The sequence below is a fragment of the Vigna umbellata genome, chromosome 5, assembly GCF_029865625.1.
Source record: "Vigna umbellata cultivar VRB3 chromosome 5, Vumbellata_1.0, whole genome shotgun sequence".
In the NCBI taxonomy this organism is placed as follows: Eukaryota; Viridiplantae; Streptophyta; class Magnoliopsida; order Fabales; family Fabaceae; genus Vigna; species Vigna umbellata.
Genome location: NC_142169.1, coordinates 65273806 through 65392478, shown reverse-complemented (window position 1 = coordinate 65392478; position 118673 = coordinate 65273806). Strand labels below are relative to the sequence as shown.

At 29.6% G+C, this 118673-nt stretch overlaps 11 protein-coding genes across 23 annotated transcripts; 9 read left to right on the top strand and 2 right to left on the bottom strand.

Annotated features, from left to right (window-relative positions):
* Positions 1-15141: 15141 nt before the first annotated feature.
* On the top strand, positions 15142-16037 carry LOC124832178 (nuclear transcription factor Y subunit C-6-like). 2 transcript variants are annotated; one of them, XM_088114775.1, is made up of 2 exons: positions 15142-15659; positions 15747-16037. In XM_088114775.1, the coding sequence occupies exons 1-2, from the start codon at positions 15164-15166 to the stop codon at positions 15893-15895; spliced, it is 645 nt and encodes a 214-aa protein (XP_087970901.1). In that variant the 5' UTR covers positions 15142-15163; the 3' UTR covers positions 15896-16037. The 2 variants fall into 2 exon arrangements, with proteins under 2 accessions (XP_087970901.1, XP_047162275.1); XM_047306319.2 differs by having other exon boundaries at positions 15142-16037.
* A 7520-nt stretch (positions 16038-23557) lies between these two features.
* Positions 23558-26361, top strand: LOC124832604 (protein trichome birefringence-like 11). Its single transcript, XM_047306856.2, has 4 exons — positions 23558-24413; positions 25167-25556; positions 25639-25797; positions 25873-26361. Exons 1-4 carry the CDS (start codon positions 23962-23964, stop codon positions 26222-26224), a joined length of 1353 nt encoding a protein of 450 aa, XP_047162812.1. The 5' UTR covers positions 23558-23961; the 3' UTR covers positions 26225-26361.
* A 2421-nt stretch (positions 26362-28782) lies between these two features.
* TSC10A (NAD(P)-binding Rossmann-fold superfamily protein) lies at positions 28783-32678 on the top strand. 2 transcript variants are annotated; one of them, XM_088115045.1, is made up of 5 exons: positions 28783-29409; positions 30006-30153; positions 30960-31250; positions 31453-31518; positions 32380-32678. In XM_088115045.1, the coding sequence occupies exons 1-4, from the start codon at positions 28876-28878 to the stop codon at positions 31470-31472; spliced, it is 993 nt and encodes a 330-aa protein (XP_087971171.1). In that variant the 5' UTR covers positions 28783-28875; the 3' UTR covers positions 31473-31518; positions 32380-32678. The 2 variants fall into 2 exon arrangements, with proteins under 2 accessions (XP_087971171.1, XP_087971170.1); XM_088115044.1 differs by lacking the exon at positions 31453-31518 and having other exon boundaries at positions 28786-29409.
* Positions 32679-41931: 9253 nt separating this feature from the next.
* LOC124832629 (uncharacterized) lies at positions 41932-43040 on the top strand. Its single transcript, XM_047306884.2, has 2 exons — positions 41932-42375; positions 42501-43040. The coding sequence occupies exons 1-2, from the start codon at positions 42253-42255 to the stop codon at positions 42729-42731; spliced, it is 354 nt and encodes a 117-aa protein (XP_047162840.2). The 5' UTR covers positions 41932-42252; the 3' UTR covers positions 42732-43040.
* A 3525-nt stretch (positions 43041-46565) lies between these two features.
* On the top strand, positions 46566-48793 carry LOC124832634 (peroxiredoxin-2F, mitochondrial-like). The gene is made up of 5 exons (XM_047306891.2): positions 46566-46803; positions 46909-46938; positions 47137-47295; positions 47991-48085; positions 48494-48793. Exons 1-5 carry the CDS (start codon positions 46600-46602, stop codon positions 48597-48599), a joined length of 594 nt encoding a protein of 197 aa, XP_047162847.1. The 5' UTR covers positions 46566-46599; the 3' UTR covers positions 48600-48793.
* A 143-nt stretch (positions 48794-48936) lies between these two features.
* Positions 48937-51914, top strand: LOC124832641 (peroxiredoxin-2F, mitochondrial-like). 3 transcript variants are annotated; one of them, XR_015779736.1, is made up of 6 exons: positions 48937-50735; positions 50834-50863; positions 50982-51140; positions 51261-51307; positions 51465-51559; positions 51669-51914. XR_015779736.1 is itself a non-coding variant. In XM_088091472.1 (5 exons), exons 1-5 carry the CDS (start codon positions 50535-50537, stop codon positions 51673-51675), a joined length of 492 nt encoding a protein of 163 aa, XP_087947598.1. In that variant the 5' UTR covers positions 48937-50534; the 3' UTR covers positions 51676-51914. The 3 variants fall into 3 exon arrangements, 1 of the variants encoding a protein (XP_087947598.1); XR_015779735.1 differs by having other exon boundaries at positions 51261-51559; XM_088091472.1 differs by lacking the exon at positions 51261-51307.
* Positions 51915-55028: 3114 nt separating this feature from the next.
* Positions 55029-57954, bottom strand: LOC124832652 (E3 ubiquitin-protein ligase RHF1A-like). 2 transcript variants are annotated; one of them, XM_088114840.1, is made up of 7 exons: positions 57624-57954; positions 56974-57020; positions 56770-56832; positions 56536-56626; positions 56058-56410; positions 55711-55970; positions 55029-55336 (listed from the first exon to the last, which is right to left on the bottom strand). In XM_088114840.1, exons 1-7 carry the CDS (start codon positions 57756-57758, stop codon positions 55326-55328), a joined length of 960 nt encoding a protein of 319 aa, XP_087970966.1. In that variant the 5' UTR covers positions 57759-57954; the 3' UTR covers positions 55029-55325. The 2 variants fall into 2 exon arrangements, with proteins under 2 accessions (XP_087970966.1, XP_047162870.1); XM_047306914.2 differs by having other exon boundaries at positions 55633-55970; positions 57624-57951.
* An 8354-nt stretch (positions 57955-66308) lies between these two features.
* Positions 66309-69175, top strand: LOC148198818 (glucose-6-phosphate/phosphate translocator 2, chloroplastic-like). Its single transcript, XM_088115509.1, has 5 exons — positions 66309-67011; positions 67396-67621; positions 67718-67940; positions 68093-68306; positions 68876-69175. The coding sequence occupies exons 1-5, from the start codon at positions 66511-66513 to the stop codon at positions 68885-68887; spliced, it is 1176 nt and encodes a 391-aa protein (XP_087971635.1). The 5' UTR covers positions 66309-66510; the 3' UTR covers positions 68888-69175.
* An 814-nt stretch (positions 69176-69989) lies between these two features.
* LOC124832147 (beta-glucosidase 46-like) lies at positions 69990-78332 on the top strand. Of its 2 annotated transcripts, none has more exons than XM_088115508.1 (12): positions 69990-70234; positions 70305-70371; positions 70463-70521; positions 75506-75581; positions 75931-76005; positions 76082-76169; positions 76218-76506; positions 76842-76957; positions 77032-77284; positions 77369-77471; positions 77555-77663; positions 77821-78332. In XM_088115508.1, the coding sequence occupies exons 1-12, from the start codon at positions 70073-70075 to the stop codon at positions 78029-78031; spliced, it is 1608 nt and encodes a 535-aa protein (XP_087971634.1). In that variant the 5' UTR covers positions 69990-70072; the 3' UTR covers positions 78032-78332. The 2 variants fall into 2 exon arrangements, with proteins under 2 accessions (XP_087971634.1, XP_047162236.2); XM_047306280.2 differs by having other exon boundaries at positions 69994-70234; positions 76251-76506.
* Positions 78333-88064: 9732 nt separating this feature from the next.
* LOC124832662 (beta-glucosidase 18-like) lies at positions 88065-94927 on the top strand. Its single transcript, XM_047306924.2, has 12 exons — positions 88065-88248; positions 88364-88430; positions 88518-88576; positions 92066-92141; positions 92449-92523; positions 92604-92691; positions 92769-93024; positions 93197-93312; positions 93387-93639; positions 93741-93840; positions 94074-94182; positions 94332-94927. Exons 1-12 carry the CDS (start codon positions 88102-88104, stop codon positions 94537-94539), a joined length of 1554 nt encoding a protein of 517 aa, XP_047162880.1. The 5' UTR covers positions 88065-88101; the 3' UTR covers positions 94540-94927.
* A 1112-nt stretch (positions 94928-96039) lies between these two features.
* On the bottom strand, positions 96040-101163 carry LOC124832679 (Pseudouridine synthase family protein). Of its 7 annotated transcripts, none has more exons than XR_015779869.1 (11): positions 100869-101163; positions 100640-100768; positions 100287-100541; positions 100120-100201; positions 98950-99065; positions 98813-98867; positions 98488-98599; positions 97855-98024; positions 96910-97178; positions 96667-96777; positions 96040-96349 (listed from the first exon to the last, which is right to left on the bottom strand). XR_015779869.1 is itself a non-coding variant. In XM_088091905.1 (10 exons), the coding sequence occupies exons 1-10, from the start codon at positions 101108-101110 to the stop codon at positions 96720-96722; spliced, it is 1488 nt and encodes a 495-aa protein (XP_087948031.1). In that variant the 5' UTR covers positions 101111-101163; the 3' UTR covers positions 96401-96719. The 7 variants fall into 7 exon arrangements, 3 of the variants coding, with proteins under 3 accessions (XP_087948031.1, XP_087948032.1, XP_047162900.1); XR_015779868.1 differs by having other exon boundaries at positions 96040-96282; XR_015779871.1 differs by having other exon boundaries at positions 96040-96282; positions 96855-97178; positions 100869-101162.
* Between the last annotated feature and the right edge of the window lie 17510 nt (positions 101164-118673).

Sequence of the window (118673 nt, the reverse complement as noted above, 5' to 3'; positions counted from 1 at the left end):
ATGAGATATTGGTGGGTGCATAAACCCTTGACATAAAACATTTGAAGATAGTTAGGGTTATAATATGCTGTCTTTGTTTATCAATGAGGATATATATATATATATATATATATATATATATATATATATATATATATATATATATATATCACCTTTTTTTTTTAAATTTAATTAGACATTTTATCTTTCGTTTTACTTTTATTGAAGAATATAGGCTCAGTGTGTATTTTTCCTTATTAAAGGTTATAGTTTTTATAATATAATCTCTTACGGTGTGTTTAAATATGTAATGATATTATTCAAATTTTACTTAATTAGCTGTTGTGATATTACTGTTATTTTTATTGATATAACAACCTCAACTAATTTCTTTTTTGTGTATTAAAAATGAAGAAAACATATTTTTTTTATACAAAATAGTATGAGAATGGAAAAACTTTTTTTGTTTGAGGTTTCTCACATCATTTCAACTCATTTTTAACTATATTTACTAATTAAGGATTTCCTTAACCTTATGTGTAAATTTTAGTAAACAATTTTTAACATATGAGATTGTAATATTTTTTTAAAACAGTACTTGAAGTGACATTTTTTTAAAATGTTAGCTTTTAACTTTTTATATATTTTTTCTTTTTTACTTAAACTATTTACTATTTACTAAATTTTACGTTTAATCTTTTCTAATTTAGGTATTTTTTTTAATTATTTTCATTTTCTTTTGTTTCTCTTATTTAATTCAGAATCTAGGATTTTGTGTACGTAGGAATATTTTCTTATTTACACCTTTTCATTACATATATAAGTAAGTATATTGATAATAATAGAACATCTGTTTGGTATTACTTTTCTGATATTTTATATCACACTATTTATTTTTATTTTTTCTGATATTTTATATCACACTATTTATTTTTATGAATTTACATCAAATTATTATTTAGTTTAATTATAACTATTCTTCGAGATTATCTTTACAATACAGTTTTTTTTTTCTCTTTTTGGAACTGAGTATTAACCTTTTCAAAATAATAAGACTATGTTTTTTACTCACTATCTTATAATTAGGTTGGAAAAAGAAAATCCTTATATGCATGCACACGTAAAATATGTTACGAGTAGTTAATATATATAGATATTTATATATGCAAATGAGTATTTTAATATTAACTTATAAACAAATCAAGTACAAATATTATATTATTAAGTTCACAAATATATGTTACTTACAAAACATAAAAATAAAAATTAAATTTATATTTTATTAAATTAAATTAGTAATTTATATTTTATTAGGTTAATTTTAATCAAAAATAAAATTTAATTTATATTATATTTTAATATTTTTTAATTTTGTTTTGAAAATATATATAATATGTTTCTAATATTTGTGAGTATCGATAGATTTTAAAATATCATAGAGTTTTTTTAAAACAGGTATATGCATGGGAGCAAATCGATTGCAGATTAAGTTTTCATTTGTAAATCAGATTACAAATAAATACTATTTATGTTTGACCTGACTCGTTATGATCCCTATTTATAATCAAATTTAAAGTAATTTCAAAAGTAATTCTTATCCTTTAATTATGAAATATTTTGAAAATTAAGGTTAGCATAACAAAGATTAATGTTATTTAGCATATTGTGATTTTACTATTGGACATATCAAACAAGTAAGCGAAACTCTCAAACCACTCCTAAAATTTTCTATACTTTATACAGTTTTTTTTTTTTTTCATATTTCTTACAAAAGAAAATTGCAAGAAAATTATTTCTTTCCATTTTTCCTAAAAATTTAGATCAATAATAATTAATTACCATAATATTTAAAAATTAGCAAAAATTTCTTATAAATTTTTTTATAAGATATATCCGCAGCAATTTTTCTTACAAAAAAAAAAGTACAACAATTGTGAACATGCTGCTCAGTTTTCCTGTTCTTCATTATAAACTTTACGGTCTAATGATAGAGAATCGAAAGTGAGATAATAATAGCAAAATATCGACTGAGAAGAAACCTTGATAAGAAGAGTGACGTACCTGTCTCGCGTGTTTGCGCCTTCCCCTGTATACCTTAAGCCTGTGGTTGACGGCTTTTATACCTTAAGCCTGTAGTTGACGGCAGGATTAATGTCGACCTGATACTCTTCAGCGGCGACAGATTCGCCGGATTTTTCTAAATAACTTTATGTGTTAAGTATAAAACTAATTTTTATTATATAAAATCAAAGTAGACACACATACACATAAACATGGGTATAAATTATCATTGTTTTACAACTACTATTATTTTTTTTCTAATATAAATTCATATTTGATATTACTTTGAACTATGATATATTAGATTGACACCTTTCTTTGTTCGTTTCTTTAACTTTTCTTTTTTTTCTTTGGTTTTTTTTGCAAGTATGAAATTTAATTTTAAATTTGTTCTAACCAATTTTCAAGCATATTAAAACTTTTAAATTTTATCTAAAGTTTAATTAGTATTTTTTTAATATTGGAGTTTATTTAATGTGATTCCATAATTTTTTTATAATCGAGCCTTAATTTTATTTAAAAACATTGAATATAGGTCATTCCATTAAATTAGTTGTATAGTCTAAAAGGTGATCACATATAAGCTTTTGTTTATTTTTTCTTCTTCTTTCACCTTCCATCACCATTTTTCTTTTTCTCTCTCTTCTCCATCATTCACCTCCATCATTATTTTCTCTTTTGATATCATATTCCTTAGTCATAGTTAAACATACTTAAGAAGAGTTGAAGAAAGGTGGCCTAAGCTCTTATCGCACAAACTATTAGTGAGTTCTTAATAAATTAAGTTTATTTTAGGTCTTGTATAATGAGCCAAGTAGTTTAGGGTTTCTTTAAGTCTTGCATTTGGGCCTTGGATTATAGTGTAGGGCTTTGCGCCTAGAGGATATGGGCCCAAAGGGGACACATGGGTCTAAGGTAAAAACTTAGCTTAGAGAGCAAACCTTCTAGAAGCTTGTGAGCTCTTGGCTAGAGTGATCTCCAAGTTGTCTTCTTTTGTGAGACACTGTTAAACTCATTGGCAAGTGTACCAAATTGTTCAAGTAATATAAAATGGTAAGATCAAGTATCGTTTTCCAACAGACTCGCATAATATTAGTTAATTACACTATTAACAACTCATATAGACTCTAGAACAACATATTAATTGAAAAACAAGAAGATAAAATTTCAACTATGCAAGTTTGGACTTTGGTGTTTGAAGACACTTGCACATGGACTAAACTAGAAATGGTATGAAATGACATTGTTAAGGTTAATTTTCACCTATTTACTCTTGTGCATACACAATTTCATCTCCTCTCCCTCAAATTACTAAAGTCAATCCACAAAATTACTCTAGCCTTAATCCCTTAGGTGAAAGAGCCTAGCTTTTCCCTATTAAACTCCAATTTATTGGAAAATCTAATAAGCAAAACCCGCATTAAGAACTAGGATCTAAGACAACAAGTGAATCATCTTCCATTTCTAGAATCAACGAACCACTAGGACTCTTGTTCAGTTCTAGATTACATAAGATACGTTCCCATACCCATGAATCAAAGATCAAGCCATGAACATCTCTATTACATGCAAGCTTTAAGATTGGAAACAAGAATACTAGCAATTGATAGAAAAGACATATATATATATATATATATATATATATATATATATATATATATATATATAGTGGGAGGGAGATCTATAAAATCATTCAATAAATACACAAGAGTTCAAAGGCTACATCTATCCCCAACAAGATGGGTTTGACTCTCCATTTCCATGGAGATCCTTAAAGCTTACAAAATGACCTTGGAAGAAGAAAAAGAACTCAAAGAGGAAGAAGGGAGTGTTCCCACAAACCCTAACAGCCCTTCAAGCTCTCCTCTGAGTGAAATCGCACCTCCAAACCACCAAAGACTCAAACCCCTTCGAGTTTTAGGTTCAAATAAGCTTAAACTACCACATCAGCAAAGGTGGCGCTCAATACCCCTAGAGGGGACGCCCAGGCGAAATTGCGAGGTTGTGGCGCTCAGCACGAGCACACCAGAAATAAGCTTTTGTGCAGTTTGTGCATGTGGCGCTCAACGCCCCTAACCCAGGGGCCCTCAGCCTGACTCTGCTACACTGCATTTTTTCTCTTTTTCTGAAGATCTGCTTGCTTATGTGGCTGGTTCAGTTCTTTACATTGTTGGAGATTCTTCCAAGCACATTATTAGCTACAAAATAAAGGGATTATAGATGAAATTACATCAAGGTAGCCCAAAACACATTTATTTAGAAAACAAGACAAAAGAAGATGATTAAGCAAGTTATAAGCTAAAAAAGAGTTGATTTTGCTACTAAAATGATGTTTAGGTAATGGTAAGAATTAACATTATCAGACACATGTTCTTACCATGTGGCGTGCTCCTAAGGGAGAAGATTTCTCTTTAGTAGTGACCATGTGTAATGCTCCTAATGGAGATGATTTATCCTTAGTAATAGTCATGTGTCATCCTCATAGTGGGAGGATTTTACCTTGGTCTCCAAGTTAGAATAATATATTTTTACTTCAACAATTTGGAAACCAATAGAGGTGTCTCTCTCATGTAAATTAACCTTTGAATTGAGTATTGTTATGTTGCTAAATTTGTGTCATACTACTCAACTAAGGTCACCAAGGCTATAACATCCCTTTTAGGTGTCTTCTAGCTACCATTCCTCTTGAGTTGGCTCAGCCTTTTTTGAAAGCAACTAAATGTCATCATAGTCTATCCTCTTGCTTAAGTCATATAGCTTGAAGGAGGAGTCATCATCTCATCACATCAAAACCACCATATGAGCACCATATTTCCACCACCATTAAGCTTTCGCAAACCACCACCCATTTAGAAGTCTCCACCTTGCTTAAGTCATATAGCTTAGAGGAGCTTATTTTCCTTCCTATCTTCTTCATCATCTTCCAACTTGTATCACAACCTATTCTCCCACCGAGAAAAAACTCATCAAGGTTAATGTTCACCACTTTATTGGATCTAAAGTTGCACTTCACCCTAAGATGCACTCTCATTGTCCTCACTCCAAGACGCAAGCTTCACCTTCATATCTCGCATGTTAGATTTAAGCATAATTAAATTTAAAATGTCATCATTCTAAAAATGATTCATTACAATCATCGTCACACAAACTACTTTTAACAATCACACAAGAAAAACATAAATTCTCATGCTAAAAAATAAAACTTGCATTTTAGAGTCCTAAACTTATGTGAAAATCGAGTTAGGAAACACAAGTAAAGAGTGTCAAAACTCTAAATTTGGATAAAAACATCCAATTATATATTTGTGAAGTTTGAAAAGAAAAATAAATAAACAATGTTGGAATCTGATATAGTAAAGGTTTTGTGGTAATGCTTTGAGAGACTTGGGAGAAGGAATGACCATGTTGGAAGTATTTGCGCAATATGGGAGAGACATATGAAGGAGATGGAAGGATGAATATGGTAGGATGTTTAGAGAAGATAAAAAAATAGAGGAGAAGAAAACAAAATAAAACAAAAACACACTCAAAAAAGAAAAACAAAACTCAGAAAACAAAAACTAATCATTTCGTCACATTTCAAACGATTAACATCAATTTAATTTAATGGAAGAAACTAAATTGAATATTTTTAAATCAAATAGGAAATGAATTGAAAAATAAAATTAAAAAACCACAATAAATAATGAAAATAAATATTTATTTAACTTTTATATTATAATTTATATATATATATATATATGAAAACTTTCAAATAAGGTTACGTTGGATATGAACTTTGACATCTACTATTTATTAAATTGAAAAAAATAAAATAAAAGGATACAAAGCCTTGAAGAATCACACAAAACTTAAGATAAAAATTACATTTCACAAAATATAAAGAAACTATACTAATTATGAAAAAAATCAAATGAATAGTTAAAAATAAAATATTAAATCAATTATATTGTTTTGTATAAATCAAACTTAAATTAGCTACTTTATCAATATAATGATTTCTTTTTCTTTACGAAAAACATAAATAATAGTTTTTCTTTTATTTCATTAAATATAATTTATTATACTTTTGTTATTAATAATAAATGCTAAATGTTACGTTTCTGGAAAAACTATTTTTGTATCATTAGAGTCAAATATCAAGAATTTATTACTTCCATTACCATTTTCTTTAACTTTTCTTTTCTTTCTTTCTACGATTTTTTTCTTCTAAAGTTTGAAATTCAAATCTAAATTTCTTCACAATAAAATTAAGGTATTTTAATATTTTTCTATCTAATTAATGTGGACCTTCAACATCAACAAGTAACGGTTTTCGTTATTCAAATTTCATTAAATGTAATTTATTATATTTTTATCAAATAACAATCAAATTTAGAAATTAAAATAATTATTTTATTATATTTTTTAAGTTACATATTATTCTATTAACTAAAAATTTTCCGTATATAAAATGTAAGAAATTAGAAAATAAAGTATTAAAGTTGATATGTATTTTAAAATAATGAGATCGATTATTTAAATATTAAAATAATTCAACAATATAAATATAATTTTATAAACACATCTCATCATCTAAAACACTCAGTCTCGAGATTTATTCTGAGACTCTAATGATCATTCTTTCCCATGTAGAGAAGGATGATGCATGTGGTGAGAGTAGTAAGAGGTCATAGTCTGGGACCTTACCTTAGCAAAGAGTGTCTTAACGAACTAGCCTTCTGTGGTAGCTTGGTGTGTGTCAGCTGTTCCATTACTATAAGTACACAATCCCACCATAACTCGACAATAACGCATGTATCCAGATATTTGAGTCGAGATGTCTATATATTTAGATGTTGCGCTTAGTTGAAATGGAAATATTATATGTTTTGTGAATTACAAGTTTTTTTATTCTTTTGATATTAGTTTACCATTGTTGTGTTGTTTGCTTGTTATGTCTATCGTATGTTTTGAATGATCACCTGATAGGTGTAAACAAAGGGAGATGAGATATCATTGAAGCATGCCCTAGGCAGCTGTGCATATATATATAACTTATATTTGTGTAGTTAAAGTTTCATTTTGAGTTGAAATTGTAATGACCATTTTGTAACCAAGTAAATAGTTTTGATTAAAGCTTTGTATATGTTGTTGAATTATAGTTATTTTGGATAATTGTATAAATATCTTATATACATTCTTAAATAATTGTTCTAGTTTATTGATTTTGTGATGTTTTTTAAATAGTAATTTATATTATTTAAATAGAATATTACATAAAATAATTTATATTATAAATAAAAAATTGTAATTAATTTGTGAATTAAATATTAAATTAGTCTTTAATATTAATTATCAATGTTTTAATTACTTATTATTATTTATTTTAAATTAATCTCTATTTTAAATTAAAGACTAATTTAGAATCGTAACTCAAATTTTAGGAATTATTATTATAAATTGATTTTAATTTTAATTCATGCGTCAATTATAATTTTTTATTAGTAATATAAACTATTTTAGATATCAATTATTTTATATTTATTTAATAATTTTTTTATAGCATTATTAGTAGTAAATGTTAGTTGGTAAAATAATATTGTTGTATCATTAAAATAATCTGTGAATGTTTTACTACTTTCATTACTTTTTTATCTTTTATGTTTTTTTTTTTATAAATTTATATTGAATATTATTTTTAACTATGACATTGTAGATACACTTACATTCTTTTGTTACTTTTTCCTTTAACTTTTATTTTTCGTCTTTTTTATTTTTCTTCTTCTTTCATTCTTTGATTTTTTTTTCAAGTATGAAATTTAAATTTAAGTTTGCTCAAACCAAATTTGATCATATATATATATATGTGTGTGTGTGTGTAATAAATATGAGAACTTCAACACGGAGTAGTTTTAATTAAATTTCATTAAATATAATTTATTATACTATTCATATTACTGATAAATGGTAGAACAAATATTAATATATCATTAAAACAAGCTATCAATGCTTTATTACTTTCATTAAATTTTTTTAATTTTTTTTCTTCTTCACTTTAATTCTTTTCTTCTCTCTGGAATTGAAATTAAATTTGTTTAAATTTTATTATAAATATATATATATATATATATATATATATATGATTTAATATGTTTTTAATCTTTATTAAAATTTGTTCTTATGAAAGTTTAATATATTTTAGTTTCTAAACTTTAAATATGAATAAATATAAAATTAAAAATAGAAAATTTGTTCAATAATTATTTCTCTGATAAGGAAATTGGTCATTTTAACTTTAATACAACTTATTATATCACTTAATAATCATAAGAAAAAAATGATAGTTATTAATTACAACATAACTCTTTTTATTTAAAATGGAACATAAATAATTATGATTTAACAGTTCATTTTGAGTATGTAAAAAACAATTGATAATATATATATATATATATATATAACAGTGACGATATAAACCCTTATATTATTTTAAAAAATTAAGTAAATTTAATTCAATTATATAAAATCAATTTCTAAGATGAGATGTGTAACATCCCAAAAATATAGTAATAAACCATATAATAGAATAATTACATTTAATAATAAAACAGTTCAGTCTTACACTACTCAAGCGTACGTTTTTGTCCGAACGGCCTTACATAAGTTCCAAAAGTAAATTGTACTAAAATAAAGGAAATATGATCGAATGGCTTACAAAAGCCAAAGTACCGATCGGTCAGAATAAAAAAGGAAAGGAAGTGACCGAACGGTCACTTCATGCTAAACTACTAACTACAGACCGAACGTCCTACGGTTCGGCTTTTACTTCAACGTCTACGAGGTTCGCATCTTCAAAATTTTCTTCTTCCAGCGCCTCTTCAAGTAGCGCACTTTCATCTGCTCACATCCACCCGGATGATCATTGCAATGACATGACGGACGTACAACAAGACAACACAAGGAAACACAGGGTAAGCTTATGTAATTTAATTCAAGTAATAACATACATTTTCATATGCAAACACATTCAAATACATTTCAATAAACAAAATCAATCAACCCTGATACTAGACCGACTGTCCGGACTGTATGAATTCTGTGTAGCAACGACGTTCGTGCACCCGGGTGATGTAGTAACTGGAATTCTCATCAGCTGCCACCCGAGGTTAGTCCGTTCCATCCAAAGTACCCCTAAGGACTAGGACCTCCTGCCGTTCCCACACATGACCTACTCCCCTCTACTTAAGGACGAGTACTCACGAAACATCAGGATGAATCGCCAGCTAAGCTTTGTCCACATTCATACTTTACCAATTCCAATATTCACACAAGAGTCGTTCCTTCCCGGATCGCTTGTTCAAATCCATAATTTCATACTCATCTCATAAACTCTTCATCATTTATAACTTTTCACTTAAGTGTCATTCTTATCATCATTTCCAAGAACATCAGATACCGAACGTTCAGCCCTCTTTAATACCAGGACGAACGACAGGAACGAAACACGAACTCTCTCGTTCTAGAACAGAATACTACCAAAGGGGTTTTACTGAAATTTTAGAAAGGAATTAGGTACACCTATGCAATATGTGACGAACGTCTTCTACAATCCGAATCAGTTAAATGAACTGACTCTCGTGAACTCCAATCGAACTCAAAGAATACCTAGAACTGGGAACTCTTGATCCGAGACAATAAAGTGGACATATTAGGACGTCAAAGGACCAAACTTAGAATAATTCACATACAGAAATCTCATGTCAGTAAATGACCGAACGAGGAAAGGAAGGTTCTTCTGAAATTGAACGAACGCTATTTTATCAGGGTAGATCTACTGTAAAAATACGAGCGCTTGGTGTAAGACCGAGCACCACTAAAATTTCAGAATAAAAGATTTATAAATAAGATATCATAGGAATGGTGTTTAGAAACAACTACCTATACAATCATATATATATATATATATATATATATATATATATATATATATATATATATATATATAGATACCGAATTTAGGTTTACTACTGGATACTCAGAGGCAACTACTCTTGACCGATCGTTCAAGCATAGCATTACGATAGGGAGGCGCTTGTCCTCAACTAGAATTCTTTCCAAATGAAAGAATCCCGTTTCAACTATGTTCAACAGGAGAACCGAACGGTCAATGACCGTCCAGTAACGAACGTATTTTATCATAGTATAATCTCATATACAAAATCATTTATTTCCAATCAGTTTTCTCAACCTATACCTTCATAACTTAAGAACTTTATAAACTTTCTATCAAAATCAACCTTCATATCTCATACATCACATATCATACAGGTTTCATATATTTCGTACATCATACCCTAACTCAGCCCTATTTCATTTCATCTCATCAAGTAAACTAACATTCAATTCATCCAACCATATCAACTAAACGAACGTCAAACAGTTCAACAGCATACAATTCAAATTAAATTAAATAAGCTTCCCTTACTTGGATCTGTGAGTGAACGTCCTAAACGTAGGATTTTTTGTTCGCCCGACTACAGCTTTCTACCCTCAACGATCACTTAACTCTTCCAACTAAATTGAACCACATAAAAATCAAGAATAACTTAGACTACACCCCTGCATGCAACCAGAACTTGGCTTTGCATGTAACAAAAGAACGAACGACTAAGGGGAGAAGACTTACCAGCTCAAACTTGAAACTCAATCGGTTCAAGATGAAGCTTGGGACGCCTGAAATGCTTCCACGGTGCCTGAACGGTGATCAGAGTAGAGAAGGGTAAGTTACAGTAGAGAGAACGGAGGGTTTTCTAGAGAGAAGAAGGAGGAAAATGAAAGATCGGATTTTGGAAAGAGGGTGCATGTAGAGGAGAGTGAGCAGGGTTTTCAGAAAAAAAAATATTTTTGTTTACCCCACGTCCAAACGGTCGTACACTCTCTTGTCGACACCTGCCATCCACTAACTGACTTTCGAAAATTCCATTCTTGACACCTGACGTTAGCGCATCAGAGTTTGGATGTGTTTTTAATAGTCTGAGCAGGGGTTTTGGGGTTCGTTTTCTGAGGTCTGACAAGATGAAATCTAATTATATATTATAATTTAATCATAGTTGATGTATATAAGATGAAGTTTATATCTATTTATATAGTATAATTTGGTTACATATTTAATTAATGATGGTTTTTTATATTTCTTTTTGTTATTAATAATGAATGATAATTGGCATGTTTATAAAAAATATCATTATGTCTTTAAAATAAACTATCAATATTTAACCATTTTTTTCTCTGTTTCTTTTAACTTCTTCTCTTTAATATGTTCTCAGAAACTGAAATCTAAATTAAAAAAATTTGAAGTATATTTTCTTTCTCTTGTCTTTTCTTCTTCTTCTTTTTTTTATTCTTATTGTACAGTGATAAGACTTTATTTAATTGAATATATCACAATTATATAGTCAGTCCATTGATAAAAATTTTAAAATTGAGTTATGTTGTTGCTAAAACTAGCATGATCTTGACTTTGGATTTTTATTTTTTTTTCCTTGTCTTACAAGTTTTATGTATGCTGTATTCAAGTCTACAATAACATTATATTTGATATTTTTAATTATTATCAAAGGTGTGATAAAGTTTAATTTTTTTCTTAAATTCTTAGAAAAAAATTATAATTGTTAATAATAATTAGACAAAAAATTATAATTATTAATTATAACAGAACTAATTTCACTTAAAATGTAACATATTAATAGTCCATTTTGAGTTTGTAAAAAACAGTGATGTAATATACAAAATATATATATATATATATATATATATATATATATATATATATATATATATATATAAAATAGTGATAAGATAAATATAAAATAGTGATAAGATAAACTCTTACATTATTTTAGAAAATCAATTAAGTTAATTCAATTATATAAAACTGACTTATAAGATGTCGTGAGATCTAATTATATACTATAATTTAATTATATATCTAATTTATGTATATAAGATGAAGTTTATGTCTATTTTTACTTAGATATAAGATATATCTACTTATACGTTATAATTTGGTTACATATTTAATTAATGTCGGTTTTTTATATTTTTTTTGCTATTGATAATAAACGCATTAAAAAAATATCATTGTGTTTTTAAAATAAACTATAAATATTTAACCACTTTCTTCCTCCATTTCTTTTAATTTCTTGTCTTTGATATTTTCTTTTGCCTTAAAAAATAGGGTTAAATATGTTTTTAGTCCCTAAACTATTTGGCCGTCCCTCTTTCAAAATAAGGTACAATTTGGTCCTCATTCTTTTCGAAACTTTGGTTTTAGTCCTCGAAAACTAACACCGTTAAAAATTTGGTAGTTTTCGAGGACTAAAACCAAAGTTTCGAGGACTAAAACTAAGGTTTCGAAAAGAATGAGGACCAAATTGTACCTTATTTTGAAAGAGGGACGAAAATCAGAAAAGACCAATAGTTTAGGGACTAAAAACATATTTAACCCTAAAAAATATTAGGTGTATTTTCTTTATCTTATTTTTCGTCTTCTTTTTTTTTAATTTAAGCATTTAAGATATATATATATATATATATATATATATATATATATATATATATATATATATATATATATATATATATATATATAATAGTGACAAGATAAACTCTTACATTATTTTAGAAAATCAATTAAGTTTAAGAAAAATGGTACTATGACACACTTTTATATTCATTTAACAAAGGATACAAGGATAAAATGGTCATAAAAATGTAAAATTAGTGACGGTTTGTTATATTTTTTTTTGCTATTGATAATGAATGCTAACAGGCACATTTATTAAAAAAAATTAATATCATTATGTCTTTAAAATAAACTATCAATATTTAACCACTTTCTACATCCATTTTTTTTAAATTCTTCTCTTTGATTTTTTTTCTGAGAAACTGAGATCTGCCTTCAAAAATTTCAGGTATATTTTCTTTCTCTGATCTTTTCGTCTTCCTTTTTTCTTTATTTTTCTTTTAGTTGCCTTCAAACTTGATTTAATTGAATATATCATAATTATGTTTATGTTAAATTATATAGTCAATCGATTGATAAAATTTTTAAAGATTGAGTTATGTTGTTTATATGACTAAAACTAATAGATCTTGACTTCGGATTTTTATTTTTTTCCTTATTTTTACAAGTTTTTGTGTATATGTTGTATTCAAATCTACAATAACATTATATTTGATATTTTTAATTATTACCAAAGGTGTGATAAAGCTTAATTTTTTTTCTTAGATTCTTAGTGTTCAAATTTAAAAACTACAAATCTAGATAAATTAAGATTTCCTGTAGTTTGTGATGAAAAATATCCTTCACAATTTTTTATAGACAATATCTTTTATAATTTTGTACTCGATAAAACTCTTCAAAATTTGTGAACGATAAAATCTTTTATATTATTTGACACAATCGTCTTTACCAATTAATGAAGGAAAATAAATTTAAATGTGTCAATTTATATTATGTTTTTTTATGTAATTTTTAGAAGTTGCGATGGTAATTTTTCTGTGTCTATTTGTTGTGGAGAAAACAAATATTTGCTAAAATACTTTGTGATGTCTAGATTTATAAGAATAATTATATGTGATAAATATGCCACTAATATCTTTTTGATAAAATTTAATTCATCTCGTGATTCTTTGTCATTATAATTTATTTTTTGTAATAAGTAAAAATAAAAGAAATTGCTTAATTTTATTTATCAATAAAATTATTTTTATACACAATGACTTCTAATTTTAACAAATTTTTCTTGTATGATAAAGTGTGATTGGACCCACATACATTATAATTTGTCTAATATTTAGTTATTCTAAAATTTCCAATACATTTCTTTATGTTAGAAACTTGACATCAAGAACAAATATTTATGAGTGATTCCATAGTCAGTGACATTGTAAATCTGATAATTTTTTTTGGTAACTCTTGTAACATTTTAGAATATTTTTTTAAGTTCAACATAATTACATAAAAGCAATTTATAAGATTAAATTTGTATTCAATTATACATGATCGTTTGAACATATTTCTAATTAAGATTTTCATTTCCAAGAAATAATAAATTTTTTAATTTAATTAAATATATTTTATTATATTTTTGTTATTAATCATAAATACTAGCCGACAAGTTAGTCAAAAAAAGTATTATTATATCATTAAAGTAAACCATTAATGTTTTAATTTTAGTTATCCGTTTCTTTAACTTCTATTTCTCTTCTTCTTTTCTTGTATAAGGTTCGTAATTAAACTCTAAACTTATTTAGAACAAGTTTTAGGTATATTATTTTCTATTCTTTATTTTTTTATATGTCTGATGATCAAACATAATTTAATTTAGCACATATAGTTGTCTTTATGTTAAATATAATAATTAACTTATTGGTGTTTTTCTTAATAACAAATTTAAAAGATTATATCCTCATTTAGTAATTCTATCTTTTTTCTTCTTCTTAGTGTTACAAATGTTTTGTGCATGTTTCATACAAACCTAGAGTAACATTATATATTCAATCTTTTGTTTTTTTCCTAAAATCTCAATTTTCACTTATGATTGATGGTAGAAAAAGAATTCTTTCAATATAATTTCATATTTGACACATTTAATTTTTGAATTTTAACTATAAGACTTAAGTTTAATTTTAGGGGTAATGTAATGGTTTGTATAGATCGTGTCTAAAATAGAAAATGGACAAGACATGAGATAAGAAATAGTAGTATTTTATGTTCGAACTCACGAGGTCGACTAAAACTAAGATTGATTTATAATATATAATAAGTACAAATTTCATTTTATAAACTAGTTTTGTGTGATTAAGTTAAGCTTAAAGTCTACTCTGAGCATCGTAAGAATTTTAATGCTATACAACATGTATATAATGTTTATTAAATTTCTATTCTTTTTATCACTTAAAACTTGTGAAGCCATCTTCATTTACCCATCTACGTAGATGTATCATTTAGACTAATGTGAATTTTTATCTTTAGAAGTTTTTATCTGAGATGCATAAATGTTTTTTCTTGTTGCATGTGTCACGTTCGATTTTCCCGGTGGTGGTCAGAATATTTTGAAGTCCATTGCACAAGAACATGGATGAAAACAAGCATGATCAAGCAGCAAAAGAAGGACGTGGGAAGAGCAAAGTTCAATCTGAACCCAAGGTGGAACCTCCTACCAGTCCTCCAGCTCTCACCATTGGTCCCTCTGCCTCTTCATCCAACCCACAGACAGCAAAAGAATCATTGGAGCAGCAACTCAGTAAGTTCTGGGCAAAACAGCGTCAGGAAGTTGAGGAGACCAGTGAGTCCAAGAATCACTGCTTGCCATTGGCTAGGATCAAGAGGATAATGAAGTCTGATGAGGATGTGAGAATGGTATCAGCTGAGGCTCCTGTGCTGTTGGCCAAGGCTTGTGAGATGTTCATCATGGAGCTCACAATGAGGGCATGGGGTAATGTTGAGGAGAACAAGAGGAGGACACTTAGTAAGAATGACATTGCAGCTGCAATGTCAAAGACTGACATGTATGATTTTCTTGTTGATATTGTCCCCAGAGAAGACACAAGGGGTCCTCAAGTGTTTCCAGGTATACCAGGAACACCCATTCCTCCGACTCTGTCTCAGATTCTTCCTAACTGTCCTGTGCCACCTCATAATCAACATGATGCTGCAGGTCCACAGTCTGGTGCTCCAACAATGCTCATGGGAGTGCCCCTTCTTGATCCAACTGATCCTCAGCAGCTGCAAGACCAGCCTTCTCCAACTCCAGTGTTGCCCAAACCCGAAGAAGAGAACAACCCTTCTCCTGATTCAGATGACTGAGCAGATAAAAGTTAATCACTGAAAAACTAGACAATTATGCATTCAGTGTATGGTCAATAAGCTCAGCAGACTTTTGCTTTTCATTTTCCTTTTTAATGGTTTCTTAAACTGAGTTTAAATAAACCGAATTTGAATGTTTGAACCTTTTATCCTTGACAATTTGATGGTTTCAAGGTTGCTTTTATTTAAGTACTGTTAATTTGGGATGTTGAATATGATTGATTATAAATGCGCGAGTATTGCAGGGAGCTGAAGCAGTATATGCTACCATAGTATATGCTACCATATGACCGGGCATAGCTGGTCTCTACCATAGTATATGTTTCATAGATAGTTGCTGTGTTTTCCACAGCACAAAAGCGTTATTCCGTAAATATATTGAGTAGAGTTCATTTGCGCTAGTATAATGAACTCTAATATCTTTAATATGGCATTGCATATGAATGTTCTTCATTGGGATCAGTAATATGTTGCTGAAGTGTGACAGAAGGATGAGCAACCCAAAAAAACAGAGGAAGGAAGAATATGATATTTATATTTATCAGAGATTTATCTGTGTTGCCATTGATTTTTCTTTAAGCAGAGGATCCAATCAAAGGATTATCATTTATCAGATGCTTTCACAATATTTGACTTGTAAATGTCATGAATCAGCGTCATTGTCAACCAAATCACTCTGTCTTCGATACAGTGTTTTTTTAGTATGCCTTTCAGAGTTAGTATATATTAGGACTATTATGTCATGAATATGCCCAGAATTTTTGTGAGAATTATCACAAGCATACGCACTAAAATGCAGTGACTATGCCCATGATAATTAATCAAACCATTAAGTGTCGGAACTTCAGCATGTTAGTATTTGTACAGCCCAAAAAGGATAATCGACAATTCATGACATGTTGCCTTTTCATGAACTTTGAACAAACAAGACTCACCATTCTCAATCCAAGCCAGAAGATTATGTAAACCTCCAAAACCTTTAACCTGTAATATCTCAAAAACTCAAAACCCAAACTCTTTTCGATTGATCCAACTGAAATCACAGAATTCCTATACCAATTTTTTTTATAAATACAGATAAATAAATAAAAATTCAAAGTGTTTCAGAAAACAAATAAGCCAGTAAAGGGGAATAAATATTTAGTTACTTAATCTCTTAAAGTCATGAATGTTATTATTTAGTAGCTAAGTGATCACATTTCACTGGTAACAATCGCGTATAGAAAAAAGATTTAATATATATGTTGTTCCTTATTTCCATAATTTTTGTTTAAAATAGTTATTGACTTTTTGTTGGCGTTGAAAATAATCTCGTTAACGGTAGAGTGTCTACATGAACTTCAATGAATGATGTGATCAATTTTTTCTAACGTAGTTGTCCATGGTCTTTTTTCACCTCATCGTATTCAACCTATCACCACCAGATCACGATGATTTCCTTTTACCTTCATCGACGATTCGCTATCCTTGTACCTTCCATTATAGTCAACTACCACATAGCAGCACAGAGTCATCACAAACCACCATTGTTCAAAATCATGACATGCAACAGAAAATCTCAAATCGTAAAAGACACCAAAACAACAATATGGCAAACATCCAAAATTGCGAATCACATCCCGTACTTGCAATCCCAAATTACGAATCACATCCCGAACTAGCAATCCCAAATCAAAATGTCAATTTACACCACCACAGATCAACCTTTCCAAACCACGACAAAACCTAATTGCATTCACCATACATTGTTTATCATCTTCTCCAAAACCAAAAAAATCTCAAATCACTAGTTCAACACTTCATAGCGTCACCAGAAAAGATCACCACAAAATCGCATCTCTTCCACGTACCTGCAATGCATAACCACCACGAACCACTGCGATGCGAAACAATAGCCTGCAAATCGAAAACTCAAACCAAAAAACCCTAATTGTTTCATAGACATGAAAAACCAGAAAATCCTAATTACTTCACTATAATGAGAAATCAAAAAACCCTAATTGATTCACTGGGAAACCAAAACAACCTTAATTGCTTCACTGTTATTCGAAACTAAAAAATCTTAATTACTTCACTACCACGAGAAATCAAAAAATTCTAATTATTTCATTGCCATGGACAACCATGTGAGACAAAAACCTATAATTAAATGACCAAAAAGATAATATTAAAACTAGGAGGCGATATTATAAATTTATTTTTTGTTGATAAAATATGAAATTGATTCAATTAAATAAAAATACTAAGAGTAATTTAGCTAAAAAAAATAGCTTTGTTAATATATTTATTGTTCTAATTAAATTGAAAGGAATGAACAGAAACATGAATGTCATATCCGATAAAAATATTATCTTATTCATATCTTTATACCTTTATACTGGACAGAAAAACCCAGAGGCTTCAAAGTTCAAATCCACTGTCTCAGATTCAGCTCCTTTATAGTTTAGCTGAGAATTCAATAACAGTGAGAAAGTTGTTCTCTTTTACATTTTGTTGGTTCCTAGGTTTGGCGTTAGGATAGTTCTATTTGGAAGTTCCCAATTTGGAAGATTTTAAAAAAAACGACATGTCATTGGCACCGTTTTCGCCATAGGTATTTATTTCCTTTTATCGAAGGAGTGTTGTGTTGTGTCTTGACTAAACCCGGAGAAACATGGGTCCAAAATCAGTGTCAGACATGAAGATGAACGCTATTAGGTCAGGGATAGTGGTGTTGGGAACGCTTGCATTCGGCTACTTGAGCATACAAATTGGTTTCAAGCCTTATCTCGAGAAAGCTCAGAAACAGAACGCACTCTACCAATCTGATTCTTCTCAGGAAGAATCGTCTTCAGCTTTCCCAGAACGCCCATCGTAACCACACTCTGTTTGGATTAGGAGAAAAGGAGGCAAATTATGTTGTCCCAGTTGTGTGATGGTAACTAATTACCTAGTTAGTTTTGTTTTGTTAAACTTTATGTCTCTATTTTATTTCTTTATATAATATCATCTATCTGGCTTGAGCCCTGTTTAGTGATGTGATATTATCATCTTGGATTGTTATATGTGTCTGGAATTGGCAATAATATGTGTTCTCAATACCCCAATTACCCCGATAACAGTGTTTTTTCTCCTCTTTTTCTTGTTATTTATCTTAGATAATGATACAAATTGAATTTAGCCTTTAGAAGATGTTACTTGATGGGGAGTTAGGGACTATGCATGCAGTAGCTATTTGCCTGTGTGTTCTATTTCAGACTCCTAGGAAATCTTTGTCCATACATTCTTCATGAGCACAAAGTATAGATCAAACGTTATTGAGGATAATCAAACCCCAAAAACACAAACTGAGTATGCCACAGGCTACAGTTAAATTCAGGCTGCATTGTTTGCACCAGTATTTTATATTTTTTTTCTCAGCAAATTCAGCACACATTGATCTAAGAAAGTGCTGCACAACTTATGATGTCAAAGGAAGAATGACACAATACATGATAATGCTGTAAGACTAATGTGGTTTGTTTGATCTATGATAGTATTGTGCATTGGCAATCCTCTGTGTGGATTGTGGATGACATACTTCTAGCGCACAGAAGCCAAATCAAGAGCTAATGGAAGAAACGAATAAATGATTCCAACCATCTATAACCGCATCTCCATCAGTATAAGATCAGTATCTCCTTCTGTACCTAAATGAATATGCATTTCCTTCCTGTCATTCTTTGGTTAATGTTGATGACACTGGATAGTTTGAGCTTAGAAAGAATGAGAGAGAGAGAAAGAGAGAATTAGACTTTTTTTAATTTTATTTATTCTCAAACATAAGCATAATAGGACTTTACCTTCTGAGCATGATAGTAATTTAAAACATTGCATATTCTTATGATGATTTTGTGTCAATTTTGTCTGAGAAACCTTGAAAATTTATTGCATAGCGACCCAATTTGTGGATACCATTGTTATAGATTAACTAGTAAACTCTAATGACGTTAATTTTGAATAAATTAGTAATTAACATAAGTGTGAATTATGATGCACAATTACAAGCGTGGAAATGGTTAAAGAAAATGAAGTTTGGTTTCTGCTTTTCAATATCAGTTTGGATATTGAATCCAAATGTGTGTCTAGGAATCTAGCTTAATTGAGTAAATGATGATGGAGGGGATATCAGAGAAGCCTACAAGTAAGGAGTGCTTGTTATTGTCAACATTGTTGGCTTGCAGTATTTTTATTGTTAAGAACAGGAGAATTAGTAATGTATGATTGTTTTCAATGTTATAGCTTTCAGGCTTTTTGCTTGGAATGTTTAGTAATTTGGATGGTTTTGTTGGGTTCAATTCACAATCCCCTTTCACAATGATGACCCTACAACAAATTTATGGCTTTGTACTGGTTGGATGATTTATTTCAACTTCTTGTGCTTTAATCAATTTCATGATTAATTACAATTTCTTTGCCTTTCAAAAATCAATAGTGTGAACTTTTCCTCCATGATTTCTCGAAATTGATTTGGAATATTTTCAATGCAAATCAATTTCTAATAATAGTTGGAAATTATTAAGGCACTATTTAGGCCTTTCTTCAAATTGCATATTTGTTGTCCTTTAGTCATCCATTTTGAGACTATTGACATATAATTAGAGTTAGTAAACAATTTTGTACTCAAAATGGCATATTGTTTATCTTTGATCCTTGAATATATATTTTAGCTCCTTAATTAACGGTTCCATTAGTGAAGCGAAGTTACTGGCAGGACAAATTAGACTGCACATCTACTGTTTAAATCACTTAAAGAATTCCTAAACGGATTGATTCACAAAATTGTACCATTTTATCAAATCTTCCTCCCTGATTTCACGACCCTAAGTTATCCTTTTCTGACACATAACAGAAGATTCCTCCCAACTATTTTCAATCAAACCCATGGAACTAATGATACGATGAAGCGGAAGCATTTATGGGAATGATAGTGGTGTTATGCACTTGTTGACTATGGAAAAAGGTTCTGGATTATGGAGTGTTAGAAGTGACTGTGAACTAGAGCGTTTTGTGGACAAACTTGCATAAAACAAATGGAGACTACAAAATTTAATATATTCGATATGGACATATCAACTTTGGAATATGAAGTTTCACATGATGGATGCATTAACCTAACTGAATTTGAAGATAACATTTATGTTAAGACAGAGGGAAAAAACCCTTCCTTGTTAAGGATAATGAGAGGGATGAGATCATGAAACACTCTGTCTGCAATGCAACTATGTACAGTTGAGGATGTACTATAAAAAGAACTATAAGAGAAAATAGTTGGAAGAATCTGTATAAGTTGGCCTTCTTGTATATGAAGAAGACGACATGACAAATCGTCTTGGTCTTGTATCTGACTTACTTGCCATCAATTTAATCCATGTGAATTTAGACCTATCATCCACTATTGTTAAAAAATATTTGAAACCATCAACAGAAGAGGTACAATAGGGCTCCCAAATATCAACATGAATTAAATCAAAAGGAACTTTTGAAACAGTAGTACTTAATTGAAAAGACAATTTTATTTTCTTAGAATAGTGACAAGTATCACAATGAGTGTATTTTGTATCAGGTAAAGTGGCATACATGGTACGTAGTTTGATATAACAAGAAGAAGGATGTCCTAGTCTAGAGTGCCAAATATCTATAGAGTTAGGTCTTATTATAGAACAAGCAATAGAATTCTCAGGAGTAATAGCAGTTGGTGAACCAAGGGGTGCAAATGCAGGAACTATCATGACATACAAGCCATCTCTTTCTTCAGCTTTCCCAATCATCTGCAGGGTTGACTTGTCCTGTATTTCACATGAAAATTCAGAAATGGTAATTTTACAACAGAGAGATTTAGTTAACTATGTGACCGAAATAAGATTGACTGAAAAATTAGGAACAAACAAGACATTATGTAAAGTAAGGTGTGGGCCAAGAGAAACTGTGCCAGAAAAATGAGCAAATGAAGAGTTCTTATTGGGTAGAGATACTGTAATTAGTGAGATTCTATGATAAGAAATAAAATGAGACAAAGAACTGGATATATGATCAGTAGCACTTGTGTCTAAAATCCATTGGGAATAGATATTACCTTGATCCTGAGAAGAAGTGGAAACATTATGAGAACTCACTAGACCAATAGAATGCGTGACTGTGGGATTAGATTGAAGAAGAAGTGCCAATAGACCATGAATTTGCTCTTGAGAAAGTCCCAGAGTTGAGGAATGTGACTGCGCCTGAGAATTATTAGAAGAAAGAACAACGGTAGAAGCCATTGATTTTTACAACCTCTAATTAGACAAAAATGGCATAACCCGAATCTCCAAAAACTCCTTCAGATTCCTCAAAAATCAATCCAGGGTTAGGAGTGATGAAAGCACCCATTTGTAGCTTGCAAAACATCAATAATTATTTATTGAATAACATTTTCTTTTTCCTAATTTGTCCTAATTGATTCATGGTTAACAATCAAAGAATTAAGATTACTGTGAGTATTTAGTTAAAACAATATTAAAATATAATTATAATTATTGTACTTAAAAAAGAGAAAATAAAAAGCTTAAACTACACAAAATGCATAAGAGGAAGTATTAAGAAAGTCAACTTATAAAGACCTAGAAAATAATATTGTAAAAATGATAATGGTTTAAAAATAGTAAGACTTAATTATTTTAATATTAAAAGGTTTTAATATAAATAGTTATGTTATCAACGAGTTTTATAATTTTAAAACACATAATTTCTCTAAAAATAACTTTTCTAGACTTTTTTTACTTCTCTCTAGGAGTTCTCTTGTCTATTTGAAGATTGGAGACCTCCTAAGTGATATTTGTCTGTTTGTGTTTTTTTGTTTGTAATGATCACCTAAATTGTGGAAGTAAATAAAAGTGTTCGAAGTAGTTTAGTGTATGCGGTGTAAAACTTAAAAGTAGATAATTTCATTTTATGTTTTATTAATATTAGAATGTATTTTGTTTATACATAAAATAATAGAATCCTTAAAAGTATAAAATCTTTATATATATATATATATATATATATATATATATATATTTTGATTTTATAGTTATGTATAAGATAATTATAATAGCTTTATGTATATATTATTTTTTAAAATATTTTTTTATTTTCATTTTTTTTATATAACTTTTTTTATATAACTTTTTTTTAGTGGTTGTATATTATTAAAATAGAATATTACATCACTTAATCACTAAAGTATAAATTATTCATTGCATATATTTCAGTGATTAAAATTCATTAATGAACCATGTTTTTTATATTTATATCACATAGTTATTAAAACTCAATAAACGACTATTTATAATCGTTACAAAATAAAATTATTAATATATTGTATTAACGGCAATGACTTGCATCCTTAAAAAACCGGCGTGGCGGTGTCCGTATCATATATAAAATGAAGCCATTGACCCACGCTCCACACTTCGGCGCATGAAAGCACGTTCCAATCCAAAGTCCAATTCCCCCACTCTCTTCAAACAACGCGGTGCACGTCTCTCTAACCGTTACTCACTTCCTCCATCTTCTTCTAAATATTAGACTCATCTTTTTTTCAGTTTTAAATCAAATTCCTGATTTTTCCATTTGAAAACAAATCATCTTCACACGAAATAGCCAAAGAAAATAATTGAAACACACAATCCATAGTATATCAGTCAGCAGAATTTTATTATTACTGTAACAAATAATGAATGATATATTCAAAACTGACCCATAAACAAATATAGTTAACAAAGGTGATAAACTTTTTAGTCAAACTGTGATTGAAGACTACTTCTTGATCAACCATAAATATTGATTTTTTTCTCTTTTGGCTCTGCATTCACGCGCCATATATTCTGAAACTCACCCATCAAGTAAGGCTTAGCGAAGGGGCCAATGAAAATTCCTTGCATGCCACCCTTCAGAGTTTACAAAGTTGTCATCTTTCTCTGTCTTTTCTCATCAGTCTTCACAAGTTCAACCGTTATTACAGGAACACCACTCACCCAAATTCTAGAATTTCAGAATTTGAATTTCCTCTGTCTATACTCAATTTGATGTCTTCTAAGAGGACCCCACAGCAATACGTGGAAGCCATGCCGGAGTTGGAAACTTTAAGGAGGGTGAAACGTTTAAGGTTGTTTGAACCGTCGGTTAGTGTTGCTGGGTTTTCTCTGGTATCTGCCTTTGTTGTATGGAGCTTCTTCTACTTGGATTATAAGGAACTCGCTGGAAGGTTCGGGTTCTCGGGTCAATCTGAGAGGGTTACTTGGTCGCACCAGAAAAGTGGTTCAGTAGAGGGACGTGCGCATAGAGTTGAGTTTCTTGGAGAAAAGGGTGGTGGGTGTGATTTGTTTGAGGGTAACTGGGTTTGGGATGAAAGTTACCCTTTGTATGAGTCAAAAGATTGTAGCTTCCTTGATCGGGGATTTCGGTGTTCGGAGAATGGAAGACCTGATTTGTTTTATACAAAGTGGAGGTGGCAACCCAAAACTTGCAACTTGCCCAGGTACACTTATATGCTACTCTTCTTGTCCTTATATTTCTCATTTTTGCCTTGAAAAACCATTAAAAAAAAAACACCAATCACGAACTACAACAAACCCTCCGTCATTCATTGTTTTGAGCACCGTTTTGCTGCTGAGAAATGTTATTTCAATTTCCATTCAATGCAGTCAATGTCCAGTTTTCAGTATTAGAAACTCTGAAGAATTTTTCCTTTTTTTTCTAAAAAAAAATGAAAAGATAATGTGTGACTTTTCCAATTTTGATCATGTTAGTGTTAGCTAGTGGTGCAAGACTAATCTCGAGTCACTGTATTCTGATTTAGTAGTATTACGCTATTCTTATCCGCGTCTTTTAAGAGTGACGCAACTATTGTGTAGCAACGAATTTTTTCTTGTATTGTGTTATAAGGAGAGATATTTCCATAAACGGATTTAGTGGTAAAAAAAATAGAGCAAATTGAAATTTTTGTTCACAAAAATTAATGTATTAACGACTAATAGTTGTTTAAAAAAATATAAATATATTATCTTGACTTGGGTAATTTTTATAAAAATATTATAAAAGTCAATAATCACATTTTATATAACAATATAACAGGTTAGATGAACACCCTGGCTCTTCTTTCGGTTGGATTAAACAGCAACCCTTCGATCCTTCCTATATTAGTTGCATCAGTGGCATTTTAATTTATTTTAGGTTGTAATATATTCTTGCTCTGAACTAAGAACATTGAACTTCTCGTTAATAAACACAGATTGAATGCAACAACCATGTTAGAAAAACTGCGAAACAAGCGCCTGGTATTTGCTGGGGACTCAATTGGGAGAAACCAATGGGAGTCACTATTATGCATGCTCTCTGCTGGTGTTCCTAACAAGGATTCAATCTACGAAGTGAATGGTAGCCCAATTACAAAGCACAAGGGGTTCTTGGTGTTTAGATTCAAGGATTATAACTGTACAGTGGAATACTACAGAGCTCCATTTCTTGTATTGCAAAGCCGGCCTCCTCCTAAAACTAATGAAAAGATTAGAACAACCCTGAAGTTGGATCAGATGGATTGGTACTCTTCGAAATGGAGAGATGCAGATGTTTTGGTTCTTAACACAGGGCACTGGTGGAATTATGAGAAAACCATAAAAGGGTAACTCATTCCGACATGATTTTTATCATTTCAATATGACCACCTATGACATGATTGATTCGTTTTTTCTGTAATTCTCCAGGGGCTGTTATTTCCAAGAAGGGTTGGAAGTGAAGTTGGAAATGAAGGTAGAAGAAGCGTATAAGAAGTCCATTGAAACAGTGTTGAACTGGATACAAAATTCAGTAAATGCTAGGAAGACTCAAGTTTTCTTTCGCACTTATGCCCCTGTGCATTTCAGGTATGTAAATTGGTTTCAAATATCTGAATATGTTTAGTTCTTGGAAACTAAATTTCTGTAATACGTATGATGCAGAGGTGGTGATTGGAGAAAAGGTGGAAGCTGTCATTTGGAAACACTACCAGAGCATGGCTCCTCGTTGGTGCCTAAGGATAACTGGTCGCAATTCAAAATAGCCAATTCTGTGCTATTAGCACATACATATACCAGTGAAGTTTTGAAGTTCAAGATATTGAATGTAACTCAGATGACGGCTCAGAGAAAAGATGGTCATTCATCCATATATTATCTGGACCCAAATGCAGACCCAACACCTCTCCATCGCCAAGATTGCAGCCACTGGTGTCTCCCTGGTGTACCAGATGCTTGGAATGAGCTACTCTACGCATTGTTCATGAAACATGAAACTTCTCATACACAAAACTAGCAATACACATGTCAAGCATATACATATAGCATTTTATTTGTACTGTATAGATTCGTGGAATATATTTTTTGCATTACAAAGGCAAATGAATATACCAATTGCAAGAACTAGTCATCGGATTTTATCCTTTTGTTTCAGCAGTGACCGATGCTAGCTACTTATCTCAACAACTACATTAGGTCAACTTCAAAAAAGAGTGCTGCGGGTAGATGCTTTCATGATTGACAAACAATGTCTTAATTTCTCAAACAATTTGTCATATTTAATTTATAATATATATATATATATATATATATATATATAATCAAATTTAAATTTTTATGTTTGATTTAATTAATTTAATTTTATATTGTAAAAATTAACAGCCTAATCAATAGTCTTTTGGAAGTTTGTCTCATGTTACAACATCACATGTATTGTCACTTGGTCTTTTCGAACTCGTCGACAAGAGACTTGTATTTTTTATTCAAGTCTTTCATGTCCTTCTAAGCCTTTTAGTGAGGAAGGAGAAGATAATCAACATTCTATTGCAATCGTTAAATAAGCTCATCATTTTGACACATCAACAAAGGTCTCGCTTAACACCAAAGCTCTGCCGCTCAACGTTGGCCTTTAAGGCTACCCTAGATGCTTCATGAAATTGTGGCGCTTAGTAATGGTGAAGGGTGCTCAGCATTGAGGCCTTTGGTTGCTCGCTGTCAAGTGTTCGCTCAACGCCACCTAGGCTTTGAAAACTCCCATTTTTTACTCATCTTTTTGTTTCTCTATGTTACCAAGGTTCTTTGAAAGGGCAGAAGATCTTCCTAACACCAAAATAGAATAAAAAAGAAGGGATTATAGTTACAATTAAATAAGTGTAGCCCAAAATACGAGTATTTACAAAGAAAGATAAAAATGAGGATTTAAGCAAGTAATAAGTAATAGAGGAGCTAGTTTTGTCAAAGAAACGAGGCTCAAATAATGGTAAGAATTAACATTATCATTAGGTTAAGTGTCTTACATACTACTCTAAAGGCTTGAATGGCCACCTAGGCATTTGGACATAGGCTTGAAAGCTTGAATGGCCACCCAAACATTTTTTTGTTTCAATGCCCGTGATATCTTAATTTGGAAGTCGTCAAACGAAATTCATACAAACAAGTTGGTAAAATAGCAAGCATATACAAAAAAGAAGTCGAGCTTCGAATCTCCCCGACCATGACATACTCGTTCGTTCTCTTTGCAAACCTGAAGATTTATGACATAGTCATCAATTTTATCTCCAAGTATATATATACTTGCTCGGCCAAGGCCACAAAGTCGTTGTTGCATCGGTATCACGTGCAATGTTTGCAAACATCATGAGAGACCCAATCATAACCCAAAACTTTTGGCAGGGTCAGTTCATCCCCTTCTGTTGACGCATCTACTTCAACCCTACTGATGGTGCTTCGGATAGGCCCTTTTTGTGCATGTTCCTTATTTTCAACTTCTTTATTGACATTAGTAGTGATGGTGTTGATTAATGAAGTTTTGCTCGGTTGACCATGTTTTCTAGAGACGACCTAAGTGGCGATGATGACGAAACATCATCGACATATCCCTGATCGTCTTGACTAGGGGACCCCTCTGAAGAAGAAGAAATGGTGAATGTAGACATTATTACTTTAAAGATATAAGTCAATCTGTATGTGCAGAGCTCCATGAGAATGAAGGTGAAAATGACAAGCCTATTTATAGGAAGGGAATGTCAATAATCACGTCCTTTGCCTATCCGATCAAGACATATCCAATGGCTTTTGCATTTAATATCAGAATTAGCAGCTTTCGGTTCGAGGCGTCACAACTCCACAAGCTTCAAAAGTCATATTTTCAAATTTGCCTGGTCAACAACCATGAGCACTAAGCAAAACTACCAAATCAATTCCAAACGACATTAATCCCATCATAATTAGTCTTCTACTACTTGGGTTTGGGGGCCTATGTATAATAAGTACCTGACTAGGTAGTCTCTATCGATCGATTCAACTCCAATTTTGACTGATTGACCCAATTTGGTTGACACTTTGGATAATGAAAAAAGACCTTGGTGTCTCTCTTTCAAATCCTTAACATGGTCGATCGGTTAGCATAATAACTGGTTGAATACACAAATAACATGGTTAAGAATACTTATATAAATTAACGTAAATCAACCTAATAATTATAAGGAAGGGATGATTGGAACATAATTAGATCAATAAACAAAAAGTCATTACAATTTATATAAATAAAGAGTATAAATAATGTAGTTAACTGAGTAACTATACTTTTTAAACTTGATATTGAAATACCTTTTATAAATATCATATAAATATTTATTGAATAAAAATGATACTAAAGAGAGTAAAAACATACAAATAAGAAAAAAGGAAATAAAAAATCAAACCACCTAAAAGTTAATGGTACTCAACTAGGAGAAAAAGTTAATATATCAACAAATATAAGATTTGATTACTTCCTAATTTTCCTTCCATATATATGATTTTGATAGAATAAAATAAATTCCCTAATTGATGGAAGCACATACTCTTACTTACTCTCGGTACTAAAATAAAATAAAAATGGTATCCATTTTCATAGTCGCATAGACTTTTGCTCCCAGTGGGTATAGTTTCGAAGGCTCATGATCAATGGCGGACGCATACTTCTTTCTTTTCTTTCTTTTCTTTCTCCTTCCTCTGCTTCTTCTGGTCGTGCTCTATTTCCTGGTTAAACCGCGACCGGTGAAGATCCCTCTCAAGAATCGGCACGTGTTTATCACGGGCGGATCCAGCGGCATCGGGCTGGCTCTGGCACACCGCGCGGCGGCGGAGGGCGCGCGTGTGTCGATATTGGCGCGGTCGTTGGGGAAGCTGGAGGAGGCGCGAAATGCGATCCGGCTGGCGACTGGGATCGAGGTGGCGGTATTCGCGGCAGACGTGCGGGACTTCGAGGCGGTGAAGCGCGCGGTGGACGAGGCAGGGCCAATCGACGTGCTGCTGCTGAACCACGGCGTGTTCGCAGCGCTGGAGCTGGAGAAGATGGAATTGAGTGAGATAAAGTTCACCATGGACGTCAATCTCATGGGAACGTTGAACCTCATCAAGGCCGCGCTTCCCGCGATGAAAAACCGGAAGGACCCGCTGCCCGCTTCCATTGCCCTTGTTTCCTCACAGGCCGGTCAGGTAAACCTGCACCTCTTTTCGCCCTCTGTTATTTATGATCTGATAATCTATTATGTGAATTACTATTGCTGGGTTTATACATGTGAATTACTTATTTGGTTGTATTGTATATATCTGCATTTTATAGGTTTTAGTTTGTATAACTATGAAGTAATAATTATAGTCCTAGTGTATACACCTTTTAATTCGATTTAGGCTTTGCTGACACTAAAAATTGTCCAGATTAAACTAATAAAAAAATTATCTGTTGGAACTAAAACGAGTTAAGCAGTGTATGAACAAATACTGAAATGAGTATTTTCTAGGTGCAAGGACTAAGTGCATGGACTAAGTGCATGTTTTGATTAATGTTTGCAAGAGCAATTGTGGTCTTACTTCTTAAGACTAAGTTTGCAGACAAAATTTTAATGTGCAAATGTGCTTATCAGAACAACAATACATGTCACAGAACTTTTACTTTCTAAACTCAGTTTGAAACATTCCCAACTGAAAACCAAACATAGCCTAAGACATAAACTTTTAACAGGTATAACGACTAAATAAGTAATTAAACTTTATTTTATTTATTTTGATGTGGAATTTGTGTTTATGTTTAGGCGGGCATTTATGGCTACGTAGCTTACTCAGCGAGTAAATTCGGTCTCCGTGGTTTAGCAGAAGCATTGCAACAAGAGGTTATAGCTGATAATATTCATGTTTCTCTGATTTTTCCTCCGGATACAGATACTCCAGGATTAGCAGAAGGTAGGTATTGAATTGGATGCTTGAATTTATTTCTTCACACCTATTACCTTTGCTAGTTTCTACTTCATTTTTCGTTGTAAATAACATGTCAGTTTGTGTAAAGCTCACCATGGAAGTCGTGCACTTGCTGTAACTCCTTGAAATTGCATAGGGTGTTATTGATTTCCATTTCCGAAAGTTTTCAAAATGTAACTAGGCGAGTTGCTCAAATACCTGGTGGCGGGTGTTGCAAGGCACGGAGCATACCTTGAAATTGAGCAAGATGTTGAACAAAATGCAAAGAAAAGATGGGAAATCTTGCATTTCTTTCTGTATTTAGTTTCTAAAACACCTTTTTTTTAAACAATTTCGTAACATAACAGACTTTGGATGAGAAGATGATTGTTGAGTAGTGTGAAATTTTTTAAGAAAATAGTTTTTAAAACTGAAAAATGAAAAGAAAATCAATTAGGTCTTAAGTTTGTTACACAGAATTCTGCATCAATTGCGGATTTAATAACTCCAGCTCCTCCCTTATTATCTGAATATCTCTCATTTTTGTATCTGATCTAAATTCATACATTTGACTGATGCCATGGGGGAGGCTATTGTATCAATCCTATTACAAACTTAGAGATTAGAGAATGAAATTATTGCTTAAGATAATAAGTTTGAATCCATGATTACTAAATATCCACTTAGAGTTCATGAGTATAAAAATAAAATTGTTGCTTTCAGCTTATTAAATGTCTGTTTGTAGCATCTCTTGTGAAGTCTATGTATGCTGTAATCAAAGTGAAGTACAATCTGAAAGGTTACTTTTACAGAAAACAGGAGAAAACCGGAACTCACCAAAATCATTGCAGCCTCATCTGGTTGTATGACAGCTGAAAAAGTTGCTCAGAAAGCTTTGGATGGTATAAAAAGTGGCAGCTTTATTGTTTCTTGCAATTTGGAGGGAATTGCGCTATCCCTAGCAACTGCAGGTTTATCCCCTCAGAGGTCTTTTTTGATGGCCTTTGTTGAGGTGGTTGCTGCTGGAATTCTACGGATTGTTGCACTAGGCATGCAGTGGACTTGGTATGGAAGTATAGAGAAATATCACAGCCAAAGGAAGGGTAAGTGCTGCACAAAGGGATATTGAAAAATTATTTCTTAGTTTTTGTTAATTTAATTCCTGTCTGTCCAATCATCAAAAGAATAGTAATGCTTTACTTATTCTATCTATTGCCTTCTATACTTTACCCGCTCTTCAACTTCGTTTCTAGAGTTAGAAAGTTATTGGACCCTTAGATCTGATTGGCTCCCAATTTTGACCAGTTATCCGGCATCTCCGTTAATTTGTGTCGGCATGGCATCAGTTAGTTGGTGCTGTAATAGCATATGGTGAGTTGATGTGAAGATGATTTTGCTTGCATGTATCGTAAGGTGACCAAATCAACCCATTTAGAAACTTTAAGCAACAAGATGGAGAATGGGGGAAATGTACAAATTTGACTAAACTTGTCCTGGTTTTCAAAGTAAAAGTTAGTACTCATCTGTGTCTTCGTAATATAAATTAAATAATTTTTTTTATGAAAGATAAAAATCACAATAAAGAAAACATGGCATTATGAAGAATTGAATGTTAAAATAGTGCACATTTTCTATTAAAATCTGGATAAATTCAGACAATTCTCATGAACATGTAGTTATTTGTCATCTCTAAAAGGATCTAATTCAAAATTGGGTTAGACTCTTGAATATGGTTACTTAGAGTTTGCCTGGGAAATTAGTCATTCATTAAAGTTTTGCAATTTGCATGAAACATCTCCTGTTACGCTCCTGGGCTTTAGAAGTCATACTGTTATATTTGGGCAGTCTTTCCAAAGTTAATTTACAAGAGTGCTTTTATGATTTTTTTTTTCTTTGGTTAAAATTTGAGAATGGTTCTATAACAGATTGAAATAAAATTATTAGTATTATTATTATTATTATTATTATTTATATACTTATCTATTTATTTAATCTGTCGTTTGATTCCATATAGTGACTGTGGTTCATACACTATTATTAAACACGTAGTGAACAGCAAATGATATAATGTTTGAATTCAAAAGCAATTAGGACATTGTAAAAGTTTAGGATGTTACTTTTATCTGGTGGAGCCTCCTAAGGTATTGCTTGTACCCTGTTAAAAGGTTAATGTTAATTCAAATGAATTCCCCAGCTAAAACTTATGAGATTGATGATTTATCATTCTGACAGGTTCAACCAGGAGTAGCTGAAAGAGAGTCCTATGCCCCATTTTAGGAGTTATATGCAAGATACTGGGATGCTGCCTTCTTCCACTCTGAAATTCAAATGAAAGTTAACGAATTAGATCTCGATAAACATCAAGTTGATTAAGTTTTTTTTTTTAACTTTTCTTCCGTTTTCTAATGTTTTCTAACATATGTTAAGTAAAGACAGGTTAAGTTACATGTTCAGGTTCAGTAATACGCTATGGATTGGATAGGATTGATGTATATTTTCTTTAAAAAAAATTTGGTCCTCATTTCTTTTTACGTTTTTATTTTGTTCGGCAATAATATTTTGTCCTCCATAAAATTTTAGTTTTGTTTTCATTTTTGTTGATTTTTTATTTTATTTTAAGTGATAACTTATATGTTAAGTGATCACGTTAGTGTATTAGTAATATTAAATGATCATATTAGTAGGTAAGCAACATGTATATTTAAAATTACTTTGTTTAACTCTGAAATAGTTCATTAATATGAAGAAGGTAATGTTTAGTTCTTTCAATTAGGGTTTGCGGTTTTTTTCAGCATTTTTTTTATATAAAAAGGGAATTCAAAGAAATAATGCATGAAGAAACCTTGTTTAAAGAAAATAACATTACTACATTAATTAATTCTTTAAACAAAATTATTTTTGAAAAAGTACAAAGGTTATCTTACTGAAAATAAATTATTTTTCTTAAGGATCATTAAAAATTTATTCGAGTGTAAAAGTAAATGTGCCAGATTTTCTTCTAACATGTTACTTAAGAGATATATCATCACTTTGATACCTCATTTATTCCACCAACCTCTCAAGGGTCCTAGGACTCTTCAAATAACCTGAAAATGAAAAAGATTAAAAAAATTGTTTTTATAAAGTGGAAAGGACAAGCATACATCATTGTGATGAACTTTCTTGTTAGTATCTTGTTTCTTCAAATCTTCGAAGAGCTACATGATCATTTTAATTTTATTAATTAAAATTCATGAAAACTACATAATCTATAAGGTGTATATTTTCATATAGAACAAGCAACAATACTTCCAATAACTTCTAAGAACATTATATTAGAAATTGATCAAGCTACTTAAGCTTGTCTCCACTGTTAGCTATAGACACCATTTTACTGATCGTGCTATTAAAGCAGTTAACAATGTTCATGATTAATTGGTTTGTAAATAGTTAGGAACACATGAGGAACCGGTTCTTGGAAGCACCAGCAGGCATGAGACACAAGTTATACACAAACACAGCAATGTCTGAATTTGAAATGTCATGTCTGAGTAAGTGTATGTCTCTATGAGACCCTAATTGCCATGAGACAACACGTACAAGAAGGACTAAGAAGTACTAACTCAAGTGTTTAAAATGCTGATGTTCATTTACCTTTCAACATTTGTCTAAGAACCACCAACTGGCATTAGACATAGCATATACAAAGAGCCACACGTACGTCAAAATCTAGTGTCCCACTACGATTTGATAAGTGTAAGTGTATATGACCTTCCTTTATGTATATCTTTTTCAGCATTCAAGAGGCATCTCTCTTGGGAAACCTTATCTTACAACAGTGTTAGAAAAGAAAATATTCTGTCAGTTATGCAGTTGAAAATTGAACCCCAGAGCATCCTCATCCTTTTTTTCCACCACATTCAAAAGTTTAAGCCCTGTTTTCAAAAGTCGGTGGGTCACTGATATACCAGATACAGCTGGAACAAAATTTGGTAAATTCAAATATACTTCACTGCTAAAATTTCAAGGTTCCACTAGCCTTTTACTTTATCAGTGTTTGAGATTGATTAGACGAGTTTAACCGTTTCTAAACCTAGTCATAGATGGCCAGTCAATACAAATAGGTGCCGTTGTTTTGCTTAGTCACCCACAAGCACAGAACCGTGATTTTTGGCTATTCTTTTGTCTCATTCTTTTGTCCCATTCTTTTGTCCCCTTCAAATCAAAATACCTTCATCTTGATTGATATCTTGTTTATTCAATTTGTACTAGAAAAGTATGTACATAAATACGTCTACCACATAACAGAATGATCCTTGAAACTTCTCTTACATACTGCTGCTTGAGAAATTCATTTATAAAGTTAGGATTTTCGTAGTGACACAAGCTGAACATATGCATTTGATATTTACAGAGAATGAAAAATAGTCCTACAGAAACAGTTAAACTTGTACATGGACTTGTGAGTCAGCTGTGTAATCTGAAACACGTGTATCATGTACATGTCATTGATTTTCACAAAGTCGTTTCCAAAGCCACTGAATCAACTAACATGGTATTATTTAAACTTAATCTGCATCCAATGGAAGTATAGGTCATCCATAAAAATATATTCAGAACATTTTTTCTTATAAATCTTACCTTGAATAAATCAACTTACGATTGGAACTCTCGTATCTATTGGATAAGTTAATTTTAAAAACAAATATATATATATATATATATATATATATATATTTATATTTATTTATTTATTTATGATTGCAAAACAAAACGATTTAATGCGATTGAGTTAGATTTAATTTTATTAATTAGTACATCTATTTTTTGAACCCTCTCGTTCATTACCCAGTACCAGAACGCTATGTACTGATATCAGTATTACTATCTGCTTTATTTGGATTGACTGATAGGAAAATATTAAATAAAGCAGAATTTCAATCAATTTAGTTGTTTTTTGTTTTCCTTAAATTTTAATTAGGACTGAAAATGCGATTTAAAATTATTTCATTCATTTTAAAAATAACTAAAATTATTGAAACAGGGTACTATTAATTTAAAATACCAACATATATTTTAGATAGTTGTACAGTGGTATTTTTATTAGTGTGTTAAAGTATCGTTTTTGAAGGATGAGATTTAAGTCCAAAAGTTCAGACACTATTTATCTTTTTTCTGACTCGGAAAGTAAGGAACGGTAATAGGTATTAAATTTTATTTTCATTATATTCATCATACTAATTATATATCTTCACTGTCCTAATGTGTCACCTTTCCACGATTATTCAACACCAATTAATGTAATGTAACTTTAAGACCATGTCAACGCGTAATCATAATAGCCTGTAGACAGGATTTGTTACAAATTTTTTAAAATACAATATATAATATATGAACGAATGATTATTTAACTCTAATAAACATGCTATATTTTTATTATATAAAAACAAATAGTATAGTTTAAATAGATTTAAAAGAGTATTACAACTTTCATTTAATTAATATCATATTATCATCTATTAAATTATATATATATATATATATATATATATATATATATATATATATATATATATATATATATATATATATTCACACAACTTAAAAAAAAAAAATCTCAAACTCTTATTCACATTTATCATCCGTCTCAACTCTTTCTCTTTCATCTCTCTCACTCCAACATTTTCTCTGTCATTCCTATTGTAGTCTCAACTTAAAAAATCAGAAACACTCGCCTAATCTTAATTCACATTCCTCACTTATCCAATTTGTTTTTCTCTTCTCCATACTCTTTCTCACTCACATATAGTAACCCCGCGATACCGCAATTTGTTGCTCTTGCTCTGTTCATTAATTTGTTTTTCACTTTAATAACAAAATAATTGATGATGTTGATGTTTATTTTTTATTCCAGGGTTATGTTATATCTTTTCCCTTCTGATTCTTATTAAATTTTGTTTTTAAATTTTAGAATTAGTAATTTAACTTTAGAGATATTTCATATTTTGACTATTAAGTTACGGGAAATATTTTCCAGAGAAAAAACTTTATGTGGAAGGGGATTCTGGAAGGGGTAAATCATTGTCCAGAAAATGGATTTCTGAAGTCACCACTTAAAAATAATTCTAAAAACATATTTTTCGCTGAAAACAATATTTTGAATTATACTTTTCATCTTCATCTTCCTGCATATAATCAACGTCAAAACACAACAAAAAAAACGAAACTCCTACACGTTGTACTAAATGATTTAACAGGAAAAAATTATTGAAAAGAGTTCTGAACAAAGAAAATTGTTGTTGTTGACTCTCTCCCCTTATTCAGAACAGAGACCACTGCTCGTTCCTTTTGAAATGTTTCATATGGATAAACATATTTTTATTTCATTTTTGTAAAAAGAATAAAAATATTATAACAAATTACACATCTTTTATATTTGAGCATATTGCAGAATATTTAGTAGTTTTCAAGAAAAACTGCATTAATATACCAACTAATTAAAAATCAACCAGAAATTAGTAAACTAGTCATAATGAACTTGTTAGCTCTTAGTTGGACCAGAAAATTACTTTTTAAAGTAAATCACATCATGTAAGTTTATTTTAAACAATTCACATCTCCAACTTGTTTGGTCAATATAAACATGATGTTATGATTTATCATCTGTCGCAAAAGTGAAATTAAGAAAAACAAAATGCACTAAATTTCAAATTAGAATTTAAACTTAATAAATTTGTTACCATCATACTCATAGCTTAACTTCTACTCTTTTCATTCTATGATTTTATCAAAATTGGTATTGTGCAACTATTATGGGTTGATGTTAACGTCTTTTCACGGGGTTTCTTGTTTTTTAGTTTTGAAATTATTATGGACATTAATATCATCAATTATTTTGTTAATAAAGTGAAAAACAAATGAATGAACAGAGCAAGAGCAACAAATTGCGATGTCGTGGATTACAATATGTGGGTGTGAGAGAGGATGGAGATGAGAGAGAAACAAATTGGATAAGTTAGGAAGGTAGATTAAGGCTAGGCGAGTGTGTCTGATTTTTTTCAGTTGGGACTACTGTAGGGATAACAGAGAGAATGTTCGAGTGAAAGAGATGAAAGAGAAAGGTTGAGAGGAATGCGGAATGACAGAGACGTGTGATTTTTTGTTTTTTTTAGTTTTGAGAATAAAAATTATTCAAATACCCTTAATTTTAAAACTTAGAATCCATAACGGATGAAGGTATTTTTTTTCTACTAAAAACTGATACACATTACTAAAATATACCAACTGAAAAAAAGCATATACAAATTACCAAACTCCATAATATATATATATATATATATATATATATATATATATATATATATATATATATATATATATATATTTATATATATTTAGAACTTCATCTCTGCTGGTAGGAAAACAATTAAGTTAATATGTTTTGTTTCGGAAATGGGTTTTTCACGTGATCATATCACATGAAAATTGTTTCTTTCGTAATAAACAATCTTCACATAATATAATTATGGAAATAAATTAATATAAAAGAATAATTTCCCGATTTGCCACTGTTTGTCTTCCAAATACTTCCATGTTCTGTGCTATTTGTAGACAATAATATCATGTTTATTTTTGCTTAATTAATAAGTCACCAAATATATGCTTGCTGGGTGATTTTTACGTGTACGGTTGTGCCATTATTATATATTGTAACTATTATGAAAATTCAATCATTATTATAAGTATTATACCCGTGACACAATAATTGCAGTTTCAGTAACATGAAAAGAAAATTAAATCGATTGATTTTTTACTTTCAAACAAAGTATATTTTTGTTAACTTTTTCTGAGAATTTAATATATTTTTAAAAAATGAAGTTATTTTGATAAAATATAAACTTAAATAAAGTTTGGAAAAAAATGGTATCTTATTATTAATTTGTGTTAAAAGAACATCGAACTTAAAGTACAAACAGAGGAAATTATTGTTTTTTACGACAACGTTACAACTATACCTGCACACGGCATTTACAAGCATATGGCAATAATAATTAACATAGCTTTGACAAAAAATTGAGATAATACTTGAGTTAAAAATGAAATGAAATGTTTGTTTCTAATATTTGAACACATCTCATTGTTATGGTACTCTTCAAGGAAGGTTCCTCCCCCTTTCACTTGGCCATAGAGATTGACATAATATTAGATGTTTTGTCTTCTTGAACTATTCAGTATCTTCATCCAAATATATGGATATGAATATTTTTTCAAAGTTTATTATCAATTATAGAAAAAATAATTTTTTTTAATAAAAGTATTTTTAAATTAAAATAATAATAAAACCAAAACATTCCAAAACAATAGAATAAAATTTATGATTCAAATATAAATGAATTAAATATATTTTTACTCTTTAAACTTAAATACAAAATTAAAATTCATACATTCTAAATTTTGATGTACTTTGATTCTAAAACTTTAAAAATATACAAATATGATTTTTTTTTCTCTTTACATCGTTTCGTTTGACATTTTTTAACTCAAATATCAATCTAAAGTATAATTTAACACGTAAAAAAAATTGATACTATTAAATTAAAAAGATAATATCCATTATTTTTTAAGTTTAGGATCAATATATATTAAAATTTAAAATATTGATGAATTTTAATTTCGCATCCAAATTTATGAATTAAAAAAATATTTAGTCCAATATAAATTAGAATAAAACTAATAAATATAACATAAAAAATTAATCTATATAATTGTTTTCATGTTATAAGATAATACAGTTGTAATATATTTATGTTGAATTCCTTTTATGCTGAGGTTTCATGTTAATCATTTCTAGCTTTTCCGAAAATGTTGAAAAATTAGAAGTAGAGAATTAAGTTTCTTATGAATAACAAGGTAGTGGATCTTTATGAATTTAAAAAGTTCATGAAAAACTTGATTTGCAAGAATTTAAAGAGTAAATTAAATTTAATAAAGAAGGTTGAGACGAATAAACAAAAAGCACAAATTTTAAAGAATGTAGTTAGGTTATTATAAATTTCTTAGATAGTGGAAGTCAGGACTTGATCTTTGCTTCTAATGAGCTATGAGAATGGTAAGAAATGAGGGATTTTCAAACGTAGACAAAAAAAGTATACAATAATGTTGGGGCGTAATAAAAAGCATTAAGTTTGTGTGAGTTGGCGTTAATGGAAAATGTCAATCTAAGAACTTGCTTTAAGTAACGAAAATTATGAAAAATAGCTTGGAAATGAGTTGTGGCTAGAGATAAATTTTGCTAACATATACATGGACACCATATTTATTTTCGATAATTTTAAATCCAAAAAATAAAATAAAATACTTCATGGAAAAGTCTAATAATATCTTGAATTTTGATTCTCCCCTAGATTTATGATGATTTCAAATAAACTGATTTTAATATTTTAAAATTTAATATAGCCAAATTGTTGGAAGTCTAAATAATATCAAATTATAATATATAAGTGGAACAAATCAATGTATTTTAAAAAATATAATATAAAAAACTCAGTAAAAAAACTTTGATACCATAAAGGAAATATAAAAAAAAAAATATTACTAATTACTTACTTTATTAGTTGAACGATGTGATTTATATGCATGCGACTTTGCTACTCTTCCGAAATATTAGAGGAAGTTAATTTGGTATCCATAAAACATTTGTTCTATAAAAGCTCTGCATAATAGACTCTCTCGATTAATGAAGAGTTACAGGCTAGAAAGTTGAGTTTATGTTTCATATTTTCTCTTTGTAAGATAAAGAAATATTCATTCAATATGTTTTCTTTAAATGTTAAAATTTATATATTTGATTGTTTTTATTAATTTCTCAGGAAGCACCTGTTGAAATTTAGTTAGTTAATGTCACTTATATTATTTGAATAATTTGAAGATGATAAATTATGACAAATTTTATATATATGCTACACTGCACACCATTAGAAGATGTATAAGGTTAAAAAGTTATTCTTTATAAAATATATAAAAATTATATGTATGATTTTATGATTCTAAAATCTTATGATATAATCACTATACTGGAAAAAAAATATTCTTTATATCAAATTTTTTAGTAGTTTCTGAATGTTGATTAGATTAAGATGAATACTAATTGTGTAATTTAGATAATCTATGGTCTTATAGCTTATGCTAACTTCTTTAAAAGTAATATGAGTGAATATATTAATAGTTTCTATTATTTTATATATGTTTGGAAAGAAAGTGATTTTGTAATCACTTTTTCTAATTTTGAAATTGATCCTAGTCTCTTCAAAACTATGGAGAAAATGCTTATAAATATGTAAAAAAAAAATTGCTTTTATGTTTTTAATGTCACCGGATTTCTACATTTAAAGTTGTTTAGTTTTTTTGAAAAATATTTGTTATGTATTTTTTTATATAAGTTTGGTTTGATGCTCAACGTCTTTTTGTTATTATTTTTATTTTTTAATAATATTTTTTATTTGATTACGCACAATTGATTGGTGTGATCTTATGTGTCAATTACTATTAAGAAATAAAAGAAAATGATTAAGGTCATCGACAAAAAAATAATTGTGAAAAGTATCAATAGAAAATGTAATTCACACTAATTAAAAAGTTCAACATTAAAAAGCGTTAGTAAATATCAATCAGAAAACAACAATTTTAAAATAAGTATAAGTCAAACATTTCTATCCGTTCTAGAAAGAAATCGAGAAAAAGAATATAAAAAAACGCACATAAAATTAAAAATATAAATAATTAAACTTTTAATTTTCAAATCTTAAATAATTATCTTTTAAGAATTTCTTATTTCTATATATTGAATAGTCACGAGGCATCTTCTTATCCGAAAATCATCTGACGTGCAAATACATGGACTGTATGAACAAGAGGTAAACAAAGAAAAAGAAAACATCAACATTAATCAAATCACAGGAATGTGGACTCGGGTCTACAAATCTGAAGTTTCCAAGCTCATGCGGTTCATCTCACGTGACGACCGACAAACACCAAGTCCAACCAAGTTGAAAATTGGAACTTTCATTAGCCACTCAAACCAAAAAAATCCTCAACTGTAATCAAAACATTCTCAATAACTAACATTTTTAATCTAACTTTTTTTCTACATACACTTTTGAATTTAATTGCAAGGTTTTCACATAATCAAATTAAATACTTTATTCTTCAATGTGTGCATGAGTAAATTTAACTCTTACATTTTGGAAAAAATATGATATTTGATATCAAGTTTAATTTTTTAATAAAATTATACTTTTCATTCTTTTACAAACTAAATTAATAGTTATTTAGTTAACAAATATCTCGAATCAAAATACTCAAATTGGGCCTTTTTTTATCAGACATGAAATAGATTGATATGTATGTAAAAGATAGTATTTTTTTAATGTATATTTGTACATCGAAAAATCAAACTTTTTGGCTAAGTATCTAGGATTTCAGTGTGGGTGTTGAAAGAAGAAACATTGGTGTTAGTAATATAAGGTGTAAAATGAATGGTGTAGATTCTGGGGGACCCAGATTGCAAGTGGTTAAACAAGTAGATCCACCGACCTATGGAAGTAATATTTGTCTGCTTGGTTTAACCTTAACCACGCGCACCAACAAGAACATGAGATGGATATAGTGATAAGAATCTTTGGGACAAATATTCATTTGTCGCCTATGCATATATGAAAGGCTTTGAATAATATGAGCCATAAATTACTGTTTGATGAGATGAGATGAGATGAGATGAGATTAGAGAGAGAGAGATAACCATGCCCATCCTCAACCATGTGTATTCAAGATTGAATATCTTTTTCCTTGAAACTTTCTGATGAAATAAGATAACATCACTACAAATTTCCATGATGCTTGTGCAAGGGTTCTGTAGGGCTTTGCCAGATTGGCCAACTGTGATCATGGCCCCACCAACCACATGACCACCCCCTTCTATCTCAACTCACCCTTTCTTTCCTTTTTCCTATATAAACTTCTATTTCCTTAACTCATCCAAAAAATAAACAAAGAGATATTACAAACTCTCGTACTTGGTTTCATACCCGATTAGGAACCTCTTTTTCTTATCACTCAGATCAAACGGACATGGAGGTTGCAGTTGAACTTGAAGATGACCTATTTTTTGCAGATTTGAGCAAGGAAATTGCTCTCCTAATCATGGATGAAGATGAAGACCGTCTTGATTCTTCTCCTCCTCAATCTCTTCAGGTTCTTTTACCACTTTCATCTCTTCAAACTTCAAACTCATGCACCACCATATTTTTCCCCCTTTTCTTCTTCTTCCTCCTCCTTCTCTGTGACAACAATCTTAACACGGTTAAACTAATTTTCAGGCTTTTTCTGAGGCAATTTATCCTCCTCCGCAGTTTGCTTTTCTCTATGAGCATGCTTTGAGGAGAGAAAGCAAAGGGACGGGTGTGTTTATCCCCCAGGCAACACAGCCAAGAAGGAAGCAGAGGAAAGGAAGGGCTGGTTCACATGCAAAGCATCAAAAGCAGTCTCAGGATACCAGAACGGTTTCTCAAGTTCCTAACAAGAATTCTTTCAAATCCAGAAATGGCTAAGGATCTGTGCAAACCTGCATAATCTTACAAATTCTACTGATTAATTTCTTTGCCAAGTTTTAATAATTTGTGGATCTAATTCTTTAGCCAGCCAATTATGATATGGCTACTTAATTTGTATTGTTTATATATATTTATATATAGGTTAGTGTAAATGGGAAAACCATATATACCAAAATATTAGACATGGTGTAGGAAGGTTCACCCAAGGTTTTGCTTCCTTCCTCTGCAGACAAGCATTTCATTGTTATCCTTTCTCGTTTCTTGTGATAAGTTTGTCATGTTTGCAAAGATCTTATTCTTCTTTTATTGCCAGTTTTCCTTTCTATATATTTCTATTCACTTAATATCTCTTCTTCACATGCTTTACTGTGTTAACTAGTGATTGGAAATGAAAAAAAGTATGAAACGAAGCGGAAAAAACAGAGGGGAAGTAAAATTATGATTTTTTTTAAGCAAGCTCTTTTGATGAAAGAGAAATTTAAATTGGTTTTATTACTACTTTCTTTAATATTTTTGCTAACAAATTATGCATAAGTAAAGATTAAATATGATTATTTGTTTTTAAAAAAAGTTATAGAGAAATAACGAAATTTAATATTTCTATTGGAGTAAGCGATACAAACTTGTTTTAAAATTATATTTATTTAATAAAATGACATTAATCAAAACTTAACCGAAGTTATCCTTTTCACTTCTGGTCAAATTATTCTTTATAAAAAATGATTTTTGAAATCAAACACACCATTTTTATCACACAGAAATTGCGTTTATGTAATATCTGTGTATAGAGAGCTATTTTTTTCTCTAATCTAAAGCATCTCTCCGCCACTAGTTAACCGACGAACTATTCAAAAGCGTGTTCTCTGTGGAAAAATACAACCAATTTTGAATATAGCTCATATTAGAAACAAAGTTAAATTAATCTGACTTTATAAAATTCGTTTCTTTCGTATACTTTTAATCATATTTGGTGATACATATTTTAATTTAGCGTTGAGATTAACTTGGATATAAAATTTAATTCACAGCTTCATAATAAAGAGATCCATGGAAAAGTTAAGCTTATAATAATTGTTTATGCAAGAGAGAATTTCAATTTAATATACTTTTATTCCTTGACAAACATTCATTAAAAGAATTGACAGAAGTTATTTGGATATGGATTTGTAGATCCTAACATGGAGCAAACAGAGCATGTTCCACTCAAGACTTTGGATAGTGAATAGTGACGAAAAAGTTTGGAACCGTTCTTTTCCTGCAAGACAACCGAAAAGAAAAGTCTCAAAAACTAAAATAATAATAATTTTAATTTTAAGATATAAAAATTTACTTTTTTATTATTATGATATGTGTGAAATGTTAATATATATTACCGTACCATATAGTTTTCTCTTTACCGTTTACTAGATTTGAAAAAAAAAAGTTGTTTTTGATTGCAAGCATAAGCGTTGGGGTTTGCTTATTATAATAAAGTTGTGAATCTTCCAGGCAAGATCTGCTGTCTAAGAATGCTTCTCCTTTCTTACAAGTTACAACAATTTTCCTTTTTTATTTTTTAAAATTTTATTGACAAAGCTAAATATATTTAATTTTTCCCAGAATTTTCCTTACAGCCGACAGTCTGAAGAAAAAAGAAGTTCTTTAGCCACGCCTTTTCTCTTTTTATTACATATTTTGGTTTGATCGGGTTCGTTAAAGAGTGCATGTTGCAACCAAGAAGACGTTAACCGAAAACCTTCATTTTCTTGGCTATAAATAATTGAGGGACACACTGAAAGGTTCATTCATAAGACTCAAGAGACAAGCCAGCCATGATTTTTTAAATATTTTCCAAAACTTACCAAAACATTTTCATCTTTCTTCTAAATCCATGCTATGCTCAATCACACATTTTCAATATTAATTCTTTTATATAACAATCAAAGTGCTTTTTCTACAATTCTTATTTATTCTGCACGTTTTTCTTTTCTTTCTACATATTTTCCAATATGTAAGTAAGAATCTTTAAAGGTTACGGATCGTATCTCACTTACTTCCTTTCACTATTTCCTCACGTCTCGTTTCGATTTTACATCTTTTTGTTGTGATTTGGTTTAATAGAAAGACACTGCATTTAAGTACAAATTTTACTATTAATGGGGATTGATTTGATTGAATCAATGATGGTTAGTGGGTTGTTTTCAGTATAATGCAAAAACTATCATTATGTGTATTTTTTTTAAATATAAATATTTTGTGTTGAAAACAAAAGTTGAGAAATAGATTATTTCTTTTAAATATTTTTGTAAATACTATTTATTAAATTTTAATAGTAGTTATAAAAAATTTAAAAATATTATCAAAAAATTCTTGCAAATCCATCATTTTCTCCTTTTCTCAGATTTCATTTTCTCTTTCAAAACTTTCCTTCCGTATTGTTACAAATTATCTCAAATTACTTAAAACCAAATAATACACACAGTATTCCTCACCAATCATCTTAAATTAACCCTCTTAAACCTTCACAGATAATAAATCATATCTACCGAATAAAGTATTAGTGTAAAAATATTTTGATCATCTAATATTGATTTAACAATTTATAAGTATCTTTAACAAATCATTCCAACTTAAGTTAAGATTGACATGATTTTTAATACTCAATAACCTTTTTTTGAATGTCAATTGTCTATCACTATTTTTACAAGAAGTTTTTTTTTTTTGTCTATTATTCATAATATATATTCGTCACTATACAAGAATTTGATTATTATTAGAACTTTTAAGTGAAGAATATAGATCCTTAAATTAACAAATATCTTATTATTAGAAGATATTTTGTTTCTTCAAAATTTAATCGTATTAATTATCATAAAAAAATATAACATTGTGGACAATTCAATGTTTAGATTGTCAAATCATAACAGATATTCCGATTTGATAGAATAAATTCATGACCCCTTCACCTTCATTTCCATTTATGATCCTCACTTTCTTTCATCATTGGGTGTAATTATTCTAGCTAATCCCCCATTTCCTTTCTACTATTCTTCATTCTCCTTTTAACTCTCTCTTATCCTAAACTCATTTTCCATAATGAAACATTTATTTTTACACTTTATAATTTATTATACTTTTTACACAACTTACGTTCATCTCTTCATAAATCTTTCCAAAACCATACATTAACACCTCCACATAACTCTTACATTGAATTACTACCACAACCCCTTTTTCATATTTGGTAAATATAGCTTTGACGAGTCATTTCAGAAAACTTACATGTATAAAACATTGATATTATCTCAATATCTCAAACGTTCAAGTCAATAAATCTATATCTTCCTTATATTATTCAACTTTATCATTTTCTTGGACTCAAACCTGAACTCTTTAACACTTTATAAACACTTTTTTATTAAAATTGCCTCATAAATAAGATATCTCAACCCTTTAGCTGCAATTAAAAACCCGCATGCACTAATTTAACCTGAATCATTTTACAACCACAAGATTGTTCTTTATCCTGAAATTTTTTCTCTTCCTCATTCAGTTTTTCAAAAATGGTGTCCATCATCTCCAAAAACTTACTTGTTTTAATATTCTAAGTACCAGTCCTAATCAAGCATGGCGACATGGGGATGGAAAGTATTGGAAATATGCTCAAATAAAACAACACATGTAACAAAATATAAAAGGAAAAAATAAATCGAATCGATGAAATGGCTCAACCCAGAATGCGGACCAGAATCTGTTGGGCTAAAAAGATGGAGTACGAACTTGGCCCACTTTAAGAAAGGCCCAATAAGGGCCCAAAACAATTGGAATGTGATTTTTGCCTGGGTACTCGATTTCAATCCAGTTACCTGCCTGTGAGAATTTTGTGATGGCTTCCGCTATGGTGAATCGAGGTGGTTGTCGGATCATGAAATCAGTGTCTGCAGTTCTTGGTACGAGGTTTTACGCCAAGATTGCAACTGGGACTGACATAGTCTCTGCCGCACCCAATGTTTCTCTCCAGAAAGCTCGTACCTGGGACGAGGGACTTGCTTCGAAATTCTCCACCACTCCTCTCAAAGACATCTTCAAGGTCCCTACTCTTTCTTTTGTTTTTCTTATGCCATTCCATTTTTCCAACCCCCTTTTTCACTATATTGCTAATGTCTTCTTTTTTTTTCTTCCTTTTAATATCCAGGACAAGAAAGTTGTCATCTTTGGGCTCCCAGTAAGTTAACATGCAATTTTTCTGACTAATTCATGTGTCTCTGGATGCCACTTTGGTGTTTGGTTGTTTTGTTTTTGCAAGATTTGGTACTGTTTTTGTGATGAATGACTGCTTCCTTTGTTTCTTGGAAATGGAACTGTTTGAATGAAATGTGACTATTTTTAAGAGTGATAATTTTTATGCTTTGGTTATCTTCAGGGTGCATACACAGGTGTTTGTTCAAACAAACATGTTCCTCCTTACAAAGAGAATATTGACAAGTTTAAGGCCAAAGGGATAGATTCTGTTATTTGTGTGGCTATTAATGATCCGTATACGATGAATGCGTGGGCTGAGAAGCTTCAAGCCAAAGAGGCTGTAAGTTATCCCTGTCTAATTGCTTAGCCTCACTATTAAAGAAAAAGTTTTGTATGGTCTGAGGTTATAATTTTCTCATTTGCATTTCCCTGGTAAAACACTTGGTATCTCTGCCTAACTTTTGTTGCTAAATCTTGTGTGACAATTGAAGGATCCGTAGATATGTTTGTAATTAAGCGAGAACTAGTGACGAGTCGAAGATAATGCATCAGCTGTGCAGTGATTTGGTTAAATGAAATATGTGAAAGTTGTAGTAATTGTAGTTGTGGGAAAAGAATAAAGGGTTTTATGAGAAGAGAGCTCCTATATCTAAATTGGTACATCCATGTTAAGATTGAGCTCTTCAGTAAACATAATCTGTTCAGTAAATATGGAAATTTCTACGTTGACTATCATGCATCCATTGACCTAGATGAATTATAATTTTCTTCTATTTGGTGTGTTTTGGTTTTCCAATTTTCTTTATTTTGGGAAGAGAGTGTTGAGAACACACTCACTCTTATGGGTTAAAATTTATTACACATCAGGAGAGAGAGGTGTCAATTAAATTGTGAGACTCATCAAATTGTGATTTTTAATAAATTTCAACTAATTATAGAGAATGTGTTTAAAAGAGGGTGTGTTCCTGACATTTCCCTTTTGGAAATGGGTTATGTGCATTGTTTTTTCTTATGTTATGTAAAATTTATCACCAGATTGAGTTTTACGGGGACTTTGACGGGAGCTTTCACAAGAGTTTGGAGTTGGTTACTGATCTCTCAGGTGCATTACTTGGAACACGATCTGAAAGGTGTGTTATATACCATCCTTGAACGTGCACTTGTTCACTTGAACAACTGTGGACACAAAGTACTGATGAAACTACCAAGTAATGACAAACATAACAATTTAAATATATTAACTATGTCAAACCCTTTTCATAATCCTACATGTACCATTTTAAAGAGGAAACATTATAAATGCACTTTATCTGTTGGAATTTTCAAAATAATAGTAAAAGAAATTCTGACTCACGTGGATGTGCTATCACTTACTGTTTATTGGCCAAATATGGGGTTTGGGGGTAACCATACCCGAAGCCAGACCAATTGGTTGGATAGGTAGTCCTTAGATCAATGCTTTCTACGCAAGACATGTCTGTTCCTTTTTGAGTTTAAGATTAGATTTCAATTCTAAATGAGTAGTTGTTTCCTTGTAGATGGTCAGCATATGTGGTAGATGGAAAGGTCAAGGCTCTTAATGTTGAAGAAGCTCCATCTGATGTTAAGGTTTCTGGTGCAGACACCATTTTGGGACAGATTTAAAGTTCCTGTTGGTTTGTTTACATGTAGTAAGTCTTCAATAAAATGTACCTAATACTTCCTGCTGATACAAGGTTGTCAGTTTGGACCCTTCTTCCCTGCATGCATGGTTATTAAGTTGAGTAAGTTTTTAGCATGCATCACATATTAGCTGTAACTTTGGTATTTTATCAATCTATATTTATTTATAGTCTCAATTGTTTTTCTGTTGAAGTCTCCCTTGTGTTTAGTAACATCTTCATTGCAACTTGAGTTCCTAAGTTATTTTAGTGAGTCCTATTTTATTTCTCAATTCACAAAATCTTTATTTTGATTTGGAAAACTGAAACTGTATTTGTAATAGTTAAGTAACTCTGATTGTAGTTTGTCATATAAGAACTCTATAAAATCTTATTTTCTTCAATGGTATTTTGGAGTTGCTTGACTTTAAAAATCAACATGATACATTGAAGTGGCGACTAGTGAAAGGCTTCCATTAGTTTTTTACACTGTAACACCTTCTAGCCATATTAGCTTAACGTGATACATTCAGGAATTATGACACCGAATGCTTTCTTATATATCAATTCTAGTTGGCATAATTTGATTTTTAGTCATGGGCGTGAGGGGTGATTTTGGGATAGGTAAACCCTGCATTTTAAAGTTCATGTCTGTTAACCTTCCACCAGAGCTATCGATCAAGTACAAGTTTAAGTCTTGAAAATCCTTCAATTTTTTGGATGTATTCTTTTTTGTAACCACATTTATCTTTATATATATATATTCTTAAGTTTTTCTTGCTATAGTTATAGTTAGTTTAGATAAATAAGAAAATAATATATGAATTTGAAGATAAAAATAATCAAGTTATGACCCATCTTTTGAAATCATAAGGCTCTTATCACTTTTTAAACACACTAGCCAATATTTATTGCAATTATGGAATACTTTTTCATCTTGATTGCCTATTCAACCAATTATATCCTTAATTAACTTTCAGTGATGCTTAAAATATTCCGAACCACAATAAGCTAGTAGATATGGGTGTGAGATATTTGCGTATAAATAAATGTCAGTACTTATTCATTGAAGGGGCTAAATAAAATATACATTGTACTCAATTACAATTTTCAAATATTGAAATTTCAAACATCAAAATGGTTAAGAGATTCCACATCATGTTTATAACAAATTTGAATGTTTGAAAATTAAAATTTTCAAACGTTTGTATGGTAGAAATTATATGTCTGACTAATTCAAAAACAAGTATTTTGTTTTAAAATGAAATCTTGACAAAATATTGATATATTAAATTATAGTATAAACTAGTAGTAGACACTAGGTGATAATATTATAATAATTAGTAGATTCATTACTTTTGGTTAAAATTGTAGTTTTAGTCTATCTATCTCTCCTTAGGTTACCTCCAATGATGAATTTGAATTGTGCTCTAAAGTTTAAACTTGTTGATGTTTTTTTTTCATTAGAGAATGATGAATTGGGTGTTAAAGTGGAGAACTAGTTCTTAATCACACAGAATGAATTTTACTGCTACTTTTGTTGTTTTAGAAAGTGAGAATTCCAAATGAATTTTTAAAATGCTGGCAAATTCATATTTCCTTGACATTGTTATGTTAGGCCGAGAAACGTTAATCTTGTCAAGTCGAGCAATTCTCTGGCAAGTAATCTAGATTACTATGCATGACATTAAAAAAATTAGACAGTGACTGAAAAGTGAAACCAAAATTCTTTTGTTTCGTAATTGATATTAAGTGGCCGAATTACTTTTAGAGCGAAGAAGCAACAGAATAATGCAGAAGAAAGACAAACCCAACAAGGTGAATTGAAGGGCAAGACGAGAATGATAATGTTGTTATGTAAAGGCAGAAAACAAGTGCATGTGTTGTTTTGTTCCATTGGCATTTCCAACGAAACGAAAGGAATCCAAACAAGGAAGCCATGACAGGGACTTTTGTAAAGCGAGTCATGAAATCGTTGTGTGCAGCTCATGGTATGAGGTCTTCTTCCTCCTTGGCAAAGGTTAAAGTTGGAACTGATATACTCTCTATTGCACCCAATGTTTCTCTTCAAAGAGCTCGCACATGGGACCAAGGTGTCGCTTCTAGTTTCTTAACCTCTCATCTCGTGGACATCTTCAAGGTCCCCACCACCTTCTTTTCCATTCTCACTCTCAAACCCATCCTTTTTATCTTTTCTCTCAGTTACTGATACTAATGTCTCTTCCCACCTTGCTTCAGGACAAGAAAGTCGTCATATTTGGAATCCCGGTGGGTTATACATTAGAATTTTCTATACGTCATTTTCAAGTGTTAGAAGTAAATCAATGGACCTTGTTTTCATTGTATTTTCTTAAATATTTGTTGTGATGTTTTGACTATTTATCAGGGTGCATTCACAGGAGTCTGTTCGGAAGAACACGTTCCAACTTACATGGAAAATGCTGACATGTTTAAGGCTAAGGGGATCGATTTTGTTATCTGTGTTGCAATTAACGATCCATATACTATGAATGAGTGGGCAGAGAAGCTTCAAGGCAAAGATACTGTATGTTATCTCTGTCTTCTTGCCTTAGTTTCTTCTTTCATTCTCTTTTCTTTATTGATAAACTTGGTATATAAAAAGTCAGACATATAACTAGTATTTTCTTTTATATTAAAATGATAGGTGAAAACTAACTTTTTTCTTTCAAATTGTTACTTAAAATGAAACAGGTTAGTAGTTTCCCTCGCATTTGAATTTGTAAAGTGTTACTTTTTTGGCGTAATGTTGTATTTACAATTTTACATTTACCAAGCTTGCATTCTTTTACTTCTGGGTACTTGCTACGAATGTTGCTCTTTCATTTTCTTTTTGAAATTGGACTTCCAGATTGAGTTTTATGGGGACTTCGATGGGAGCTTTCACAGAAGTTTGAAATTAGTCACAGATCTCTCTAATCTTTTGCTTGGAACTCGTTCTGAAAGGTAATAATTTCTGGTCCTGGAGATATCATAGAAGTTGTAATCCTTATAAAAGTGCTTTTTATTTAAGTTGCATCTATTACTATTCTTTTCTATCTTTGACTTCATTCAGATATTAAAAGAGTAGATGGTCAGCATATGTAGTAGATGGAGTGATTAAGGCTCTAAATGTTGAAGAAGATCCATCTGTTGTTAAAGTTTCTGCTGCACAGACCATTTTGGAACAGATTTGAGGTTTCTGCTGGTTTGTATGTACGCATAAAGTTGATCTTACAGTGAGGTTGGTTTATAATCAGTAAAATTGAAATTAAATCTTTGAACATGATTGAGGTTTATGATATTGGTTTATTTATTTTTAGTTTAAACTTCAAAAGAAATAGATGAATTATCTTCTTGCAGTGATAAATCTTCTGCTCTTTGTTTTCTTCTAAAAGATCATCAAATTAAACTAAAATTGGATTTGCAATTATTAACCTAGAAATGTAGGTATCACGACAATTAAAAAGAAGGAAAATTGGACTACAAGTTATGCTGATATTTGTTGGTGTGACTTGACTTTCAACTTGTTTGAAACATCGTTATTACACTGCATCAATTGTAAAACTCAAGTCAATAGTTTTATTTAATTGATGACATAAGCAGCTACTTTATTAGAAACGGGGGGAAAGAATGATAACTCGTGTTAAACAAACTTTGTAATCTTCTAATATAGACCTGATATGATGTTTCTTTTTCAGGTTTAACGTAATATTCATACAACTCTATTTTAACTTATTTCTCTCCTTTAAATGAATATTTCGAACTAATGTTTCAACTATGTTAATTGATTATCAACAAGTCCTGGAGTTGAATTAATTCAATTCTATTATTTATTAGATAATATCATAATTATTAAAAAATAGGTTTAATACATCATTTGATCCCTACCCGGGTTTGGTTCAAAGTAATTTTACCTTTAAAAAAAGTTCAATAAGACCCCATATTTCGCTAAAAAATGTTCAATCCGGTTCTTTTCGCTCACGCCATTAAAAACATAACGGTACAAATGTCACTGTGTTATCTCATAAGCACGTGAAACACGTTATATTTTTTAATTTAAAAAAAGTTTAAAAAAGTTTCTGCCACGTCATCATCACCATCTCCAGACAAACCCTAATTTTTCTCCAAGAAATCCTAGCTGTCGTATCATCCAGCGTCGTCACCGCTATCCTCGCTGGCAGCCGTCCTCTCCAACATATCACGTGCCACCACCAAAGCGTCTTCTCCCTTCTGTTGCACCTCCATCACCTTCGCATCTCACCTTCGTTCTCGAGCCATCACCCAACACGATCCCGATCCCTTGCTATGTCGCGACCATCACCAAAGCGTCTTCTCCCTTTTGTTGCACCTCCATCACCTTCGCATCTCACCTTCGTTCTCGAGCCATCACCCAACACAATCCCGATCCCTTGCTATGTCACGACCACCAATCTTCACCATTTTTACCCTTGCACCAGCCAAATTGTCGTCGCGCCAGCAGTACTACCGTCCAATCTCCACCACAGAATCGTCCACCACTAACCACCAGCCAAATCGCCAACTGCTGCAGATCGCGAATCGCCACTCTTCTCCACCACTAACCGCGTCGCTGCTTGCCTCCACCTGCAACCACAATCAGACCTGCAAGCAAACCGTGGAGACCAAGGGTTTCTCGCGTTCTCGTCGCAACGCTTTGGTGGTGGCGTGTGATGCGCCGGAAAGGATGACGGTCGGCCTGGATGGTGCGGCGGCTAGGGTTTCTTGGAGAGAAATTAGGGTTTGTCTGGAGATGGTGATGATGACGTAGCAGAGACTTTTTAAACTTTTTTTAAATTAAAAAATCATTTAAGTCCACCTATTAACGTGTGCCACGTGCAGAAAGGAAGGACCGGATTGAACATTTTTTAACGAAATATGGAATCTTCCTGAACTTTTTTAAAAGGTAAAATTATTTTAAACCAAACTCCTAAAAGTAGGACCAAATGATGTTTTAAACCTACAAAATAAGACTATCTTAAATAGACCGATAAACTTACGAGTTAATTATTTTATTAAATAAGGATAAAAATTACAAATTATTTGAATTATACAGATGTTAAAACTATTTCTAATCGGGAACATAGTTGTCAATTAGTATAATGACACTATAAAATAATATTTTATTAAAATTTCATTTATAAATAAACCGACTTTTTAAACTTAATAAATTTTCTAAAAGTATGTTTGGCAGTGGACCTTTAACAAAGACTTTAAACATAAAATTTACTATTTATAAGATTTTGTATAAGAGGGAGAGATAAGATATTCACCATGACGAATAAGTCTATCTACAAGAATTATCAAGATCTTTAAAATAAAAATACACATATTTTAAATTCTTTTTTACAATAAAAAAAAAATTAGTATTGGACCTACAAAAAATTACATAATATCTTAAAGTTAGATCTAACATTAAAACCAAAATATCTAGTTAATTAAAAGGACCTTTCAAAAATCCCTAATTAGTTCTTTTAGTTGATTTAGACTCAATATAATGTGAGCAATGCAGACGATGCCAGTCTTTACCTAAAAACGTAAACAAATATACGTAGTCGAGAAATGAAAACGAAAGAAATTAATAAAATTTAGCAATTTTAAATGTTGACATCAATATACATTTTAATTAAAGTAAATAAGCTAAGGTATTTCCTGTTTAATATATGTTTTTTCATGTTTAATGTTAAAATAAATGTCAAACTAAAGTTATTTCGTGTTATATTGTATATATAAAGGTAACCATAAACCTTCTTGGATTATCCAATCAGTACAGTCTATATTCATCAACCTTTTTCGTATAATCAAATTAATATCATCCACATTGACAATGATGACAAAATTGTATTATATTCAATTATGCATTGAATGACCTTAATTACAACATTTAATTGAGCAATTAATGCCATTGGCCACCACATTTTTAACGTTTCCTCTCTTTGTACAAAAGTTTTTAAATTCTTAATTGAGTACTTAATGTCATTGGCCACCACATTTAAGAAAAACACTTAGTTAATTCTTATTAAATTAAAATATTCTAAAAGATGTAATTGATAAAGCATATATGTTATGTTTATAAACTATTATAATTTTGTTAAAAAATCAAGCATTTTGTTCAATGTTTGAAATAAAAAAGGTAGTGTTAAATGAATAGTTTGAATACTTGATTAGCTAACTAAATGCAAAATAGGAAAACAATGCAACAACACATAAGCTCAAATACAATTTCAAACACCAAGTTAAATCGGACTCATACCAGACTCGGTTTCTTTTGAAAATATATTATAAGCTATAACATACATGTTCCTTAAATTGCTAATATCATAATGATTTATAATTATATGTTAATCTTGTTTTAGTTTTAACTGCATGTGCAACATCTGTAATTTTTACTTAGCAAGTAGCCTGAATCATAACCAAATTTGCAAATTTAGAGGCTCTAAATTTGATTAATGCTAATAAAGTATTGGCAATGTAAATGGGGTAGACATAGATAAGACTCCATGAAACATCTATTGAGATAGATGCAGCATTAAATAAAAGCAGTGAAACACTAAATTGATGGCACATATTTCTAATTCCTACTAGTAATTAACATTGATAACGATGCAGGACGCATACCAACGGGAACATTGGTTATCAGAGGCGTCTCTTGCACTTCTTAGACAATTGACTCAGCATAGTGACTAAACTTGGTCATCTAAGTCTTCATAGCTTATCATTTCCATCCTGAATAGTGAAACACATTGAACGCGTTAGTCAATATTCAATTTTCAACCATTACCAAAATCCAATTTGGCACACTTTCTTTTAGGACAACAATAATTATACCGACAGGGGTGCAAATGCAATTTTTGTTTCATCAAGATAGACTAATTTATGAGTGCTACATAAATTCAATTTTAAACCTGTGCTGTAGTTTATAAGATACCAAGGTTTCATCGAACTTTGATAACCAGATAACTTTTGAAACAAACAATTTTTTTTAAGGTAGAAACTAAGATGTTTGATAGATTAGAAGTAACCTGGACCAAAAGATTACACGCCAGTGACAATGGGGACATCTGAACTAACATCATGAACTGCACCTTCACTCTCTTTACCTGGAGAACCCCCAATGCCATTCTCTCCAACATACTTCTTCCCTTCATTTGGGTAGTCTGAAGTTCCCTCACTATGGATTGGAATGATAGGAGAATTGGACCGTTTTGAAAGATCAAGGCGTTCAATCATCCGTGCAACTCCAGCAATGCCTGCATTCATCTCACGCTGAACACCTTTACTCAGCTCTTTTACTGAGACATTATGGGCAAGTAACTTCTCTTTGAGGCCCCGTGTACCTTTTGAAATTGATTCCTTATATCTGTTGCAATATTTCAGATAAACTATCAGCACTAGTGGATAATAGTTGGATGGGAACATAACCCTTCAAATTTCTAAACATGTTTACCTGGTTGAAGCAGCAGAAAATTTGGATTTGAAGGATTCTGAGAAGGAAAACATCTCATAAGTGTTTGGTCGGCTAGCTCTTTCGGGTGTAGTGTGTGATACCGGAGGTTGACTATTAAGTGTAGATGTTACTCCCGAGGCAGGCAAACTACCCGGAGATGGTGAAGTTGTTAGTGTTGTTTGCAACTCAGATACATGTATGGAAGAGTTAATATCAAGAACATCTGATGGACCAGCACCAGGTGATCTATTCCTTTCCTGTCTCTGAACAAGACGGGCTCTATTTGCAGCAGCAACTAGGCGCCTCATAATCTGGTCATCAGAATCAGAGTCGTCTGAGAACAAGTCATCCTCCTGCAACAGAATAACTTGCTACTGATCATTGAATGAAAGTATGCTACATGTATCAAGGAAACAAATGTCAATAGATATTAACACAACAAAACTGATCCCTAAAGATCAACACTTGAATATCTTACATAGGCATACTGTTCAAGGCGGGTACGAAAAGCAGTGGTCTTTCTTGATCTCAAGCGTTTTTCATCTTCAACTGCAGCTAGAAGCTCTTGGCTGCAGAAGCAAAAGCAGTTAAGAAAAACCAACAAGCATAGCCAAAAAAAAGGCTTGGAACAAGTACTTGAAAAGGAGTAAAAAAAGTGACAGACTATTTTTTGGTGGGAAGGGGTTTAGCAAGTGAGCATATATATATATACCTGGCAGGATCTTTCAAAGCAAGGGATTGCCAACAAATTGGGCATTCTTGGCTTCTTTGTGACCTAAAAAAGAAAAGAGTTGTGTAAGATGCAGGCCTCAAAATTCAACCTATTGTTCCATATTTGAAAAAGAAGAAAAAAAGTACCATTCCTTCTCACATAAGACAAAACGCAATCTATTCACCAAGCAATTAGACAACTTACCACTCAAGAATGCAATGCAGATGATATTCATGTTTGCAACTAGTAACCTGGAATTCAAAACGAGACATTTATAACTCTGTTAGAAATTTAATATCAGCAAATTGTAGATTACAAAATTACAAATTTACATAATTAAACACATCAAAATAACTTGATATCACATTATTGAAAATATGTCGTAACACTTAACAGGATTCAACAAACTTGAACCTCAAACACACTTTGAGATTTAGAACCTAAAGTTAGCCCTCGTCCACACATTAAAACTTATCAACTGGTGCAATAATAAGAACAAACAACAGCACAGCCTTCTCGGATATTCACATGATTGCAAGGCAAACTTTTCCGTCAGTGCTGACAGCATCAGATCCATACATGCATCTCAGATTAAAGCAAAATAAAACACTGTAAAGTTCTAAACAAATTCAATCACAACTGCAAACCCAAAGACAGATTAAAAAACAGAATAAGTTGAAAACATATCAAATTTCCAAAAAGCAGAGAAATTTCTCAAATTTTGACTAAAACATTATCAAAACTCAACGTGAATGAACCAACAAGTTCATGGAGTGCGATCAGTGGTTCAAGTTAGTAACTTTTTCACAACCCCAAATGCAGAAAACAGAGAACAGTGATGGCCCACAACATACAGTAGATGGTTCGTGAATGGTGAAGGACTCTAGGCATATACTGCAGGAGTCTTCGAAAGAGTCGTCGAAAGGTGCAGAAGAAGATGGAGCTGAAATAGGTGACAGAGAAGAAGAAGAAGAGGTGAAGTTTTCCATGATTAGCTGCACAGTGCTGTGGGATGGAGAAGGGTTTTCAGTGAAGAAGAAGAAACCCTAGAAACGAAGATGAGGGAGTTTGAAGGGAAGAAATACAATTACATAACAAAAGCGAAGGAGCGAAGGAGCGAAGGAAGGAGAAAATCCTGGGATAATCCTATTCAGCCGCTTTGAAGAAATCAACTGTGGCTTATCACATACAATTTTTTCTTTAACTTTTAATTATTAATTAATGGGTTTTTATCATTAACTTTCAATAGTTAATAATGATGACATTTTTATTAATTAGTTTGCTTTTGATTTTTTTTTTCCTGTGTGTTTTGATGTTTTCTGTTTAACACTACGTGTACGGTCCTCCTCCATGTATCTATTAAAGTTGAGACAAAAAAATATTTTGTGATTTTTAATCTATTTTTGTAAATTTCAATACATGAAATAAAGAAAGAAAATTTCTTATTTTAAAGAATAGAAATTCTTGAATTCACAGACTAAAATTTGTAAGCATTGTATTAATATTTAATTCATAAAGTTGTAGAATAAAAAAAATTGGGTTTTCTATCAAATACATATTAATCATTAATAAAACTAAAAAAAATACTTCGACTGCAGCTAAATAATCATTAAAATATTCCCATATAAATCTAAATTACAAATAAATTTGTCCAATTATAACTGTAGCTTCTAATTAATAAGAAATCAGAATGTTATATATATGATTTAAAACAATAGTAAAAGGCATTTAATATATACACATTTTCGTAGACTGATTTAACATCATTAATTCCTATTTTCCGATACTATCTTTCAAATTCTCAAATAAATTCTTTCAATATAGCAATACATATATACTCATTTTGTTATTTTGATATTAATAATTTTTAATGTAGTAAAAATATATAAGTATACATATTACTTAGGTATCGTCGATTGTGAAGCAAGAGATACTGCTGCTAAGTTTTGTAATAGTTTTTTATCGAAAAAGAAAAAAGTGTTTGTCCTTTCCTTTTCCTTCTTCTGGGATTATTCTTTTCCCAACACAAGGAAATTTCTTTTGAACATCGCTGAAAACGTCAACCTTCGTACACCTAACGCTATTCCATCGAATAGAATACAAATAGATGGAGTGAACTTTTTGACTTTTGAAACTGTCTGTCTTTTCTTTCGGTTTGTGAAATGTCTATAAATTCATTAATATCATTCACATTCAAAAATTACATAAACCAGATTTCTTAAACGGATGAAATAGAAGTTATTACAGGTATTAGGTTGTGGGTAAAATTTGAATGTATTTATAAATAAAAAGTGCTATAATCATCAAACAGTCTGTGAATTGAGTTTCAGAGTTGTTCGATTGCATCGTGTCAAAGATAAGTGTGATGATGAAGCAGAATTAGATTGTGGTACAATGGGACCATCAAGGTTTGTGGTTGGCAAAAGCTTCACCCGTGAGTGGAAGAAACGGCATTCTTTTATGTTAATTTTCATGTCTATGTATCCGTACACAGCACATTGAAGCAGGGCTATATGAATAAAACGATTTTGTTACGCGTTAAAATAGTCATAAAAAAAATAATAAAGAGTACTGTTAAAAGTAATAAAAAGTATTAAATGAATGTATAAATTTTATGTGTGTTTATTATTTTGATATTTATGATATGGGAAGTCAGAGCGTAGTTACGTTTCTTGACTCCTCTTGTGTCCCAAAGGTTTAGTGAAGTGTATGATTAAATGCCTATGAGAATACCTGTTTCACACAATTTTTCTGCAAAACTTATAAATTTTATATATTTTTTTTAGAAGCTGTAAATTTTTTTATATATTTTTCTGAGGACAACTGCAAATTTTTTTATACAATTTTTTAATGAAATTTACACAAATTTTCTACTAAAAAGTACAAATTTTTCCATACCATATAACTATTCTTCTTCCTGTGCACTTAAAAAACTAATTAAGTTGTGAAAATAACATTTACATTAACTCTTTATTTTCTTAATATTCTTTTTTTTTATATTATTACATGTGGAGTTTGATGAATAATAAAAAATGACCAAAATTATTGTGGTCATCAATAACTACTCTAAAATAGAAGGAGCAATCATGTCTCTGCAGTTTGATAGCTGTTACGAGGTTCTTCCTTCCCTATTCTGGCAATTTCTCAATGATGCAATCCCTGCAGATATGTGATAAAAAAATTAAGAGTAACAGAAAGAAAATGGTTAGGAAATCAGTAATATTTGTAGGCTGTATTTGATTTTACTATTTTCTTCTATCTTAGTTTTTGTTATTATGTTGATATAAAATATTTATTGCTGTAAATAATGACTAATATTTACAGAGGTTGCAAGCATAAAATGATCATTTTGAGTGAATAAGCATATACTAAAATGTATTTTCTCTGCATACATTTGAACAAAGAAATTTTCAGAATGTAAAACCTGTACTTTTGAGAATTGGCAGTTTGCTACTGACATAAAATTTTCACATCAAAATATCCACATTACTACGTTTTATTCTTTCAGTAAAGAGAGGTAAAAAGGATACAGAGTGTCCATTGTTTCATAATCTAAGAAGGAAGTGATGAAAGAAATAATATAAGATTTCTTTTATTGCTGGATGAATCAGATAGTTATGATACCATTGTTAATATTTTGCATTGTCAAATCTTCTGTAAATGGGATTGGTACACCAAACCTTTAAGCGAGAGTCAATTATGGATATGATTCCAACTACACCATCCGATATATGACACTGAAACCAATTCGTGAAAGGCATAAAACTTTGTCATATACTTGCCAAATGACGAAGCAGAAGTAGCATAAAATCTGATTCATGAAACCGAATTTACCATTCCTCAAACATGTGTAGTGCATAGTAAGCCCACGAAGACTTTGCAGTGGGGTTGGTGGGAATGTCATGTTGGGAAGTCAGAGTACATGTAACGCGTTAAGTATTTATCATCTTATCAGCCATTGTTATGCATCTAATAAGTGCATAACGCTGTCATACACTGCAAAAACTGCGTCAAACCAAAATTTCCACACAATTTTGACCCATGAAAGCGTCGTTTTTTTCTAATAATAGAACAAAAGAGGATGATAAAGTATAAATTGATTTACTTCGTTGTGTATTTCATGTCAATGGCATATTACAATATAAACATTTGATTTTTCATCTTCAAGCCATAAGATTTCTAATTATTTTAAAAATACTGTACTATAATGATTATTAATACCCAAATCATAACTAATTAAGCCTGTGAACTTTTACTCTTCTAAAATATTAAAATGTTGCTCCTTGTAAAAAATCTTAATAGCTCTTAAATTTAAGTTTATTTTAATAAAAAATTTCTATAAATTTAAATTTTTTCATCTTTACTCTAACTAATTTCTTGTAATTATTTAACAACATAGTAAATAAAGATTTATTGAACGTTTGCATTAAGTTTTCCACGTGTTTTAATTCTACACTTTCTTCTTTCATTTGTTGTCGGATGAAGTAAAATCAAATATATTTTTCTCATGATAAGTCGGGTTCTTGGCTAATTCAATGGCCGACATGTTATCAACTTAGATTAGAGTCTCCTTCTTTTACTTCACCTTCTGCATGCTTAGAAGATTCTTGAGCCAAACAACATGACATACACTTCAAGATGATACAACATATTTGGCTTCACAAGTTGACAACTTTATAATAGGTTGTTTTTTCGAACACTAGGTAAATGTCATCTTTCCATGAAAAATAATGTATCCCACCATGTACTTCCAACCATCAACATCTCCACACTAGTTATTATTCGAGTAGCCAATAAGTCAATAATCATCTAACTTAGTATTTAACAAATTGAGTGACATTATTCCCTTCACATACATACCTTAGCATTTGTTTCGGAGCATTCTGGTGAGAGTGCATAGACTCTTCCATGTACTAACTTGTTATCCCAACACTTAACATCAAATTCGTTCTTGTATTTGTCAGATACCTTAGACTTTTCATTAGACTTCGATATTTGCCCACATCAACTCGGTCTCCATCTCCATACTTAGACAACTTTATACTAGGTTTCAATGGGGTGGAAATAAGGTTGCATCTTTTTCATTTTGAATTTCTTCAAAATATCATCGACATACCTTTCTAAGGACATAAAGATGTCTTCCTTTCCTTGAACGACCTTTAAACCGAGAAAGTACTTCGTAAGACCTAGATCAGTCATCTCGAACTCCTTATTCATCACCTCTTTGAATTCTTCAACCTACTCGACTTTACTTCCCTTGAAGATTAGATCACCAAAATACAGGGAAACAATCATTATATCCCCTCTATTCTTTTTTATATAAAGAGCATGTTCATGCCCACTTCTCTTAAAATAAGTATCAATTTTTCCATTTTGTGCTAGGGGGCTTGTCGTAAAGTGCCTCCATTAATCTTAGCGCTTTCTTTTCTTCTTCTCTTTACATGTAGCCGAGTGGTTGTTCAATATATACTTCTTCATCGAGGACTCCATTGAGAAATGTTGACTTCCTATCATCTACAGTATCGTCCGTTTGTGTTGGGCTGCTAAGGAGATCAACAACTAAATTGTTTACATCCTCATTTTTGCTTGTATCCATTCACTACGAGTTGAGCTTTATATCACTCAAAATACAAATTGCCAAAGCGAAAATGTCACATCATGGTCTCATTCTTTATGTCGAGCTTTAAGCACCTCTTTTGGAACATCTTCAACTCGAGCTTGTACATCTTATTCTTCTTCATTTCTACTCGGGCAATCAAGCGGCAAACTTATCTTTCAAATCTAGTACTCAGTCTTTAATGAGAACCGAGTTGACTTTTTCCATCAGTTGTCTCATGCTCAACATATTTCTCTTGAGATTGGGTACTCAATACACGCCTCTGATTTCTCCAACTCGATCATTCTTTTGCAAGTTCCAGATTGGGCCTTAGCCTTTTACCGTTACCTTGGATTCATCTCCAAATGATATGTGTCCAACCTCAACTTTGGAGAGCCATTTGAACAAGTTATCATCTCTGCACATATGATTACTCGCTCCTGTATCAAGATACCAAATCGAATTGTGAGAACAATTTTGACTTAAATCGACACCCGAGCTCCTCGACATCATCAATATTTCCTTTTCTTCACTAGCTTCCTTAGAAAGGATGTTTGTCTCATTCTTTCTCTTAGGCTGACAATACTTTACCAAATGATCGACCTTCCCATGATTATAGCATTTGACTCCTGAATTATAATCCTTGAAAAAATGATTGTACTTTCCATATATTGTATTGTTTTTACATTGAATTGATACATGAAATCCAACCCTGATGAAATCAATACTTTTCATTATTTAAAAAAGTTATTAGCCTTAATCAGTGAATAATTACAACTTCTCTTACAAAAATGATATTTAGACATTTCACTTTATTACTTGTGTGATTTGACATATTTGTCAAAATCCTTAGTAATTAATATGTGAGGCTAGTAGCTTTGATGTCGGATAAGGTCTTGAAGACTAATCAGTATTTGTCTAATTAAAAGTGTTTCTAGATTTTTGAGATGAACGTATATTTAGGCAAAACTCCATCTTTTAACAAACTTTATACTGTATTTAGTTTGTAATAATCTTGAATAACACACTTGAATCATATATGTATTTTAGATCACATATGTATTTTAGAAGTTAAAATTTTAAAGATGTTACATCTCATAATTTGTTTCAACAATATTTTTTACATATGTACAAATGTAAGGGTGTTAAAGTATTGCATTGGGTAGCATTTGGATAAAATTATCATTCAATCCATAAAAACAATATTGGAGTGGTCGAGTTTATCTATTGGTTTATATTAAATTCAATTCACACAGGAAGTGATAGACATTATATTGGGAGGTGTGGTGGAAGGAGGAAGGGATTGATTATGAGAAAGAAAACGAGATCATCTTGGAATGGAGAGGAAAAAGAAAACGAAAAAGATATCTACACATTCATTCATGTAACATAACTAATATCCAATTTGACACGTTAGTAAAATTTTAATACTGTTTAATTAGGAAAGCTACATCTTTTATCAATAAAGTTTAGAAATAAAATTAATTTAAAATTTAAGAGAAAAATAAAATTCAGCACAGTAGTGGAAGACTAAAAATATATTTAAGAAGACATTTTATGACAATCTTTTTTCTTCGTCACTTTTTTTTTCATTTGGTCTTCATTTCGTTGGTAGGCCTCTGGTTGTTCTGAACGGTCAGAATTGAATTTGCAAACACAAACTCAACTTGCCCTTCCAGCTTGATTCCAAAATGCAAGAACTGTGATTACAATACAGACACCAAACCTTGTTCCTTTCATTAATTGGACCACACCAAACTCGTTTAAGATTCATACCAGCCGTCAATAATGAATTCAAAAATCAAACTACAGATTATTTGCAGCGAGCAAAACATTGGTAATCAGCGTCATCATGTGCTAAACTTCACAAGTTTCGCCAATCTCATGTCGCCAAACAAACACAGCCAGGGAGGAGTGTCTGTCTTTCTCCTTCAGATTTTTAAGATTTTTCTTCTCAGACCTCAGTCGTTGAACTCGTGAGGGTTGTCGTTTATGCAGAGACTTCCAGGAATTAGCGGTTCACAGTCACCAGAAGCTAAAGGTTAAGCAGAATTATTGTTGTACTTGCTTTAATCATGCTGGAACAGACCACACTTGCAGGCTCCACCATATGCATCATGCAAGTTTTTTAAAAATATATCATCAACCATCATCGTATCTTTTACATTAACAAATTTCACATCTCTTTATATTTTTATAATTATAAAAAAATTACATTCTAACTAATTACAAAAAAAAAATTATGTTGATCCTATTCCTAAAGGTTAGTTAGTGTGAACTAGTTGTTGAGTTCTTTCTTTGCAACCCTCAGATTTAATTTGTACTGCAGTGGCTGTCATGTTGGAAGATCTACCGTTTCAAAAAAAGTGTTGACTGAGAAAAAAACGTGATTAGTGGACCACAATTTTAATTATTTAATTGAAATTTATTAAAAATTATTAGTTTTAGTTAATGCAATTTAAAATATACATATAATGTTAAATCCACTAAAATTATTAATTTTCAGAAAAAAAAATCGAAGTTATCGAAATAAGTTTTTACAAAAATTCTGTAACAAAATCTCAACACGTTATTTTGGTGTACTTTTTCCTTTCGTTTTCGTTTTATTTATTTATTTAATTTATCTCGTGATCAAAGAGATTTATGTTATGATTCCATAACCGGCAATCTCTCCTAAAATCCAAAATTTCATCTATTTATTTATTTGTTTGTTATTTTAGTTCATTTAACTTAGCTTTAAACCGAGAAGAAAAGAATATGATATATCTTTTTATTATACGTCAAATATATCTCTTACTTATCTATTGATAATAAAAGACTATGTCTCTATTATTGTGTTAACATGAATTTTTGTTTTAAGTCTAACGTAAATAATGAAAAATGGTTGACTATATATTTTATAAACAATATAAAATTATCTCATATATCATGAGAAAAATTTTGACTGTCTAAATGATTCAAAATATCAGAAAATAATATAAGAAAACTCAACTACCTAGTTGCATTAAATCTAAATAATTTATCTTTTAATTTCTCCAGTTTGGACTAGACCCAATTATTGGTCTCCGAGTTGTTTTTTATCAGTCAAAAGTCTTGGTTTTAAAATTAAATAAATTTTCTTTTTTCATCGATATTATTCTACCTACAACTTCTAAATACTGATCTTCTACTCAAAATCTTCACAAATCAGTTAACTAAATTATCTATCACTCATAATTTATCAATCAAATTTTTTATCATATATATATATATATATATATATATATATATATATATATATATATATATATATATTATATCAATAAAGATATCCTAACTTATATTAAATTATATCAAATTGATAAAAATATATTTATTATTATGAATTCTAAATTTTAAAATTAAAGATATTTGAATAATTTTTTATTTTTTTTATTTTAAATTAAAAGTATAAATTATTAAAATACATGTGTTTAAAATATATTTTTTTTATAAATAAAGATTTTTTTCTAATTAAAATTTAATACACTCTAAGAGATTACATAAGTTAATAAATTTTATATATATATATATATATATATATATATATATATATAAATACTCCAAAATTCTTGTCATCAAAATCTTATCTTACATCTTATGCGTGAACTAAATTATATTATATCTAAAGATTTTAAATTATTTCATATCTCAAATCTAAGTAAAAATAACAAGGCAAAAACTAAATTTATTTAATTTTAAAATAAAGATAGAAGAAAAAGTAAAAACCAACCACTCAGTATCAGCAAAAACCAATTAGTTATGATAGAGAACACGATATTGAAAAATCTTGGAACTAGAAAGAAAATTCTCTGTAAGATATTATATTATTTTTTTTCAGTAAAAATCTACGCCGTTAGTTGTTAACTTGATACAAAATATGGCATCTTTATTCTCTATAAATGTCCAATTCTAACGCCTCTTCCTCACAGAAAACCCTGTTTCCAACTCTGCCATCTTCTCACCAACCCCTCTCCCTTCCTTGCAACACTCGTAATCACTTCACCATTGTTAACTCTGATATCCCAAGATTCAACCCAGCTCATCAACCACCTTAGTGCACATCATTTTATAGTACCAACCTCTCTCTATTTTCCCACGTTCAGAAAACTCAAGCAGCAGCCATCATGATCTCCTTAACGAAATGCTCAGCGTCATCGCTCACCTGTTCTTCTTTCTCAACCAGAAAACTTCCCCCAGCAAAGCCTCAAGTTCTCACATTACCAGCCATTAACAACGTTGAACAAAGCACGAGTCCCTCTCGGTTGTGCTCCCAGAAACCGCTCTACCTTTCATCCACAGAAAGCTTGGCATTGGTGAAGAGAAAGAGGGTGACGGAGTGCCAGGCCTATGAGGCTGACAGGTCACGCCCCATAGAGATTAACATTGAGCTGCCGGGTGAAGATGCTGCTCAGAGGGCGAAGATTGGGATGTATTTTGCCACCTGGTGGGCTTTGAATGTGGTGTTCAACATCTACAATAAGAAGGTTTTGAATGCTTTTCCTTACCCCTGGCTCACCTCCACTCTCTCCCTTGCTGCCGGCTCCCTCATGATGTTAATCTCCTGGGCCACCAGAGTTGCTGAAGTCCCCAAAGTTAACTTTGATTTCTGGAAGGCCTTGTTTCCTGTAAGAATAATCCTTTTTTATTTCTTTATATTTTTTGCATTTTTGTCGTTTTCACAGAAATACTCATGATGTGATTGGCTAATATATTTCTGAAAAAGTTTCATGGTAAATTGAAAAACTTTATATATACCATATGAAAATTGGAGAATATCATAGACACATAATGTATCTGGACCATATAATAATTTGTCGACAGTTTTTGAAAACCTTAATCGTCATGACACCTAAATTTGGGAAGGTAAAATGTTGACTCAGAGATGGGAAAATTACTTGAGAGAATTCAATAAAGTAATTCATTCTCTGTGGTCAAATGGTGTGGCCATGCGAATGAGTTTGAAAGGTTGATATAGTAGTACTCAGTTTCATTTTTTTTTTTTGGTGCAGGTTGCGGTGGCACACACAATTGGGCATGTGGCTGCAACTGTGAGCATGTCCAAGGTTGCTGTCTCTTTCACTCACATCATCAAGAGTGGAGAGCCTGCTTTCAGTGTCCTGGTGTCAAGGTTCTTGCTTGGGGAAGCATTCCCAATGCCGGTCTATCTGTCACTGTTGCCAATCATTGGTGGTTGTGCGCTAGCTGCTGTGACCGAACTCAATTTCAATATGATTGGTATGATTACTTACTGATGAACAAGTTTTTGACTTTCTCATATATAGAATCTTTGTTAGTGATCAACACTCTAACTAACAAATTTGATTGTTTCAGGCTTCATGGGGGCTATGATATCCAATTTGGCATTTGTCTTCAGGAATATATTCTCAAAGAAAGGAATGAAGGGGATGTCTGTTAGTGGAATGAACTACTATGCCTGTCTTTCCATAATGTCTCTGTTGATCCTCACACCTTTTGCCATTGCTGTGGAAGGCCCCAAGGTTTGGGCTGCAGGCTGGCAATCAGCTGTGTCTCAGATTGGTCCAAATTTTGTATGGTAAGTACATCTACAGTCTTCGATAGAAGGTGTTGTATTTGAAGTTTTTAACTGTTATGTTCTTTTGATCAGTTCAACAAGTTGTCTTTCTTATTGTTCTGCCTTTAACTCTTGAGAAAATGTTTTAAAGTGGTGAATTTTTATGTTTGCAGGTGGGTAGCTGCTCAGAGTGTCTTCTACCACTTGTACAATCAAGTCTCTTACATGTCTCTCGATCAGATTTCTCCCTTGACATTCAGCATTGGAAACACAATGAAGAGAATTTCGGTCATTGTCTCTTCTATTCTTATCTTTCACACCCCTGTTCAGCCCATCAATGCTCTTGGTGCTGCCATTGCAATTCTTGGCACCTTCCTCTATTCACAGGTGCATTAATCCTCTCCATTTAAACTGAGTTTGTCTTTTTTTCACTCTCAGAATCTGATGGCCAACTTGCTCCATCTGCTCATATATATTATTGTTGTTCGTTTGATTGTTTGTTTTTGCTGTCTATATCTATATTTATGTAAGGAAATTAAAAGGAAGACAGGCCACAGAAACTCCACACTCTCTACAGAGGGAAACCAGCACTATTCTTTAAAAAGTTTAAGATTTTAAACCATTTGATTTGTGAAAACAAAGTCAAACAAGTCATATTTTTTCATACGTAGAATTTTAATACATATCAAGTTGTTTACTATAGTGCATGCACTCTATCAACTAACTGATATAAATACATTCAGTTGTAGAATTAATTGTCTAATTTGTTGAATGTACGTCTCTACATGAATTGGGTGGCTGTCCTGAACTTTCCGTAGAAAATTTAAATTGTATATAGGAAAGCAGAAACTGACAGTCTACTCAATTAGTGATACATCCATCAGACACTGTCATATATATATATATATATATATATATGAAAGAAACTGACAGGTTTCTGTTAATTCCGTGAACAGGCCAAACAGTGATGCTGAAATTTTGAAGCTATCATGTAACACAAGGGAACAATGACTCATTACTGGAGCTCAAAGTGTCACTGTTGAAGATAATGGCATTATTAGCTATCATGCTTTCTTGTCAGTAGGAATTAAGTTGCTTTCTTTTTGGGGTCATAACTGTAGCATTTGTAATACTGTTTTATGTAAATGAGATTTAGAAGGATGGAGTGCTTACATATTGAGGCCAAAAATTATATGAAAAACTTCTTCAAAAGATCATTGTAAATCACGTAGATTTATATTTGTTTCGTCTTCCCACTCTCGCTGTTGAAGCTAAGTATTTATTTATAATTAAGTTCTCTAATATTACCAAAAATTAATATTTAAACCAAACTATTTACTTATTTTAACTTTTAATTAAATTTGTCTATATAAATTAATTGTCCATTCATCTTCTAATATACAATAAAAAAATTAACTTTTACTTCAATATACAACAATACAATTTTTTTTATTTTAATCTTTAATAATATCGTAGATTAATGTCACGCATTCAATAATACCAACATGAATGTTTCATCTGCACCTTCAAAACTTCATCCTACACCTTCGTAATACCAAGTTCGGAAACCAGTTAAGAAATTTACCAGTTAAAAAATTTATTTAACCGGCTTTCGAATGCCGTTTAAGGTTTTTTTTTTCTTTTTGTTTTATTTATTAATAATAAAAAAAACATATTAAAAATTTAATATTTTAAATTGAAAAACTAAATTTAAAAAATATTTATTTAAATTTCATAATTAAATTTTTTTTAATAAAATAAATATTTAATTAATTTTAAAAAAAACTTATAAAAAAATATATGTTAACAATATTTATTTTTCATAATTAAAACCGTAATTGGAAAAATGTTAACCGTATTTTCAAATTATTTATATTAATAATTAAATTTCATTATTTTTAAATTATCATCGTTCCTAATACAGAGTTTTTACAAATGGACGGAGCAAAAGTCAATTAATTTCCGGTCTAATTTGAAATTTTTGTTATAAAATCAAATCAACTGATTAGAGGAGAGCCGAAAATATAGTCCTTGAGAAAATATCAATTCCCCTTGATGACATCCAGCCACTATGGTCGGTATGGGTTGTTTTTGTTTGTTTGCAATTAAGTATTTGTTACTCCACATTCCCTCAAACACACTCAACATACAACATGGAACTTCCACTCCTATCACTCTTTGCACTAAGCTTCTCTCTCACCATTCTCTTCGGATGGGTTGCTGCTGATTTTCTATCCCTCAACCACAACCACCATTCACCTTCGTCTCCATTTCCACCAAACTTTCTTTTCGGAACTGCCTCTTCGTCCTATCAGGTTCTTTCTCTTCCTTTTCCTCTTCTTTTCTCTACTCAATCATTTTCCCAAATAACGAATGATTTTGCAGATTGAGGGAGCTTACTTGACTGATGGAAAGGGGCTAAATAACTGGGATGTTTTCACTCACAAGCCAGGTTCACATTCTTATTACTCCATATTTTCTAAAACACTTATTGTTTATTGGGAAAAAAAATCCAACGGTATATATATGGTTGTACATTTCAGGAACTATAACTGATGGAAGTAACGGCGATGTTGCCGATGATCATTACCATCGTTATAAGGTACCATTTTATTACTTCTTCCCCTTCCTTCTCTAACAAACTTATCAACACAAATAATTATTACTTTTAATAATCCTGGGTTTTATTTGGGAAGATGCGTTTGCAAGATTCTAACAAAGCAATTTTCCTAAAAATATATTTTCTTTTTTGTTTAAATAAATGTATCCAAGTCTACCTCAATCTATCTCACCCTTTTTCATACAACTGAAAAAACAAACTTCCACGTCTCTTCATTATATATAAAATATCAGTGTAAACCTTTCACTATGAAATATGTAAAAAAATAATAATAGGGATCTTTCATGATTTTAATTTTAATTTTGATACTTGTATTTTTCAAAATTAAAATTTAACTAAAAATTATGACACTAAATACGAAAAAAAAAACAAATTTTAAAAGTATATGGATAAAAAATATAATCAAAATAAATATTTATTTAATTATTCCTTTTCAAGAAGTCAAAATTATTTATTTCCTTCATTCGTTCATATATATATATAGTATGTTTTTGTTTATGTAACATTTATTCTATATCGCTTTTCATGTTACTTTCTTTAGTATAAAATAAATTGGACATATTAGTTTCAATCATAAAGTTTTTCTGAAATAATAGTAGATGAAGGGGTGATAAGGAAATAGAAGTTAAAAGTTAAATTTGGAATTAACTATCCACATGTAGAAGTAAAGGCGTTAGAAATTTTTTGTTGAAAGAGAGAAATACAAAAGAAAAATAATTAAAACTAATAGAGTAAACTCTATCGATCATAAAATATTTATAACGTATTATTTTAAGTAAATGTAAATTAAAATAAAGAAAAAATATAAAAAATTAATCACACTAATTATGTTTATAATATCAATGAATCAACTCTTTTTTTCATCATATTAATTTTTATTTGATTACGATGAATCGAATTTTCTATGTGTTATTTTCATTAGTAGGTTATCTGTAAAAATAGATGTGCATGTGTGTTTTTTAATAAAAAATAATAAATTTTAATTTAATTATAAAAGTATATATATATTACAATTTTATTGTAAATAATTTTTATTTATTTTATTAAAATAATTTTGTATTATAAATAATTATTTTAATTTTAAAGGTAGTTAATTTTAAAAGTGCTAAATTGAAAATATTAAATTTAAAGAAACAATAAATAAAATTAATAAAATAATTATTTTAATTTTGAAAAATATATCAATAATGTTTACATAAGTTAAATACACTCACTCCAAGTGCCAACTGCACTTGGAGTGTTGTGGGAGCCTTAAAATAGAGCTAAGTCTTTTCAATCATTTTCATGTCACTCCTAAATTAAACAAATTTGGTAATTGTTCAATTCAACAACTCTCTTTTTTTTGTACTTTATCTATTTATGAAATTAATTAAATAACTATTAACAAATAACAAACCACTGAAAGGGAGAAAGCAATATTTTTTTTGCAATTTTTACTGAATTTGATTGTATTTATATTTTATTCTTGATCCAGTAAAATTAGGTTGGATGGTAAAAAACACTGTTCAAATTTAGTCTGATTTATTTAGTACATTGAATCAAATGAATTGGGGTAGGTTCATAATTTATATGTAATAATAAAGTTAGTTTATAAGAAATAAATTTTAAAATAAGATTTTGAATTTTCATTGGTTTTATCTAAATTATCTTTATTTATTTATTTATTTAAAATTGACCCAAGGATTTTATATTAAATTAGTTTGAGCATGAAATAAATTCTAATCAGTAGAAAATGAAGGTTGAGCTAGACCTATATAACACTTTATGGATAAGTTCACTTTAATATTAGAAAAGAAAAAATACAGAGGAATGATTGAGATTCATATTAAAGATAAGATGTCATTTTCTTTCATATATAATATTTCATATTTCAAGACTATGAATATGTTCTGGTGTCATAATCTTTCCTTATTAACATCTCAAATCAATTTAATTACGATTGTTTAATGTACAATGCTTTTCATGAATTCACTATTCATATTAAGTTATTGAACAAACTCTAAATTAATATTAAATTTAAAGTATATTATATATATATATATATATATATATATATATATATATATATATATATGTATATATATATATATATTTCATTTTTGTTTATATTTAAAATGATTATAATATATTTAAGTTATTTTATACTTTATTCTAACTTTTATATGATTATAATTTTTTATTTGACATTAAAAATAGAAAAATATATGTCTTTTGATACTTAATTGTTAATATTATTACATTTCTTATTTTAAACTTTTATAAGAAAATTATTTAATGAATATTTGAATAAATATGAGTGTGAATTCGAGTATATTTATTATTTAACTGGATTAGCTAGGCAGTGTTTAGGAATCTGTAAAATTTTATAAAATGAATTAAAATGTATTTATATTTGAATCATATCCTAATTAGTTATTATTTATTAATGATTTTAGTATATAAACTCATGTGTTCATTAATATTTTAACTTTTATTTGGTGAGAAATATATTTAAATTTTCTTACCAAAATATTTTAAAAAATAATTTTATTTGTTTTAGTAACTAAAAATTATTATGTCTAATTCTTTATCAATTTACGGGCCTTTGAATTATTTCATACAAATTTAGAAATTTATTTATTTGATTGTGATATTAAATTTATCAACAAATCACGTAGCTGTATAAATTATCATAATATTCAAACAAATTTTGAAGTATTAATATACCTCATCCGTAAAAAATAAGAGAAAGTGAAACAAGATGCATTTGGTCAAGAACAAGATGCACTAAATCAACTTAACTATCCAAAAACACTTAAAACGATTTTGACACATTATAAACAATAATTTAACAAACTAAGAGTCTAAGCAAGACATAATTGACATAATAATAGATCTCAAACCTTCATTTTTGTCTCAAACGTGCTCCTTTAGATTTATACCTATTAAAACCCCTAAAAATGAACCAAAAATAACCTAAACACAACCTATTAACTATTTACCAACTCAACATTAGGTTTATGGTTATTTAAAGTTCTAGACATGTTTGAAATAATCTAAAAACAACTCAAAAACATCAATTATAGCTCCAAAATTACTCTTATAGAAATTCATCTACCAAAATTCTAATTTAGAATGAAAACTAGCTCATCAACACTCTTTATTTACTACTATCAACTCTATAACTTATGTGTACTGGTTAAGACTCCAAAACAACATCATTTAAAGTTCAAGACAATACCAATTCACAATCATTCACAAGAACATTCATCAATAGTCCAACTTCACGCATCAAACATAATTATTACCAACCAAATCAAATAATAACATTCAATCAAACATCATTCTCACAACCTAGCAAACATAATTTCATATTTTTTAACATTAAATAAACAGATATTAGCTTTCCTTTTGACTTAGTGAAGACTAAACCGCTCTAGAAAATCTAAAACAGTTCCAACTTACAAAAATTCTTATATGTTCTTACGATCCACATAAACACAATCAAGATACATCGTTATAACTACTAATAAACAACGATAACTAGCATCCATAGAAAACAAAATTGATTAAAGAAAAGAACAGAAAATTAACTTACTCTATCTGAAAAACTGATCGATTAGATTTGAACATCTCACTATGAGGATCATTCAAGCTGTCTCCGATCTTCAAACAGAAGAACATGAGATGAGAAATCCTAAAGAAAAGTTAAAAAACTTTAGAGAAGTGATTTATAAAGGGATTGTTTGTTTTAAAATAATGAAACTTATTAAAAAGTTATTTATATTAAAAAAAATTAATATTAAAATATTTTTTTAAAATTACTATTACTTTTAAAATATAATTTTTTAGATAGTATTAATATATAAACATCAAATGTTTTAATAAAGTTGGAGTATTAATGAATTTAATTTGTTTAAAAAATAGAAATTATTGTAATTTTTTGACCAATAAAGAAGCATGTTGGTAGATATTAAATTCTAAACTAGGAAGATGAGATCTTATATGACATTAGTGGCAGCAAATATCCCTTTTTAGTCAATGCATCTTTAATTAAGTCTAAAGTAAGACGGTGACAGCGGCCAACCAGCTTCGGCCTATTTTTTTTAATTAACATTAATTTAAAAATAAAACATTTTTAATATTATTTAGAAGATTATACATATGATCATTTTTAACTTAAATGACGACTATTTACTTATTAAATTCTAATTAAAAATTATAACATAGTAACTTAATATATAAAAATATTAATTTTCTCAATTTAATAAAAAAATATAAAATTGGAAAATATCGAATGTATAACCTTTAATATAACTTATAATTTGAGTTTTTTGTGGTTATATATATAGTTTGAGCCTTGTTTGCTTGAGTCCATTGGACAAGTCCTGAAGTAAAATATAAATTTAGAGGCATTCAACATTTAACTTAGTGACTGAAAAGGTTGTTCTGGTCGTAAGTTCTACAGTCACACATATTTGACTAAGGGTGTTTTTATAAGTAAATAATGTACTATTAATAAAAGAAATTAAGATTAACTGTTCAAAGATGGGCATACTATTTTTGTCTACCTTAATTTTAGTGATACAATCCTACTAAGACACTTTCTTCCACCTCCATATGTTTTCTCCTATACTTTATATAGAAAAATTATATTTTATTTATTTTTGGATTGTTTGATTTAAAAAAAAATGGCTTTCAGAATATAATTTTCGAAAGTTATTTATTTTTTATAATATATAATAAAAAATTGTCTGTTACTTTCAGATCGTACATTCCAGGAATTTTTTTAAAAAATAAAATGACTTTCTAATTACACAATGAATCATTTTTTACCTATAAATGAAATAAGTCAGAAGTCATTTTTAATTTTTAAATTGTATAATTAAAAAAAACAACTTAGAGTTTTTTTCATATGAGGTGCAGAAAGAAAGTATATGGATGGTCTCCAACTAATTGTTTGATGGATATGTGACTTGAAAAACAGGAAGATGTGGATCTTATGGAGGACATTGGAGTCAACAGTTATCGCTTCTCAATATCATGGGCCAGAATTCTGCCCAGTAAGTTTTCTTTTTAATTAAAATATTAATTACACTTTTCATGTAAACTATTCAATGTTTAATTTTTATTTTAAATTTTAATTCTACAATTTCATCCTCACATATCATAATTGTGAACTTAAGTAAATACATCGGTTTTATTATCAGTTGAAAATACAAGTATTGAACTGATGTAACTTCTTTGAAAATAAAATATAAATACAATAATTAAGGTTACATCAAAAGCTGAAAACATTAGTTAATTTAATTATTTTGAAAAGTTAAGGCTGTAATAATTTTGAATTCTTAAATATAACAAAATGCATTTACTTTTTCTATCTCTGACTATTGCATTATAAATTTGATCCAGAGGGGAGATTCGGCAAAGTGAATTGGGCTGGCATTGATTACTATAACAGTCTAATTGACACACTTCTCTCAAGAGGTTTCATTTTTTCTATATCATTAATTCTATAGTTTTTTCTATCTCTAACACACTTCCTTTTCTGGTTTTGATTTAGGAATAGAACCTTTTGTCACAATATCACATTATGATATTCCTCAAGAACTTCAGCAAAGATATGAAGGTTGGCTAAGTCCTGAGATTGAGTAAGTACTTCTGATATATATGAACACATAATAAAAGTATAATAAAAGAATATTGTCACAAATACAGGTTGATTTCTGTAGGAAGGATTTCAAGTATTATGCAGACATATGCTTCAAGAACTTCGGTGACAGAGTGAAATACTGGATCACATTTAATGAACCAAATGTTGCATTTATTTGTGGCTATAGAAAAGGGTTATGGCCTCCTGGTCGTTGTTCTGGTTCATTTGGGAATTGCACCTGCGGTGGGGACTCAGAAAGGGAACCTTTAATTGCAGGTTCTAACCTTCTCTTATCCCATGCCACTGCTGTTCATCTCTACAGAACCAAATATCAGGTAAGACAAGAGTTGCCAAAATCATCTTTCATATACTTTGGTTAGTGTAACATCATTAATATCTCGACTTTGCTATCAAACTCAGTAATTTCCAACGACCAATTATTAGTATTTTCCCATGCCTTACGAGCGTGTGATCTTTATGAAAAATAGTTGGTTAATGAGCTGTTTGCCAGTTACAGAGAATGACATCTATAAAGAACGGAAAAAGTATAATAATATATACTTGTAGAATTACATATTATAATTATGTTTTTAAGGTTACTTAGTGAGTGTGAACTAAGAGTTTAGGTGTCCAGATATGAGCAATCTTACGAGAAAGGTTTGAATGGCAGAAAACTCAAGGAGGGAGAATTGGTGTTACCATGAATACTAAATGGTTTGAACCCATCAGCAACTCCTCAGAAGACAAGAAAGCTGCGGAGCGAGCTCAATCATTTTACATGAATTGGTAAATGCCTTTATTAAATTTTGAGATTTGATGCATGCATGACCTCTTCAAAATTACGCTCGTGACACATGCAGGTTTTTGGACCCACTTATCCTAGGGGAGTATCCAAGGGAGATGCGTGAAATATTGGGAGAATATCTCCCACCACTCCCATATAAGCTGGGAAAACTGAAGCCTGCAATAGATTTCATTGGAGTAAACCACTATACTAGTTACTTTGTAAAGGACTGCATCCACTCAGTGTGTGAACCGGGAGACGGGTCCACAAGGACAGAAGGTTTTGCTCTAACATCGCCTAAAATGAATGGCATTAGCATTGGAGAACCGGTGTGTATATAGCTTTTCTAGATCGAAGATCATGCACCTTCAATTTCGAAAATAATGTTAATCATATGGAGTTCATGGATGCAGACTACACTTGAGTGGTTGTATGTTTACCCACAAGGCATGGAGAAGATTGTCACTTACATTAAGGAGAGGTTCAACAATATACCAATGTTCATTACTGAAAATGGTGAGTACAGATACATGGAGAATAACTGAGTAAAACTAGTTTTGGAAATAGTGATTTTGAATTGTATACATTGTCTTGCATAGGAATTGGGATGAAAGAGAACCCCAACCTCACCACTAAAGAAATGATCAATGACGTGGAAAGAGTGGAGTACTTGCGTGCTTACTTGGATTCCTTGGCAACAGCAATAAGGTGTTGATATGCCCATCTTACTTTGAAAAGTATATATACACACCAAACTTGCAAAAAAAAAATTCTTTGTCTTGATACAAAATTATAAAATAAGTAATATTAGAAAGCAAAGCATGACAACCCCTGTTGGTTAAGAAATTGTTTGTTGCATGAACAGGAAAGGAGCAGATGTTAGAGGGTACTTTTTGTGGTCTTTTCTTGACAACTTTGAGTGGACACATGGATCGTCAATAAGGTTTGGACTTCATCGTGTGGACTATGATACTCTCGACAGAACTCCAAGAATGTCTGCTTCTTGGTACAAAAACTTCATTGCTCTTCATGCCTCTGGCCGCCTTGCCACCAAACCTCCACATACTCAAGAATGACAAAGAATCAATGGAATGGTATATAATTCCTTCTGTTTATATTGTGATATGTCTTGCTGTACCTCGTTAATTTTTTGGGTCACCTCTCACTTATTTCGGAATGAACTTTCTGAAATATATACTGGTGCGTCAAGACATTAATGGCCTGAAGAAGTTCGAGTGTGTATATTGTAGTTGTTTTCTTTAGACTTTTGCCCTCCAATCTACTGCAATCTTGTCCACTGTATATATATCAATTACTCGAAATTTGGGAAATGAAAAATTTTATCCCCAAAATAAGTATATGATGAGAACTTGTCTACTTGGTTGCATCCTTTTCTATCTTGTATACTATTTACACATTGTTCCTAACAAACCACTTCATGCACTTGGGTCTTTGTATTTTGTGTGGAAGAAATTTGCCTTTCTATTTCTATGGCTTATACTCTATTAATTATTACGAGGCATAATAATAATTGACTAACTTCTAACCTTTTTACTTTAAAAATGATAACACAAACTTCTTTGCAGGATTGTATTATCATAGGTGTGCATTTTCTTTTTCTTTTTTTCCTATTGCTCTTTCGTTTTCTTACAGAACATATTTTCTGTTCAAAATAATAAAATAGCTTCAAGTAAAGAAACATGGAGAAATACAAAATAATAATGTATTTTCGAAAATAATAAGTGAATTGGAATTTAACATCTTGTTGTGCACTCAGAAAGGAAAAATATGGATTCACAACTTTTTCCTTTTGTACACAACTAATTAAAAACCCTTTATGATAATATAATAATATTAATACTTAATTAAATAGAACTATCAATTTAACTCATTCCGGATGATCAACATGTTCACAAAAATCCTATAAAACATGTCTTTTTTATTAAAGATGAAAAACATTAATTTTTTTAAAATAAATTATTGGATGTATAAAATTAGTATGAAAATAAAACTTATGCTCAAACCGATTTTTGATTTGGGTTTATTTATTTCGATCTGTACTTGCCTAAACCAGTCATCAAGACGAATCATTGACTCGATATCTAATACCATTGTTGGATCCATTGAGAAGGAGTTCCACTAAGGAGATACAAACACCAATCAAATATGAGTCCAACCATATAAGAGATTAACACCATTCTCCACCTAAAACCTTAAGGCAATGGGTTGATGGATCTTTAACCTTATATAGTGCTCTATTTTTTCATTTCTACCCAATGTAGGACTTAAACTCACACTTAGATTCCGAACAACTCTAACCCATTTTAAGTAAACCTTTTTTTTGCTCTCTTATTTAGTGTCTTTTAATAGGAGACTTTTTCAAAAATAAATTAGAATCGATCCATAGACCATGGTTAAATTAACAACTCTTGAATTAACAAACTATATTTTAATAGGTATAATTAAACTATTGATTCTAATTTGAATTAACATTACTATGTTAATCTTGAAAATTTGATGTAGAATTATATGAAATTGAAAAAACTATAAATGTGGTATAATCAATAGTACAAAAATAGCGTACAACGTCAAATATTTTGGGTCTTTCACGTCGAATTCGAGAACGACGTCATATTGGGAGACGTTAAATTGACGTCAAATTTTATCAATAAACAACAGTAATCAATTTTTTTTATTTTTTAAATTAATTGTGATCTTTTTACAACCTACGAGATCTGAAAATGAAAAAAACAACAAATTTCAATTTTTGGTATTTTGTAAAGCATGAACTATGAACGTGTAATATAGTATCAACAACAAACAACAATAACAAACAACAAACAAGTCCAATCAAACAACAAACAAGTTCAATCAAACAACAACAACAAACAAGTTCACCCAAACAATAACAACAAACAAGTTCAACAAAAAATAACAAGAAACAAATTTAACAAATAAGTTCTTCAAAACGAAAACAAAAACTAACGTTGGTTCATCGGAATAAAGTGTTGTCACACGTGAGAGAGAAAGCACAATGTGCCTATGAAGAACAACAACACGAAAATAATTTGTCAAAACAAACAAAAATCATACCTAAAGTAGTAAATTAACATGCATTTGTATCAAATGAAAGAAATATTACATGTGATGGTCGTCAATCTTCGTTCGAGAAAAGTTTGAGTAGAGAAGAGGGTCTCGCGCGCTAAGATAAAGTGAATGAATTTTCAATCTCCCGCTCAAATTTTTATTGAATTCACTAATTTTGACGCTGGACATTCGACGTTTTATATCCTTTTATGTCGAATTACAATTCTAAAAGACGTTTAATAATTGTATTTATTTATAAAAATGTTATTTAACATTGACTATTGAGTGGTTCGACGTTGAACGCGTGACGTTATATACTATTTTTGAATAGATCTTATCCTGTAAGGAGATGATCGTGATGGTCGCATCAACATTTAATGAAGGAACGGAATATAAGGTCTGCCTTAGGAGTGATAGGTGGTGATGTCGGAGAATTGGTAACTGCTAGACATAGTCTTAGAAATGCATGTAACCATGTGAACTATAGTGAAACCTAAAATCGTTGCTGAACAATAATTGACGACCCTTGGACGTCTCCTATGAAAAATTAAATATCTGTTAAGATATTGATGATGTTGATTAAAATAATTTGAAGATAACTCCATAATCACTAGCAGTTTCGTGCAAGCAACTGATGGTCATAATGGCCCTAGCCCAGACAGAGATTGACAAAATACAATTAATACAAACAATTTTGAAGTTGGCTCGAGCTTAAGGCATTAATAACACGTCCTAATCAAATCTTATAACAAGTTGTCCGTGAATATCATAACCTCTGCTTTACTTGTTCACGCTTTACTCTGCTAGAAAAAGGTGTTATGACACTCACCAGTACATTACAGCATGCAAAATTAAAAACCCTCTATCAAGTTCTCATTTTTTTCCTTTTATTTTGATTTCTCTTTTCAAACCTGCAAATCTCCTTGTCATCACTCTACAACCTCTAGGAAATGTTGCACTCTTACCCCCACATAAGGAGAAATCAGCACATTTCGAACATCTGCTTCTGTGTATAAAATAGATCAAGTACTTTTATATAATGTTCAATTTTTTTATATTTACACAAGATTGAAACTCACTTAGATTTCTATGTTAAATAACCAGAAGCAGGTTCGCCTTCATATTTAAGTGGTTGATACCAGATTCTGGAAGATATTTTCAGATTAAAATGCACCGTCCATTCATCGAAAAATACATCCATGATAGAAATGCCTACACCATATAACTACCCAAGTTACATAACTTCTTTCATAGAAATGCCCTGTCCATTCTAATTACTCAGTCAAATAACAACACATCATGCTGCTGCAGTACACTAAGCTAGGCTAAACCATTCAAATTATACTAAATAAAATTCATACAATCGTACATGTTCACTAAGGAACTAATTTCCATTTAGGGTAATGCACCTAACCAAAGTATCTGGTTGAAGAGAAAATGACATCTCCCTTCGCATCAAACAGTTTAAAACGAATAAATTATATACTATTCTCAACAGTATATCATTTCGCTTTTCATTATTTCCTTTCAGGGAATTGAATATTCGGTATCAGCCAAATCCAATGTCTAAAGTTAAGGTTGAGGCACCAATAGCATCATGATGAGCCGGTCCTGGCTTGTCCAGCCTGCTGCTAAAGATAGTCGGCGAAAGCGCACAGAACTATCACAATCTAGCTTCTTCTCTTACCATCTCACAACGAAGATTAAATTGCTCATGTCTCACGGGAAAAGTTATTTAAAAAGTGTTGGAAGTCTTGTATTAATTAAAGATAAATTAATTTATAATATATAAATGAGTTAAACTTCATTTTATAAATCAGTTTTATGAGATTAAATTAGGTTTAAAGTCCATTTCATGTATTAAAATTATGATTAGAGTTTATTTCAACTATATTTATTATTTATATTTAGTCTTCAAGATAATGTCTAGTAATTAAATACAAACCTTCCCCCGTAAGCTAGTAAGATTGTTCTGGCATAAGAAATGAAATGGGATCAATGAAAGACAGAAGAATGTTCTTTAGCCCTAGCCAACAGCACACTGCACGTAATGGCATTCCGTTACAATCGATGACAGTGAAAATGACAAGGAGCTGTAATTACTTGTAACATAAATGCAATAGCAGCCTTAAGTGGAATTTGATGGGTGGCTATCAAAAGGACCGTCAAACCCAAGACACCAGTCGCAAAGGTTGCACAACTTTTTTCAATACCTAATCATCATTTTATACTAAATCTTAATAAATTTAACGACCACATTCTATTTTTTATTTTTCAAAAACAAAAATATTACTTACAATAAAAACACATTATCTAATAGTGAAACATTTACTTATGAGATATATTGTTCAATTGCATCCAAACATCCATATATTTCACTTATCTTCATCAACATGTAAGTGTTTATCTTAAGGCTTTTTGTAATATATGAGGATGCAGATGAATGACAACATCGTCTTGAATGAGACCGGAACTTGTGCATAAAGTGATTAACCGATAGCAAAAGACAAATAAAATATAATAAAAATGAAATACATAAAATTTTCTATATCTCTGTAACTATGGGAAAAATTACTTTTTTACCACTAAGTTTTTGTTTAGACGTATCAAACTATTCATAAGTCTATAATTTTTTTTGGCATATTTAAGACATGTTTTGTTTGAGAAATTATTGAACCATTCCCTACAACAAAGTAATTGTCGTTTGGCAGATATTTCGAAGCAGCTGCAATTGGAATGAGCTGTCAACAATGATTGAACTTAGTTTTTTTTTTTTCATGATAACCCAGTAGTTATTTAGACGATGTATTCTCATTGAAAATTTATCTTTTTATAGGTAATATTTCTTTTAATAATTGTATACTATTAAATTGAGATATTATAAATAATATTTTTTTTAATTTATCAAAATGAATAAATATTTAAAAAAGTTATAGATATAATAAGTTATGTCACTTTAATCCAATTTCATTGACAAAAATTATTTCAAAGCCTATTCATAGTCTATAATTTTAAAATTCAACATCTCGTTCATATAATATATTACTAACTAATAACATTTATAAATATTAAATATACTCTAAAAACATAATCAATCAAAACCTCTTAAAAATCACCATCACATATACGATTTATACGAAAACTCAACATTTTAAATAATAGAGCACACTCCTACAAAAAGCAATAAACATTGGAACAACTTGCTTAGTAACCTTTCTTATCTTCACAACTTGCTTATCAAAGCTCAAGTTCCAAACTTTATTAATTTTATACATGTGCATAAAGTATTTTAATCACTAATCTAAATGTACTATCTCATAAAGATTCATCTTTATTTTAAAAATCTCACATATAAAGTCTTAATCCTATCATGCAATCTTCTTATAAAAAAAATTGAACTAAATTATTCCAAAACAACTTCTCACTGGGAAAAAATATTTTAATTTCTATTAAAATCTTTAAAATAAACTCAGATATATGAAATGATGAACAATTATCTTAAAAATATAGAGAGGAAACGGAAAAAATATAATAATTTCTTTTAAATGAAGTTAGAATAGTTAACATTTTTTTTATTTATGAGTGTTTAACTCACATAATAAAATATTTATTTTTTATTTTATTTAAATCACTTATATATTTAGATAAATTAAGCTCTTTACAAAATTTGTGTTATAGGAGAGATAAATAACTGTTGTCCGAAATTAGATAAATAAATAAATAGAAAATAGAATCCCAATAACAGGCTGTATTTTGGATTTTAGTAACAAATTTTTGGAATCAATTATACCGAGAGGATGTTTGTTGCATTTTGTACAAAAATGCTTTTTATAACTTAGAAATTTGTTGAAAATGATCAATTTTAGTGGATTTCATGTTACATTTCTATATCTAAGTTTTGAAATCATATCAACAAAAGCATACTTTTAAAAAAATTAAAAAATTAAAAAAAACACGTGTCGTTAACATTTTCTCCAATATACCATCACGTTTTTTTTCTTAGTCACCAACTTTTTTTAAATACTTCTAGAACTTTCAACATGACAGCGACGGAATATATTTGTTTTTTTAAATAATATTAGAAAATAGTGTGATTTAACTTTTCTTTTTCATCTTCTATCAAAATGATCGCCATAACACCTTATAGTATAAAAGAAAATACTAAATATGTGTACCATAATTTAGGATATAAAGTAATATAAAAAAATATATACATAATGTCCTTAAAATTTTCCAAACAGTTAAAAAACTACACATGTACACGAAAGTTTCCCAAAATATAATAATTTGAAATGCTATAGAAATATTTTTAATTATTTATAAATATATTTAAAACATTAAAACTTAAAATTGCATCTTTCTAATAGTCTAATTGTTGCCCAATATCATTTCTTACAATTTCATTTATTCATGTATATCATATAATGGTTAAATTATATACCAACAATAAAAAAGGTGGGCTAATGTAAATAAAATAGTTCAACTTCATTTAAAATAAGTAACATATTTCCAATTGTTTTAATTAATAAAAGTAACATACAATTCTAACATTCAATTCATTACTTTATACATCACTAATTTTATTTCCGAATACATATGTATTAAGTAGATTCATAAATAATGTACATATCACCTCCTACCCTTGCCTCATATAGGAGTTATAGTTATATATATATCAAAGTTACACATCTTCTTTTTCAAAGCATGACAAAAATTCTATATTTATAAGTTTAATCAATCATAAAAAATCTCAAAAATAGAATTTTTTTTAACTTTCATAACTGAACAAATTCATCTACGAGAGTAAATTTTCCTGATACACAACCTAAAAAAGATCAATGTAGTATTTCTTCGTTGGAAACCTCTACGGTATCCTTAATCCATAAAATCAACATAACAAAATTCTTAGCACATTTTCATAATATATAGTTGATACAATACATTTAAATTTTCAATCATTACTTAAACTTAATTTAAATATTACATATGTATGTTACCTCAATCTAAACTCATCTCATGAAAATCAATCACATTATTATTTATTTCAATTTATGTGTTAATAATTTATCATTTATTTTTTATTTTATTAACATGATATTCAAATACAATATTTTCAACGATTAGCTCAAAACGAAGAAAATAATTTCTCTAACCACAAATATCTAATCAAAGATCCCAACGATCAAAGTAAAGATTCATATGTCTAAGATCAATTGTCAAAATTTTAATTTGAAACAATAGTTACGAATTGGAAATCAAAATTTTACTAAGACTACATATCCAAAACCTAAAATAGGATGGCACCCAGCACCCTACACCTGACGTCCAATGCTAAATTCATTAGTGTTCATTGCCCAACTTTCCCAAACTGACGCCCAACGTGTTGTACCACTGGAGCCACTGACTATTGGGAGCACCCAACAGTCCAAAAGTGATGCTCGATGCATTGGACCTTTAAAGCTTTCTGACTTGCGTTTTACAAATAATATACCCAATGGTCTTATGCTATTACTCGGTGTTGTATCAGCAAACAACCCTGATTCAACTAAATTAAGTCACCTAATCTTCAAACCTAAGTCATTTTAGCTTCTCTTTAGTGGAAGATTCATTATTTAGTTCAAAAAGGACCTTCAAAATGGTATATTGGATTATTTTAACACAGTTAAATCAATCCCACTATAAAAAAACTCAATCAAACATATTATTCTATCCAAAACAAAATCAATTAGCTTAGGAATTTAAAAATCACAACACAGATTAAATTCATCTATTCAGACAATACAAATCAACATGCAAAGGTTATGATAATCAGTTTTCCTTACCTTAAAGGAAAGTCCTTACTTAGAAACTTCACACAAATAGTCAAACAACTCTAACTACACATACAATACTCAGATTAATGATTATATTGTACCCTTATAACTACAAAAGAGTAGAAAAAACACTTATAATTATTCAAAAACACATATATAACTACTCAAAGACACATGCAATCATTTATCCCTTAATAGAGTATATACAAACAAAACGAAAATTGAATCAAGAAAAGAAAAAAAAATTACTTTATTAACAAAACTTATTGAGTAGTATGGTAACTCTTGACCCTATAAGTTATATGATATAATTGAGTCTTCAAAATAAATAAAAAATTAAAATCTAAAAAATATGAAGAAATTTAATTAAAAAAAATTATACTGAGATAAATGTTTCTTTTCATAAATTAAATCTCATTTAAAGAACTTTAATTTATAACTTTATCATCTATAAAACTCATTTTCTATTCTTAACCCATTTTCCTAACACTTCACATGCCTAAAAAATTAAGTTTAAATATTTCGTTGATTATTCTTGTAAATTAAGTTATACATTAAATAAAATTACACTGAGATAGTATCTTTGTTCAACCGCCTTGGTAAAAAAATGAGAAAAAAAAATGACGAGAAAGAAATGTTGACGATAATCTTGATGATATATTTTAAAATTTTGTATGGTGCTTATGTTGCACAAGTGTGGTCTCACCCAGCATGATTATAACAATACAACAGTAAATTCTCTCAACCTTAACAAAATAACGATAAACAAACAAGACTGTGTTTTGAAGGTATTTTTTCCTTGCCAAGGGTTTTTTGTTTAGAGATTAACCAAATTTCAGAAACAAGCTTTTTCTTATTTAAGTTCAACATAGATAATGAAAATTGACAAATTTCATAAAAAATATAAAACTATCAAATGCAATAAAACAAGTTACATATATATATATATATATATATATATATATATATATATATATATATATATATATATTTCAATAGTTAGTAAATTATCATTTCTAATTTTAATAATTGGTAATATATGTTGACAAAAGACAGTTTTAACAATAACATCATGGTTGACATTGACAATTTTGCCAACATCTCATGTGAAGATGTTATCATGACATTAAAATAACATAATCAATCATAGTGTTGGAAGTCCCACATCGACTAGAGATAAGGCCAAAATATAATATATATATATATATATATATATATATATATAAATATAAGTGAGGTAAACCTCACATTAGAAGCCGGTTTTGTAGGGTTGAGTTAGGCTTTAAACCCACTTTCTAATATGGTATCAGAGCCAGGTTAGAGCCTATCCTAGCGAGTTCTAAGTGGACATTCTATTCTTCTATTCCACCCACTATCGGGCCGTTATCGGACCACCCAATTTCTACTATCACGCACGAGATGTCTATACCTCTGCGTGAAGGGGGTGTGTTGGAAGTCTCACATCGACTAGAGATAAGGCCAAAATATAATATATATATATATATATATATATATATATATATATATATATATATATATATATATATAAGTGAGGTAAACCTCACCTTACAAGCCGGTTTTGTGGGGTTGAGTTAGGCTTTAAACCCACTTTCTAATACATAGAAACTAAAATTAAAAGAAAAAAAAAAGTTAAAAATTAAAACAACTTATATTCGAGAAATAAAACATTAACTAAGAGTTTTAGCAAGTATAACTCGTACATTTGATTAAATTTGGTATTTTGCTAAAAAAAAAATTCTGGTTGTATATATCCTACAAATTAAAAAGAATATGCTAAATTTCTAATTTATCATCATATTAAATAATTTATAGTATTTTTTTATTGGTTATTTTAATTCAAAAAATTTAAACGGGTCTCTTTCATAAAATATTTTCCAAAAAATAAACGAGTTGGCCGATAACGTATCAAATATAAAAAGAAAAAATATCAATGTCTCTATATTATATATAAACAGATAATTTTAAAAAAAAAATTAATATACACGAAAATATTAACAAACTTATTATCCAACCAAGGCACTAGTTTTGAGGTGGAAAATGAATATTTAGAATAATAAAATCAAAGCGGGAGACGAAAGGACAAAATAGTCCCTGTCACTATCCATGTCCCTCGATATGGGCCTCATCAACATGCGAAGGCACTGTGCTGTTCTCTCTAATGGTTGATGATAGGTCGTTTGCATATAAATATTTGTTCCTCCACATTTCCTCAAACACAGAAAACAATGGAACCTCCACTTCTACCACTCTTCGCACTCTCCATTCTCTTCCTATCTTCTGCTGCTTCTCATTCTCTCTCCCTCAAAGAGGATTCAAATTCATCTCCATTTCCGCCCAACTTTCTTTTCGGAACTGCATCTTCCTCATATCAGGTTCTTTCTCTGTAAAATACTGTCACTATATATATATATATATATATTTCTCTTCCTTTTCTTCTTCTTTTCTCCACCGAATGATTTTGCCAAACAAAACGAACCGTTTTTGCAGATTGAAGGAGCTTACTTGGCTGACGGAAAGGGGCTAAATAATTGGGATGTTTTCACTCACAAACCAGGTTCACATTCTTATTACTCCATATTTTCTAAAACACTTATTGTTTATTTAGAAAAAATCCAATGGTATGAATGGTTTTACATTTCAGGAACTGTGACGGATGGAAGTAATGGTGACGTTGCCGATGACCATTATCATCGCTATAAGGTATCATCTTCTATTTCTGTCTCTATAGGGAAACTTATGGACACAAATAATTATCACTTTATCAAACAAAACACAGTCCTCAATTATAATTTGAAAGATGTGTTTCAAACCTTCCAACAAGACAACTTCTCTAAAATTAACTTTTTATTATTTTTAATTTAAATAAACATATCCACCGTCCCTTCAATCCATCTCCCTTTCACTTCTTTTAGAACAACTACATAACAAACCTTCACATGCTCTTCTGTTGTACACAAAATATCTCTACAACCTTTCACCACTAAATATGTAAAACAAATGGAAATAATTATTCTAACCACTCAATTTTCGCTAAAATATTAAATACATATTTAATAAGAAAAGTTTTGTAAATTTGAGTGGTTCTTAATCTATCATCACTAAAAAAATAATATATATTAACAGAGAATCTTTCGTCACTTTCTCAATTTAAATTATTTAGATCTTTTTTTTATAAATGAGCAGTTTTAGTTTAAATTATTGTCAAAAAATAGAAATAAAAAATTATATAATTGTGAGTCTTAACATGTAGAAGCTGTTTAAATAGGAGTCTTTTTCAATGAAGTTTCCCTTTAAACAAATTATTTCAAGTCAATCCAACAACTTTTGTTGGCACTGTATCATACCATCAAACTAAATAATTATTAAACAATAACAAACCACGCACTGGGGAGCAGCCGATATTTTTTTTTAATTTTAATTTCTTTTAGTGAGTGTTATTTTATTTACATTTTATTTTTCATTTTTGACTAATTTTTTTTAGAAAGTGAATTTTAAGTCTAACTCAATTCATAAAATTAAAATATGAGATTTATATTTCATTTATATATTATAATTTAGTTTTATTTATAGTCGATGTGGATCTTCTAGTATGTAAAATAAATATAGAGGACAAATAATTTCTTTTATTGTTAGATCCATTTCAATCTAAACCATACTTAAGTAAGTTGAAATATAAGATTTTTTAAATTCATATGTATTTTTTATTAAAGATAAGATGCCAACATCTATTATTTCTTTTATTTCATAAGAGAAATATACGTTGGTGTGATAATATTTTGTTGTTCATAACTTAAAAATAAAGTCAATCACTTGATGTTGCTCAATGTCTAACGCTTTTTAATGAATTTAATAGTTGTATTGACATGATGGTTCCGGCAAACTCCAAAATAATGTCAAATTTAACGTTTAATGCCTATTTATTAAAATGAAAATCAATGTTATATTTATTTTTTCTTTCTATTTCTCTCTTCTTATTATATTATATAATCTATAAATCCATCAAATTTACTATTATTCCTATATAGATTATTAAAGCATTTTGTTTTAGTGTCTATAAATAATTTTGTAAAAAGAATAGAAGTTTGGAAGTTGAGATCTAGGATAAGATGGCATGAAGATGTGCGACAATAAATATAAAAGAGGAGGATAAGATAGTTTTTGTCATGAACCTAACATGTGGTGGGAAAAGTTGTATATTCAATAAATGAGACACATCACACAGATGTGGGAAATGTTGCTTCTGTCTCCAAAATATCTCTTCTTAAAACACTTGTCTTCTGTGGTGTCGAGGTTTTTCAGAAGTTAAATTAAAAATAGAAAATAGACATGTTTTTTTTCATAATAGAATATTGTCTTTATTAAAACTTAAAATATAAAAATCTATTTTTTTAATAAAATGAGAGTATTGATTAATTAAATTTATTTTAAAATATCGAAACTACAATAAATTTTCCGACCAAGAAAAAAAGAGGTACGTGGATATTAAAATTTAAATTCAAGAAGATGTGGATGAGATTAAAAATGGCACAAAAAGTCAACAATGTGGTGAATGCATAAATGAGTTTATGTGATGGGCACTTCATATTTATACACTGCCTCAATGTCTTTGCTTGTCACTTGCAAGGACACATAGATATGGGTCACTGCGAATTTCCAAAATCTAATTCAAAGCCAATCTAAATCTAGACATTTTTAATTTATTTATAATTTTTTAAATTTCAATTTCAATAATTCAACTGAATTTCAAATTTATTTAAAATTCAGTTAAATTATTCAAATTTAAAAAATTAATTTTTAATATTTAATACATATTTTATGTGAAATTAGCTGTTATGATTGTTATTTGATTTGAATATTTCACTACATACATATGATTTCTTAATTGTAGTAAATGATATCCTTTTAGTGAAAAATATGGATAGAATATGAATTGGAATTTTAAAATTTTTTATCCAAAATTTAGTTTAAACATGATCTAAATTTAAGTACTTCGACTGAAATTAGATTTAAAATCCAAATCTATATTCTTAAGTAAAATTATTTATTAATAAATAACAAAATTAAAATAATTTAAAATTAGTGTGTGTATATGTATATATATTTTTTGTAAGAATACTTTTTAGAATCAAAATTGGTTATATTTCATAAGATGTTAATTAATAATCTAAAAAAGCGGACTAGTTTATTATGTTTTCTGTATTTATTTTGAGTATGACGTATGTCACTCTCTAGTAAGAATAAAGGGTATATAATATAAAATTTAGTATTTAAATATAATAGTTAAAGATATTACTTGCTATTTTTTAGTAAAAAAATATATTTATGAACTTATTAATAATTTTTTATAATGAATATTTTTTTATTAATATGTAAAAATAATTAATTTAAAGATAAAAACAAATAAATAAATCTGATGTTTTAATAAAGTGAGAGTATTAATTAGTTTAATTTGTTTTAAAAATTGAATATATAATAATTTCAGACCAAGAAAAAAGAAAAGTACGTGGATATTAAAATTCGAAAATAGGAAGTTTCGGATGTTCACGCTACATTGAATGTGTGTACCTATATGGGCCATCCTGCATTAACGTCTTGTCTTTTCACATTAAGCCGGTAGTGTGGTGCATAGTGACGGAATTTATTGACCTACTTTTTTTTAATTAAATTGAAAATTAACTAAAAATTATTAGAAATATTTAATATATATATATATAATAACCAAAATATAATTATAAAAAATAACTGAATAATTTAGCATGTAAAAATAGTAATTCTTTCAATTTATTTAGTTAAATACTTTTCATTAATTAATTCTATATATTAAAAATCTTAATTTAATTAAGTATGTATATATTTAATATTATTCTGTTCGTTGGTTAGTTGGTGAGGGTTCCCGCAAGTTATAGGATGAGATCATGAATTTCGTGGTAACAATAATAACCAATCGACACAACTTCACATTAGTCTAACTAAATATAAATAAAGCGTTTGAAAATGACGAGCTTCTTTGAAATAAAAAAAAAAAAAAAAGTAGAAAATGGTCGTTTAGACATTTTCAAAAATATATATTTATAAACATTTTTAGACATATTTGAAATATCATTTTGGAAAATATATTTTTTTTACTGGTCGTAGTTCTATTGATTCAATCCAACTTACTATTGGATGGATATATCACTTGAAAAACAGGAAGATGTGGATCTTATGGAACACATTGGAGTGAACAGTTATCGCATGTCATTATCATGGACCAGAATTCTGCCCAGTAAGTTTTCTTTTAATTAACAAATTAATTACACTTTTTATTTTAAATTCTTAAATGTTTAATTTTTATTTTTAAATTTTAATTCTACAATTTCATCCCCACACCCACACATTAAAATAACCTTCTCAAACAATGAATAATGCATTAGTTTTATTATCAGTAGAACATACAAATATTTAACTGATTAACTTATTTGAAAAAAAATTATAAATATAATGATTAATTTTCACCAAAAGCTGAAAACATTATTTAACAAATGCATTTACTTTTTTATATCTCTAACCGCTGCATTGTAAATTTGATCCAGAGGGTAGATTCGGCAAGGTGAATCAGGCTGGCATTGATTACTATAACAGGCTAATTAATCTACTTCTCTCCAGAGGTTTCATTCTTTTGATATCATTATTATTATTCTGTACTTTTTCTATCTCTAACTCTCTTCATTTTCTTGTTTTGTTTTAGGAATAGAACCTTTTGTGACAATATCACACTATGATATTCCTCAAGAAGCTGTGGATAGATATGACGGTTGGCTAAGTCCTGAGATTGCGTAAGTAGTTCTGATATGAACACATAATAAAAGTATAATGAAAGAGTATGCTCACAAATATACGTTGATTTCTGTAGGAAGGATTTCACGTATTATGCAGACGTATGCTTCAAGAACTTCGGTGACAGAGTGAAATACTGGATCACATTTAATGAACCAAACGTTGCATTTATTCGTGGCTATAGAATCGGGATATGGCCACCTGGTCGTTGCTCTGGTTCATTTGGGAATTGCAGCGTTGGTGGGAACTCAGAGAAGGAACCTTTCATTGTAGGCCATAACTTTCTCTTAGCCCATGGCTCTATCGTTGAGCTCTACAGAACCAAATATCAGGTATTAATTTATGCAGTGGAAATTTGTATTTATTGATAGTTAATCATATTTCTAGTTCATCTGCGATCTGGAACACTAAGGTAACTTATAAAAGACAGAGGGAGAGGAATAGATAGTGTGAATTAAGAGTGTCCAAATATCAGCAATCTTACGCGCAAGGTTTGAATGACAGAAAATTCAGGGAGGGAAAATTGGACTTGCCTCGCATACCATGTGGTTTGAACCCATCAGCAACTCCACAGAAGACAAGATGGCTCTTGAGAGAGCTCAAGCATTTTATATGAATTGGTAAATGCCTTTGTTATATTTTGTCATTGAATGAATGCATGCATCAAAATTGTTTATGCTGGTGAAACATGCAGGTTTTTGGACCCAGCTATCCGAGGGGATTATCCGATAGAAATGCGTGAAATATTAGGAGACGACCTCCCACCAGTTCCAGAAGTCCTAAAAAGAATAAAACCTTCAATAGATTTCATTGGAGTAAACCACTATACCAGTTACTTTGTAAAGGACTGTCTCTACTCAGTGTGTGAACCAGGACTAGGGTCTACAAGGACAGAAGGTTCTGCTCTAACATGGGCTCATGTCAATGGCAGGACCATTGGAAAACCGGTGTGTATATATGAAACCCTGTGTTATAGCTTTTCTAGATCGAAGACCGTGCACCTGCAGTTTGGAAAATAATGTTAATCGTTATGAGTTGATGCATGCAGACTTCACTTGACTGGTTGTTCATTTACCCAGAAGGAATGGAGAAGATTGTGACTTACATTTGGGAGAGGTTCAAGATACCAATATTCGTTACTGAAAATGGTGAGTACAAATACCGATCACTCTTCCCTCCAATCTACAAACAAAACATTTCTAACATTATTACACATATTTTGTTAAGCTAATTCTTACAAGTTTATTAATATGAACAAAACAAAGATTTCCAACTAGAAATAATAGATAAAACCATGCTGGCTGTGTTAAATGGAGATTAACAATATTAAAACTGTTTATATTCCTTCCTTGGTTTGAACTGTATATATTGTCTTGCGCAGGAGTTGGGTGGAAGGAAGAACCCAACCTCACCATTGAGGAAATGATCAATGATGAGGACAGAATAGACTACGTACGTGCTTATTTGGATGCCTTGGTAACAGCAATAAGGTGTTGACATACCCATCTTTGTTCGAAAGTTATACAAACCAAACTTGCACATTTTTTTTTTGTTGATCAAATATTATGAAATAAGTAATTAGAAAGAAAACATGCATGATAACCCTTGTTGGTTAAGAAATTGTTTGTTGCATTAACAGGAAAGGAGTAGATGTGAGAGGGTACTTTTTGTGGTCTTTGCTTGACAACTTTGAGTGGACTGATGGATCCGAAATAAGGTTTGGACTTCATCGTGTGGACTATGACACTCTGGAAAGAACTCCAAGAATGTCTGCTTCTTGGTACAAAACCTTCATTGCTCTTCATGGCTTCGGCCCTGGCGCCAAGCCTCTACACACTCAAGAGTGACAAAGAATCAATGGAATGGTATATGGTTTTCTGTCATGGAAGAATAAAAGCAGTTCTTTTCCTTCGTGGTATTATTAATGGGCCACTGAAACGGAAGCAGAAGATGCTCACATATGGATGAAAGTCTACTCGTAATTCTTTTGCTTTTTTTTTCTTTTTATTGTGATATATTGTCCAGTACAATACCTCTTTAATTTTTTAGTCACGTCCCGCTCATTCACCTATTTTGGAATGGACTTTGTCAAATATAGGCGAGACAAGAAATTAATGGGGTGGAAAAGTTTAAGTGTGTACTTATTGTTGTAGTTTTCTTTAGACTTTTGGGGCCCAATCTTTTTGTAAGTGTCATTTGTGATCTATAACAAACAATTTGGATTTATTATTTGTATATAGGTCGATTCAAAGTCATATTTTATTAAATATATATGGATGATTGAAATTTAGAAGAAAATGATGATGGTGATAGGGTCAACATTATGAATGTTACACAAAAATTTTTAAAAATGGTATATTTTTGGGTTTCACTAAAATGACTATTATTTATTTTATAGATATTATTAATTTTTTCTTGATAAGAATTTGACTTCATTTGTATTCTTCTGTAAGGATATAATGTTATAAAAGATATTAGAATTTAGAAATAATTATAAAATGAGAACTTGTCTTAATTTAAGAAATACCTGTTTATGTAAATATATATTTCCACTTCGTTGCATCCTTTTCTATCTTTTATATTTACTTACCTTTCTTTTAACAAACTAGTTCATGCACTTTTGTCTTTGTATGTGTTGTGCCCAGTAATTAAAAAGTTGTCTGCATATCATATCAAATAACGATCAAGTGGTTTCATATACAACTTTGATCTATCCATTTATAGAAAATTTCAATTACTTCAATTCCTCCTAATAAACTCGTCAGTACTTTATCTTCCGATTCTCTCTGCAGTGTTGTATAATCTCAGGTGTGCATTTTCTTTTTTCCCCTATTGCTTTTCGTTTCCTTGTAGAACATATTGCTCGTTCATAATAATAAGATAACTCGTCTTCTCAAATCAGTAACATTGCAGAAATTTTAATTATGCATTATTGATGACTACAAAGTTCACATGGACTCTCAGAATCCCTTGAGCATTTACGAATGTAGGAATTTTTCAAAACCAAGCAAAAAAGAGCGTCAATAGGAAGTGATCACACGCAGACTCGCAAAATGACTTTGAAAATTAATCATAAATTTTCAACAGTTGTCAACCAAATGGAAAAATGCAAAGGAAATGTAGGTTCTAAAAAGAGTTAGTTAGAACAACATTAAATGAAAATTAAGTATATAGTTTGTGATTGCTGCAGTAAATACCACTATGTCATGATTAAGATCCTCACCGGACCTAGTTTAATGAAACCACCTATGAGGTTTACCGGGGAAGAAAGATTAACACGTCTCATTCCCACACCTTTGAATGCAAATGTTTTGTTTTGAATTATGACAATAATAATCTTGAGAAAGTTGAAGCAAAATTATATGAAACTATATTCTTAACTTATGCACCAACTAGTAAAAATGCATAGTTTACAGTACAAGAATGTTGATGATCTCAACGACATTGAACAAAGAGAAAGGACTGAAAATACAAGTCAAATGAAACATAGGTCACTGCCTAGGAGTGAAAAACAATAAAGGACCGCCCATGGACAAAGTGATAGGTGATGTTTCAGAACGAGTAACAGCTAGACATACTCTTAGAAATCCCTGTAATCATATGAACTAGTTGAACCTTAAAATAATTGATGAACAATTGACAAGCATTACATGTTACCTATGCAAAATTAAATTTCTGTTAAAATATTGACGATGTTGATTAAAATAGTTGAAGAGAAAGAACTTTAAAATCATTAGCACGTTAGTAAAAGCAATTGATAGTCATCCTGGCCCAGCACGATACAGAGATTGGCAAAATACAATACAAACAATTTTGTGGTTGATGTGAGCTTAAGACATTAACGGCCTAATCACATGTTACTAATGAGTTGTGTCATTATCTCAGTTCTTCAATCTCATAGTAAAATATATAAAGCTAAATTATCTTCTCAAAAGATACTCCTTTATCAGTGAATGTCTTATCCTCTAGCTTACCTGTTCAGACTTTACTCTGCTAGAAAATGTGCTACAATGACAGCATGCACATTTTAAAACCCTGCATGAAGTCCTCCTCTTTTGCATTTATTTGGGTTTCCCTTTTCAAACCTGAAAATCTCAAAGTCTTCCAATCAGAATGAATGATAGTATACTCACATAAAACTGAGGCATTATGAAAACATAACTATAAAGGTGAATTCCTATCCTCAACACTAGCACACATTTCAAGCATTTTAACACCTCCACCAAGGTGAACCAGATTCGTAGAAGTGTTCGTTATCATCCCATGAAATTTGACATGCTTGAAGGCCAATTGCAACACCTGGCTCTTTTCCATGTTGTGCAATCCAATTTACAACAGCCGTTTCTTTCTCACTCTCACTACTGAAATCTCTCTTGTATTTTCCAAATGGGTTAAGTCCAGGATTACTCATATCCGCAATTGCAGCTGGCATATACATAGAATCACCAATTACTGGTGCTCTACACGCAGCAAATTGAGCTCGAATCTGCATTTAAATTTTAGTTACTATTCATGTACAAAACATAGCTTCTTTCTCTTTAAAGATGATCAAATAAAAGAAATTCCAAGATTCTCTAATTAGGCCCCATTCTGATAAGTTTCTTAATAAACACTAAAAAAAAAGAAAAATAAATAAATAAGTATCTCCTATAATTTAAAAATTAACTCATACATGAACTAATTTTAGATTATGGAAAGAACTTATTCCATTTTTTTTATTTTCCTCTCTTAAAATTACTTATAGAGATGTTTATCCAAATAATCTGTTTTCGAAAACTGCCAAATGTATAAAAAGAACGCAACATTTAAGTGGTTGATACCAGATTTTGGGAGATATAACCACCAAAATAAAGAGGGAACATATTTTCAAATTAAAATCCTCCTTGGAAAAAGTGTATTCTGATATTTAGACCCACTAATGGCAACAGCAGTATATACATTTAACTAACAATGGCAGTGATCAAGAAAAAAATATGTAGAATGAAGTAGACCACGAACTGCTTATCAGTTTACTTGAGGATTAGAAATATCATTCAACTATATCTTCATTAAGTTTTTTAATTGATCAACTATTATTTGTTATAATCTGCCAACACATACGTATTAAAACAGGACCCTTCACTAAAAATGCAAACAATACATAAAATGAACACTAAACAGACCTGATGTGTACGACCAGTAAGAAGGTTGATTTTGCATTCGTAGGCAAAATCTTGATAAGGCCACCCACAATCTTCAACACGGTATTTGTCCTGTATAGCAGGAGTTGGCCAGGGAACCTTTCTGCATTCCTGGATCTCAAGTTGACACATATGCCATCCCTTGATAAAATCTGCATTCAAATCAACACAATGGGTTGAATCCACAATACAAGACCCTTTTTTGAAACTTTTAACCCTAGTTACAAAGCTCACACATATTTGATAGAACTGTCTTGTCCATTAAAATTACTCAGTCAAATAATAACACATCATGCTGCTGCATTACACTAGGCAAGGCTAAACAATTCAAATTATACTCGGTCAAATATCAGACAATCACGTGTGTTCATTAAGGAACTAATTTCCATCTAAGGTAATGCACCTAACCAAAGTATTTGGTTGAGGGGTAAATGACATCTCAATTTCCATCAAATAGTTTGAAACGAATATATTATTCTCAACAGCCAAATCTAATGTCTAAAATTAAGCTTATGAGCCACCAATACCATGATGAGGCATGCATGCTGCTAAAGATAGTCAATGAAAGCACGATTAGCTACTTCTATTGCTAATCCCTCAAACTCATGTGTTTACCTTCAGAAATAAGTCTAGGAGCCATGTTAATAGGACGCATGTAGTGGGTAATGATTCCCGTTGGCATAGGAGAAGATGCAAGAGCCAGATAGAGCTTCTTCACCTTTTTCACCTGAAAAATATTGATTGCACAAGTACTCAGTAACATACAAACAATGAAATTTCAATTACAATCAATTTTTACTTTCGATTGATTAAAAAGTAACCATATCGTGCTGTAACCCTGTCTCACAAGTTTAGATAGCTCATGGCTTATAAGAGTGTGCCCATTCAAGTAGAAGAAGGATATTCTGGCATAAGATATGAAATGGGATCATAGACATACCCTGATTTTACCATGAAAGACAGAGCAATACTCTTTAGTCCTAGCCAACACCACACTGCACGTAATGACATTCCATTACAATCTATGACAGTCAGAATGACAAAGAGCTCAAATTGCTTTTAACATAAATGCAGTACCAGCCTTCAGTGCAATTATCAATTTGATGAGTAGTCATCAAAGGGGCTGTCAATCCCAAGGCACGAGTAGCAAAGGTTGCACAACTTTCTTCAATGTTGTCAGTGGTGCCACCTACCTAACCAAGATTTGAAAAAATAAATTATGGAAAAATCCTAAGAAATTAATTATTTAATCGTGTAAACATATCACAATAAAGGGAAGTTGTGTAAAGGGAAGTAGCTCTTTTGAGTATAGCACATTCCTTTACAATAAGAGCATGGAGAACATCCATGACTCCTTCGTCTTCCTCAATTACCACAGTATCCCCATGTATAAGTAGATACCATGACAGATGATTCAACCGAATCATGAAGATTTCTGCTGGTAAGGATGGGAACACAAAACAGTCGTGTTGTTAGACTTTGATGGAACTTCTTGATCCGTCAATATTTCATTTAGAGCAGGATCAAAATCTGGGTTCGTGACATGCAGGATCACAACCACATAGAAACTATCCGACTTCTTCTTAGTCTCTTCCAATGAATCACTTGCAAACCTAAAACTATACATTCTCAGGTTTCAAGACTCGAAATCTAATCTTCCCTTGGCAATATAAAGAGAACTCCAACTTACTGTGTTTGGTTGGGTGTTAGAAGGCCCTAAGGCACGTCAATTTTAAAGCATGGTATAGTTGCTTCTGGTACATCATTGGCACAATTTGGACATAAATTAATTGCAGATGCGGATCTGACACGTTAAACCAATCTCGGCTTAGTATATTTTTACCTTTGTTCTTTTCTACTAACCATCCCTTAAACCTTAAATCACATTTGAAAACCTATTTTCTAAATTTCAGCCTCCTAAATTCCAATACCAACTGTGTCCTACCACCAACAGATTCAACTATCTGGCCAATCTTAATGTTAGACGCAATGGAATTACGATTGTAGTATGCTGAATCTGAGACATCTGTAAAACCAAAAAGTTAGAACAAACAGTGAAAGCTGAGGACTGGCACAGACAATGAGTACAAAAACCAGTCGATAATCATCTAGCCTGATCTAAATATCAATTTTGACTCACTACAGGATCCGGCACCATCAAGCATAAATAATTACAGAAACATTGTGCTGTGCACATATACGAGAACTAATAAACTTTGATTTTGTAATGTGGAATTGATTACATACTGATGTACCAGCAGGTTTATCCAAAACTACATAGGATTCCGCCACAGCTATGATCCTTGATCTCCAGTCAATCTCATAACACCTAAAAAAGGCTTTAAAATGTCAAATAACATCTTCCCAAAATAATCTAAAATATAAATTCATTCCAACAAACGCTCTGAGTGTACCTAGGAAAGCGTTTGGGGTGCACATGGACTCGCAAATACGTTCCAGGCTCAACAAATTGATCCGCGTGAGTTATACGGAAAGTTTTCTGTGCCTCTCGCACAGTTTTGCCTTTGATAGAAGCTCTTTGGCACAATACCGAAGGTTCCGTTACCTCTTTGAATACCCTAATTTGTTCTTCAGTAGCACTGGGAGGAGGCTGTGGACAAACAAGAGCGTAGTATACAGCTCCAAATTGAATCAGATCCTTAACGTACCTTTACAAAATGAAGCATAGCATTTAATATTACTTGCGTGAAGAAAATATGAGAAAATAATATCTTACGACATGCAGAGGCATAGAAAACACGCTTACAAAGGAGGAAGTTCCAGAGCCTTGCAAATATGTTCTAAAACTGGTCCTCCTTCGGACACGACCAAGTGTTCAACTCTCGGTGGAGTTTTTTGCAACGGACATGGAAGCAATCGATCATACTTCGGGAAACTTAAACAGAAGCAAGTTCAGCATCAAGCAAAACGTGAAGATAGTGGAAAGGAACTAACTATTGGAGACTCGACGCGAACTCTTGAGAATGTTCAGGTACCTATCGGAAGATGTAGAAGCAGTTAAGCTTTCGGAGTCGGTTTTTGAGAATTCAGATTCAGTGGCGAGTGCATTGTAACTGTTGTGTGAACTCCGACAGCACCATGTCGGCGCGTTCTTGTTGCGGTGATTTCTAAGTGCTGTCCGTGAGATACTAAGGGAGCGCCCCGCTGCAGGCACCGCGAGGCTCCGGCAGCCACCAGAGAACAACATTGACGCCACCGTCGCTGCCACCGAGCCCATTCTTACTCTCCTGTCTTCGACTCCGAGCTTCTTCTTCGCAATTATATGGTGGGGCCTAGTTTTTGTTTTGAAGATGGGAATTACTTCCTTAACCCCACAATTACTAACTGCGTGTCCGAAAAGACTAAAATATCCTTTATTACTATACCATACCACCGTTCCTACCACTACTTTCATTACTACCACTGCTGCAAAGACAGAAAAAAAAATACGAAAAAAAAAGTTCATTTCAAAAAACTCTTTTCATAATTCATTTGGCATATTTTATAAAGTTTGTTTCAGAAAAATTCTTCAGAGTATATTATATGCATTTCAGAAAAAAATTCCAAAAATCTTATTTCAAAAAACTTGTTTCAGAATTAAAAGGGTGCACAAAATAATTGTGGAGTATATGAAGTGAAAGCTTTTAAAAATACGTAAACCCATTTATCAGAGAGGTCAATATTGGGTTCCGTCAATGAACTAGGTTTAACATTGGGCCTTCTTTCATATAAATAAAGGATTACTATTGGCACCCCATATTTCTATTAACCCTCACTTTTCAAAATTGGCTTCGATTCAATTTTAATTCTTAAAATTTCGCAAATTTGTTTTTTAAACCTTATAAAATTCTAATAAAATATTTGATTCACCAATTTTTTAATTAATAAATGTTATTTCATGTAACTATATTATTCAATTATTGATAGAAATATTAGCATATCCGAATACGTATTAAGATTTATTATTAAACCTTTCTATTAAGAGTGATGCTCCTTCCATCACCACATCTTCTCCCTCCACCTCCTCAAATTTTTTTAAATCCAAAATTTATCTTTTTTACTTTTTATTTTTATTAGTTTTATCTTTATTTTTTAAAACCCTAACTATTATTTTCTCTCTTTCTCTTAATTTTCACTCCCGTTAACACAAAATTTGACAGAAAAAACTAATTCTACATTATATAAATTTAAAACATTTATAACTTCCGTTTTGAAGTATCATGATTCCATAATATAATTTGCTAAACATTTCTTCCCTACTTCCTTGTCTTTAAAAAACCAAACTTGAAATTTTATGTTTAAAATTACCTTTGTGCTTACAATGGTGCAATGAAAGATAACTATGTTTGATGAGTACAAAATAAAAATGAATAAAAGAAAAAATAGTTAGTTAAGTTTATCTTTTTCTTTCTCTATCAAATTTTGTGTTAACTGAAGTGAAAATTAAGAGAAAGAGAGAAAACGACAGAGGGGAATGTGGGCTTGCTACTGAGAGTGAAAAGGAAAGTGAAAGTGAGAGGGGATTAGGATTAGGGTTTTAAAAAATAAAAAGTAAAATTGGTAAAAATAAAAAGGGTAAATTTAGAATTTAGAATTTAGAATTAAAAAAAAAAGGGAGATGGAGGAGAAGATTGGATGGTGGAGGGAGCATCATTCTTCTATTAAAATCATCCTAAATGATTAGTTGACATTTTATTACTTACACATGTACACAACATTTTCGGTAAAAACAGTTTATCTTTTTGAAAACAGAACGACCAAATTTATAATTAAAAATTTCTAAAATAATAATTGAACATTATGCAAAATTATAGGAAGGAAAAAGTGAATTTAAGCCCCCAAATTTTCGAAATAGTTAGCATGAAATGATAAAAAGGTGTGCAAATAGAAAACTTGCTTGTAGTCTGTATTGTTGTCAAAATGGGTTTGGGTTTCGTATTTAGATAGGGGGTGTTGCTCCCTCCACCTCCAGAGCCTTCTTCCTCCACCTCCCCAATTATCTTTAATTCCAATTATATCCTTAAAGTTAAAAATTTTTATTTTTATTATTTTATTATTTTATTATTTTAATATTTTAATATTTAAATATAAACTAATATAAATATACATTATTAAAATACATTAAAAAGATATTCAAAAATAATAAATCAAAATATTAAAATATCTAATAAAATAATAACAGAAACATAAAATTAAAACAAAGCGGATGACATCCTTCAACGGATGTCAACATCTGTTTAAGGCAAAACGGATGTCGACATCCGTTTTGCCTTAAACGGATGTTGACATCCGTTGAAGGATGTCATCCGTTTAGGCTTCGTTTTCATTTTACGTTTTAGGGTTAAAGGATTATTGGAAGGATTATTGGAAGGGTTTAGGGTTTAGGATTATTGGAAGGGTTTAGGGTTTAGGATTATTGGAAGGATTATGACTACGTACCTGGAGAGGAACCACGACAAGCACATTACACCACAAACGCACTGCACCACGTACTGCACCGAAAGGAAGAGGAAGATTGCTTGATAATTCTTTTCACGATCACTGAGCTTTGCAGAAAAATATTTTACTCATACAAGGAACTACGTAGGTTATCAGTAAAATATGTTATAAATGAGTAAAATTAAAAAACAATAATTCTAAAAGTAAAATTTTACTGAGGGGCAAAATAGTAAAGGGGAGGTGGAGGGAGAAGGCTGTGGTGGTGGAGGAAGCAACACCCTTAGATAGGTATGCAACTATGAGGAGATAAAAGATGTAAAAAAAAAAAATCTAATTTTAAAAGAAAAAAGTAAAAAACAAAATTGAAATGAAAAACAATTTTTTTTAAACTGTATTATCTCGTACAATGCATTTGCATAGTCAGAAAATTGAATATGCTTTAAAGAATAAAGTATTAGGACTTGTGCTACGTATTTGTGAAAGTTTCAGAAGTATTTATATTATAAAATAAGTTTACAAGTTGTCGTAAACATTTTAACAAATCGAAAAGAAAACACAAACTTATGTCTTAAGTTCAAGAGAATAGTGCATAAATTAAAACCTATATATATTAAAAAAAAATTTAAATTCATACAATAACTTGAAAAAGGGAGTCTTCCGTGTGTTAAAGAGACGAAGAAACAAAAGAAAAAAATAAATATTAATGCACTTAAAAGAATTTACTAAAATATAACTATTTTATTTATCTTAAAATAATTCCCTTGCTTTTTAATTAAGATTATTTAAAATAAATCAACAGTATAACTTCCTACCGTTCTAACGCTAAAATTTAAACACATAGTAATACATACATTTATGTTATGTTTGTTTTGGGGTGCTTTATTGTATCGGAAAAAAGAATTATAGATGCCAAAACTATAGGTTTTCTTTTATGGTGTACAATTTAATTTAAATTATTTTCATCAATAAATACATATTTTTTAATAAATTACTCACATCTTAACTTATATATATTAACATTAAATAACCAAATCTCAATTTAAAATAATTTTACCAATTCAAATTATTAATTAATTTAGTTAAATTTTATTTAAAGTAATCACCAGCATTTTATTCCAACTTAATTTATAAAAAAAACTCATGTTAAATTAATATAATTTTTAGAATTTTAATTTTATCATTTTAGATATTAACTACATTTCGTAATAATAATAATAATTTTATTTAAATTAGTCATCGTTCAAAATTTATTTAAACTTATTTTTTATCAATTCCATTTTATTTAAATATAATCTTATTTTTTTTTCATTATAAATAATAACTTACGTTTCATTTTAATATAATTTACATTTTTTATATTTTTATTTTAACTTATGTTATGGTAAAAAATAAAATGATAATCTTTCAATTTTAATAATTAAAACATTTTTTAATCTATCTTACATATCCTGTCATTCACAAACTTTTGAAATTTTCTCAAATATCCCTTCATTTTTTATAATTTTTTTCTTAGTTCAAATAATCTTATTTTTCCTTTTCTTTCTTCAAATTCATCTATAAAAACAAACACAGTATAAGTATATTTGTTTTCTGGATGAATTTGAATTGATGGATTTAAAGAAAAATATAAGTGAGAGTGATGTTCTTCAAATTAAGAAAAAGAAGATAAAAATAAAGGAATTTAAAATAAAAAATTATACAATTAGTAATATAATAACTTTAATATATTAAAAAATAAATTTTAGTTGATACAATTAGATTATTAATATGTTAAAATAATATATGAATGTCATGATTAATTTTATTATTATTATTTTTAATTTATTACTATTTTTTTTTATTATTATAAAAATTATAGAGATACATATATATATATATATATACATATATATATATATACATATATATATATATATATATATACATATATATATATATATATACATATATATATATATATACATATATATATATACATATATACATATATATATATATATACATATATACATATATATATACATATATACATATATATATACATATATACATATATATATATACATATATACATATATATATACATATATACATATATATATACATATATACATATATATATATATATATATATATACATATTTTCATGACATTCTGCATTGATTTTTGAGTTTTCAACAGCAATTTACACATTAAATTTTCGTCGTTAAGAAAAATAATCAAGTTATTCATAACAAATTATTGTACTTCAATCTAACAATTAATTATGATTTTTTTAAAACTTATAGCATTAAAAAAATAACATTAGCATTGCAATACCTCAATTTTACCTTTTTAATTAAAACATAATATATAGGTATATATATACTTAAAAAAAATACTTCCAATTAATGTACAAGTTTTGTTAAAATTCAAAAGATTTTTCACCAAATCATAATAAGACCGAACTAAAGTATTTTTCTATCACTTGAGTGATTAATGTCTGAACATTATTTGAGTTATTAGTTAACTTAAATAGTATGTATCTTTAAAAGATATAAAATTAATTTATTTTAAAAATAGATCAAATTTGTCTCATTCTAAATTAAAACCAAATTTAATTTTTATATAAATATTATATTTATTAAAATTCATATTTTATTAAATATATTTTTTAGAGTTACAATTAGTTTAAAACTAGAACAAAATATTTAAAAATAGGAAAATGGTTGAAAAATTTAAGAGGATAAAAATTACATCAAATATTAAATAAAAAAAATAAAACTAACACATAAAGTATTAAAACATGTGCTTTAAAATAATAATTTGATAATTAAAAATGTAACTAAATATAAGTCATAATTTGAATTTAGTTTTAATACTTTTATTGTTTAACTTTGGCTTTAGTATCTGTCAATCTTACTCAATTTAGTTACTTTTTTAATATTGTTTAAATAATTAATGGACAATGAATAAAAGTGTATCAATTCGTGATTTTTTTTAAATTTTAAAAAATTATTTATATGTCAATTCAATATTATTTTACGTGAAAATAACAGAATTATGTGTAAATACAGTGCTACGTGTTTTATATTTAATTTGTCTATATATTTGTTATTTTTATTTAGTTCTAACTTTACAAAATGAATCAGTTTAAAATTAAAACGAAAATGTTAAGAATGGAGACTAACACCATTGATTTAAAATTTTAAAAAAAAAAAATTACACAAAATGTTAAATAAAAATGAAAATGAACACATAAAGTATTAAAAACCTGTATTTTAAAATAATAATTTGATGATAAAAAATATAATTAAAAATAAGTCATAATTTTAATCTAAAGTTTTTTAAAGTATATCCGTGCAAAAGTAGGGGAAGGAATTCTTACCAAGAGCATATTATTGTGGTAGTTAAAAGAGGGAATTTGAAAGAGTATAAATTCCACAAGTTAAACATGTGTATGACTTGTAGATCCACCGTTGAATTCCTACTAATAAAAAATTAGTATAATATGGTCCCTGGAAAATGTGTATGAATTCTTGTAGACTTAGCTGTAAACACTTTCCCTGGAAAATGGTCCCAACTCGCACTGTTTGTAGGGTAAGTTATTTAATAGCTACGTAGATTGAGTAAACAACAGATATGAGATTCGAATGGAATATTTATATACGATGCTTCACATAATATAACAAAATATAAATACAAAAACAAAAAGGAAACAGAAGATGCCTCCTATTCATCACATGCATTGCTTTAATTTCATCTTCTGTGATATCATTATTAGAGTCTGAATTTCTCAAAGGAAAATGCTTTATTTTTGTAAAGTATATATTTATTAATAGGTTAATGAGGAAAGATGTTTGAAAGAGAAGGAAGATAAGACGAGAGTTGATTCATGAGACGCACATGCAGTGTCTTAATTTTTGTCAATGTGATCTATTGCTGAGATCCTGTTTGTCTGAATCCAAGCCAAATTTTTGAGCATTCATGTCTCACGTGTACAAAATTTGACACAACACTGCAGGATTTATGTCTAGTAGACATCCAACCTAATAATTCTTGTGTTTTCACTCCTTCAAACCCAACTTCCTCTATATTTGCTCTTCCTTCTGCCTACATATACATACAAACACTATTACCAATCACCATTTCATAAAATATCTAAGAAAGATATGAAATATAAAAAATATTTAATAGTTTAATTTCAAATAAACTGTAAATACGTGTTTGCCTTTATTCCATACAAAATTCAACAGCTACTTAAGAATTTAATGTGAATGAATTTCACTTTATTTGAATTATTTCAATGTTAATATACCATACTCATGTGACTTATTTCAATCGATACAAGTCTTTCATTAGTTTGTATACTTTTTTCTTATTGACCTTCGATGACAAAACCTTAAGTTGTTTAACATATATCTCTTCTTTTAAGTCATCATTCAAAAATATTGAGTTCACATTCAATTAAAATAATTTTTCACCATTTAAAGCTCTAATGGTTTCTAAACATGTCACTGGAGCAAAACTTTCTTCAAGATCAACACTGAATTTTTATGAATGGTCCTTTGCAACAAGTTTTATTAATAGTTACATTATTTAATATTTTAGGTAATAGATTGGAATGAAGAAATGTACAACCAACTCAAGAGGACTGTGATGAGATATGTTGACTTCTATACATTTAAAAAATAATAGTAATTATTTAAATATGTTTTGTCACATAAGTTTAATGTTTGATAAAAATTGAATATTTGTTGACTTTTACGTTATTTCTCATTTATTTAATTTACTATTTGTCTTAGTTTATTTTAATTTTAAAATATTTATGTAACTTATGTCATTTTAGATGTTAGTATAATAAAAATATTATAAAAACATATATAAATTTTAGCATGTCTAGCGCTAACAAGTTTTCAAAGTTCGTTAAAAGTTTAACAATTTCAAGGTTGAGCAAAAGTATATAATATATAGATTAATTTTCAAATAAATTTATGTTAGTCATAACTATAATTATGAACATTTAAGCTATTTTATCACTTTAAAACTCATTCATCATTTATCATCACATAAAAATTTATTAAAATAAATAAACAAATACAAAACATAAGAGATCATGTCAAACCATGATAAAAAAAAATACATATTAAGAAAAATAAACAAATTACACCTATTATGAAAAAAAAATCAAATAAATACATGAAGAAAAAATATTAAACTACTTATATTATTATATATGAATAAAAACAAAAATTAACAAACTTATTAGTGTATAATGATTTTTTTCCAAAAAAAAAAAACATTAAAAAATTTAATTTGCATATTGGCACCGCCTCTCTAAGACATTAAATAAATTCATTTCAACATTAAAAGGTTTATAAAATTATTGAAAAGGTGACAATGGTAGCATTACGACATTTACAAAGATTATAAAATTGCAGCTTAGGTAATATTATCGCATCTACATGGTTAGAAATTCGCATCAAAAGTTAGTGTGTTAACGAGTCGTCAAATTACATGTAATGTCAATAAGGGTTATAAAATCATAAATAATGTTATGACGTTAACTGAGATTAGAAATTTTTTTTGTATATATATTGAAATGTATGACATTATTGAGATTACCTGAAATTGATGGTAGATTGTTTGCCACGTCTTTTACGACAACAAATTACACGTCTAACAAGAAGTCTAAACCGACAATAAAACAAAAACAAATCCTGGTTAAAAACACAGCTTTCTCTTATGTGTTTTTAATACATATTTTTAGTTCTTTAAATATCAATAAATACATTATTAATACGTACGGTTAGTTGAAGATACATTTTCAGTGAAATGCATTATAGCTAAAATATCAATAATTTTTTACCATATTATTACATTATTTAAAAAAATAAATTTAACTTTTCAATAACCATTTAAATTTTTAACTTTTAAAGCGCGCCTAAATAGGTAAAGTTTTATACGAATAAGAACACGTGTATTTTTACAGTAAGGTAATAGATTTTTGAGTGAAAACGTAGACATTGGTCGTTGGAAATATTAATTAATAGAATTGAGAATGTTGAGCATGTAGATAATAAACATTCCCCCTTGAACACGGTATATTATTACTGAAAAGAAGATTATGAGGAATTTAACCTAAATAGTTAGTTAAAGCATATTAATAATTGGATGAAAAAATAGAGAAGATATGTGAAAAGTTAAGGTATTTATGAGTGCAGTTGTGTATGTTGGGAGATGAAAGAAACCTGTGAAGAGAGAAGGAAGATATGTGGCCCTACCCAAAATAATTTGTTCACAAAAAAGACAAAATATTGGTGCCTCTTTCCTCACTTACCATCAAATGCCCCACTTGCCTTATCTTTCTCTTCTTCCTCTCTTAGAAAAACATGTTTTCCCTTTTGGATCTTTCTCTTAACGCCACACATACTTCCAATACAACAATAAATGCTCACACTTCACTCTACAACGCCAAAATTAATGCTCAAACTATCCCTCATACAGAATACTAGTACTAATAAATTCAAAATCCTGTTCTCAAAATCAGGACAAAATTATTTCGATGATGACAAATAACTATAACTCATGCTCATTTTCTTTTCATATCTTCTAAACTGTATAAATACGTGGAAGGAAATTGTTTTCGTGTACTTAACGCTTTCACACTTTTAAATCTTTAAATTAAAAATGATTTCAATATATATTTCTCTTTCAATTTTATAAATAATTTTTAAAAAAGACTTTTCTTTTAAGTCAAACAATATCTTATTAACCCTCACAATCATATTTCAAAGCATTTGAGGTTTCAACATGAATAAATATATTTTTAGTTCTTTAAATTTATCATTTTTTTATTTGTCACCTTTTTGGTTCTGCTAATTTCAATACGTGCTATTTTGTGATTTATGCTCGTTCTAATATGATGATTATAATCACTTTGAAGATTAAACGTTAAATGTTTTCAAAATTGGGTAAAAGAAGGATACAATGTCTTTGAAAGAATAAAACCAAGTTAAGAAATACAATAAAAATATACTCTCCGTATTAAAATCCCATCTAAGTTTTAAATGTCACTCAAAATAACATTTTTTTTCCTGTTTTTATAACTTCGATATAAATTTAAAGTTCACCTTTTTAATATAAATTACAATTTATTTTAGTCTTTGTCTCATTCTTGAATTAGTTTAAAATTTACTTTTTAAAATACGTTAAGTAAATTTCTGATCATTAGTTTCTATAATGATTTTATAATTAAGAGTTAATATTTCATTGATTATCCATTAATTGTATTTGGTTGAAAAGCTTTGGAGAAGAGTAGAGGGACCATTCATTGATTGTGGTAGAAGACCAAACGTTTAAATAATTGCAAATTAGAGTAATATTGATTTAAACGAGGAGTGAAAAAGAAATAAAGAAAAAATGATACATGGGAATAAATAATAGATTGGAGACAAGGAAATTCTCTTAAACGTGTTCGTGGAAATTGGAAGAAAGCACCACAGAAGAAGAGGACTCGGTTCTTGTACAAAAACGCAATTTTCAAACTTTCATACTACAAAATAAATGCAATAATGTCTATAATTTTAAGGAAACCCTAAAAAACAGAGAAGAAGGAAGACATTGGAAGGAGTGGACCGTGACAGTACAGAAAAGACAAAGAAACATGATCATCGATTGATTCGAAAAGCTTGGAAAATATCCAAACTAGCGTACTATGTTAGATAAAAGGGACAATCACTAATGATCTAGATTGAAATTTTAGACAAAAATGATGGCTCATCAGATTTATTGGGCAGATTCAAAACACACTATTTTTCATACAAGATTTTAGCACAACGAATCTATAATTATCTTTTCTCGGGATATTATTCAACTTTCTTGACAATAGTTAAGAAAACTACAATGTAACATCACAAGTGAAAGGTTAAGAATAGTTAGAATGTTGAAATTGCAAAGCAACATTTTTAAAACATACAATACAAGTGGTTGAAGGATGGCTTTCTCGCAATAAATGTAAATCTATCACAGAATGAAAATAAAATTATTTATTAAAGAGTAATTCTTAACTACCAATAATGTACATCATGAAATAAAAAATATAAATAAATTACATAAAATTGCCAACCATATGGTCTTTGTAAGAGGATTTAATATCTCTATAATAATGTCTGCTTGCTTACTTACTTTCACAAGAAATTCGTATGGTACATGGGTGACTTAAATTCGATGTGAAAAATCAAATTCGACTACGCGTCAGCGCCATCATCACATAAAAGCATTAATGATGACAATAAAGTTAAAAACATATGTGAATTGTTTTCTTCGACATCACAATTGGCTTCTAGTCGGCCAATTTTGTTCTTTAGTTTTTAATTTCTTAGCAGAGATGCTATTTCGAATTTATGTTAGTTTATATTGAAAGAATTGCATTATTATTTTGAGAAGTTATTATGTGTGCAAAATAAATAAGTCATTATGTTATTAAAAATAGATACAATGTGCTAATATAAGAGAAAGCAGTTGTTTTTAAACAAAGTTTTATGCTATGCCAATAGATAGAAATAAGAAGGGGAAAAAATTAAAATAAAAACTCTATACTCCATATGTTTGTGAGAAAAGTATTATAAAAAAAAATTGTCACTAAAACAAGTCTTGAAAAATCAAGAAAATAAGGTATAAAGTTCAAATTTTTTGGTTTTTTCGTTTTCTTTTTATCATCTATTTATATTTTTAGTGACTAAATATATTTTTATATTTTAATTTTTAGTTAAAATTGAAATTAATATTTTTTTTAATTTTCAATTAATTTAATTTCTTATTATTAATACCACATAGATGTTTTAAACGAGTTTATATTGAAATATATTAAATTAGGTAAACAACTCAAATATTATTATAAAACATATAAATTTAACAAAATTTAATTAAAAAAACTAATTAATATATTTTAAAGTTTGAAATTAAATTAAATTAAAATTTTAAAGAATAACTAATTTTAATTTTCATTTAAAGTTAATCAACTGATAACATGTTTAATCCTATTTTTAAATTATACTGTTTTATATATTTAAAAGGTTTTTAATACATTTTCAAACATCACAACAGTATATATTATAGTATTTTACTGGTATAACATATGAACAACTAAAAAAAATATATTTTAGAATATGTATTTAAATTAATATTAATTTCTTAATTTCGAATCTCAAATAATACGAGAGTATTTGATATATTGAAATATATCTTCTAAAGAACAAAATGTTATTCTTTAAACTAAATCTTTATTTTTATATAAAAGATCAAAAGAAAGAGTTTCTATTCAGAATATATTTTTTCACCTTTACATACAGTATTAATGTTTTAATCTTGGTATTATTGTGAAAATATTGTTATAATTTAAGATATAAAGCTTTGTTACAATTATATTTTTTAAAAAATAATTTACACTATAAAGTTAATTTTTTAAATTTCTAAATATGAAACTATTAAAGTATTATTCTGAAAAAAAAAAGGTGTAAATATTAGACACCGTACGATGCTAAAACTGGTGTGGTAAAGTGTGGGGTGAAGAAACTGTCCACTTGTTTTTAGTAAGTTAATTGAAAATGAGGATGAAATTAAAAAATGGTGTGATGGAAGTAGTAAGAGTTGGTGAGAGAGGGTTACGTGGGAAAATGCAGAAAGAAAGAAGAGAGGGGGGACACATGCTGGGGTCAAATCCATTTATGGACAGACCACATGCGCACATACGAAGATGCAATGTATCGAAAAGGGTATTGTACAATCACTTTAGTGCACTTCAACCTGTAATTTTGACATTTGACAATATCTTTAATTCTCCATCAACAACAACCTCTGTCACATCCACAAGTCATTCCTATAAAGTCAGGCCAAAATTGCTTCTTCATTTCTCATTTATTCCTTAATTTCCCATTTCTTATAAATTAATCTTTTTTCTTTATAGATTCTTTTTTCTAAAGGAAACTAATTTCTCTGTAACTCTTTTATATCACCTTTTTTATTTTATTTTCGTTAACAAATTCTAAAGCCTGTTTAATTGCTATGGAACGTTAATCTGTAAGCCAACTGTTTAATTTTCACACTATATGCTATAAACGTTTTTTATACTATTAATTGATAGAAATTAGATTCCATGTCACTTTTAGAGTAATTATTATAACAATAAATTATTTTCATTATGCAATAATATATGTTAGGTGGTTTTTTAATGTTTGCGTGTTAATATATCTTAATTAAATTCTTATGTTAAATACAAATTTGAAGTTGGAAAATTCAAAATCAAAGAATTTATATCTATTAAAAGTCAAATAAGAATTGTCATAATCATATAACAGCGTTTTCTTACACATTTTTATTAATTTTCTTATTTTTTAATTATGTTTCGTTTTCTTAATGTATTTACATATATTGAATTTATGATTTATTTGAATCAATCATCTATCCATGTCATTAATTTCTTAGTCCACTTAAATGTTTATTTTCAAAACGTGTGTAATTTCACGCAAAAACTTGTTATGGATTGTCGAATTAAAATACTATGTTGTTCACATTGTTTAAAATGTTGTGTTTAATTATTATTATTTGTACATACAAATAGAACAATTTTCTTATCCACATATCTTTAAATATAATATACTTGAGAATGATAAGACATTAAGTTTAAAATATAAATATATATATAAAAACCATCTATCAAATAAATATATATATATATATATATATATATATATATATATATATATATATATATTATAATTATATCACATATCACATATTTGAATAATTTTCTTTCATTTAAGCAAGTTATTTTTAATTATTGAGATCTATCATCTTTATTTAAGTGTCATAATTTATGTTTAAAATGTTCTCTGATACATGTATTATAGTGTATCTTACATTTGAGTGTTTATTATTTGAGTACTCGTATAATACTTGAACAACACACATTTTTGGATTTTTTTTAATTGGATTTTTTTCTAATAAGTTTCAAATTTTTAGTAATGACTATGTTAATGTTTAAGCAATACTTACATTTGAGTGTTTATTATTTGAGTACTCGTATAATACTTGAACAACACACATTTTTGGATTTTTTTTATTTGGATTTTTTTCTAATAAGTTTCAAATTTTTAGTAATGACTATGTTAATGTTTAAGCAATACTTCCATACAGTGTTGTCAAAATGGGTAGTAACCTGCGAGCCAACCCGGTCTACTACGAGTTTGAGCTAGTTTTCAACCCGACTCACTTAGAACTCGGCTCATTCGGGTGAAACCCTGGTGAGCCAGGTTGACTCACAAACCCACTTAATTTAATTAAATTATTTATTATTTTGTTTTCAATATTATTAGTTAACATTTTTTTTATTATATTGTAGATGGTGATAAGGAAGAAAATGTTTTTAAGAGAGAAAATATTATAGATTTATCTCTAATATTATAAATGGATAAGTGATACAAAAATTATCAATATTAAAAACTTATTTGTTCGTCTTTTGTACATGTTTTTGAATTAAGTTTGGATTGTATGAATTTTTTTTAATTGTTTTTGGAGTTTAACATCATTTTAGTGTGAAATTTATTTAAATTTAAATTAAAAAATTATAATTTTTTTATTTTAAGAAAAACTTATACTTAAATGACACGATGAGCCAACCCGTGATTAGTCGGGTCGGGTTCAAATTCCTTTTATATGTAACATCCCATAATCTCACACTTGATAATTCATAATTGATATATTGTAGCATTACATTTAAGGTAACATCCCATAATCTTACACTTGATAATTCATAGTTGATATATATATATATATATATATATATATATATATATATATATATATATATATATATTTATTTATTTATTTATTTTAAACTCAGATTTCAACTACAAATTCATAAATATAACTTAAATTCTTCTAATTTATTCTTCTATCTCTTTCTTCATTGGCACTGAATCAGACAATATTCCTTCATCTGCTCTCGTATAACGAATTATACGATTATCGCACATACACAAACACAAACAAGTAGGGTGAGCTAACATGCAACAAATCATTTATAAAACATGCATAATTATTTTGATACACTCAACAAACATCATATAATAATTATGTCAGACACCCTCACACCATCATACAACAATCGCACCATAGATACTCATCTCATCATACCACAATATCTAATACACATTCATCCCACAATACTCCATAAACACTCATCTCACAATACTCAATAGACACTCATTCCACAATACCCAATAGAGACACTCATTCGGGTGATACGTTGATGAGCGGTCACGGGAGGTTATGCACTTGTGATGACTTCTACTTCTTCAAATACACTTCCAAAATACTTCATATCATCCACAAGGTTAGTCCTCAACACTATGTCCAAAACCGGCACATAAACCAAGACCTCCTGCCCCTTTCACCACATAATTCATCATTCTCTACTTGAGACTAGATGATTATTAGAGTATCAAGATAACCTTCAACAACAGGACCCTCAACATCAACATATACACAAATATCATATCATTACAGGATCTCTCCACGAGACTCATACCATGCTCATATTCCTCAACTCATATTATACCATTACGAAATCTCCCCATAATACTCATATCATGTTCAGATGCATAAATTCAAATCCAATATAATAAATTACAATCATCACAGAAATCATATAAAATGAATATATCACAAAATAAATTAACAATACTAAAATATCACCATAAATGGTCACCGGAGAAGAATCAAAATGTTTGACGAATCAAACTCACCATAAACGCCAGTACATATGACTAGTCACAACTTACTGGATTTGACCAGGACTGCTCTATGATCAGGGATGTACCAACTCCGGTTTTTAAGATTCCTCTATCCTACCATCACAATTATAATTCATAATTCCATATCTACCACAGTAACATGAATTCATCAAAAAATTTCATTCCAACAAGATATATTGCACAATAATTTAACAGTACAGAATCTGTTCAACAAGATTTAAGTTAAAAGCTTGTCGAGTAGACTTCCAAGAAAGAGAGGTGTGTCACAATGGACAACTTAAGTACCAAGTCTTTCCTTAGCCAAAGTGTTCCTCAACTAGTTTTAACAAATTTCTTATTTACAGATTCAAAACAACAACATATAATATTAACACAAAAATTTAATATAGATAGATATACAGTAAGCATTAACAGTATTCACACAGAATTTCAAGACATGAATAGTAATAAAACAATACTAAATCATAATATAAAAGCTTAGAAATGTTAGTTCCCATACCTCTATTCCAGACTTAATCTCTTGCTCAGAATTTGTTTCCTCGAAAACCTTCCAGAACCTCTACTCTTCTTGCAACTAAAAATTTCTTCCTAACTCTTTCTTATCTATTTCTCAAGGTTTCTCACTTGATTCTTCCTCTCATTGTGCAAAATAGCCTCCCCTCTCATGACTATTTATAGTCCAAAAATTTTAGTATTTAATAATTTTTTTAATATTATTATTTTATTATATTAATATCTTAATCACCACTTACATAATGGATTCCTCGATAATGCCTTAAAACATGGAGTGCTTTATCCACTATCAATATTTTATTTTTTTTAAACAAAAAAGGTAGAAAAGAATTTGAACTCATGCTTATTTAACTTTCCACATTTTATTTTTACATAAACTTATTATATTTTCCATTCATAAAAAAATTTATTACTACTAGTAATAAAATTGTTACTATTAAGGTAAATATTTTTCGTGGGTCTTATCACATGTAAGTTTTTTTATATTATTTTTAGTTTAAAAAAATTGCAATGTGACATAGTATGGCTTCCTCAATTCTCATTTGTTAAACCCATTTATTCCTTAATTTCCCATTTCTTATAAGTAAAATTTTTGTTTTTTTATAGATTATTTTCTCTAAAGGAAATTATTTTCTCTGTAATTCTCTTATATCACATTTTTTATTTTATTTTCATTAACAAATTCTAAAGCCTCTTTAATTGCCATGGAACGTTAGACTGTAAGCCAAGTGTTTAATTTTCATACTATATACGATAAACATTTTTATACTATTTAATTGATGGAAATTAGATTCAATGTCATTTTTAAAGTGATTATGATAACAATAAATTCTTTTCATTATGCAATAATATATGTTAGGTGGTTTTTTAATGTTTGCGTGTTAATGTATCTTAATTAAATTCTTATATTAAATAAGTTGGAAAATTGAAAATGTAAGAATTTATATCTATTAATTTTTATTAATTTTTTAAAATTTGAATTATGTTTCATTTCTTGATTGTGTTTACTTATATTGGATTTATGATTTATTTGAATCAATCCTCTATACATTTCATTGATTTTTTTTAGTTTAATAAAATAGTTATTTTCAAAACATAGGTAATTTCACACAAAATTTATTATAACTTGTCGAATTAAAATATTCTTGTTTTTTCGCATAGTTTAAAATGTTGTTTTTATTATTATTATTATTTATTAGATTGTGGCGTTTTCGATTTCCGTTTTTATCAAAAAGTAATATTTTTTGTACCGATTTTTTTTTAACTTATCAACTTTTTGTGACGTCTATCTTTTCTTTTTTTATTTTGTGTTTTTTTTTTTCTGATTTATATTTTACGTTTTTTATTTTTTTATTATTTTTTGATTTGATTTTGTATGTATTTCTTGAAGATTAAAATTCATATGTGATAATAATCTATACAGGTAAGATAATATCATCTGACACTACCATGTGTCATATGATATCCAGATTGTATCACCCTTTATATGGTTTTATAGAATGTCTTACACTTCTTTTAAAGATTTTGTGCTTACAATCTTTTTAAAATTAGACTCATCAACAACTTGGCACAAAATGTATAAAATTATTTTGTCTTTTATTGTATTGCTTACGCATTCATCTCTGATGTTTTCTTATTCTATATGATCATTTTCCATCCCCACTCAATTTTTTCAAGAATCAAGAAGAGTATTGATTTTGAGACTCCAAATATCATATTTGATTTTCATAATCAATTTTGAGAAATAAGACTGACTATATGTTACTCTCTTTTTTTTAGTTAACTATTAATAATACTTTATTAACAAAAACAAGCTTGTGATAAATAATTTAATTCATATAATTTTATAGACTTACATATTTCAATTTGTTATACTCAAAACAGACAAAAACAATTAAAATTGACTAACTCATTAACTAGCCATAAGTTCCCACGTATTAACTTTCAACAATAAACAATACAATTAATTTTATCCATTTAAGATCAACCGTTTGCATGTATTAAAGTTTAGAAGTACAACCCAAAACAAAGACGCATATTCTAAAACTAGTAATA

What these genes read in the sequence shown, in the direction of transcription:
- LOC124832147 (XM_088115508.1), top strand. Translation starts at nt 70,073, where the DNA reads ATGGAACTTCCACTCCTATCACTCTTTGCACTAAGCTTCTCTCTCACC. An exon ending in CAATCATTTTACATGAATTG is followed by an intron (nt 76,958 to 77,031) that starts GTAAATGCCTTT and finishes TGACACATGCAG; the next exon opens with GTTTTTGGACCCACTTATCC. An exon ending in TCCTTGGCAACAGCAATAAG is followed by an intron (nt 77,664 to 77,820) that starts GTGTTGATATGC and finishes TTGCATGAACAG; the next exon opens with GAAAGGAGCAGATGTTAGAG.
- LOC124832641 (XM_088091472.1), top strand. Translation starts at nt 50,535, where the DNA reads ATGACAGGGACTTTTGTAAAGCGAGTCATGAAATCGTTGTGTGCAGCT. An exon ending in ATCTCGTGGACATCTTCAAG is followed by an intron (nt 50,736 to 50,833) that starts GTCCCCACCACC and finishes ACCTTGCTTCAG; the next exon opens with GACAAGAAAGTCGTCATATT. An exon ending in TCGTCATATTTGGAATCCCG is followed by an intron (nt 50,864 to 50,981) that starts GTGGGTTATACA and finishes ACTATTTATCAG; the next exon opens with GGTGCATTCACAGGAGTCTG.
- LOC124832629 (XM_047306884.2), top strand. Translation starts at nt 42,253, where the DNA reads ATGGAGGTTGCAGTTGAACTTGAAGATGACCTATTTTTTGCAGATTTG. An exon ending in CTCCTCCTCAATCTCTTCAG is followed by an intron (nt 42,376 to 42,500) that starts GTTCTTTTACCA and finishes ACTAATTTTCAG; the next exon opens with GCTTTTTCTGAGGCAATTTA.
- LOC148198818 (XM_088115509.1), top strand. Translation starts at nt 66,511, where the DNA reads ATGATCTCCTTAACGAAATGCTCAGCGTCATCGCTCACCTGTTCTTCT. An exon ending in TCTGGAAGGCCTTGTTTCCT is followed by an intron (nt 67,012 to 67,395) that starts GTAAGAATAATC and finishes TTTTTGGTGCAG; the next exon opens with GTTGCGGTGGCACACACAAT. An exon ending in ATTGGTCCAAATTTTGTATG is followed by an intron (nt 67,941 to 68,092) that starts GTAAGTACATCT and finishes TTATGTTTGCAG; the next exon opens with GTGGGTAGCTGCTCAGAGTG.
- LOC124832634 (XM_047306891.2), top strand. Translation starts at nt 46,600, where the DNA reads ATGGCTTCCGCTATGGTGAATCGAGGTGGTTGTCGGATCATGAAATCA. An exon ending in CTCTCAAAGACATCTTCAAG is followed by an intron (nt 46,804 to 46,908) that starts GTCCCTACTCTT and finishes TTTAATATCCAG; the next exon opens with GACAAGAAAGTTGTCATCTT. An exon ending in AGCTTCAAGCCAAAGAGGCT is followed by an intron (nt 47,296 to 47,990) that starts GTAAGTTATCCC and finishes ATTTATCACCAG; the next exon opens with ATTGAGTTTTACGGGGACTT.
- LOC124832604 (XM_047306856.2), top strand. Translation starts at nt 23,962, where the DNA reads ATGTCTTCTAAGAGGACCCCACAGCAATACGTGGAAGCCATGCCGGAG. An exon ending in AAAACTTGCAACTTGCCCAG is followed by an intron (nt 24,414 to 25,166) that starts GTACACTTATAT and finishes TAATAAACACAG; the next exon opens with ATTGAATGCAACAACCATGT. An exon ending in TATGAGAAAACCATAAAAGG is followed by an intron (nt 25,557 to 25,638) that starts GTAACTCATTCC and finishes GTAATTCTCCAG; the next exon opens with GGGCTGTTATTTCCAAGAAG.
- TSC10A (XM_088115045.1), top strand. Translation starts at nt 28,876, where the DNA reads ATGGCGGACGCATACTTCTTTCTTTTCTTTCTTTTCTTTCTCCTTCCT. An exon ending in TTTCCTCACAGGCCGGTCAG is followed by an intron (nt 29,410 to 30,005) that starts GTAAACCTGCAC and finishes GTTTATGTTTAG; the next exon opens with GCGGGCATTTATGGCTACGT. An exon ending in TACTCCAGGATTAGCAGAAG is followed by an intron (nt 30,154 to 30,959) that starts GTAGGTATTGAA and finishes TTACTTTTACAG; the next exon opens with AAAACAGGAGAAAACCGGAA.
- LOC124832662 (XM_047306924.2), top strand. Translation starts at nt 88,102, where the DNA reads ATGGAACCTCCACTTCTACCACTCTTCGCACTCTCCATTCTCTTCCTA. An exon ending in ACCATTATCATCGCTATAAG is followed by an intron (nt 88,577 to 92,065) that starts GTATCATCTTCT and finishes CTTGAAAAACAG; the next exon opens with GAAGATGTGGATCTTATGGA. An exon ending in TCTACAGAACCAAATATCAG is followed by an intron (nt 93,025 to 93,196) that starts GTATTAATTTAT and finishes TTTGAATGACAG; the next exon opens with AAAATTCAGGGAGGGAAAAT.
- LOC124832652 (XM_047306914.2), bottom strand. Translation starts at nt 57,758, where the DNA reads ATGGAAAACTTCACCTCTTCTTCTTCTTCTCTGTCACCTATTTCAGCT. An exon ending in CCATTCACGAACCATCTACT is followed by an intron (nt 57,021 to 57,623) that starts GTATGTTGTGGG and finishes TTTGAATTCCAG; the next exon opens with GTTACTAGTTGCAAACATGA. An exon ending in GCCTTGAACAGTATGCCTAT is followed by an intron (nt 56,411 to 56,535) that starts GTAAGATATTCA and finishes ATTCTGTTGCAG; the next exon opens with GAGGATGACTTGTTCTCAGA.
- LOC124832178 (XM_047306319.2), top strand. Translation starts at nt 15,164, where the DNA reads ATGGATGAAAACAAGCATGATCAAGCAGCAAAAGAAGGACGTGGGAAG.
- LOC124832679 (XM_088091905.1), bottom strand. Translation starts at nt 101,110, where the DNA reads ATGGGCTCGGTGGCAGCGACGGTGGCGTCAATGTTGTTCTCTGGTGGC. An exon ending in ATAAACCTGCTGGTACATCA is followed by an intron (nt 99,066 to 100,119) that starts GTATGTAATCAA and finishes AATCTTGGTTAG; the next exon opens with GTAGGTGGCACCACTGACAA. An exon ending in GATAATTGCACTGAAGGCTG is followed by an intron (nt 98,868 to 98,949) that starts GTACTGCATTTA and finishes CATTACGTGCAG; the next exon opens with TGTGGTGTTGGCTAGGACTA.